This window comes from Lepisosteus oculatus, chromosome 18, assembly GCF_040954835.1.
Source record: "Lepisosteus oculatus isolate fLepOcu1 chromosome 18, fLepOcu1.hap2, whole genome shotgun sequence".
Classification (NCBI taxonomy): domain Eukaryota; kingdom Metazoa; phylum Chordata; class Actinopteri; order Semionotiformes; family Lepisosteidae; genus Lepisosteus; species Lepisosteus oculatus.
This window is the reverse complement of record NC_090713.1, coordinates 15,013,019-15,157,197: the sequence shown is the minus strand read 5'-3', so window position 1 is coordinate 15,157,197 and position 144,179 is coordinate 15,013,019. Positions and strand designations below refer to the sequence as shown.

General features: G+C 43.1%; 3 protein-coding genes across 3 annotated transcripts; all 3 read left to right on the top strand.

Moving 5' to 3' along the window:
- The first annotated feature begins 19,291 nt into the window (after nucleotides 1-19,291).
- LOC102684239 (L-amino-acid oxidase-like) lies at nucleotides 19,292-32,335 on the top strand. The gene is made up of 7 exons (XM_069180185.1): nucleotides 19,292-19,327; nucleotides 20,192-20,406; nucleotides 22,369-22,481; nucleotides 23,435-23,456; nucleotides 28,403-28,477; nucleotides 28,932-29,068; nucleotides 31,543-32,335. Exons 1-7 carry the CDS (start codon nucleotides 19,297-19,299, stop codon nucleotides 32,333-32,335), a joined length of 1,386 nt encoding a protein of 461 aa, XP_069036286.1. The 5' UTR covers nucleotides 19,292-19,296.
- A 58,315-nt stretch (nucleotides 32,336-90,650) lies between these two features.
- On the top strand, nucleotides 90,651-93,095 carry LOC138223923 (immunoglobulin kappa variable 3-15; the record flags this gene model as incomplete). The annotated part of the gene is made up of 4 exons (XM_069180119.1): nucleotides 90,651-90,734; nucleotides 90,858-90,959; nucleotides 92,546-92,554; nucleotides 92,875-93,095. Coding segments are annotated over exons 1-4 (405 nt in total), but the record flags the coding sequence as incomplete, so codon positions are not given.
- Nucleotides 93,096-97,892: 4,797 nt separating this feature from the next.
- Nucleotides 97,893-142,165, top strand: LOC138223997 (latent-transforming growth factor beta-binding protein 3-like). The gene is made up of 18 exons (XM_069180184.1): nucleotides 97,893-97,911; nucleotides 98,705-98,830; nucleotides 100,268-100,348; nucleotides 101,133-101,183; nucleotides 103,156-103,284; nucleotides 104,634-104,753; nucleotides 109,098-109,220; nucleotides 109,327-109,449; nucleotides 113,658-113,777; nucleotides 115,925-116,053; nucleotides 118,439-118,609; nucleotides 120,163-120,246; nucleotides 121,133-121,261; nucleotides 128,165-128,293; nucleotides 138,374-138,535; nucleotides 139,424-139,513; nucleotides 140,232-140,363; nucleotides 141,309-142,165. Exons 1-18 carry the CDS (start codon nucleotides 97,893-97,895, stop codon nucleotides 141,461-141,463), a joined length of 2,073 nt encoding a protein of 690 aa, XP_069036285.1. The 3' UTR covers nucleotides 141,464-142,165.
- Nucleotides 142,166-144,179: the final 2,014 nt, after the last annotated feature.

Genomic DNA, 144,179 nt, shown 5'->3' with positions numbered 1-144,179 from the left:
AGTCTCCTTCATCTTTGTTGGATCTTCCAGCACCTGGACCTTGCACTGCTCCCTGATTTCTCCCATTGGACTTCCTTTCGGACTCGTCTGTCTGCGCTTCCCCCATGCACTGGATCACAGTCTTCACTGCCCCCCTGTCCATCATCCCGTCCATTCCTCGCCGTGTCTTCCCTGATGTCCTTCTCCAGTCATTTCCTGATTATACCGTCCTGCATAGGGTCTTTAATAACACACTTCACGGGAGTCAGAACTGGCTTCCATGACACAGTGGGTTTCTTAAACAGAGTCCAGGTGTTAAATATAACAGTAGAAAATCCCTAATGCATATATTAAATGGACTGTTAGTCCCACTTTATCAATTTTATGGTGCTTCCTTCCTGACCCCAGTGACAGTAGGCTTGGTGTAGAGAGATTTCCAGTCCTGTTTGGTCCTGAGCTGAGCTTCTATGATGATGTAGATCCTTCAGTCATGATCTCCTGCCCTGTTTAATCATTTCATCAACACTCCTGCCTGCCCCACAGCTCTGTGTTCAGAGAGTCAGAATGGCACAAGAAGTGTTATGACAGTGATATTGCCATCAGTCTAGAGTGATTCTGTAATATTAATAATCTCCTTTACTCATATTCTGTTTCAGACTTCAGTAGGTCACTGTCTCTTGGTCATGGACTGTGGAGACTGAAACATTTTTTTTTCAATTTTAATGTCTGTGACTAGTAAATCTTACTCTGTGTGCTGAGTTTTCCCTTCTGAGTGCTAGCAGCTATTTGACACCCTACGTGTTGTCCCAGGTGTTGTAATTCTGTTGTCCCGAGGACACACCTGCACAGTCCCTGTACATTTGTGTGCTGTGCTCCCAGTGTCCCGGTGTGACTAGTAACCTTCCAGGGCAAGACCATGTGCAGGAACCTCACTGAACCTCACAGATTCTTAATTCCTCGCACTCACATGTCATGAGCTCTGGTGTATCTACTGCCCCAGATACTTGCTCCAAGACCTCCAACTTATTTTCTAAATACACAGTGGTTGTCTTCTAAAATGTCTTTATTTTGTAATTATTCTTCTAGTACAGCCCTGTAACACAAGCTGTAATACAAGCTCTCTAACTCTCCATCTTTCCATGTTAATGTTAGATAGATAGTACTTTATTAATCCCGTAGGGAAATTGATGACTGTCGGGAGAAACAAGGCGACAATTCTTTCAAAACCTTTCAAAAATGTTGTTGATTTGTACAGTGCAAGGAGCTAAGGCAAGGGGGGAGGGAGGGTATTTCCATTCACTTTTTGAAAGTTCACATCTGTCATGAATTGCATGCAGGCATGCAAGTGCTCCCACATTTCCACGAGCTCTACTCTCCCTAAACGCCCACGTGCCAATTAACCCATCACTACTTAAACCTTCACTTGTCTTCCTTTCCTTGCTCACTATTTCCTCCCTGAGTTCCATACTTGTACGTTCCCAGCCTTTTCCTTATGATATCTCCTCTCCCGGCATTTCGACTCTTTGCTCTCATCCTCGACTACGACTTCGCTTCCTGTTTTGGTACATCGCCTCCTTGGAACCTTCCCAGCTTTTGACCTCCTAGTTTTTGTCCAAGACAACGTTTTCGTCCTTCGATTTGACACTGAACCACAGTTACCAGAATAGCCACACACAGGGTCCTACCTTCTGTTGCCTAGTGCTACGTGACAACATCTAAAAAAAATAATAATTTGCAGTTCAGAATCTGCAACAATGGGGAGAAACTCAGCTATCTGTTAGTTGTACAGTATGTGATATAAACTTGCTGTAGGTCTATAACACTTTGTGTGGTTTAGTTGTGTGTTATTTTTAATAAATGTTTATCTTACTTTGCCTCTGAGTCATTACTCTGAGTCATTACTCAGAGCTGTGTCAGAGAATGTACTGGCCTCGCTGGATGTAGCTGTCTCCAGCTGTCCACCCAACTGAACACTCATCCAAGTAACTCTCATAGAAAGCACACTGCTATTTAATTCAAATAGTTTATTTGCATAGAAAGTGTGAAAAGATATTGCTAGAATGCAGATGTATGTATAAGGATTGCCACACTTGTGCACTAACTTTATGTTACAACAGAGCTTCCTCCTACAATTCTATATCACTTACTGTGATAAGACCTAAACTCAGAAAGTTGTCTACAGAATTCCATACAACAAATGACAAAAACTACTACTAGAAGGAGCATAACTACAGATGCAGCCATTTAAAACGAGCAGGCAATACTGCATTATTTTGTGGTGCGCTTGATGCAGTCTACCGCGAGTTACCATAAATTCTCATATAATACCTCAAGTAAAATAATAGTATCCGGAATTTCCGCAAGGTGGAGCTAATAAAGCTCAACCTCTCATGACCATCAAAGTCTTTAACGAAGATATTACTAATAGTATTAATAATGAATGACCTTGGACAAGCTGTAAACTCAAAGTATTGCCCTGGTCCACATTATTTTTTTCATTGACCGTCTTTGTAAAAGTAACACCACAGCATTTCGCAATCACGCATTTGTTTCCAATCATGCAAAGTACAGTAATTGTTGAGAATCTCCGATTCACCTTGCCTTTCACATGCTCATAAAAGAGATTGATTTAGGAACATAAAGATATTACTGTATGCAAACTGTACTGTATACAGTATGTATATGTATATTTAATGTCTTTACTGTGCCCTTTAAGTATTGAATATTTATTCAGAATTTTACCACTGAAGGGAAATCCTAGTAGCTGAGCATAAAAAGAATAGGAGCATACTGTAACACGTGTGAAGGCCATAAACAATATTAATTTTGGAACTTAAACATACAGTATATGGCTGTTCTCGGTACTTTAAAGAAAAAATACACATCAGTATTCCATTTCTCCCTAAACATTTTAAGCATCGAAGTCTTTAACTAACGTGATACCAGAGTCAACAAGCATACTTTTAGAATTTGATTAAAAGGGAATATAATATGGAATCGTGTATCTAAAGAAATTAATAAAAATATAATTATATTAATGTACCTCAACACAAGAATAGTACACGCTGTACAATGTCTGTTGATACTGTTTCTGTAGGGCTTTTTCAATAGCCCTCTTGTGACTTTGCCAGTGGTGCTGTGGGTTAGGTTCCTGACTTATACATCACCTGTTGGGTGTTTGAATCCAGCTAGAGCCATGACTTTTTTTTTAACAAACATTTCTTTGAAAAAATAAAATAGGGTTAGTGTTAGGGTCACTGTCAAACTTTAAATCAACAATTGATTTAAGGACAATCTGTCGAAGTGCAATGAAATACAATATTGTTGTTGTTGTTATTGTTGTTTTTATCCTGTAAGCGTTTTGAGAAGCCACCTTTAAAGGCACTATATAAAAGCGCTGATTCTTATGGAATGTGTTTTCTTTCTTCTTTTTTTCAGCATGGAATAAATCTATTACTTGAGTCTTATGGATGCCTGGTTCCGCCGGGGATTCAAAAAAAACATGGAATCGCGTATCTAAGGAAATGGCATTCTCTCCTAATGTACAGCATTTGAGCTTTTAAATTTAAACTGTGTATAACAGAATGTTAATCATCAGTCATTAAAAAGTTGGTATATTTTATGAAAGCAAGATTGCTCAGTTGGACAAAAGTACACAACCTACCTTTATCATAAATATTTTAATTATGCAGAAATATTTTATGCATCAAAGTCTTTACTGAATATATTACTAATAGTATTAATAATGAATGACTTTGGACAAGTTGTAAACTCAAAGTATTACGCTGATCCACATTCTTTCTAACCATCATTTTAAACGAAAATACTTTTATTTTTTTCTTTGACAAACACCATAGCATTTCGTTGATCTAACTAACGAGGACAGGACTAGCTAGCCAACTAGCTAGCCAATACGATAAAAGAATGACTTTTTTTGCTCATTTCTTTAGCACATTGTACAAGCACTTGGAATCTGTCCAAGCCCTACTTTGTCAGGCATTTTCTTTTACTGTAACGGACATAAAAACTCCCTTGCTTTTAACAGAGCGTTTCTAATTTCGTACTACAAAAATTACTTAAACTGCAACACTTATCATTCAACCAGAGCTCAAAATATCACAAGGATCCTCAAGAGCACAGCAAAGACTGTTTTAAAAGATACTTGTATCAGATACATGAGAATCCAAGCTTTTTTATCTACGCTTTCTTTTCCGTATACCAGGTATTATGGAACCACTTCAGAAGCCAGGTGCGGCACCGAGAGAGCGTCTGCATTTATAACTTAGTTTTTAAAATTAGTCAAGCAATATGAAGCATCTCTTTTTACTTTTAAGTCCCTTAATCATCATTAAGCACAGCTTTCTCACCACTTAGACTACTTTTTGATACCATCCTTAGACAAAGCAGAAACTTGTACTTTCTAATGACATACAAGTGGAACGATTACAGGGAATGAGAAGAGTGACAAATTAGTGTACTTTAGATCTTTTTTCTGAACCAGGGAAAATCTGATCATGTTTCTCTATAACAATAATAAAAAACTTTATTTTACATATCACCTTTAAAAGTGGCATCTCAAAGCAATACATTAGATGTAAAAACAATTAAAAGGACCACAGATTACAAAGTAAATACCCAGACAAACACAAACGCGTTTTTAATAAAATGCTTTTATTCATTCAGCAGAGAGATTGAGAGAGAGAGACATCTAGCAGAGAGAGAGACACACACACCTGTTTTCATTGACAAAAAGTAATTTTTTTTTTTACATTTCTCTTGTCTAACAGGAATGTTTTGTTTGTGGACAGACTGTCCACAAACGTGAGACTGTCTTTATCAGACTTTCGTGATTTTGGCCATAGTCCGTCTCCTTACAAAAGCGATACAGTAGTGCAGCTTGAAGTCTGTACCTGTATACAGTTTGGCACAGATAAAACTTACACCATACCGATGAGCTAATACCAGGGAAAAACACTCCTATTTTATTTAAAACACAATACGCCAGGAAATGTGTCTGATGCGTTAGCAAGTTAAAAAAAATTGCGTCGAAAACCCGGGTGTAACAATTGTTTCCTTTTTCTGATCACTCGTTCTCTGGATACTCGTCTCACCTGCCCTGTTCTTTGTTTTCTTGTAATTTGCTGATTATGCCTGCTGTGATCCACTCCTGCCCTCACACCTAAAGAAGACTATTTTAAATTTCTTTGTGCGGTCCATAGTGCAATTAACCCTTGCTTATACATGCGGTCTTTTCAAAGTATGTGCTGTCCCTTGACAAAACAAGGCTCACCAGTTTTTCTAGCTTTTAAAGTTGTGCGATGTGTAAGCAGGAACACATCATTATATCTTACATATGAAAAATACAAAATATAGCTCCCAAACAAACACAAACGTGTTTTTAATAAAAATGCTTTTATTCACTCATAATCTGACAATTTCAGGAAGACTAAGGAAGGACTAAGGAAGTTGTCATCTGTTGTTGAAGCTCTGTGAGCTAGGTGACTTTGAGACCACTTGTTATCCCAAGTTGTTTGAGTCACCACAATTCAAATAGAGAAAAAAGAGCTGACTGACAAGATTTAAGATGTGGCTGTCAATGTTGGATAAAAAAAAACACGTTGCCTGACGTTAGTTGCATTGCTTGAAAAATAATTTTATTTAGAGAGACTGGATAAGTAATTCAAGTGTTTTTTTAACTTCCTGAAAAACAAGTAATAATTTAACAATATGTGCAAACGTTTTATGATATGTCGCTGTTGTGAATGTCTGTGAAAGTGTATCTTATTTGCCTGTCCTGGCTGGTGGAGCTCATTCAGCTGTGTCTGGATATCTCAAATATTCGGCTAGTGTGTATTGTCTGTTTAGGGTTCTGTAGCACTCCACACGGCTGGACAGCTTGTTCCCCCCTCCCGCCCCTCTCTGTGTACAGTAGAGCCTCCTGTACTGGCTGGACAGGAGGCTCTACTGTACACAGAGAGGGGCGGGTGGGGGGGACAAGCCAATACATACTCTTAAAGTTTGATTAATAGGGAATTATCTTTCATCTACAATCATCTAAAATCTAAAATCTAAAATCCTGCTTGAATCCTTCTAAACTAAAAACTAGACTCGAGAAGAGGCTCTGGTGAAATTTCTCTTTTTTTAATTTCTCTTTTTTTCGTGGAAAAACATCTTACATATGTGCAATCCGGGCACAGAAGGATTAAAAGAAGCCAGACAGGCAGGGGGAAGAGTGAGTTTTAAATAAAGAGGTATCCAGGTAACAGTGAAGGTAACAGCCGCAGACGTGGCCTGCTTAGCCCGCCAGGGTTACCCTACTCTCCCGGAGGAGGCCCACTGTGAGATAGCGCTCCAGACGTTCCTCTTGGCCCTGGAGCCGACTGAGGTGCAGCGCCACTTGATGCTGGCCATGCTGATCCTCTTGGAGCAGGCCCTGGCTCTGGCTGAGCAGGCTGATGCCGTATTCGAGGAGACCGGTGGGCACCAATGGAGGGGCGCACGGGGAATCAGATGGGGAGGAGGAGACGCCCAGAACAGCGACGCCGGGGGAGCGACGACGGCAGGTCATCTGCCACCGCTGTGGGGAGAGGGGGCACATCGCAGGGGAGTGCCGGGCGCTGGAGCCCCGGGGACTCCGGAGACCGTCAGGAAACAGGAGCAGGACGGCCTAAAGGGGGGAAGGCCACCCTTGAGGGACGCTACCCCCACTCCGGAAAGCCAGAAGGAGCGCTTCACCCCGCCTGCTGCCATGGGAAGGGTTGGCCACAGCCAGGGCTTATTTCTTCCCTGCCTCATCGAGGGCAGAACCTGCCAAGCCCTCGTCGACACCGGTTCAACCATCACCCTGCTGCAGCCTGGTGTCTTGCCGGGCACCAAAGCAGCCGGACCCCAAGGGCGCTCACTGTGCACTTTGGGGCTGCAAGGGTGGAACACCCCTTCTACAGTACCTTTCCCCATTCCGTGAGGACCGTATCCTGGGGTTGGACTGGTTGCAGCAGGTGGGTGGTGATGCCGTGTTTCACCCTCTCAGCTCCAAATTGCACGGTGAGCGCCCTGGGGGTCCGGCTGCCTCAGTGCCTGGCAGGACACCAGGCCGCAGCAGGGTGATGGTCGAACCGGTGTCGAGGAGGGCCTGGCAGGGTCTGCCTTCGGTGAGGCAGGGAAGGGATAAGCCAACTCTTCCCACAGCAGGCGGGGTGAAGCACTCCTTGCTTAGAATAGCAATATTATGGACAATCAATTTACAATAAATATAGAAAAGCACATATTAAATTTGGGAAATTTGGTTTCAAAAGTCCTCATATCAGCGATGCCTATACTGTTTTCCTCTACAGTATGCTAATCTATTGTACTGCATTCGTCCCCCTCTTAGGCTGCGCAAATGACCTTTTAGATTTTTATAGAGAAATAGAGGCTGTACAGTATGCGTTACAATAGAAACATTTACTGTCAAACTTTAAATCAACAATTGATTTAAAGACGATCTGTCAAAGCGCAATGAAACCTATTACTCGATTCTTATGGACTCCCGGTCCCACCAGGGATTAAAAAAAAACATGGAATCTCGTATCTAAAGAAATAACAGTATACAGTAACTATGTTCATGCACAAACAGTAGCATGTTACATTATTAATTTGGGTGTCTCCTCTTGCCAGAAAGCGCTAAATTGCATTTTGAGTGCGGTTTTGGACTTTTATTTAAAATTACAACCCATAAATAAGCTGATACTGTTTTGACTTTTTTTTAACTTTTACAGCAGCACAATGTGCTTTATCACGAAACCTCCTAGAGTAACGAAATGTCTTGCGTTGTACAACTTTTCAGCTAAATACTGTATATTTATCGGCTACGCCTGGCATACAGATGCAACCATTCAAAATGAGCGGTAAAAACCCGCGGTACAGTAACCAACCCGCAGAGCACCGTAGGGCACCGCAGGGCAAGTGATTGGCTGGCCAAAATGACCGACAGGGGCACTCGTGGTGCATTGGTTGGTAATGAAAAGATTTAATCATTTAATGTCTTTACTGTGCACATTTCAATCCGCTTAGTTTTGAATATTTATATGGAATTTTACCACTAAAGGGAAATTTTAGTAGCTGAGCATAAAAAGAAGAGGAGCATAACGCATCTGAAGGTCATAAACGATATTAATTTAGGAACATAAACATTACTGTATGTACATAAACTGTACTGTGTATGGCTGGTCTTGATAGTTTAAAGAAAAAATACACACCAGTCTTCCATTTCTCCCTAAACATTTTAAGCATAAACGTTTTATGAAACGGTACCCAAATATGTGATTGCTGTATAGAATGAATTTTAATTTTTTTAAAATTATTTAACACGAAAATTAAGCTGTTAACATCTTCCGCCTGAGAACAGTCACCCGTTGCTACCCAACGCAGAAACACAGCCACTAACTAGCAAAGAGAGGACATTAGCTAGCCAATATGATAAAGAAATAAATGATTATTTTGTTTATTTCTTTTGCACATTTATTTGAACATTTCCATCGATTGTACAAGCACTTGGAAACTGTCCAATCCCTAGTTCATCAAGCATTTACAGGTCTGGCGCCGGTCTGTGTCTTCTAGGATATAATGCCAGCGAACTCTTGTTTTTATGTCCACTATAACTATGCTGGGCAAACGTTCTGAGGTCAAATTCTTCCAGCACGGGGGTACCTTTAAAGCGGAGACGACGGCACCGACATTTTTTGGCGCGCCTTCTCTTTAAAGCCCTGGCCAAATATATATATATTTATATATAATTCATACGGAATTAAAAACTACACATCCCAGTTACCATGGTGGTGCTTGTGATCATTGCGTTTAACCAACGAAACAGGGCAAAAAATCAGTCACATGACTTTGGGGCAGAGTTTCGAAAGCTTAACCTATCAGCAACAAAGCGAAATTTACACGATAGGCTACCTCAAACTGTCAGTTACACGACTGTGTATGTCGTTTAAGCCACTCCTATTTGGCATTTTAGTTATGGAGGCGAGAAGACGCCCCCCCCCCCTCTCTCTGGGTGTCTGATTTGCCGCCATCTTTAACTGTTCGGTGTCCGAATCGGAGTAGCTACGCGTACGAAATAAAGTTAATCCCAACTACAAAACATATATTTTTGTGGTAAGAGGGCGCAAAACATCAGTATTTACTGCTATTAATTACTGTACGATTTATAGTTGAAATCTGAGCCTAGATATAAAGTTAGATATAAAGTTAAAATCTCGACAAAGCAATGTAGGAAATACAGAGAAAATAAATCCTTTCTGACATCTAAAATCAGTTTCGATCAAGGTCTCTAAAACGAACAAGAAAAAGAGGATTTTCGGAGGGCAATTACGCTGTGTTTATATAGAATAACTGATTTATAATCTAATTTCTTGTTCGTTTAAAACAGTGAAATGTCGGCTGCAAAAGTGCACCAGAAACAGCACTCTCTCTGCCTGTGAACAGGATGTGCATTTATTAATTCTAGAAAAAAAGCCTTTCTTGATTTCTCTAGTTCTTAGTTTCTCTAGTTCCCTTTAAAATAAACTATTATTCCACAATGCAGAGTATTACATGGCCAGTATTTACACATGATATTTGTGATTTAAAGAAATTAACACAAGCAGCTTTTGGAGATTTAAGTGTTGGCTGAGTTATTGCAGGATAAAAGACTAGAGATGTTGGCAAGAAGAAGATAATTTGGGGAAATCTGAGGAATACACTTATAACAAGAACACTTCCTAATGGGGTTAGGCATACTTTTGATGAAGATGATGAAGTTAACAGACTATATGTTTACATAGATACTGAAATAAGGATTGTATTTTAGATTATGTGTAGTTGCTGGCATTGAACTGTGTGTTGGATGCACACGAATTGAAGGAATGGGCAAACATAGCTGATGCGGATCCACAGAGCCAGCATATTAAGATGTTTATAATTAGAGGCAATTTGTTTAAATAACTAGGTATGGATACTGATGTGCAAGAGAGGTGGAAAGGCTGTTTCCTTAAGCCAGCACTATAAAATATTTTATTCTCAGTGAGATGCTGCCATTTCATAGTGGGTTTCTAACACTGTGTATAGTTCCATCCACACAGTGCCTTTACTTCCATTTCTAATCTCTTTATCCAGTACAGAGGATTTGGAGCCTATCCCAGTAAGCAACGGACACAAGGCAGAATACACCCTGGACATAGCGCCAGTCCATCACAGGAAAGACAGACACAAACACACACACACCAGGGCCAGTTTTCCCATAAACCAATTAACTTACCAGTATGTTTTGGAGTGCGAGAGGGAGTCATATCACACATATGGAGAAAAACCATGTAACCCAGAGAGAACATGTAAAGCCCACACACACAGGATGGCAGGAATTGAACTTAGGACCCCAGTGCCGCAAGATAGCAATGCTAACCACTTTGCCACCATTATGGATGGATATCTTAGTTATCTTTCTAGTTCACAGGTTTGCATGCATAATTTAATTTTGAAAGCCACTGAGACATCAGGTACTACTGTTGTATTTATGAAAAAGAAACAAAACAAAAAACATACTAACAACTGTGCCATCCTACTCCTTAGTTAATACATTTTATTATTCATAAACAGTTAACATTGATAGCAAAATATTTTGAATTATATTTAACCCTATTTTTTCTTTAGTTTTGTATTTAACTTATTATATGATAGTCAGACTTAATGTATATTTGAACAATGAAAATATATTTTTACAAGATTTTACATTAAGCACTTAAAATTAATATGGTTAATAATAGTAAACTGTAACATGCTGTAACAAGATCGGTTAAACTGCATAGAAAATGCTTTCAGAGAAAATGTTTCAGGTGTGAAGAACATAGATCTCCAATGCAATTTCAACCAAACCTGTTCCCACACACCCTGCCCCCACTACCATTAGAATATACACAAAGCACTGAAATCTTTCGAGCTAATGATCAGGTGACCCGAGAGAGAGCGAGAGAAACACCAAGGGGTGCGGAACCAGGGAACTATTTACATGGAAAACGGGCGATCTCCCCAGACTGTCCGCCCGTTTCTCTGTTACCTGGATACCTCTTTATTTAGAACTCACTAACACTGATTTTTAGTTTAGAAGGATTCAAGTAGGGTTTTAGATGAAAGGCAGCGACCTTAATCGAGCCGAAATCATAATTGAACCCATTCAGAGCCTACATTACATTTTAGCGTTTCATTCTGAGCAGAAGACCCTCACACCTGAAGAAGGGGGAGGTGTCTTTCGCTGGAAATCTCGCCTGCTTCTACTTTACAACCGGAGTGCTGGCTGTGACGAATTAAACCGGTTTCACAAGTTTCAATCACAGACCATGTGACATGGGAGTCAGGAAACTAACACACAGCGCCACCGGATTTGATAACGCTATAAAAACGCTATAAAATAATGTGACTAGGCACAGAACAAGTTTACAGCACAGTACAATAATAAATGCTGATCATGACTTTAGAAGCATAAATTGCCTTACACTCAATTTAAACACAAGCTGTCTTTAGCCCTCTAAGCTGGTTCATACAGAAATGTAGAGATCCAGGCTCAGAACACACAGCTTCATTAGCGAATACATATGCAGGACAACTAGAGAAGACGTTTTACAGAGGATGGATTTTTAGAAACATCCCATCAGTGACATCACTGAAGTCAACTCCTAGGTACTGTAACTGTCGTGTGGATAGTTTCACAAGAATCAGCCAAAGGTTTAAGCATCGCTTGTTCCAGATAAAACTGCAAAAAAACACAACAACCCATAATGCACTTCTTTGCGGCTCTGTTTGCCCAAATCATATATTCACAACGTGAAATCTAGAAAATAATATTACGTAACCAAAATCCGCAATATGGAAACAGAACCTGTGTAATTGTTGATAGATGATGTACTCGTAACATTTTTTCAAGACGAACTACAACATTTAAAAAATGACTTGTATGTACTTGATATCTCTAATCAATCCACGGGTCCCAGCACAAAATGAAACTAAAACGCATACCGTTTCGCACTTCTTATTAGTTGCTCAAAAGTTATTTGACCGTATGAAATGCATAATATAAACCTAGAAACATATACGTGAGCAGTACTTAAGCACTGTAGTATCGGTGTTAAGACATACCTCTCAAATACTGTAAATCAAGTTAAAAATATCTCAAGACCGATTCTGGTCATAATGAAACCATGTTTCGTGTATGTTTTCTTTAAAGTACCGAGACCAGCCATATACTGTATGTTTATGTTCCAAAATTAATATCGTTTATGGCCTTCACACGCGTTGCAGTATGCTCCTATTCTTTTTATGCTCAGCTACTAAGATTTCCCTTCAGTGGTAAAATTAGATATGAATATTCAATACTTAAACGGGCACAGTTAAGACATTAAATATACATATACATACTGTATACAGTACAGTTTGCATACGGTAATATGTTTATGTTCCTAAATCAATCTCTTTTATGAGCATGTGAAAGGCATGGTGAATCACTGTACTTTGCATGATTGGAAACAAATGCGTGATTGCGAAATGCTGTGGTGTTACTTTTACAAAGACGGTCAATGAAAAAAAGAATGTTGACCAGGGCAATACTTTGAGTTTACACTTACAGCTTGTCCAAGGTCATTCATTATTAATACTATTAGTAATATCTTCGTTAAAGACTTTGATGGCCACAGCTCAAACATGAGAGGTTGAGCTTTATTAGCTCCACCTTGCGGAAATTCCGGATACTATTATTTTGCTTGTCGTATTATAGGAGAATTTACGGTAACTCGCGGTATTTACCGGTAGCTTGCGGTACAGCGTACCGCAAAATAATGCGGTATTCCCCGCGCATTTTGAATGGCTGCATCTGTAAGAGGTGCCCGATAAAAACCGGCTGAACAGCTCTGTTGGAAGTTTCGTGAAAAAGGAGGTTTTGTGAAAAAGCTACAGGAGTGCCAATCGTAATCGTTTTTATTTTTAATCGTTCAATGCAGATGGCTGGTGGCATGTTCCATAAGAGTACGGTAATTAAAAACCATAAATACTTTTGTTGGAGTTTAAATAAAGTTGATGTTTTATCTAGGGGCTGCTCGCCTGCGTCTGAAGAGCAACTTCTAAACTGTGAAAACATGTGTCTATCTTTCCGTAGGGGGAAGGGAATCTGATCTGCAAGGCCCGTTGGCTACAAAAGTAAAAAGAAGGCACTCGCTCTCTCTCTCTCTTTTTTGATTATTACATCCAATAATCAAAAATGACACAATAAACATAATAACCATAATAACGACCAACCAACAAAAACAACCATATAAACATAATACCAACCAAAAACATAGATAACAACCACTATACAAAATCAAATATATCAAACCATTAAAGCAAAACCGTCCTCCAATTATCAACTAATCTCAATATCTTCTACAAATTATTCGAAATACAAACCAAAAACAGCCTGCAAACTCTCTCAAATTCTTCCAATTATCATAATCCTGCCCCTTATACAAAACCAAACCCTTCTCCCATCCCAGTTTATCCTCTTTATCATAAACAAAATCCATCTCAATTTTCAACATAAAGCATTACACAAAATCAATACCTCAACACTCCATACACAACAATGATAATTCACAAACAGCCAGAACATGTCACTCCACATTCCCAAATAGACCTCATTTCCATAGCCCGCCCTTTATGCAAAACCAACATCCCTCCCCTGTTCTAGTCAATTAAGCTTTCCCCTCTTTCACTTCTTTTTCCTCACCTTCAATCTTATCGCTCCCCCTTCACTCTCACCATCTGATTAAGAATGAATAAAAATCATTGTATTTTTGTCTGGGTGCTGACAAAGTAAGCACTCTCTCTCTCCGCTCGCGTTTGTAATCGTTTTTATTTTTAAATACATTTTAGTAAAGTCATGTATTTTAAAAATCTTAAGATTTCTATATTTATGTCTTTATTTAGTGGTTTCATTAGTGACAAAGGCTAAACGTTCTTGGAAAAATGTATTTTATGTAAACCATGTTTGCAATTAATTCATTTAGGGCTAGAATATGTTCATTGTCTTCCAATGAAATAAGGGTTCCTTTCGCCGTAGTCGGGAGACATTAGAAGCTTGCCCGGACTGTTACATGTTAAAGCGATTTCATTGAGGAGCCTAGCTTTCTTAACTAGTAAGTACTGTACTTACTGGGTTTTGGATTGCTGGAAATCTCGCCCCCTTCTACTTTGAAAATACCTGTGAAACCGGTTTAATTCGTCACCCCGCATTAAGGGGGTTTGTACTTGCAGTGCATCGGTATAGATGGGAAAGCCAGAGCCGACCACTACGCTGCCCCTGTGTTATGCTATTCGTTAATGTCTAAGCCGGAACACATCATTATATCTCATTTTGTGAGAATCGTTTGCCCAGCCTAACAGTATTGTTGTTATTGTTTTTAACCTGTAAAGCGCTTTGAGGGGCCACCTTTAAAGGCGCCATATACAATAAAGTTCATTATAATTACTATTGTTAATTTGCTGGACAGAGAGGTGAACATTATTACGCAGAAGACAAAGATAGCGATTTACATTGCATTGTGCATTGTGCTGCTGTAATACAGTTTTAAATAATTAAAAGTCCAAACAGTATCAGCTTTATTTATGGGTTTTAAATAAAGGCGATTTAAATGCAATTTAAATCAATATAAATGTTTATATTGTAACGCGTAGGTGACCATTCATTGTTATTAAAATGACTTAAATTCGATCTTGTTGTGATATTTAGAAATATAAATTTGTTTGGTGCGAGTGAAGTTTTATTTAATCTCTGACCCAGGGAAACGTTTTATTTTTTCAAAGAAATGTTTGTTAAAAAAAAAAAGGTCATGGCTCCAGCTGGATTTGAACACTCCACATGTGATGTGGGAGTCAGGGACCTAACCCATAGCACCACCAGCAAGGTCGCATGAGAACCGTTGAAAAAGCCCTACAAACATTAACAACAGACATCGTACAGCATGTACAATTCTTGTGTTGCGGTACATTAATATAATTATATCGTTATTAATTTTTTTAGATACGCGATTCCATATTATATTCCCTTTTAATCAAATTCTAAAAGTATGCTTGTTGACTCCGGTATCACGTTAGTTAAAGACTTCGATGCTTAAAATGTTTAAGGAGAAATGGAATACTGATATGTATTTTTTCTTTAAAGTACCGAGACCAGCCATATACTGTATGTTTATGTTCCAAAATTAATATTGTTTATGGCCTTCACACACATTACAGTATGCTCCTATTCTTTTTATGCTCAGCTACTAAGATTTCCTTTCAGTGGTAAAATTCCATATAAATATTCAATACTAAAACGGACACAGTAAAGACATTTAAATCTTTCTACGACCGACCAACGCACTACGAGTGCCCCTGTTGGTCAACCAATCACATACCGCGGTATTTTGCATCGTGGCATGCGAGGCCGTAGCCAATTACCTCCAGTACGTGTTTGTGCCGCACACTTTGAATGGCTGCATCTGTATACTAATTTCTTCCCTTTGACTTATAACAAAGAATATCCAAAAAATACAAATGGACAGAGTCTTTAGTAAAAGATGCAAAAATATTATAATAACCAGGGTTAGGGTTTAAACTGGTTTATCGTCACAACTGTGGCAATTTTAAAAAAAGACAATGCAGAACTCTTATATATTTCCCGATGTTAAGTTGTGAAATTATTCATCATTATTATTTGCTTGAACACCAAGATTTTTTTTTAACAGTGGCTGTTGTTTCGTCATAATATTTTTAACAGTGAAATTGTTAAATAATTGAAAAGAGATAGAATTGTATTTCAATGGATCAGAGCAAAATGCAAAAAGGGTAAATACAGCAACATCTAAGTGTGTTAACGACTCACCACTGTGCTACTGGTCATTCATGTAACATTGCCCTTCTGAAACGTTTGTGCTGAAATAGCCAGCAGTCGACTCAAGAGTAGCCTCCCACAGGCCATTTCAGAAAAAAACCAAACTCCTGTGATCCATTGAGGATATACGCTCTAACAAGTAACAGGTTTAAGGTTTCAGGGCTTTTTGGGGTTTTAGGGTTCTGCTAACACTTAGAGTACAGATGAGTGTAGCACTACTTCAGTTACATCAGTGTTAGAGCACCTTTTCAGTGGCATTCCAGGGATTACAACTGGCATGATTCATTGGGAGACTGAGTCCCTGATTGATAGTGGGATGGGTGTACAGACAGCAACCCCAGTGTGTTATAATGAGCCTAGGACTGGGCAGGACAAGTTCTAAGGAAGAACCACTTACACTTCTATTCTTGACCTGCTGCCAGGTCCTCCTGTTGTGATAGAGCTGCATTTATATATTGCTTTTATTATAATGTATTACTATATATTTATTAATTAATGCTGTATAAAAATACAGTACAATCACTTAAAGGCTTAAATGCAAACTCCACTTCAATACCATAAGGTTGTAAGCAAAGTGATATAAATAATGTACATGAGTGCTCACCAAATTCAAATATTTTATATCCTGAGATACTCCATTGCATTACATGAATAACTTTCAAATTACATTTATCTGTGATTCTTTACCAGGCATCTTCTCTGGCTTTTGCAGAGGCTACAGTATTGTTCCTCTGCTTTAGAACAGATTTGTCCTCCTCATAGTTTTTGGTAAGGAACCATAATTCATGGTCATTGAAATAAGACACATATAACTTATTTGCTTTTGCCAGGTTTTACTTGAGCTGATGAGGAATAATTGTAGTCCCCCCCTGTCTGCTCCCACCATTACAGGACCACTGTACCATATATGGTGCAGTTCAGCCCTTTGAAAATGTTCCCTTAATATAGCCAACTAAAAAGGGTGTGAGCAGACAAAGGCTAGGGAGGAATCATCAATGCAATAAAAAATGTATTCCTCTTGTGGGTTATTTTGTTTTTTTCCAAACATTTCTTTTTGTGTGAATCAACTAGTATAGTTGATTGACAATATTAACATTATTGTGTATTTTGTGTAATCGGTATTCATATATATACTTGTATACTGATAGAAAAAACACAACATTTTCTGGAATGAGAATACTTTAGTTATAGCTTATGTACTTTCACAAAAAGTGGTCAATTTTTTATCAGCCCTCGGACCAGCAATACAGCTCGTGCAGTGAGGCATTGCAAGTTGCCAATCACACAAAAGCTCGTTAGGTGCACTTTTACCCAACGAGGTCCAGGTGGAACAATGCCTGATCAGGTCACCTTTAAAAAGGCCTTAATTCAAAGCTTAGGTCACTGCAAGAAAAAGGCCACACTTTTCTGTGCATTACATAATGCCTAGAATGTCACCAGAAGCCAGGGAGAGGGCCATTGGCATGCTGCAGGCAGGCATGTCATGTGCCAGTGTTGCCAGACACTGGAGTAAGCCGCTTCACTGTGTCCCGACTGCAGAGAGGGTTTCAGCAGACCGGCAGGACAGATGACCGTCCAAGATCCGGTCGCTGTCGAGTGACCACACCAGAGTAGGACCGACAAACCAGACTGGTCCATCTGAGAGATTGTTTCAGATCTGCCACCTGTACTGCTGCTAAAACTGCCGGCAGACACAATGCCTGTATCAGTGACAGGACAGTGAGACTCCATGCTGCTGGACTTAGAGCAAGGTGACCTGTCAGAGACCCTCTGCTCACACCTCCTAGACATCACACCTGACTGGAGTGGGCCAGACAGAGGCTGTGATGGACTCGTCAGCAGAGGCATTAGGTCCTCTTCACGGGTGAGTCACTCTTCAGCCTGTTCCACGGAGATGGAGAGCCAGTGTGTGGAGGAGGAGGTGATGCATTTCTTTTTTCCATCACGATACAGTATATATTTTCCATGAGTATTCCAAAACGTCTTTCAAGAAACTGGGCCAGATGGGCTTGTGGTATAACACTTCTTGCATTTTGACCACTGAATCAGATGTGCCCTAAAACTTAACCAGTAAACCAGCTGTCCTCCTGATCTAACAAGACTGGACCTAACCCATCAGAACAGCTGCCCTCCTGGTCTAAAAAGACTGGACCTGAAGCACTGGACTAGCTGTCCTTCAGGTATAACAAGACTGGACGTGAACCACTGGACAAGCTGTCCTCCAGGTCTAACAAGACTGGACCTGACATAAATACTTCACACAGAGCACCCCAGGAACTGAACCCAGAGCCCTGGTACTTGATGGGAAAGTATCTCATGGAACCAGGCAGGCAGACACAAGCACACACTCACACACACTTAACCCATGGTCAGTGGGTTAATGCCAAACACAAACCTACTTTTGTTAACAATATGTTGTCTAAAGAGACTGGACAGCTCCACTGGAAGACAAATATAAAACATAGCTTGTTTCCTCATAAAAGAAACAATATGTTTTGAGAAAGATGTTGGAGGAATTTACAGAAAATCTCATCTCCATGCTTTGCTTCACAAGAAGAGGCTATGTGATGAGACTGGGTTCTTTTAATTTCCTCAGGGGCTGGCAACGTACGTTTTGTATGTATGAAGCTAGCTCTCACTTACTGCTGTTTTACATGTTATGCAATCCTTTTTGCTTCCCATTCATTATTTGCCTTTAATTCATATTGTGTAATAAAAGCAAATTATCAATAAACAAAATAAATACTTTTTCCCACATGGCTTCTTGGGCGAACCACTTTCTGGAAAAACGAGTTAAGTGACTGTGAGGCGCAGATATCTTTCCTTCAAAGATTGCCAAAACAGATGCTCTCCTTCCCACTGCAGAGAAGATACAGTATAAATACGAGGCACAAGGGCAACAGCTGGATTCCCAACTTTGAACGCGACAAGATCATCCCTCCAGGTAAGTGACAATTAGAAACATTTTTCACAAGGGAAACCCAACAGAAATGCTACTATTTTGGATTCTATTGATGGCAACATGCATGTTCTACTTGTGCACTTATTTTTAATGCCTCATTAAAATAATTATTCATGCAGCTCTTTTGTAGTTTATAAATTGAATCCCACATACTGTAGCATAGCTGTGATAAAACAACACTATTATTTAGAACTGTTGTCTTTCTGCTTCTTAAATGGACACAGAGTAGGTACTAAAGACGTAATTTTCTCCCTTCCAGGGAGTTGTAACAGGTACGCACTTTTTAGGGATTCATTGAGTAATTCAGCAAACTGCAAGGGAGTCTAGTGCTCATCTCCACACCAGCAACTCCTACAAGTTGGACTCTCCGGTGCTATATAGTTAAGATGGTACCTCAGTGCAAAGGACTGTCCTTGTTTTTTCTTTATAGAAAGGAAAAATGCAGACTGGGACCATGGCATCATGTGCAAGTAACTATATTCTTTTGATTCTCTCTCTAACGATTCTCATTAACTCATAAGCTATTCTGGAAGGTTTTCAGCTCAAATGCATTTTATGTTAAAACTAAATGTTTATTTGCAAATTTAAAGTGTAAGTGACTTATTATGTAAAAATGCATAATTGAAAATCTTAAAGTCTGATTTTAATTTTAACTTTTCATTTCTAAATTTAGCTTTATTCTGTTTAGTGGTTGCAAAGGACATATTGTCCGGTTAGTGAGGCAGTTTTGATGAGATTGTCATCACAGAGCAATCTCTTAAATAAGCCTCCCAAACAGTTCACCTCCCAGACCTTGACTCTTCTCTCAAGCAGAGTGCTAGGTGTACAGTGTACAGGTGAGCGCTCAAGCAGGGACCATCAGTCAGTGGGATGAAGAGAGGACAAGAAAAGATTAATGACTTGATGTCTCTGGTGCCATTTGCCACACAGTGTAGCTGGTTGTATTTTTGCTGGCCCTGTGTTGTACCTTAATTGGCCCAAGAGGTGTCAGGCTCACATGAAAAGGTTGTGTTTTCATTGATTTGATCTATACTCATCGCTGAAAATAAACATTCAAACAAAAGATCATATAGGAAATCTGTTTCATTAACATGCATTTAGCTTTTAAGAAAATATAGAAAGGTCCTCCAGCCTGAGTTGTTCTAGGACCTAAGAATCTGAGTCACTGGGCCTTGTGGATTAAAATGTTATGAACTCACAGAAACAAGTGTAGTCACTGTCTGGTTTATTGATTTGTACCCCTGTATAATTTTTTATAACTTCTTTGCCCCGTACGGCACATGTTAATGCTTTTGTGTCCTTTGCCTAACCTGATATTGCTCTTCTCCCCAAAGTCATCTTGCTGGGCTGCTTTGTGGTGCTCTTAGCACATGTGCAAGCAGGCAGCAGTGTCATTGAGCAGTGCTTTCGCGATAACGATTACAAGCACCTGCTGGAAGACGTGAAGCAAGGCCTCATCAGGACTGGCCCTCCGAAGAACTTTGTGATTGTTGGAGCAGGGATCTCCGGATTAATCGCTGCCAAACTCCTGGAGAATGCTGGACACAATGTATGATTTTCACATACTGCCTCAGGAGGCAGCAGTCTCACCCTTAGCTCCTAGAGGGTCTAGTGTCTTCAGAATTTTGTTCATACTCCATGATTTGCACAGTTAGACATCTACAGGCTGGTCTTGTACTTCTGAAGGTCTTGGATGGCTAATTAGTGAAAACAATCACATTGCTAATGGCAGTAAAAGCTCAGGTAATTAAATGACCATACTTATAAATGACCATACTTATCCGGTAACATAGGGAGCAGTGGCACTGTGGCTAAGGATCTGTGCCTATGGGTGGAAGGTTCACATCCTGCAGCTGGCAGAGAAATCCTGCCCTGTTGGGCCCTGAGTAAGGCCCTTAAACCCAGCTGCTCCAGGGTCACTGTATAAATGGCTGACCCTGCGCTCTGACCCCAAGCTTCTCTCTCCCTGCCTGTGTGTCTCATGGAGAGTAAGCTGGTGTATGCGAAATGACAAATTCCTTATACAAGAAATTATATATGGCTAATAAAGTGATCTTATCTTATCTTATGACATTAATCATGTAGACAAACTTTGAAACTCAGGAGGAACAAAAACAAAAGATACTAGACGCTCCATGAACTGACCCTCAGACCCCTGTTCTGATTTGTTGGGGACATTTATTATAATGTTCCAGCCTTGTATTTCTAAAACATGTTGGTCTCTCATGTACAGTACATTATTCTAGTATAGAACAGGTTAAGATTGGTTCAGCAATTCTGTTTCCACCCAACTGCTTGACAATCCTCTTGGCAGAGCAGGCTGACATGGGGTGCTGAAGGATGGAAGGTGTTAGAATCCTGCCTGGTGTTCGTGGTAACTGAAGTGGCTCAGGACTGAGTAAATCCTTCCACACCTCATCCACTGATGCTATATTACTCTTCTGCTCCGGTTTGAATTTTGGAGACCTTAAGTTGCAATATTGATTCAGCAAAGATTTTATGGAATGTTCTCATGTTTATTTATTTTCTTAAAAAACAAACACTTCATTCACAAGGGCCAAATTATGCTATGGTGCTAGGTGGCTATGAGTTTTTTTTTAATTAGATGTGATGTATAAGAGATTTATGGACAGATAGCAACATAATTTGCAAAACAGGAATATTTTGTGGACACTGTATTGTCAGTAATACAGTTTGAACACAGCACCTTCAGAAAAGAACACATTCAGAAATTCTTGTTTTCAGCATTTTAAAAAAATATTTATTCACGCGGTTGGCTTGCTTTATTCCATTTGAGAACTGGAGTACCAGGTGGACACAAGCAAAAAGGATCCATGCATGGAAGGTGGAGCTCTCTCCTCTCTCAACTGTTCGGAGTTGAAGGAATACATAAATGCCACTCCCAGCACATAAACACTGATACGGAATACACTTGGGATTGATGGTACCACATGGAGAATCTGGCACAGAATGGTGTTGAGCAAAGGAACCATTAAAATATCCCAGACAGGACACATTTTTTTTCTATTGGCTACCATTCTCCACAAACTTCAGATCACTAACAAATTTTTATTGCAGTAATATTCTTGCCAATATAGTATTGCAAATAGTACCCCAGCAGGAACCTGTCATTGAATTGTGTCAGCATTAATTAAGATAATCGTTTCAGCTGACCTTCCACTAGAGGTCAGTAGGTCTTCCGTTCATCGAAAACTGCATTACATGATTCATCATAGGACTAATTAAATAACAGGTGAAGGGCTGCAGGCCATATTCCTACAAAGGATTAATTTAAACTTAGTTTGGTATATAAAGAGACACTCAGAGTAGTAGTAGGTGTTGGGTTTTGTGTTGAGTATAGTCCTTTGATTGAATAAAGTTTCTTTATGGTAATTTGATTTAAGTGTGTTTCTTTATGTGCTTGGTACCCATCAGTCAGCAGCTGAGAGGTAGGCCTGTCACAGTCCTGTTACCCTTGCCCTCTGTACCCACAGTGACTTGTTCTCTACAGGTCCAGATCTTGGAAGCCAGTGACAGAGTCGGGGGACGCATTCTCACCTACAGGAATGAGAGCAGGGGCTGGCATGCAGAGCTGGGCGCCATGAGAATTCCTGCAACTCATGAGTGAGTGTTTCCCTGGAGTGCTAGCTTCAGGATTTGATATGGCACAAGATGACCTAAAATAGTGCTGATGTTTAACTTTTTACTATTGAGTAAATTGGTAGAACAAAATTGTGATTATTGCTGCAGCTGAGATATTAAATGGTCATGCCAGGCTATTTAACAATATTAGCCTGAAATTGTGAACACATGATTAGCATGCAGCTCCATATTAAAACCAAAGTAACAGCTGCTGCCCTCTAGTCGTTCTAAAAGTAGGGAACTAACTTTAACCTCCTCATATACTGTACAGTAGTTTAAGCATCTTGGTAGCGTACTAAGCAGAACACTGGATCACGTTAGAATGTTCCCGTATATAGTGGAAATGAAATATAATGGAACTGTAACTAAGAAATTCTCCAAGTGATGGATCATGTTGTAATTAATTAAAATTGCTTTCTGTTAAATCACAATTATTTTTAATTAAGCTTATTAAACATCATTAGATACTTTATTAATTCTGTGAGGGAAATTGCAGTGCAACAGCAGCCTGGCATAGTCAACACAGCACAGTGTAACAAAATGATACAATAATACAATAATACAATAATACAATACTGTCAGTAGAGTCAGTGAGAAGTGCAGTTAAAAGTAAAAAATGGAGTATACAGAATTGAACAGTACAGAAGATACAAAACAAACCAGAATTTACAGTACACAAAAAGATGTATTGCACATTATAAATATATTGCACAAATCACCCAGCATATATTGCACAAAAATCAGGTCAATGTCAATGTTGCCCCTGCCCAGACACATAGTTGAAAAGTCTTATGACCTTCTGTAGCGCTCCCTGTCACACCATGGTTGAATCAGCCTATTGCTGAACATGTTCTTCATTCTAACAAGCATGTCATAGAGGGGGTGAGAGATGTTGTCAATGATGGTCATTAATTTGGACACCATTCTCTTCTCAGCCACTACCTCCATGGGGTCCAGGTCAGACCCAATGATAGAACTTGCTCTTTGATGAGCTTTTTCAGCCTGTTGGCATCCCCTAGTAGATTATGCCGGTTCAGGGACACCAAATATGTAATCATAGTGGCTCTCTGAAGGCACCAGTTCTGTAGGGTTTGGGCATTTACTGAGACAATTATTAATTGTAGCAGTAAATCACAAAGTTGATTCTTTTGATGGCTTTAGAATCCAACCATGCGACATAACTCAAACAACGCGCACACACAGGTACTAATACACGAGGATACATTTATTAATACATAGAATATGCATATAAACCTAACAGATCTTATCGAGAGGGTTATCAGAATACAAAAGATATATATTCAATCAGTTACAAAGAGTTATACATATCAAGAGGACATACGTTCAGTATATCATTCATTAAGACCGTTTCGTAAAGTGAACTTGGTTACAACTTCTACATTAGATACTCAAACAAGTACATAACTCTTAGGAATTAAATTGATATCAACTGGTTGGGATAACAATTGAATTCTCGAGCTGTAATGCATTGAAGTTGAATACTCATCCAATCTTTGGGGATTCAGATCTCCTGCGGGCACAAAGGAACAGTTGCAGGCTGTTGCTGTCCAATCCGCGCTCTCTGGCTCGGTGCCAGGCTGTGCTGTGCGGCTTGCGACGGTGCGCTGCTGATGCTCATTGTTGGCTTTAACTAGCAAAGTTTGTGCACAGGAGAAAAGATGACTGTGGGTCCCAGCAAGTCAGGAAGAGGACCGGTTCTTCCTGATGAAGAGCTAGTTCTGAATAGTGATTCAGCTTTCCACAGTTCCGACCTGTTCACGAGGCCTGCTGCTGGTTACTCTCTGGCAACCTCCACTCTAGACTCTTCGAACAAAGGAAGGTTCTGGCACTCGGACACACTGGCCGTTCCGTGGTTGTCCGGGCTGAGTCTCAGGATGGTCAGGAGGCGCGCTGCGAGAATGTCCTGCCCTTGGGATTCTCCTTTGAATTCCTTCTAAATCTTGTCTGAATCTTGTTGAATCTCTCAGGCTCTCTGTGTTGCCTGTTTTTACCTGGAGGAACTTCAGCTCATTGATTGGCTGAAAGTTCCATGGGCATCAGAGTCCCACGTGGGTTACTCAGCCCTACCGGTCCCTGATTGGTTGATCAAGGTGAGATATGAGTCACTTAGTCCTGACACTTAGGAATGCAATCCAGATGTCTAACTCGCACTCCCTAGACAGATAGGCGCCAATGGGTGACCATTGATCATGATAGCCAGGCTTAGCTAAGTGCATCCCCCTTTGGGAGCTGTCCTTGGACCTTAAATCACCTTGCATGAATGGTTTCTCTGTGGCTGCACCACAGAGATGAACAGAGAAATTAGGCCTAATTTGGGAAAGCTCAGAAACACTTAATTCTGCCTTATTATTAAGCCTCGCCGCTACACCCTGCTCTAACCCCAGAGTCATTAATAAAAGACTAAGTCTGTTACATTTAGATCTAATTCATGTAGAGCCTTTAGAATATGATTGTGAATATTCTGGCAATTGAAGGAAACACACTCCATTGAAATGTATGCACTGTAAGTGTTAAATGTGCTCACATCTGAGTAATGAATATTTTTTATTGGGATGGAATCTACACTTGTGGTTCTCAGGGGAAATCAGGGATCTTGAGGGATTAAGGGTACAAAGAAATAGTTGTGTAGGGAAATTTGAGCATTTGCTTAAGAGAAAAAAAACTTAGACGAAGAGCAAAAATTACCCCCTGAAAGTGCATAAGACTCAACTTTATAGTACAGCTACAGTACAGTATATGAGAGAAGGGGCTGGCAGAGCTGGGCAGAGCTGGGTGCCATGAGAATTCTTTCAACTCCCGACAGAGTGTTTCCCTGTAGTGTTAGCTTCAGAGTTTGATAAGGCACAAGACGAGCTGAAATTATGGTGCTTAGAAATAAAAGCTATTACAATTTGATTTAATTCAAATCTATAGCTGCTGTACTCATTTCTTTCCTGACTAATTGCAATTCAGTTTTGCACTAGTAGTTACAGACCCTCATTTGGTGTAGTTTAGCATGAATGCACTTCTTAAATTAAATTCTTAAATTAAAACCTTATTTGTCTGGGAGTTACTCAGTTATACGAACATGAGACAAACAGTAATTATATTAACATGGCCTTTATAATAACTTATTAATCAGATGAATTGAAATGCTCTGAATCGGGCGCCTCCAGAGGTTTGTGCTCATTAGAACAACATTAGAACAACAACACTAGAGCCCTCAGCACCGTACTAAGCACAAGTTCAGATGCTCTGCAGCTTTGTTCCACACATTTTTTTTTGCAATTGAGCTCAGAGCTGGAAATATACTTCACAAGGTGCCATATTAACTAGTCAGCGAATTAGAAAGCAGCTGTGTGCTGTATCAAAGTCCATTGCAATTGACCTATTATATTCTGCTCAAGCAACAGTTAGAGTTCACTGACCATGCAGTGCAGTGGCTTGCTGGTATAGGCTGTGGCTGCCCCATGACCCCGCACTGGGAAATGGATGGGTTCGTTCTCTACACTTATCTAATAAGGGGTTTTCGATTTTCCTCTTCAAACATGCCTCAATCAAGAGGTTTTATTCTCCACGATGTAACGTGAATAAAGAAGTGATGGAGATGCTCATGCATGTCAAAATGGAGTTGAGCTCTTTCATCCTTGTGTTGACAGGGCATCCTGAATGTCAGATTAGTGACAGTTACTATCGGGCCCCTGATAAAAGATGCTTCTTGCAGCTTCCTTTATCACTGGTGACTGAATTGGTCCCGGTGTTATTGAGCTGAAGCTAATCAGCAACTAAACTTAACTTAAGATTAAAAGCATCCCCCAGCTCTTACAGGCTGGTACCTTAAACGGAACTACAATCCATTTTCTAACCTGTCTTAGAAAAATGCAGGGAGCTGGATGTCATGAGTCAGGATACAGGCTTTCCATCGCAGGTCAGACATAAACTCAGAAATGCACACAACAGGGCCAATTTTCCTAGCAATCAATTAAGATACCAGTACTGTGGGTTTCTGGACTATGGGCAACAACACACAGAACATGGTGAGAGCACACAACCTCCCATCAGAGAGCTTTCCACAGAGGTCTAGACCTGAACCCAGGGCTCCAGTGCACATCTAAGATGTTTTTTCCTTTATCACTCTAGGTCATGATAGGTCATCACTGATTATCTTGATCTTGTGAGTATCTAGATTTCTAAGTAGCAGAATTCTAAGCATCCTGAAGAATCATTCCCCTTCTCAAGATGTCTTCTTGACTAACATGTGGTTTTCAAGCTTTTCAAAAGTCTAATAAAGAAACTTTGTGTTCTGAAAGCTCTGTGTTCTGAAGCCATATTTCCTTTACATTGAGTGAATGCCTTCCTCTGGAAAGACAAGTTTTAACTTAAACCAAGCACACACACCCCAGGTCCCTGAACAGGAGCTTTAAACAATATTTTGGACAAAATTTGTCTTGTCTTACTGCTGGATTTTAATATGTGACTCAACAGTTTTGTGGTTGAACTATTATATCAAAATATTAACATGATCATATCTGTTTAAGACAACAGTTACCTAACAGAGGAATTTACATTCTGATATTTCTCAGCTCTGCATTTAAATGTTCTGTGTTCTGTAACTCTTGTGATATTTTCAGACTAGTCCTTCACTATGTACAACACTATGGACTCAAATTATCTGAGTTCATCCACGCAGATGAAAGCACATGGTACTTTACTAATGGGAAACTCAACCGGGTGCATGATGTTGATAAGAATGCAGATCTTATGGGCTACACTGTGAAGGATTCTGAAAGGGGGAAATCTGCTAAACAGCTGTACTCTGAAGCAATCAGAAAGGTAATATATCCATGAGAGTTCTGACTGTGATGTTCACAATCTAGAGGATCATGTCTAATGGGGTAGATTAAAGGTTTTCAATGAGAACCCAGAAAGATGGGTGGGTAAATAGACCCCTTCCTTGAATCTGTTCTAACTTTTACCCTGGACTACTGGTTTGGTGACCTGTATCTGAGAAGCAAGAACAAACTGGGGAGACTTGTGAAAATATGTCAGAAGGTCATTTACGCTGATCTTCCAGCTCTCTCCATTCACGTGTTTTGCGTAAAGCACAATCCATCTGTGATTACCCTTCTCACCCCCAACTCCAAAACCAACAGATTTAAGTTCTCATTCATACCTGTAGCCATATCCTTACTTACCCCTTGACCTTCAATGTAAATATGTCTGTATATTGTTGGTTCTGTCTTTTTTTCCCTGTTTGTCTGTACAGCAATGTACACCAACACTGCTGCTGTAAAACAACTTGTCCCCCGGGGAAAATAAAGACACTCTCTCTCTTTTCATCACTGGCCTCATGAATCTATTTTGGACTGTAGGATTTCCATAGTGAGACATGAGTGACTAATTGAATCCCAATAGCTGAGACAATATGATTGGACGAAAGCTGAAGCTGATGGTAAACCAGAATAGCAACCCTTATGTGGAGAGCAGAAATGCGTCTCCTCTACTTTAGAGATGGTATACTTCCTCTAGACCAGCTGTCCTAGTTAGAACTGAAGAACTGGTGGATTTCAAAGTATACTAGGAGATTTTAGTCAAAAAGCAGTATATTCTGACCTGAAGCTCAAGCCTGGTCACAAACAGAATTTGCAACAGGAGAACAATAAGAAGCTTGTATTAATCTCAATGTCCAGAAGGTTAAGATCAAGATCAGTGCTGTTAATTGGTAAGTGCAGTCTCTAGTGGCACATTGACGTGATGAGCTGAGTTTTAAAATGAGAACGATCATCATCTAAGATTTTATGTGAAAGATTAATAATATGTCACTCTGTTAGACATGTTATTGAGCTCAAGAAAAATTAGATTATCATGGCCTTGATGATCTAAGAGAATATTTTTTTATTTAGGTCATTGATGAAATTGAGAAAGATCCATCACAGTGCCAGCGTGTCCTCAAGAAATATGATACCTATTCTGTAAAGGTGATGTTGGCTGTTGGAACGTTGGAGTTCTGATCATGATGGTTTTTAGCATTAATTATCCCCGCAGTGTATAGAGAAAAAAATGTTGATGATCATATTTTATTATAATATTCATGTTTGAGCCTTCTACAGATACATTCATAAAGTGAAATATACTGTAGATACACCTTACACTGTAATTTGGCAAAAGTCTAAAGATTAAACCACTTCAGTGTTTGTTTACAGATCTAGTTTAGTTTTTTTTTTAATGATTGGTATCTGGTGGCACAGTAGTTAGCATTGACAGAAGACAACACATCCAACTACTAGTAATTAAATAGATTAAATTAAAATAAATCTGTGATTTTTGACCATGTTATCTTCTTTTACAAAGAGCTTACAAGTTCCAAGCTTTAAAAACTGTATATTACCAGTCAAAATGGATTTTTGATTTGTCTGCTCTGTGTCTCAACAGCAATATCTAAAGAGAGAAAGTAACCTCAGCCGACATGCTATCCAAATGATTGGAGATGTCTTAAACGCACAGTCCCTGTTTTACACGGCCTTCAGTGAAAATCTGAGGAGGGAGAATGACATCAATGATGACGTCAAGTGAGATTTTTAAACCTGTGGCATTTTCTTACGTAGTAAAACTAGGTTTGGAAGGAAGACCATTTTGCAATACTGACAATTACAATGATGACAGTGGAGTAACTACAAAGTAATTCAATTTAATTCAAAATACTTTATTCATCCCCTAGGGAGTAATTTAAGAGTCAGCACACAAGCCTGAGTGACAAGCTGTCAGTGCTGTCTGTTTATGATGTATACCTTGTTGGGGAGAAATACAGTACTTTACAAATGTCATGCATAGCAATTCCATCTTACTTATGTAAGGGTTAACTTGTTTAAACAACTTGTGAAAAAGGAAAGTTGGAGGAAATTTCATTTAAGAATGAATGTGTATTGGGCAGTACAGTGGTGCAGCATTTAGCATCGCTTGGGCCCTGGGTTCAATCCCAGACCTGGTATGCTACCTGCACGGAATTTGTATTTTCTTCCTGTTTTTGTGTGACTTTCCTCCCACAGTCTAAAGGTTTACTGGTAGTTTCACTGGCATCTGGGAGAACTTGCCCTGGTATGAATGTGTGTCTGTATCTGTGTGTTTGCTCTGTGATGGACTGGCGTCCCATCCAGGATGTACCCTACATTCCATTGCTTGCTGGGATAGCCTCCAGCTTCCCAGTGACCCTGAATTGGAAGAAATGGTTAGAAAGTGAATGGATGAAGTTAATGTATCACTTTCAAAAGTATCTCTACAGGCTACATTAGAAAGGTTAGAAACTAGAGGAGGCTATTCAGCCTGTTTGGTAGTTTAGTAGTTAATTGATCCAAAGATCTTATCCAGGTGTTTCTTGAAAGATTATCAGCTTCAACGACATGGCTGGGCAGCTTGTTCCACAGTCCCACAACCTTCTTCCTTTGCGTGAAGAAGTCTCTCCTACATAGGTCTGTGGAGCTGATCTGATAATTTATTCAAATTTTCCCACACCCTCAATGTATTCATTTATTCCAAAAATGGTCCCTTGACAAGTTGCCTTAAACATGCTATCATACGGAAGTTCTTAACTGTAGTTAGGGAGGTGCTCAGTTCGGCCCTGGGTCTATCTGACATCCTACCTCTGGTGTCCTACAGCTTTAAACATCTACTATCTCTTTTCAACATAATGTCTGCATACCATACTGTGCCTGTACACTTTTTCTGTCTCTTTTTTTCTGTTAGCAGCATTGTGATTCACTTATTTCTTTCTGTATGGTTGAGCCTCCTCATCCTGTGGTCAGGAGGCTGCCTCTTAACCAAACGAGTTAAGCCAAAACTTATTATACTTACAGTAAACACTCAAATGTTTGCAAAGCATCTGAGTCTTGGGCGTCATTATTGCTCATAAGGTATACTGTACAGTATAGTCCCTGATAAAGAATCTTGGATATTTTCTGCAGTCCTACAATTCAGTTAGAACTCGTGACTGATCACTAAATCAAAGAGAAACATGACCTAGAACTTTCGCAATAAAAACATTTTACAAACTCATTTTAACATTTTAAATATTTTTTCCCTTGTTTTCATTAACAAGTTGATACCCCACCTATGTTATTGACGGGGCCCTCGTCTGAGGCAAAAACAGCCCTCGGATCAATTATTATTTATCATTTAGGAACTCCCAGCCTCAGAACCACATTCCATTCTGCTTCATTGTGCTTCCCTACAACCCTAACACACTCTCTATTTCTAGGACTATTAACAACTTCCCCATCTTACAGGATGATCTCTCCACTGTACTCCACTGTTTCCAACAACCCAATCATCTCATACTGCCAGCCACCTAATCTGCATAACCTTCTTGTTAACAGTTCCCTAGACTGCCCTCAGCAACCATCCACACCAGATACTTTCCCTTGCAACAGAACTTGCTGAATCACTTGTTAATATATATCCCATAGCATGCATATTCACAGCCCCTCTAGACAATTCCAGATCACTTCTGATGGCATCTTGTATTTCCAGCAACTTTATTTACTGCATCTCTTGCAGAAAATTCCTCTTTCCTCTCTTTCATTCCCACAGTTTCCCATTTCACCTCTAACAGCCATGATCATACTTATCTCTCCGTCTCCGTCTCAAAAGAGGGGTTTGGGAATTCCTCTTCCAGAAAGACATCCAAAACCAAACTAATCATGAAACTAGGATCCCACCTTCTCCCTTCTCCCAACAACAGACTTTTTACTTCATACCACCTGAGTGTCGATGCTGCTTCTCTCGTGCTCCCATCTCTTCACTACTATTGGCGTTTGTTCTCCCATGTTATATCAACTGCCAGTTTTCCTCTCTCCCTCATCCCTGAAGAAGGCTGCACAGCCAAAATGTTGTGTAGCTTTTAATTTATTTTATTTTCAGCATGGAATAAACCTTTACCTGTTCCTTTGCAGCCTGACGAAGTCATCAACTTGAACTTCTGACAGAACTGGAAAATGATAAGTCAAATGAATAATACAAATGATCTGTCCTTCTTATCTTTTTACCCCAGATTTTACAAAATAGATGGAGGCACAGATTGGCTGCCTCAGGCTGTGAGAAAAGACCTTCGGAGCACCAGTGTGCTTCTGAATTCAAGAGTTTTGGAAATAAATCAGACCAGCGAGGGCGTCCAGGTTGCGTACAGAGACAAAACGGACAACTCAGTTAAAACGACCTCAGGGGACTACCTCCTGTTCACCGGCACGGCCAAGGCTACTCTGATTGTCAGATTTAACCCCCCTCTCCCCCTGCGCAAAAGAGTAGCCCTGCGGAACATCCACTATGACAGTTCAACTAAAATATTCCTGGTCTTCAAGGAGAAGTTCTGGGAGAAGGAAGGCATCCACGGGGGTAAGTCCATCACAGATCGCCCATCACGGCTTATCTACTACATGAGCGAAGCATTTGAGAGCGGGGTCAGTGTGGTGCTGGCCTCTTACACCTGTTCGGACGAGTCCCTGTTCTTCCTGGGGATGAGCGACGAGGACTGCCAGGAGCTGGCGTTGAGCGACCTGGCGGTCATCCACGGAGAAGGAATCCGTGATCTGTATGAAGGAGGGGTGGTGAAGAAGTGGAGCCTGGATGAGTACAGTCTGGGCGCCTATGTGCTCTTCACACCCTTCCAGCTGACAGATTATTACCAGGACCTGTTCAAGCCATTTGAGAGAGTCTACTTTGCAGGAGAGCACACTGCTCTGCCTCACGCGTGGATTGAGACGTCCATCAAGTCCGCAGTGAGGACAGCCTCGCAAATGAACAATAAGTCTGCTGAAGATGTTTCACACATAAAGACAGAATTTTAAGAAAGGGCTTCTGGTATCTTCTTTCCAAAACACAGTGATCTCTAGAGGGCAGAGTTCCAGTAAGGCCAGGCAAAGACCCTCCAGAGATCAGTGTCTAACTGTAGTTATTCCTGCATTTCCCTGGGTATAAAAAAAAAGAGTAGAAATTCCTGGGTCCTACTGGAACACTGTGTCTGCTGGTTTTCATTCCAGCTGAGCTCTACACCTCCACCGCTTACTCATAACTTCACTGATGTGCTTATTTGTTTAAACATTTACCAGACTTTAATAATAATAATAATATTAATTGCTTACACTTATATAGCGCTTTTCTGGACACTCCACTCAAAGTGCTTTACAGGTAATGGGGACTCCCCTCCACCACCACCAATGTGCAGCATCCACCTGGATGATGCGACGGCAACCATAGTGCGCCAGAACGCTCACCACACATCAGATATCAGTGGGGAGGAGAGCAGAGTAATGTAGCCAATTCATAGAGGGGGATTATTAGAAGGCCATGATTGGTAAGGGCCAATTGGAAATTTGGCCAGGACACCGGGGTTACACCCCTACTCTTTTCGAGAAGCGCCCTGGGATTTTTAATGACCACAGAGAGTCAGGACCTCGGTTTTACGTCTCATCCGAAGGACAGCGCCTGTTTACAGTATAGTGTCCCCGTCACTATACTGGGGCATTAGGACCCACATGGACTGCAGGGTGAGCGCCCCCTGCTGGCCCCACTAACACCTCTTCCAGCAGCAACCTTAGTTTTTCCCAGGAGGTCTCACATCCAGGTACTGACCAGGCTCACACCTGCTTAGCTTCAGTGGGTTGCCACTGAAGCTGAGTAATATGCTGGCTGAGTAGTTGAGCAACAATAGTTGATCAAGTAGCTCTCTCTGGTTGATCAACTGAAGATAAGCAGACAGGTGGGGGTAACATGGTACCTGACAGGCCTACAGTGGGAGTGACACAATATTGGATATGCCTCCTTTGAGACATTAGACACCAACAAAGAAGCTTTTACTTCTACAGATTCAGTTGGTTACATTTTAGGCATTTACATTTCACAATAGTGAAACTCCATAGATGCAGGGTTGGAAACTATTACTAATCCCTGTAACAACCAATAACATTTTTTAGGGTGAAAGGCAATTTAACCAACATACAAAATTAATTCATTCAGTTTGTGATTAAGAACTTTGCTGGGGCAGAAACCAGGAGACAAACAGGGTTCCTCAAGGACCAGGTCTGGGTGCACTGAGTTACAGAATTGGGAGGAAGAGGCCCCCAGAACTTCTGTCAAATATCATTGTATTTGGGAAGGAGTGACCACAGGAAATTCCTGGGGTCTCTAAATAAAACCTGTTAGGTGTTACTGTCTGGTTGTCAATATCCAAACCTCCTTTCAGCAAAAATATGGAAACCCTTTCTGTTGATAAAACTGGTGTTTTGCATTTGCTTTAGGTGACTGCTTTTGGACATGATAGAGGTCTGTGTTTGTTTTTTCTTCTAAATTACAGTATAGTGTAATTTGCTTCATAGCATGTGTCCTATATTATTGTACTCAATATGTTCATGAAAGTCAGCAAATTTAAAGAAACAGGCCAAGGAAATGCTCTTAATAGGAGATTTAAATTACAAATGCTGTCAGATATAGATATGCGAAGAGCTGCATTTAAAAATAAAAAGATTATATCTTGCAAGAATCCAGCATATCACTTTAGTTTTATGTCAGGTCAATCAAGGAATATTGTAATGCTGGCAGATTTAAAGTACTTCATGGGAAAATGTCTTGGAATGCTGTTTGGAAAAAATCAACAAAAAAATCTCATTAAAAGCATGAAATACAACTGTTGCTATAAGTGGGAAGTTTGAGTTTCAGACATTTTTCAGGGATTGCACAAGGCCAGTCAGTCCTGGTCTTGAGGTTAGGCAGGTTACACTGTAATTGAGCTCTGGTGGTGTCAACATCAAACAAACAGTGCAGAAAGCCGATATAACCATTGACTGTCATGACCACCCCTTGCAAAATGGATCTGAGCTCTTTTGATCTGTGTAAATTTAGACTGCCTAGATTCAAATACAATAACACTTAGTTATCTTCTATTTCCACAACATGCTTAATTTGAACAGTTGATTGTCTATTTTAATTTATATATCATACATATATGTCACCGCTTTGCATTGAAGAAAGATGTGAAGACGGGGGTTTGAATTTAATCCTTTCTGTAGGGGGTTTAGACTTCTAAGTCACAAGCTGGGGTTTATGGCAGGAAAGGGGGTTAACTGATAAGGATTGCAGATGCAAGCTAGGAACCCCCCTGGGTGTAATCTTAAACTGACCATTTGTCCAGAACATCGTAAACTGGCCAAATACCATGAACCCCCCTCTTTACCATCAGACCGAGTGACGTCAGAAACGGAGAAGAAAACACTATATAACCCAAAAGTTTGCAACAGTACGGCGAACAATACTTCGGTTTTGTTGTTTCTTGCGGGAAACAAGACTTCGGCTTTATTGTTCCTTGCATGCAATAAACTCATCTGTTTTACTTCATCTCGGGATCAAGAACCTTATTTCTTCTGTTACAACAAATTTGGCGTAGTCGGCGGATGCTCCAGAAGGCGCAGAACTTCCCATCGGCAGGAGAGACGGTCAGCGCTCACATTACTAAAAGGTAAGGACTCCTCTTTTTAAAAAAAAAGTCCCGACTCTCTCTGACCGATTGGGAAATCTCTGCTCCCTGCGAGAATCTCCCGAGATGACGGAGTAAACGTGAGTTTCTGAATTCCTCTGGCCGGGGGAAGACACCGGTGTATGTAATGGGTTGTTTGCTGTAAGCCCAGAATTTGGTCTGGCAGGGGTTCCGCGGTATTGTGTACAGGCGTTCGAAGCTGGTGTATGCCTTAATTGCGCGTGGAGTTTTTGAACGGGTTTTGGACCCTTACCGTGAAGGTCAGAACTGGTTTGGGCCTTAATTGCGCCCGGAGTTCTGAGGCTCAGGATCGGTGTGGGCCTTAATTGCGCCCGGGGTTCTAGAGCAAGTGGTGCATTAAATGCACGTAGTTCAGGACTAGTGTGGGCCTTAATTGCGCCCGGAGTTCTGAAGGTCAGAACTGGTGTGGGCCTTAATTGCGCCCGGAGTTCTGTGGCTCGGGATCGGTGTGGGCCTTAATTGCGCCCGGGGTTCTGGAGCTGAGTGGTGCATTAAATGCACGTATAATCCAGGATTGGTGTGGGCCTTAATTGCACCCGGGGTCCTGAGATTAGCTACGCGTTGATCGTGCACGGATTGGCGTGGCGTGGTTTTTGTTTTAAAGGAAACAGGAGTAGAAGAGATAGATATGTATGTATGTTTTTGGTGTTTTCCTTGTTTGTGAAATACATATACGCACGCACGACACTAACATAAACACACCTCATAATAAAAGAGCAAAGCATTAAGTAGCAGGATTTAAAGGACGTTGAGACCCGGGAATCGCCCTGATTGAGCTCAGTGCGTAAGTCCACCCCGGGGAACAAGCAACGATGCTGGCATTCTGGGGATGGTGAATTACCGATCAAGAAAGGGGGTTTTCGAGGTCTCGTTTCTTACCTGTGAACAGTGTGGTGTAAGTCCTCTAAAGTCTCTGAGAGGCATTTAGATCTGGAGGTAACAGACGCCCTTGGCTGAATGAGTGCAGGAATGCACAGGTTTTTCAAGTGAACGCATCCCCTTACTGTATGAGCTGTTACCTCACACACGACAAAAGTAAAACAGACCGAACATGTGTGCTAACTGATGGTTTGAGAAAGTGGTGGAAGGGTCCATTTATATATCGGAAAAGTGTAAGTTGACGGAAAAAAAAAGGAGAAAAATATGCGAAAAGTTGAGTTTGTCAGAGGGAGTCTGGGGCGAAGACGCCTGTAAAGAAAGCATATGGGTATTGATTGGCAAAAGCACAAGCATGTAGCTCCCACCCTGGTGCACGGCCGGCACCAGTGGTGGCAGATACATGAGGAAAAAGAAAGAAATTGGGATGTGACTTAAAAGTGTGTTTACGGAGAAAACAAAAACCCGGAAGAAAAGATACTTTGCTCGCTACGAAAGAGTATAGAAAAAAAGCTAAAAGAGGCAGTACAGGAGAATGAGAAACTAAAGAAGGAATTAACTCCTGGTCACGCTGCACTGGTTAATGTGCTACAGCCGGCGACTAAGTTATATCCTGCTCTCCTACAGGGGAACAAACAGGCAGGAAACAAAAATAATTGGGATCAATTCCCACAGTGGCCATATGGAGAAGGGGGGTCTGATTGGGATAACACTTGGTATGAGTGTGATAAAGACGGATCAGGGTCTCCCCTGTTAGAGGGAGGGCGCCCGCAGATCTGTACTCTCACTCGAAGTGGGAAAGGACTTGATGTAGCAGGGGCTGGCGCCGTTGATGACAGCGCCACTAACACTGTCTCGCACCCCGTCGAGGGGGTCTGCACTCGCATCTACCTTCCCTGATTCCCCCATACGATCAAATGCAAAACCGGAAGATATTGACCGGTGGGTTAAAGCACCGCAACCGAAATTAGAAATGTAGCGAACCTGGAGTGCGCTTCAGGAATTAAAAGGATTAATGTAGAAGTAAAACAAGAATACAGCACATTGTAGTACGAAGAGAAAAATATATTCTCGATGTGTATGTGTGTTTTATGAATTTGTGTGCCGGCATGCATGTGTGTAACTGTGAGTTTTGGTATACTAAATGACGGTGTGAGTGTGTTTAGCCAGCGGGACTGGCTAGAGACGTAACGAAAGAGACTTGACGAAAATCAACTTAAGGAGATTGGAAAATATAAGAGCGTCTGAAACGTGTAAGTACAGTATAGGTGGACGTAAAAGTAGTTAAACAGTTTTTGTATTTTTATACAATTAGTTGCAATAGTGGAAACAATTTGGTTTTATTCGAATGTCTCGAAACCAGACATGCTGAAACGCTGTAGGTTTAGAATCGAGACTGGGGAGAATAACGTCTTGTGAGAAAATCTTTTTACCTAACGATTAGATCCTGTAAATCCCTTGTAGCCTCCCTAAGTCTGTCCCAGTCCAGTGGATAAAAATGTACTGTCAATGGAGTGTTGGTTTCTCTGTTAGGGGATACTGGAGCACTACTGTCCTGCTTGTTTCACTCCTCTGTTCAACAGTGTACTATAGAGCAATGTATATGGGAAGACGGCAGGAGGCCACAGGAGTATTGGGGCAGCGAGTTTTACTTGCTGAGTACCAGATTTTAATGGGTGGTTTTATCCCAGATCTATTGGGTTGGAATATTCTGCATTACAAAGAATGACTATCCAGAACAGGGTATCACGTGGCTTCAACTGACTGTGATCACTCAGTATGTTGATGGTATTCTGAGTGCTTCCCCTGACGAGGAAACCCACAAGTCTGAGTTGCTTCAGCTTTAGAGTGTCTAATAGAAGCAGTTATGATAAGGCCTTTTTGTGTCTAGCATTGTGAAATTTTAACAGGGCCTGGGTGCAATGTTTTTACGGGGTGCACAACTCTTAACAGATCTGCTTAAGGGATGAGTGCAGTACAAGGACAAGATTGCCTTGGTTCCAGCAGCAAAAGCCGGCTGTAATAATTTGAAACAAGCTCTCTTACAGGTGCTGAGACTGGGGTTTCCTCAGATGGATCAACCATTCTTTGTATGTAAGTGTGGAAAAAGGGTTCTGGGCAGCTGTGCTGACGCAGGAGCATGGAGGTAGGCACTATTTTACCATTAGATGCTGTAGCCAAAAAGTGGGGGACTGTGAAAATTTAAGGAAATGTAATACTGTTTACTGATGGGTCCTCTCTGATGCATGAGGGAGAACAGAGAACAGGCTGAGCTGTTACAACAGAATTCAAGGTGCTAACAATTGGAAAAATGCCCCTCCACTGCTTAAGCGCAGCAAGCCAGTTAAGAGCACTGATGGGAGATTGTAAAAAGAAAGATGTTAAAGGGTTACTGTATATGTATATAATGTATGTATTTGTTGCATTTAGGCCACAATTCTGGATGGTTATGGAAAAATAGGATTCTCTCACAACGGCAGGGACTCCAGTTGAGAATACTGGGCTTGTCTCTGAACTGATTTGTAGTTTTACAGCTGCCGACAGAAGCAGCTGGAGTAAGGTGTAAATAACACAAAAAATAAAGAATTCCAGTAACTCAAGGTAACAACCATGCAGATGCAGATGCCAGACGAGCGGCACTGGGAAAGCGGGAGTCTGAGACCCCTGTGAAACCTCTATTGGGGAAAAGGGAGAATTCAGGTTGAGGCCTTTAATAGATGTTTAATAGTGGTTAGAACAAATGTGTAAAGAATGTGGGGTTGTATGATTGTGGGATGTGGGCTGGCACATACCCAAGTGTATGACAAAGATGATCCCGTGGTACGGACTGTCCTGCCCCTTGGATACTGATCTAGGGGCATACTACACTGGGAAGGTGTGCCAGCCTCACTAGGGGTAAGTTGGAAGTCACATTGCCCCCATCACCCACAGTCTGAAAGACCAACTAAGGAAATATCAACTGAAGGAACACTGTGGGTAGATGCTCTACCTGCAGTCCTGTGCGGTTTGCGGGCTGGAGCAAACGGAACTGTGAGACTGAGCCCATTTGAGATCATCACGGGCAGCCAAAGAAACTCCCTGGAGGCCAAGTTTGGCTAACGCACTGATGAATTTACTAACTCTCTATTAAAGTGTTGTAGGTTTGTTAACTGAAGCGGTGCACAGGGCTCGTGAACAGACGCCGGACGCTTGGGAACCTCCAGTAGAGGGGAGACACGACCGGATACCTGGCGAGTGGGTGTAGGTGAAGAAGAGATACCCTGCCAGACGTTGCAATCCTGCTGGGAGGGACCATATCAAGTGCCACCAACTACTGACTGTGCCATCTGAGTGACAGGATGAGATCGCTGGATCTGCGCATCGCACTTTCACCGACCCACGGCACCAGAGACTGAGTGAACAGAAAGAAGGATGTTGTTACCGTTTCTGTGTCTGATGCTTCCTAAGACCAACAGTATGCTTGTTAGGCCTGAGGAGCATTACTGGGAATATGGTATCAATACATTCCGGGTGTTGGCATATCTATTCAGCCAAAAAAAATTATAATCGGAGTTGGGTCAATATTGCTGTTCCAAGATCCTGACGATAGATCTCCACATGGCTAAGGTCTGCGTTTGGGTCCTGGGGTAGGACTTTATGTATTTGTAGGATTAGGATTGTTTTATGTGTATAATTGTAACTATCACTTGTACAAAACATGTATCACATCTTGCTATAACCGTGGAACGTACAATGTCATGGCAATACATACCTGTTCGCCAAGAAAGGAAAGATCTGCCCTAACATTGTATGTATAAAAATAGGCTACACTGACGTATGCCATATTTTATAAGGGGGGAATGAAGAAAGATGTGAAGACGGGGGTTTGAATTTAATCCTTTCTGTAGGGGGTTTAGACTTCTAAGTCACAAGCTGGGGTTTATGGCAGGAAAGGGGGTTAACTGATAAGGATTGCAGATGCAAGCTCGGAACCCCCCTGGGTGTAATCTTAAACTGACCATTTGTCCAGAACATCGTAAACTGGCCAAATACCATGAACCCCCCTCTTTACCATCAGACCGAGTGACGTCAGAAACGGAGAAGAAAACACTATATAACCCAAAAGTTTGTAACAGTACGGCGAACAATACTTCGGTTTTGTTGTTTCTTGCGGGAAACAAGACTTCGGCTTTATTGTTCCTTGCATGCAATAAACTCATTTGTTTTACTTCATCTCGGGATCAAGAACCTTATTTCTTCTGTTACAACAGCATATTGGATCAACTTGTGTTGACTGGATTGTGTACTGTGTTATGTGTTTTACCTGATTACAGAGCAATTTTCCCGTTAGTTACAAAACTGAAGCTTACTGCAAGTAATTATGTTTCTGAGTAAATGTTCATGATCAAACAATTTCTAATGTAAACCCAGAGAGCAGTATGTGTTTGAAATGTAAACCCATGTAAATGGATACAATTTACAAAAGCAGCCATTCAGGATGCGCACCATTTCATCTAAACACAGCACTGTAATACACAGTCTAAACAGTATACAACTTAAATATTGTCCCAAGCATTGACCAGGATACCAAAAACAGGCATTTTCCGGTGACAGCCCAAATGTACTACCTGTTGGGTTTACAAAGTAGTGCAGTCCTGCCATAGAATATTTTAAAAAGTGTGGTGTAATGTGGCATTTACACCACATTGTACTACATTATTCACTGTGCATTCTGAATGTCTGGATCTTTATTAATTGTCGTGTCCAGTTTTAATATTTTTAAGTAACACACACAGCAATTACCCTATAGTTATCGCAAATTCAGCATTATCAGGGTCCTCTACTTGAAATAAATGGCCCTTTGAAAAATTAACTTTACAATGAAACCTTATAGAAAATTAAAGAATTATTATTAACCAGGCCAAAATAGATTTTCTTACTGGGAAAAATTCATCCGATGTCTTTGTATAAGATCATTTATTATTAACCATTTATTACACAATTGTTTCTTATATTTGATATTTGACCTTTCAGGGGAACAACACAATTTAGATTCTGTCAAAAAGTATAACTCTTTATTGCACAATCTTTTCAGATGTGTTACATATTCTCTTAGAAATACATTTTATTATAGCTTTATACATTTTATATACAAATAAAACTGCTTGACTAAAATGTGACTAAAACTAATTAGGTTTTAGTCAACTAAAAGTAAGACTAATTACAGTCAGAAGTTCGTCGAATAGACTAAATTAAAAGTGGGTGACTGGTGACTATGACTAATTGACATTTTAGTCGACTTGACTAAAACGATGACTGAATCAAAAACTAGTGACTCAATTAACCCTCCTGGACCTTCGCAACTATCTAAGATCCAGTCCTGTGTTACTCAGATATTTATCAGCTATTATTTTACACACTGTTCTTCAGGTATAGGCCATGTACCTACCTCAATAGGATGTTGCCCAGGGAACAAAACTATAGTCCATTGATATTATCAGCTGAGCACTACAGCACAATTGAAAAAGAGTTTAGTGACTAAGTGGGCCTCAAAAGCACATTGAAATTATCTGCTTATACTGTATATTATCTGCCACGCAGTTACCATGGTACCATACTGCATTGAGTTGTCACCCTCGGGTCACAGATTACAACCAGATGTGGTATTTTTTCCTCCTTAAGACTGTGAAACAGCACTGGCTTGGAAGGAAGAACAACAATGCTGACTTTCTGTCTCATATACCCTCCCTTAATCAGACTCTGAACGGTCCAAAGTTCTACTAAGATCCCTTCTAGCTTGCTTGATTGAAAAAGGACTCGGTTTCAGTGGTTAGTGTTGTGATAGCTGACGGCAGCAGGTCCCCTGTATAAATGGATGATCCCTTCAGCATATGTGAGGCAGTTGTTGACAGGCAAAATATGCTGAAGGAACAAGTAATAGGATTATTCCATGCTGAAAAGAGAAAATTATTGTAGAAGTCTCTGAGTGTTACTCCAGGTGGTGTCTGAGTCAAAGGAAAAAGTGTTAAAATTCAGGCAAAATCCTTTAGGAATTATATTATAATATATGCTATATGATATGATATCTGTAAAGGAACAGGGGGTGGTTTTAAAGCCGGGTCTTGGAACAGATCGCTTTGAAGAGACGGAATGCTGTTTTAGTAAGAGAGGGGGTAATGTGGCCCAGGGAGGAGGAGAAGGAACGACATAGAGATCTAGAAAAAGATTTAGAGGAAGGCATAGTGGGTTGCAGCAGAAGTAGGCTGAAGTAGTTCAAATAGGTGGCTGCGTAAGCATGAGTAGGCTGCAAAGGAACAAGTAAAGATTTATGTCGCAGGATGTGGGGCATTGAGGCAGTAACAGGCGTGATTGATTGAATTATGTTTATTGCCAGGATGGTGTCAATGTTGCCTCTCGCTCAAGGTTTCCAAGTTCAGTTGTTCAAATGAATACAGTCTAGCAGGGAACAATCAGTAACAACGGTCACACCCAAGTCATTCAGGAAGCAATTAGGTACTGATACTTGGAGGTGTGAAGATTTGTTGAGCCAGTTTCAACCAGACCAAGGGAGGAACAAGGGAGTGAACAAAGAAGTGACAAGGGCCCATAACACCTAAGCTCGGCACTCTCACACCTCTCAAAGAACACAAGTTTCCTCCTGGTAAAATACTGGGCAAACCCTTTACTGACAAAGACAGTGGAAAACACCCTGTGGGGGATTGAGTCAGAACAGAGGGGGCTCCCAATTCCCACAACACAGACAGCACAAGGGAAGCTGCAGAGTGCGAGACCACAGAGGCAAGGAACTATTGGTCTAGGAAATGATGACTATGGGGGGCATTGGCTTTGGAACAGAGGTACTGTACAGACACATTTAATACCTGGAGGAAAGGAAAAATGAAACTGGCCCAGCTAGCTGATACAAACTGAGGGAAATGTAGCACAGCCCATGGGAGAATTTCTAATAATACCCAAATGGAGACTGGGGAAGTTGGACTGAATGGTATCCCACTCCTCTAAGTGTCTGTTCTCCTCTGAGCCATCAAAGACGTTTACAGATACTAAGAAGAATATTCTAGTGGTATCTCTTCAGTACTTTAAGGAAAATGACGGACGACACTCAGGAATTCAAACTGTGTCTTTGGGTGAAAGTGAATGTGAATGTAGCGTGGCTCAGTGGTCTAAAGTGCTGGCTTAAGGTTCCCGTCTCTTCAGGGGTGTGGGTTGGAATCCCATTGCTGTCAGGTTCTTCTGTGAAGACCCTGCTTCTACCAACTCAGGGTGTGGCTCTGTGGCTAAGGATCTCCGCCAGTGGCTGGAAAGTTGCCAGTTCTGGCTGGCAGAGGAATCGTACTCTGTTGGGCTCCTAATCAAGGCCCTTAACCCCAGCTGCTCCAGGGGTGCTGAATGAATGGCTGACCCTGCACTCTGACCCCAAGCTTCTCTTAGTGTGTGTGTGTCTCATGAAGAGCAATACATAAATCATATACGGCTAATACATTAATCTTATCTTATAAAATAAAAAGGGCATTTATACGATAGAAATGCTTGTCACTGGTCTGTGTGTGCATTGGTGATTCTGGGAGATAAACAGAACCTGTGGTAATGTAGAGGGGCCCTAGCACCCTGTTTATAGGTTTGCGTTTGCTTCCTGGTCAACAGCAAGTGGTGCACCGACGTGAAGGTAATCTCTAAATCCTGCTTGCCGAATCTAGAACACCTGACCATAAAATATCAACCCTTTTATTTGCCAAGGGAGTTTTCCGCCACTATTATCGCAACCGTTTACATTCAACCTCAAGCCTGCGTGGAAGCAGCACATAGCGGACTCCACAACATTATCAACAAGCAAGAAAACTCCCACCCAGAAGCCGTCTCAATTGTAGTTGGCGACTTCAACCACTGCAATCTGAGGAAAGTACTGCAAAAATACATTCATCATGTCACTGTACCGACAAGAGGAGGCAATATTTTGGAACACTGCTACACAACAATAAAAGGAGCATACAAAGCGCTTCCCAAACCGAGTTTCGGTAAGTCGGACCACATCGCTCTCCCGTTGCTTCCAGAGTACAAACAGAAGCTGAAGACCCCCCCCATTGCGAACAGGTCAGTGCGTTGTTGGTCTGAGGAGGCGGAAAGCAAGTTAATAAACTGCTTTGATAGTACAGACTGGGACACATTCAGAGCTCCCGACACAGATTTAAATGAGTATAGGGACGCGGTCACCAGCTATATTAAATACTGCACTGACATTTGTGTACCAGAAATGAAAATTAGGTCATTTCCCAATCAGAAACCATGGTTCAACAACGACATTCGCAATAAAATAAAAGATAGATCCACCGCGTTCAAATCGGGGGACAAAGAGCTGTACAAGAAATCACGGTATGCATTAGAGGAAGCCATAAAACGCGCCAAATGGAGCTACAGAGTGCGGCTTGAAACGCAGTGCGCTGACACCCGGAGGCTGTGGCAGGGATTACAGTCAATCACAGGCTACAAGGACTGCCAGCCAGGAGATTGACACGAACAATGCATCCCTGCCTTACGAGCTGAACCATTTCTATGCCTGCTTTGAACACGGGCAATGCTGAGAAGACCCCAAGTGTGCAGGGCGAGTTTGTTCTGAAACTCTCAGAGCAGGACGTGCAGAAGACTCTGAGCAGGATGAAAATCCGCAAGGCTGCAGGGCCTGATGAGATACCACCTCGCGTCCTGAGGACATATGCAGCCCAGCTGACCACAGTGTTTACGGACATCTTTAACTCCTCCCTGTTACAGTCCATGGTCCCCACCTGCTTTAAAAAAAACACTATTGTTCCAACCCCCAAAAAGGCAAAAGTGACATGCCTGAATGATTACCGCCCAGTAGCATTAACATCTGTGGTGATGAAATGCCTGGAGAAGCTGGTGTTGTCACACATCAACTCCTCCATCACAGAGTCCCTGGATCCCTTGCAGTTCGCCTACAAGAACAACAGATCAGTGGATGATGCTGTCTCCCTGGCTCTGCATACAGCCTTGGAACACCTGGACACTAAGAACTCGTACGTGAGAATGCTGTTTGTGGACTACAGTTCACCATTCAATTCCATCATACCCAGTCAACTGGTGACAAAGCTCAGGGGATTAGGTCTGTGCAACTCTGTCTGCAACTGGCTGCTGGACTTTCTTATCGAGAGACCACAGGTGGTGCAGATAGATAATAAAATATCAACACCACTCACCCTGACCACTGGAACCCCACAAGGCTGCTATCTGAGTCCAAGGCTGTACTCCCTGTTCACTCACGACTGCACAGCAAGACACATCAACAACCGCTTCATTAAGTTTGCAGATGACACCACTATAATAGGACTGATCAGTGATGATGACGAGTCCACTTACAGGGATGAAGTCATACAGCTGCTTAGGTGGTGTCATAGCAATAACCTGGACTTGAACGTAAAGAAAACGAAAGAGCTAATAGTGGACTTTCGGAGACACGGGCCACACACTCGCAGCCCACTCAGTATTGATGGAACAGAAGTGGAAACAGTCACCAGCTTTAGGTTTTTGGGAATTCACATCTCTAAAGATCTAACCTGGACTGTGAACACTGACTCCATCATGAAGAAGGCTTAGCAGCACCTTTATTTCTTGAGGTGCCTCAAGCGATGGGGGATGCCAATACATGTGTTGGTGAACTTCTACCGCTGCACCATCGAGAGCATCCTCACCAACGGGATCACCGTGTGGTATGGCAACACCTCTTCGCGACAAAGAAAGGCACTCCAAAGAATGGTCAATATAGCCCAGAAGATCATCGGGTGCGGTCTCACCGAGATTAAACAGCTCTATGAGGACCGCTGCCGTGGTAGAATTCTGGCAATCACAGAGGACAGTCACCACCCCGGCCATGAGCTCTTCACCCCACTGCCCTCAGGCAAGAGATATAAGAGCATACGGACACTTACCACTAGATTCTTCAATAGCTTCTATCCACAAGCAGTGAGATTGGCAAACACATTTAGCCATCCCCCTCGGACCACACCTACACCATCACCATCTACCTCTTTATGATTTCATATCTATTGCACATCTCCAGTCATTGTCTACACGTCTGTATTGTTTACATTCAAACTGTCTACATGTTTACTTGCACATTGTCTACTGTTTGTTTGTATATTGTCTTGATGCACTGTTTGCACTTTGTTTTGTTTTTTACACTTGTTTTACAATCGAGAGACTTTCTGTAAGTAAGAATTCCATTGTACCAGTACCGGTTACATATGGCAATAAAGTTCAAGTTCAAGTTCCAGAGCTGTAATATCTTTACTGGTACATGATGACCTGAATTGTATTCAATATTCTAACTGAGGCCTAACTAGCACATTGTACAATTTTAACAGAACATTCCTTGATTTGAATACTACTCTTGTGAGTATACTGTATAGCCCAAAGTTTTGCTTGCCTACATTATTGCTTCCTCACAACATCCAGGTCTTTTTCATACAGTACGCAGCCTCTTCCAGCTCAGTGTTTCCCATTTTATGTTTATACAGTAGTTAATTTTTTTATGACCATACCTGTAAGGATTTCCTAATGAGGAGTTATGGATCCTGTGCAGCCGCAGGAGTAGGCGGTAGACACGGCAGTAAACCATCCAAGTCGAGAGGCGAGATTGTGGTCAATGAGAGTAAGGAAGGTTGAAATCCAGGACAAACACAGATGGCAAACAATCCGAGGCAAGGTATGAAGTCAAAAGGCAAAAGGGGTAGTCCAAAAGTGACACAAGGTTTAGTAATCGCCAGGTAGAGCTCTCAGGGAGTAAACTCAATACCGAGCAGCGGGAAGTGGGTTAGGATGGTTTAAATAGTGCTGCTCGCACGGTAGAGTGTGTGCTGATGGATTAACGCGTGCGGCAGCGATTGTTATTATTAACCCGCAGTTGGTACTGGTTAGTTCCTTTGTGAGATGTTCTCTGCTGGCTGGTGGTCATGACAATACCTGCATGCAAACACCTACTCTTGAGTTTTATCCAAATCTTTTTAAATGAAATTAACTGCTTCTGGATTATTAGCAAATCCTCCTAATTTCTTGTCATTTGTTATATTGACTAATTTACCCAGAATTTAAATTCTTTTTATAAATTTGGAGGCAGGTCCTGATTTACAGTAGTCCCCGTTGGGACTCCATTAATTGCAGTATATCACCCCAATCTGTATAGAGATGCAGCCATTCAAAGTGAGCGGTACAGACACGTACCGCAGGTAATTGGCTGCGGTGTCGCGTATCATGACGTAAGATGACGCGGGGTACCGCGGTGCGTGATTGGTTGACCGACAGGGGCACTCGTGGTCCGTTGATCTGTCGTAGAAAGACTTACTGTAAACGTCTTTACTGTGCCCATTGTAGATATTGAATTTTACCACTGAAGGGAAATCTTAGTAGCTGAGCATAAAAAGAATAGGAGCATACTGTAACACGTGTGAAGGCCATAAACGATATTAATTTTGGAACATTAACATATAGTATACAGCTGGTCTTGGTACTTTAAAGAAAAAAATACACACCAGTGTTCCATTTCTCCCTAAACATTTTAAGCTTCGAAGTCTTTAACTAACGTGATACCGGAGTCAACAAGCATACTTTTAGAATTTGATTAAAAGGGAATATAATATGGAATCGCGTATCTCAAGAATTTAATAACAGTATGATTATATTCCTGTACTGCGACAGGGCTGTGTAGGGCTGTTTCGCCTCCCTGTTCATGTGACTTCCCTTGTAGCCTACTGGTCTAGGTGTGTGACTACCAACTGGCAGGTAGTGTATTCCAATCCAGCTGGTGCTGGACTTTTCTTTTAACAAACATTTCTTCGAAAAAATAGAATAGGGATATTATGGACAATCAATTGACTTTTATATTTCAAAATATCGCAACATGATCTTCCCTTCTGACAGCGGTTCCTGCTTCTATTGTGTGTGTGTGTGTGCAACAGAGTAAATTTTTATAGAGAAATGGAGGCTGGACAGTATGTGTTACAATATAAACATTTATGTTGATTTAAATCGTGTTCTGATTTAAATCGCAAACGCGTGTTTAATTATGTGTTTTTTAATCATAATCAGGTAATGCATTTCTACATTTTCTGTATGAACCAGCTTAGAGGTTCATACAGAAAGACAGCTTGTGTTTAAATTGAGTGTAAGGTAATTTATGCTTCTAAAGTCATGGTCAGCATTTATTATTGTACTGTGCTGTAAACTTTTTCTGTGCCTAGTCACATTATTTTATAGCATTTTTATTGTGCTATTAAATCCAGTGGCGCTGTGTGTTAGTTTCCTGACTCCCCTGTCACATGGTCTGTGATTGAATCCCATGGAACTATGACTTTATTTTTTAACAAACATTTCTTTGAAAAAATGAAACGTTTCCCTTGGTCAGAGATTAAATAAAACCTCACTCGCACCAAACAAATTTATATTTCTAAATATCACGACATGATCGAATTTAAGTCTTTTTAATAACAATGAATAGTCACCTATGCATTACAAAATATACATTTATATTGATTTGAATCGAGTTTTGATTTAAATCGTAAACGCGTGTTTAAATATATGTGTTTAAAGGCGATATACTGTATAAAAGTGCTGATTCCTATGGAGTGTGTCCCGCCGGGGATTCAAAAAAATTATTTTAAATAGGCTGATAAAGCTTAGACTACTGTAACTGTATTCTAGCCTGTATTACAACAGAACATTGGACAATGCAACGTAAATTGCAAAAATGCACTTGGAATCTGTCCAAACCCTCCTACAAAAATTATTTAAACTGCGACACTCATCATTCATCTCTAAATAAACTTTATTTTATATAGCGTTTTAAGCGAATAGGTAATTAGATTGCTCATAAACCTAATCGCTTTTTCTACATAAACACAGCGTGATTGCTCTCTGAAAATGCTTTTCCTTTATTTTTACAGTAGGCTCAGATTTCAACTATAGATCGTATTATTATAAACTTTCTTGGAAAAATGAATCTGAAACAGAAACTGAAACACATCTGGTTGGTGAGTCTACTGTGGGTAAAATGTTACTGGTACCACATGTTGTAAAGCTCGGTATTTTCTCTCTTGGCCTGACTTTTTTTTAATGTCTGAGAATCCATGTTGTTGCTGGTAAGGGAACGGTAGGTGCTGTGATTGACACAGTCAAAGCCTTGTACAGAGATACCATTGGAGCTGTTTGACAGTATTTTAGATGCCCTTAGTTAAAAGCATGGGAGGAAGTACTGCCAAGGGGAGGGGGGGGAGCAAGGATTTTTTCTTTGAGTTTGTGAGGTTATTTTTTGTTATATTGTGTTTCAGAAAGCAAGAAAATAAAATTTACTGTATGATAAAAAGAGAAAGAGCTGGAGTAGATCCTCAGATCAGTTTGCTACCAGCAATCAAACAAAAAAAAATGGAAAGAATTGTCTCCTCCTGATTGGAACCTTTCTTACTGTCTAATTTATCAGGCTACCTTTTAATTTCCACTGAGAGAAGGAAGTCACTTGTCATGCAGCTATTTTATTCTTCATTGCACAATATGCTCTAAGTTAGCAAATGAAACATGAACACTTATTGAAATAAATCAAAAATACGATTAACATGAATGTATAAACATCCAAACTATACTTTATCACATTTAATTATTGGGTTAGCTTTTTATTGAGCCAAAATGTTATAAATGTGTGAACGTCTGTAAAATGGAAATATTTATATTTTTCTCTTTTCTGTTACCTGCCTGACAGCATTTTGTATCCCATTCTGTATATTACTGGAAAATATTAGACCCAACCTAAAGAATTCATGGGGGTAGTGGGACACAGTACTGCAAAGAGTCTCTTAAAGGGACAGAGCTATTAGTGCTTATGTGTTTGAGTCTGGAGAATATAGTAAACTCTAAACATTAACGGAATGCATGGAATCGGAAAATATAAATTGCATAGTACACAAGACCTAACTGGTTTTATTCTAGGAAAGCAGACAAGACTGAGTCATGGGACTCAGAGGATCCAAGGCTAGACTGAGTATAATAGGCTTCGGGCTTCTATTGTGACATCTACTGTAAATTACAGAAATGTTAAAAGTAAACAAAATAAAGTAACTAAAATGTGGTCTGAAATCACCCCTTTAGACACCCCTTTTACTTCACTGGTGTCAGATATGAAAGGCAATAGTCTCCCGTTCTGTCTGCTGTGTGTTGCAGCAGAGGGACTCCCTGCAGCTGAAAGGGGCAGAGTAACTTGCATGCCCTCTAGTACAGTTTACACATGCACGACTTTAAAAGCTAGCAAGACAGGTTTCGATTCACATTAGCTGGCGAGCCTTGTTAAAAAAACGAATGATAATGTAACATGCCACTGTTCATGAACAAAGTTATACTGAGATTTCCTAAGATACGCGATTAAAAAATAAATAAATAAAAATTTGAATCTCCTGCGGAACACATTCCATAAGAATCAGCGGTTTTACAGTATATATCGCCTTTAAAGGTGGCTTCTCAAAACGCTTTACGGGATAAAAACAACCAGAACAGCAGCAACAACAATATTGTATTTCGTTGCACTTTGAAAACCAAGTAATAACTATACAGTACGTGCAAACGTTTCGTATGTTGCTGTCGTGAATGCCTGCGTACCCATAAGTATCTTATTTGCCTTGAGTCTGTCTACAGTATCTCTGTCCCACTACCCCCCTCTCTCCCTCAATTCAATTCAATTCAAGGTGTTTTATTTGCATGACAGATGGGTACAATTCTTGTTGGGAATGTATACTTTGATATTTACACCCGGCGCGGCACCGAGGGAGCGTCTGCATTTATAACTTGGTTTTTAAAATTAGTCAAGCAATATGAAGCATCTCCTTTTACTTTTAAGTCCCTTAAATACATTGAGCACAGCTTTCTTACCATCCTTACACAAAGCAGAAACTGTCCGATGACTCACAGTACAAGTGGAAAGATTACAGATTTTAATCGTCTTTAATTTTGTCTTTAATTTTGCCTGTGGAGTGTATCTTATTAAGCTCTAAATTGCATTTTGAGCGCGGTTTTTGACTTTTTTTTAATTGCATTTTGGGCGCGGACAGCACATACAAGGGTTAATGAACTGCGCCAAGAAATTTAAAATAGTATTCTTTAGGTGTGAGGGTAGGAGTGGACCGCAGCAGGCATAATCAGCAAACCAGGAAAACAAAGAACAGGACAGGTGAGATGTGTATCCAGAAAGCGAGTGATCAGAAAAAAGAAATGGAAAACGTAGAAAAAGGAAACGCTTTACAGGATAAAAACAATAACAACAGTAGTGGCTGGGCAAACGATTTTTTTTTATCGAAATACAAATTGAGATACTGTACTGTATAATGATGTGCATTAACAAAGGTATACTGCAATTTTCCTTAGATACGCGATTAATGCTTCGTAGGAGGAGGCAGTCTTTTCCTCTTGTCTAACAGTCTGTCCACAAACAAAACATTCCTGTTAGACAAGAGGAATTGAAAAAAAACAATTTTGTCAATGAAAACCGATGTGTGTGTCTCTCCCTGCTGGATGTCCCTCTCACAAACTGCTGAATGAATAAAATAATTTTATTGAATACGCGTTTGCGATTGTCTGGTATTTAATTTGGTCCCTTTTAACTGTTTTTCGATCTACTGTATTGCTTTGAGATGCCACTTTTAAAGTTTTTTATTATTGTTATAGAGAAACATGATCAGATTTTCCCTGGTTCAGAAAAAAGATCTAAAGTGCTACACATAACTTTCTTAATTCGATGTATTTAAAGCAGTGAACTACTGTAGGTGTCACATAACATTCAGAAATACAATCACGTATTTGACAAATAAAAACGATTATAATCTAATCCTTCCATGTTTGATCCCAAAATCCCAAGAAATATAAATCTTGACGGGTCGAAAGCTATGCTAAAAGTTTATTAAGATACTTAGAAGACAAAGATACTGTATCAATTTATGTTGCATTAGCCTGATTATGATTAAAAAACACATAATTAAACACGCGTTTGCGATTTAAATCAGAACACGATTTAAATCAATATAAATGTTTATATTGTAACGCATACTGTCCAGCCTCCATTTCTCTATAAAAATTTACTCTGTTGCACACACACACACAATAGAAGCAGGAACCGCTGTCAGAAGGGAAGATATGTTCAAAATATCGCAAATATCGATCATGTTGCGATATTTTGAAATATAAAAGTCAATTGATTGTCCATAATATTGCTATTCTATTTTTTCGAAGAAATGTTTGTTAAAAGAAAAGTCCAGCACCAGCTGGATTCGAACACACAACCTGCCAGTTGGCAATCACGCACCTAGACCAGTAGGCCACAAGACAGCTCGCATGAATAGGCAGCCGAAACAGCCCTACACAGCCCTATCGCAGCACACGAATACCGTTATTAAATTCTTTAGATACGCAATTCCATATTATATTAGCAGATAAGCTTAAAACTACCACTTTTTCACACGCTATTTCACATGCTAGTTAAATACTTCGATGCTTAAAATCGTTAGGGAGAAATGGAATACCGGTGTGTATTTTTCCTTTAAAGTGCCGATTCCTGGAATCTGACTGGCTGACACCCCTCTGAAGTGATTCCATAAAATCTGGTATACGGAAAAGAAAGCATTGATAAATACAAGTGTCTTTTAATACACTCTTTGCTGTGCTCTTGAGGATCCTTGTGATATTTTAAGCTCTAGTTGAATGATAGGTGTCGCATTTTAAATCATTTTCGTAGTTAGAAATTATGAAACGCCCTGTTAAAAGCAAGGAAGTTTTTATGCCCGTTGAAGTAAAACAAAATGCCTGACAAAGTATGGCTTGGACAGATTCCAAGTGCTTGTACATATGTGCTAAAGAAATTATACTTTGAGTATACAGCTTGTCCAAAGTCATCCATTATTAATACTATTAGTAATATCTTCAGTAAAGGCTTTGATGCATAAATATTTCTGATAAAGATAGGTTGTGTACTTTTGTCCAACTGAGCAATCTTGCTTTCATAAAATATACCAACATTTTAATGACTGATGATTAACATGCTGTAATACACAGTTCAAAATTAAAGGCTCAAATGCTGTACATGAGAGGTTAAGCTCCCCCTGGCGGTTTTACAAGGCGACGCCGGATAGTTAACCACGTGACACCACGTTAACTGCGTGATACCGCGTGATACTGCGACACGCCCACCGGGGTATGCCGCGAAATACCTCACCCATTTTGAATGTCTGCATCTGTAGTATCTTTAAAGGTGCCTTCTCAAAGCGCTTTAAAGAAAAAAAACAGGAACAACAACAAATAAAAATAAACAATAAAAAAGCACCATTTCAGTGAGAGGGGTGAGCCTGTTTAGTCGAGCAAAGCAGATGAGAAACCATTTTTAGAACCTTGATACAATTCACAACAGAGTCTAACAGATTTTAAATCATCAGGTATTTTCTTGACAGCAAAGGTCTCGCGGTGGATGTTGCAATGCGTCCATTCAATTGTGGCGCAACCTCTCTAATTCGTGCAGCTACACTGCTGTTTTGGCTTGTCATTTCTCTAGCACTGTCTGTACAAACTCCAATGCATTTTATCCAGTCGATGCCATTCTCTTCGATAAATTCATTCAGAAGCTGAAATATGTACTCTCCTGTAGTTCTTGTTGGTAGCGGCTTACAGAACAGAAAGTCCTCATGGGACATGCCCTCAAACTCGTATCTAACGTAAACGAGCAAATTGGCCAAATTGACTACAGACTCATCTAATTGCATTGAAAAACATCTACTCATCTTAATGCGCTCTATCAGCGTACTTTTTATATCATCCACCATTTCAATAATTCTATGAGTGACTGTGTCTTTCAGAGGGGGCAGCAGGTCGAGCTGTTTAGCAGCTTTTTCTCCACACATAATATGTGTCAGCTCTTTTGCCAACGGTTAATAAAGTTCTTCAAAAATAGTGTGGGGCTTACCTGCTTAAGCAATCCGCAAGCTTGCATTTTTCCCCATTTCTGTTTCAGGAGTCTGTCTCAGAAGTTAAAATAAGTTTTTATTTCATGCGCATGGGAGCGAAACAGAGACGCTCTGTGTATTTTTCTCAAATTAACCTAGAACAGTTCTTAAATATTTTTTCTGTTACCTATCACGCTTTCCTGTGTTCACAAGATTACCAGCGTTTGTAGCACACATTTCTATGCTTTCCTGTGGTTACAACATTGGCATTGTTCTAAAATCATGCAAATTCTCCTACCTCCCTATTTGCTGGAGATAGCTTTTTTTAAATACAATTGGTCACTTACGTCCGTAGCATGCATTCTTATAGAATGGTATAGAATTACATTGTAGCTCTGTGTCCACTCAAGTATTAGCACGCGCTGTATCGTAGTGCAGTACGTGGGCTGCATATTCGACACGTATTAAAATAGAAAATATGAAAACCCGTCCCAATTTTTCAGCACAAAGAACAAAGTTCCAGGGTCATATGGCGTACCAGCTGGTGGCGCTCCACGTACCACTCCTGGTACGTGAACCACAGTTTGAGAACCACTGAGTTACAAGCTTGGAGATGTCCAGTCTGGGTTCTGATTAACACACAGTACAGGAACAAATATGCTAAAGTGAGAAACATGAGCTCAGAATGGCTGTAAGATGGAGCAACTTCCCCATTTTTAAACTAGAAACAGAAAAAAACAAAATAGCTTTTCTCTCAGCAGTGTTCTCAATGAAAGATAGGCAACAGTCTTTTAGGGCCTGTTACAGGGGTAAAGGGGTCTGTACCCTTCAAGATGTCTGGTGGTGCAGTCAGTCAGATACAAAACTGCATTTAGGGCTCATCATCCTTGACATATTATGACATATATTAAAATTGTTTGTGTTCAAATAAATAAAATTAGCATTCTTGTTTTTTGTAAATATTGCTAGAGGCTGAGGTTTTCTACAGTAGAGGTATCTAAGAATCTAGATAAAGTGTGTAACACCTGGCAGTGTAAACATTTCCAGCTTCAAAGCAGGGGGGATGTTTGCTGAGAAGTAGAGAGTCCAGATTCTGTGATCAAAGCAGTGATAAAGTTTACCCCGGTTTACCTTAATTAAGTTCTGAGTAAATGAGTAAAGTGTCAATCAAAAGTCCAGAATGACACCATATGATCCGATCAAGAGAAGGACAGAAAAGATGAAAAGGTTAAAACAGGACACCAGAAGAAAGAGAACAGGAACAGAAAGAACTTGAAACTTGTACCAGGAAAGACCCTTCTTCAAGATCATCTGAAAAGTCCCGATTCTAGCTCAGTATTTGAATCCTGCTAGGAGAGCTTGCTATTCTGTGGCTTTTAGGAAACTTGGAGTTCCTGAGTGAAACATCCCTCAGTTTAAAACTGCCTCTCCTGCTTATCTGGTGCATTTTAGAATAGAGAGATGGGCATTTATTCTGTGGCATCTGGGTGTGCAGGGAGAGATCTAAGTGTAAGCTGTATTCTATGTAGTTTAGAAGGCAGCTTATCTCTCCTTTGGCCTCTGTTGGCATTATTAAAGAGCCAGGTATTCAGTAGCAGTTTGGGGTTATCTGGGTGGTCTGGATGTAGGCCTAGTCTGTATACTTGTAAATACAGTAACTTGTGTGTTGTGTGTTTATGATGTGTGTAGTGTACAGTTTGTATTGTCATTGTTAATATTTGTTTAACTCAGTGTGCCTGATTTGTTACTGTTCTCATCGAAACAGATAAGAAAGAATAAATGTAAGTAATCCTACCAACCACTCTGGTTAATTCTTTAAGAAATGCTTACAAGCTGGGGGTTATGATTATTTATTTTACTTATTGCTTTATTCGTTAACTCAATTCCTTTTATTCACCATATTTCAAATCCCCACCACTTGTAACAATACTCTATTTTTATGTCAGGACACCACAGAGCATGTTGCTCTGCAGGATTTAAGATGCTTCAGGGGGGAATGCAGTTATAGGGAAAATAGAAGGGGGTGTTATTCAGGGTTTGCACAAGATCAGTGAGTTCCAGAGGTGGAAACTTGTTTTGTTTACACCTCCAATATACTTGCTGTACATTTACTAAAACAAATAACGCACTTCAAAACAAGTTTTGCTTTCCCAAGCTCTTTCTGAAAGGGTTCTTCACCTGTTAGCCAGCCCTGTCATTCTTTAAGGACACCATCCCTTTGTCCAGTGTGTGACAGTAAAGTCTAACAGCTTCTGTTGAAATATTGTGTCTAAAACATGTTGAATGAAGCCTGATGGGCTGCAGACATTATTCACAGTGAAAACAGAGAACACAGGAAAGGAATCAGGACTGTTTGAAAATTCAATATCCCAAAAGGGTCTTAGATTATCAAATATTCAATGTCAAGATCTACAATTGGATGAAGGCTGGATATGCGGAAAGAAATGAGAGTGGAAAGAGCTTTAGTGAGGACAGGAGAAAACTCTTTACACACAGAAGTGTAGGTGTGTGGAACAAGCTGTCACAGCTGCAATGTTCAAGGCGATTCTATTCAAGAACATTCAAGATAAGCATCTTGGGTCATCAAAAATAAGTAATTTATTTAGCTTTCACTATTAAGACAGCCTATTTATCCTATCAAGCATTTTACTGCAGTAATCTAGATGAAGTGCAGGCTGAAAGAGCACAACAGCAGAAGTCTAGCTGAGATTTCAACCCTCAGCCTTCCAATTAGCTAAATGTAGCTATAACTGAGAAAGCACTGGCCTACTCATTAGTAATCTCTCTTGTGTCTCTGAGCAGCTTGGACCTTTGATCATTTTATCTAAGCAGTCAAAATGAGCATAAGCAGCATTTTGAAACACAACGTATAGGAATAGTTTTTCAAGCTGCGTTTTTAGGTGAAAATATTTTTTTAAAGAAAATTTGTAGAGAGGGTGTTCAGGTAAATGTATTTTCATAGAAAATGAAATCACTTTGGTGCCACCAGAGGGCACACTCCCTAAATGTCTTTACCTGAAATCAGCGATTTCCTGTTCAATCTCTGGCTCTCCAGCTCCACCCACAAAGTGCTGGACTTGAAGAGGGACTGTGTCACCTGTATCACTCAACATTAAGAAGAAGTGAAGAAGTTGACTGATGTCTTATAATGGCAACTTACATTTTGACCTTTAATCCTTCAGTCCTACTGTGAGCACACAGAGCCAAGTGCTGCTGTAAAAAGACTCTCCACACTCCACTCCATTCCAGCTGTGTTGAGTGGAATAAGGGCTCAGCTGGTAGTGTCTCATTCTCTGCTCCTTATAAAGCTGCTCTCTGTCTAGTCCTCCTGTCCTGGGGGTGTTCATGCTAAACTGCTCCTCTTGCTCTGTCACAGCACACAGCACCAAGCCTGTGTTTCCAGCACTGACTAGCTACAAGTACTGCTGAACCCAGGAAGACAATTTGCATAGAAGAGACACTTTGCATTGGCAGCACATGCTTCAGTGCTCTGGGAGTGTTTATTGCCCTGTGAGTTTCACACTTCATGACTGAGAGCTGCCCTTCATGGCAACAGAACCCACAGCAACAATGACCTTCATCACCATCTTCCTCTGGACACTCCTCATCACTGCTCAGGGTATAATTTAATACTTGTCTAGGTGCTGAATTAAACAGTTTTTAAATTTGTTTTGGAGTATAAATATTTTAGCATAATATTTAAACAAGTTTTATAGAACAGTGTAAAACAGCTATAAGAAATTAAATCACTTGAGTTATTAAGTTCCTACATTTACTGTGTTTTGTCTTGTTTTCAGAATCCAGTGGACAGGTTACAGTGACTCAAACTCCAGCAGTGAAATCTGTTGTCCCTGGACAGACAGTCACTGTGAACTGTAAGACCAGTCCTGCAGTGTATAATAACAATCAATTAGCCTGGTACCAACAGAAAGCTGGAGAAGCTCCTAAACTCCTTATCTATCTTGCAACTATCCGTCAGACTGGGATCCCAGAGCGTTTCAGTGGCAGTGGATCTGGGACTGATTTCACTCTGACCATCACAGGAGTCCAGGCTGAAGATGCAGCAGATTATTACTGTCAGAGTGCCCACAGTGGTGATGTGTTCACACAGTGTTACAAAGCCATACAAAAACCTCCCTCAGCAGCCCTCTACAGTGACTGTACTGCTGCAGCTGGGACCTACTGCAGGTGCACTTACAGATCAAGTTTATTTTGCTGTTATAAGACATCATTTAACATAGTATAATATAGTAATGTATAGTAACATTATTTCTCAATCATTTGAGGTGTGGGACTGGAGAGAGAGATACTGATCTCATATCTCTGATATTCAAGGGGTTTCACATTCTAAATTAAGCAAACTTTATTTGCCAAACCAAGGCTTTGATTTTTTAGGAGTTTTTTGTGGTGAACATGAAAGATACTGCATGATACTACATGATACATGATGCTAAATGACTTGCATTACTTGCATTACTTGCAAAGGGTGTAAAGCAGAATACACTCTGGATGGGATGTCAGTCCATTGCAGGTCAGACATACAAAAACAAACACACACCGGGGTCAATTGTCCCAGCAGCCAGTTATTCTACCTGTATATATTTAGACTGTAGGAGGACGCAAGAGCAGTTAGAGGAAATCCATGTGAAACAGAGAGAACATGCAAACTCCACACAGCATCCTGGGAATTGAATTCTGGACCCCAGTACTTCCAAGCAGCAATGCCATAACTCCTACTCCTACTGTTCTCAGAATGACTCATGAGTGTCAGCTTCATAATAGTCATGAAAGTGTATATCACAGCTCTCTTACCCTGAAGTTTTCTCCCCACTTTTTCATGTGACACTCTGCTGATGCTGAATTTTGTCTCCTTCATTTACAAATGAGCTCAATACAGACAGTTTTTATTTCTTAATCTTTAGAAGAAATCAAATAAATTCATCTGCAGTTTTATCAGCTCAGGAATACAGTGGTGTCTGGGTCTGGCTGTTAGTACAATGTACCAGTTGTCTCTTTCATCCTTGTGGGGGCGCTGTGGAGTTGGGTAGTTCTACATGTCAGCCAGTTGCTGTGGAAATGCAGTCAGACAGGGAACTGGCTTCACCTGTGGATAACCACGTCTTGCTTTACTTCGGTCTTTAAAAACAGTCTGAGCACAGTTTGTTTTCCTGGATCTGGTTGCAAAGGTAGACAGGTGTGAGGACTAGGTTTGTCCTGGGTACAGCTTATTTCTGAATATATTTGGACATTCAACATGACGACAAAAAGAAACAGTACAACTGTCTTATTTTGAAATATAAGGCAAAGATAACATGAACACAAGATTTCCTCTGTTGCAGTAAGAATATCTTGGACAGAATTCTGTACATCACATCTGGTGATTGGCTGAGATGCTGTCAGGTTAAGTTTTGGTACCACCCTACAGATCACCCATAGTGGATCTTCCTTTGGGTGATGAACAGTGACCTTTGACCTAATGGCTCTGCTAGACATCCAGCCACCAGTGGCAAACATCCATCATGGAGAGTACTGGGTCATCACTGTCCTGCGAAAGACAAACTCATCTCCCTCACTTCACCACACACAAAGAGCACCAGGTCACTCTGTGGTTAAGATCACAGCATGAGAGCTGTATGGAGCTAAAGACAGGGGCATCTTCAGCTAAATTCATTCAAATCCAGACTCAAAACCTTCTTTAGAAAAGCCTTTACTTAACTGGTTCCAGTCTTCACCCCTCTGCTTTTCTTAGTACCACCATCCTAGGTCTCCTCTGTATATTGTAATTATTTTATCTTGTGTATTCTTTTTATTTATTGTTGTTGTCTTTCTGTAAAGCGCGTTGAGAAGCCACCTTTAAAGGCACTATATAAAATAAAGTTTATTATTATTATTATTACATTTTTGTGCCCTTTCTGCTTGGTCAAGGCACACAAAGATGATTAGAAAAGTATTAGAATGCTTCTGATACTTCTCTTTCAATGTAGAAAGAACATGATCACCAGAAAACCTCACATACAAAAAATGGAATCAACAGGGTCCTTATTAAACAGGTATTACAACATAAAATAAAAAATAAAAAAAAATCATCGGACTGTGCTATCAGAAACATTGTATGGGGATTTTGCAATTCAGATGTACTTAAAAAAAAAATAATTTCTATGACTTCAGATGGGAGTAACTGGTATTTATAGAATAACTGGTGAGTGGAAGGGGGTTCACAAACTTGCCTTCTGTACAAAAAACAAAATACAGAAATAAAAAGTTAATAAAAGTTTGGTAGTAAGGGATACTCCAATAGAATCTGCTAATTAAAATGGTATGATAATAATTTGAAAGCACATCATTGATATCATAATGAACAATTGGATTGCTCTGATTGAAAATATTAATAATTATCTTTATTAGCACAATTAGCACAACAGAAGCAATCTTCACATATAGAATCATACAGTGTCTAGATGTCTAGATGCTCATCAATTACCATACAGTCAGAATGGTCCACACCTGCCTGCAGCTGTATCACCCTGAAATTCTGTGGCAGCTCACTGATACTCTGCAAGTGTGAGCCTGGCCAGTACCTAGATGGGAGACTCCTGGGAAAAACTAAGGCTGCTGCTGGAAGAGGTGTTAATGGGGCCAGTACGGGGCATTTACCCTGTGGTCTATGTGGGTCCTAATGCCCCAGTATTTTGGCAGGTACTGTACACTATACTGCAAAAAGGCACCTTCCTTTGCATGAGATGCAAAACCTTTACCCATCATGGCCTCCTAATAACCCCCATCTCTGAACTGGCTCCATCACTCTGCTCTCCTCCCCACTGAGAGCTGGTGTGTGGGGAGCGGACTGGTCCATCATCCAGGTGGGGCTGCACACTGCTGATGGTGGAGGGGATCCCCATGACCTGGAAAGAGTTCTGAGTGGAGTGTCCCAAAAAGCGCTATTTAAGTGTAAGTTATTACTATTTTTTGTGTTAATAGAGGGACAGACAGAACACTAAAGAGAAGGAACTAATGGAAAAAGACACAGCACTCCACAACACTTGCCAATCATTATATAGTAATAGTCCTATGAATTGCCACATTATTGACAGTCATATCCCTAAAGACCTATTAAAACCCACCTGAAATGTGGTCCCCAAGTTCCTGGTATGTATCTTTAATAACAAGTGGAACATCCTGGAAGATTCCCAACCACAGAATTACGTTTCCGAAATCCTACAAAATAGATCACCTTTCCATGGTAAGCACTTCTGTGTATGAAGTATTATGTATGACAGTTCATGATAGTGAAAGCATATTTACTTGTATGAGAGAATAAATGTGATTTAACTTTTTGATACTAATATAAACTACAAGGTTGACAACAACCTTTATAGTCGATATATGTTATGAGATATAATATCATTAGTGTAAACGCATGTGATATAGATTAACTCTGATGTTATTAAAATGTTATGTTATTAGGAGGATTTGCTGGGCTACAGAGATCTGTATGGAGTACTGGCACACAGAAGGACACAATGGAAGACTTAATACTCCACATATAGTACTTGTTTGAATTGTATAATGTTAGCATGCCCAGAGGGGTTGGGCATCCTGTTGACCTTGGAACCCTAGAGTTTTTTTTTCTCCTTACGAAGGAGTTTTTGGTTCCTCTCCTCCGTTGTCTTCTAGCCTTTTTTTCTTGCTCTATATTGTAATGTTATGTACTGTCACACAGCTTTGTTAAGTGCTTTGGGGCAACCTTGTTGTGAAAGGCGCCATACAAAAAAATTGAAATGGAATTGAATTATTAACTTTTATGTTATTAAAAGCCTGTTTTTAAGCCCAGCAGTGAAATGACAGGTTGAGCCCCAAGCGCAGGACTGCAGGGATCTTTGGGAGATCAGAGAGATGAGATGGAGGTGAGGCAGCAATCAGGAAGCAGAGAGCGAGAGACTGGGACCTGTCTGTGGAGAAGGTAGGGAGACCAGTGCGAGAGGAGCTGTGTGGAAAGTAGACAACAGGTTCACTGGGGAGAGTTCACTAGGAATAAACAGACAGAGGAATAGCAGGTTCTGTAGAAAGGCCAGCGGAGGACTGGGATCCCCAAGTGCTGGAAAAAGGACCACCAGGGGAAGGTGAGTTTCTGCTGGATCAGTGCTTTCAGAATGTTTAGAGAAAAAAGCTGTTGTTTTTAAGAGGCATACTGTATATGCAGAGCCTAAATGTGGTAGAGCTCTAACGTCAGAGTACTGATCTAGCGGTACATGCACTACATATTATATACACATACAGTAACAACAGACCCAACCCTTGCAGATTGTACCTGTTCTCCCAGCTCAGGCCTTTTCTAACTGTCTGTGACAGGATTTGTATACAGGAAGGAGCTTTGCATACCTTTGCCGCCTCACTGCTCCAAACACTTTAAGACTCACAGTGTGGATCAGTCACTGTTCAGCTCTTTCAGAGTCACTGACACACAGGACAATGATGCCACTGATTCTACTGCTGGGTACACTGGGGCTCTTTGCTCAAGGTGAGGGTTAAAGAAAATACTTCTCTAATTCTATTTTTTTTATTTTGTTATCATTACTTTCACAATATTAACTTTTAAAAGTTAAAGTTTAAAGAACTGAATAAATTTAGAATGAATCTAAAATTTAAAGAGCTTCAGTAGGTGTTGATTTAAATATACTTTTTAATATCTGGAGTATATAGCTGTTAGCATATTATGTAAATAAGCTTTACAGAAAAGTGTAAAATAGATAAAATAAATTAAAATTGCTTTGTTTTGTCTTGTTTTCAGAATCCAGTGGACAGGTTACTGTGACTCAGACTCCAGCAGTGAAATCTATTCTTTCTGGACAGACAGTCTCTGTGAGCTGTAAGACCAGTCCTGCAGTGTATAATAACAACTACCTCCACTGGTACCAACAGAAAGCTGGAGAAGCTCCTAAACTCCTGATCTATGCAGCAACTAGCCGTCAGACTGGGATCCCAGAGCGTTTCAGTGGCAGTGGATCTGGGACTGACTTCACTCTGACAATCTCAGGAGTTCAGGCTGAAGATGCAGCAGATTATTACTGTCAGAGTTACCACAGTGGTGATGTGTTCACACAGTGTTACAGAGCCATACAAAAACCTCTCTCAGCAGGCCTGCACAGCAACTGCACTGCTGCAGCTGGGGCCTACTGCAGGTGCACTTACAAGTTTATTTCACTACTGTAAGATCATTTAACACAGTTACATTATTCAAGGAACTGTGATTATTCTATTTCTCATTTAAATCATTTTTAGAGTGAGGCTGTGGGGCAGACAGATACACAAACACAAACACTCACACACACACTGAGGTCCATATTCCCAGCAGCGGGGGTGCTGTGGAGTTTGCTCCCATCCATCATGGAGAGTACTGGGTCATCACTATCCTGCGAAAGACAAACTCATCTCCCTCACTTCCCCACACACAAAGAGCACCAGGTCACTCTGTGGCTGAGATCACAGCATGAAAGCCATATGGAGCTAAAGACAGGGGCCTCTTCAGCTACATTCCTGTGCCCTTTCTGCTTGCTCAAGGCACACAAAGATGATTAGAAAAGTATTAGAATGCTTCTGGTACTCGTCTTTCAATGTAGAAAGAACATGATCATCCAAAAAGCTCACAGAAAATTGAATCAACAGGAGACAAATTAATCAGGTATTACGATAAAAATTAAAAAATTAAAATCATCAGACTGTGCTGTCAGAAACATTGTATGAGGAGATTACAAAGTAAGATGGATCTTTTATTAAAAATAATTACTATGACTTCAGATGCGAGACACTGTTTTTTATAGAATATCTGGTGAGTGGAAGGGTATTCAGAAACTAGTATTTTATAGCAAAAACAAAATACAAAAATAAAAAGTTAATAAAAGTTTGGTAATAAGGGATATTCCAATAGAATCTGCTAATTAACATAGTCTGATAATAATTTGAAAACACATCATTGATATCATAATGAACAATTGGATTGCTCTGATTGAGAATGATTAAAAAATTATCTCTATTAGCACAATTAGCACAGCATAAGCTTCTTTACATATAGAATCATACAGTGTGTCTAGATGCCTAGATGCTCATCAATTACCACACAGTCAGAATGGATGTGTGCAGTCTGGCCCACACCTGGAATAGAGGGACAGACAGAACACTAAAGAGAAGGAACTAAAGGAAAAAAGACACAGCACTCTTCAACACTTGCCAGTCATTGTAGAGTAATAGTCCTATGAATCACCACACAATGGGCAGTCATATCCCTAAAGACCTATTAAAACCCACCTGAAATGTGGTTCTCAAGCTTCTGGTCTTCATCTTAAACAAGAAACGGAACATCCTGGAAGATTCCCAACCACAATATTACATCAAGTCCTACAAAATAGATTACCTTTCCATGATAAGAACTTCGGAGAGTTCAGATGCAAACAAAAAACGTATGAATGCCAAAAATTATCTTGACACGTTTGATAGTTCATGATAGTGAAAACATATTTACTTGTAGGTCAGAAAAATGTCATTTAACTGCTTGAGACTGACATAACCTACAAGGCTCACAACAACACTTTATAGCTGACATGTATTATGAGATATGTTATAATTAGAGTAAATGTATGTGATATATGATGTTATTACATCTTATCTTGGTAATCCTGAGTGAATGATCAAACTTTCCTATCAGCAGATAATTTCAAAAATATATTCTATTAAGATTGATACTGTAGTTTATTATGCATGTTCTGGTGTTGTATCAATAAAGTTGTACACCATGTATGTTATGCTGCAGCTGCTATTAAGCCCTGCAGTCAAATGACAGGTTGAGCCCCAAGCGCAGGACTGCAGGGATCTTTGGGAGATCAGAGAGATGAGATGGAGGTGAGGCAGCAAGCAGGAAGCAGAGAGCGAGAGATGTGTGGGCTGACTGGGCTGGGAGCGAGTGAAGGCTGCAGTCTGCAGACTGGGACCTGTCTGTGGAGAAGGTGGGGAGACCAGCGCGAGAGGAGCTGTGTGGAAAGTAGACAGCAGGGTCACTGGGGAGAGTTCACCGGGAATAAACAGACAGAGGATTAGAAGGTTCTGCGGAGGACTGGGATCCCCAAGTGCTGGCAAGAGGACCTCCAGGGGAAGGCGAGTCTCTGTTGGATCAGTGTTTTCAGACTGTGTAGAGAAAAAGCCATTGTTTTTAAGAAGCGTACAGTATATGCAGAGCTTAAATGTGGTAGAGCTCTAACGTCAGAGTACGGATCTAGTGGTACAGTACATGCACTACATATTATATACACATAACAGAACCAACCTTTGCAGATTGCACCTTTTGACCCAGCTCAGGCCTTTTCTAACTGTCTTTGTCTTAGACAATTTGAATGCGATACGGAAGACATTATTCATAAAAAATGATCTTGTGCGGTTTGTAAATTGAAAATTTATAGAGGAGACACGTTGAGTATCGCCTCTTTTTACACTTGGAAGAACATTCTAATGTTAATACAACACTGAAGATATTATTAATAACCTTTTAAATCTGAAGGGAGATCTCTCCTCTGCCCGACAGCTGAGGTCCCTGCTAGCTATTCAGAGGAAAAGGTGGTGACATCACCGCGCAGGCGAGCAGGCACAGCCTGTAATGTCGGGCGTATGCTCTAAATATGTTATTTCTTTAAATTAATATCGTTATTGATTTCTTTAGCCTCACAACATTGTCTAATAATACTCTTCTTGTGTCTAATTTTTAGTTAAGCAGGATTTGAGCTACAGACCATAAAAAAACAGGATTCACTTTTTTCACATATTAAGTATTCATATATTAAACTTAATGTGGTCAGAAGGAGCACGTAAAAACGTTTCCAAATTAAGACTTTGATTCTTAAAATGTTTAGGGAGAAAGTGGAATACTAGTGTGTATTTTTTCTTTAAAATACCAATACCTGTCATATAGTTTATACGTATTTCTACAGTATATGTCTTTATTTAATGGTTACATTAGTGACAAAGGCTAAACTTTTAGCTTCAGTAACGCGTACTCCGTATGGCATACATGTTTGTAATGACAAAATAGTGTCGATAATATTTATTGTCAGTAATGATATCAGTAGCACTTTGAAATTAATCGTTGTTATTAATTAATGACTTAGCTTAGAACATGTTGTGATATTTAGAAATATAAAAATGTCAATATAGTGTCCATAATATTTGCTATTTTAGTTTTTCAAAGAAATGTTTGTGTTAAAAGAAAACTCACAGCAATAGCTGGGTTTGCACACTCAGCCTCAGGCTTATAAGTCACTCACTTAAGCCATCACACCACAGACACAATCACATAGAATGCTCTGAAACAGCCGTACACATATCAAAAGAAAGTCTTATACTTCTGTTTGTGCTACAGTACATGAATATAATTATATCATTATTAATTTCTTTAGATACGCGATTCCATATTATATTCCCTATTAATCAAATTCTAAAAGTATGCTTTTGTTTACTCCGATAACGAGCATATTCGCAGAAAAGTTTAAAACATTATCACTTTTCACAAAGTATATAAACTTAATATGGTCAGAAATAGCACGTAAAAACATTTCCAAAATAACCACATGTAAGACTTTGATGCCTAAAATGTTTAGGGAGAAAGTGGAATACTGGTGTGTATGAATACTGGTACCAGCCATATACAGTTTACATAATGTGTTTATGTTCTTAAATTAATATAGTTTATGAGCATGTGAAAGGCATGGTGAATCGGAGATTCTCAAAACTTACTTTGTATGATTGGAAACGAATACGTGATCGGATCAATGAAATGCTGTAGTGTTACTTTTTGTCAATGAAAAAATAGTCTTTTCATTTACAAAGATGGTTACAAAGTCAGTGGACCAGGGTAATACTTTGAGTTTACAGCTTGTCCAAGGTCATTCATTATTAATACTATTAGAAATATCTTCGGTAAAGACATTGATGTATAAAATATTTATGCATAATTTAAATATCTATGATAAAGGTGGTAGGTTGTGTACTTTTGTCCAACTGAGCAATCTTGCTTTCATAAAATATACCAACTTTTTAATGTTTAATGATTAACATGCTGTAATACATAGTTTAAACTTAAAAGTCTAAAGAGTATACAACTTAATTCTTAATTGAATAAAGATTGTCCCTCAGCAGTGATCAGGATTTGAAACCAGGTGTTTCCTGGTGACAGCTCAAATGCTGTACATGAAAGGTTAAGCTTTATTAGCTCCACCTGGCAGTTTTACAAGGTGATTCTGGATACTATTAACATAATCTAATTTGCATGCGGTAAAATGCCATCATGACACGTTTTGATGCAACACGCCCACTGCTTTGTACCGCATTGTACCGCCTTGTACCCTGCTCGTTTTGAATGGCTGCTTCTGTATGTGTTCCAGGTGTGCTTTGATGTGTCTCCCCCTCTTTATTTCCGGTGCCTCCAGGGCTCAGGGCTCAGCAGTAGGATGTGGATGTTGTGAGGCCCGTCTAGTACCAGGTCGCCCCACATCCGTGGCCTGAGGCATAGGCCTCAACCCCAACATTTCATGCTTTGGAGCCCGGGGTCTGGTGGACCTCGCCCCGAAATCCCAGGATCTCCATGTTCGTAGGTTCGTGTTTTCCCCCTCCTGGGGATTTTAACCTTGTCACGTCCCAGGATGGATCTTTCGGAAATAGACTCATGGACTGTGCCCTGACCCTGTTTTGGACCTACTCAGATTTGGATGCCGGTGTTTTTTTCCCTGTTCACTGTCTCACGAACTCTCACGGTTTACTTAACTGCACCATTAAATCCCTGTGTGTGTTTCACCACACTACGCCTCCTGTCTCCTTCAGCCCTTACCGCTTCACATAGGGTCTACTACAACACCCAGCACAGACTGCAGAACCAGTTTGTGACAGTGTTACACAGCCGTACAAAAACCTCCCTCAACATGACTGCATTGCTGCATTTGGGACCTCCTGCAGGTGCTGAGAGTGAAGACAAAGACACAGGACCCAGCCTGTGGAGGACCTGACCTGAGACAAACACTGATCTTTGTTAACAATGTTACTGTAGCTGCACCAAGCTCAATAATGGTGCAGCAGTATGTGAATTGGATCTTATAAGGAACATTTTTCCTATGACTAAAGGTGATGGAAAAATGGTGAAATAATACACAAAAGTAAATTGAACACCTTAATTACATTCTTTAAAAATATTTGTTCCACACAAATAGCAAATATCTGTTAATAAAAGGAGGGTTACAGAATTAGCTAAATATAAGTGCATTAATCTTTAAATATATCAAAATGGCATTGAAATGTTATGTCTTACAGACTGAAGTTTCTTTATCACATGCATTACCTTAACAGTCTACTTAAACACACAGGAGAGGAGTGAAAGGTGTCAAGTCAGCCCTCAGTCACCCTCGGAGACACAGATCTCCTTCCACATCACAGCTTGTCCAGCAGACATCTCCTCCATGATGACTGACCACCATCTCCCACTCAGCTTCTCCAAGCCTGAGCTAATCCACATCCTCTCCAAGGCTTAACTTCACGAGTCGGGTTTCTATAACCCTGGGGACACCCACCACGTTCACCAGTGTAAATCCCAGCAAGGCAGACAAGAGCCCTGGTGTCGTCATTGGCAACAAAGTCACATTCCTCTTAAAAACATATAAAACTAAGTACATGAAGTGAGTATCCTGCTACTCTGCATGACAGGAGCCATGAGGACAGTTCTTTGGTCCTCCATTGCAGCACCTTTACAATGTTGGAGCTGCTCAGGAAATAAGTATTTAAATTTCAAAAACAAGTGAATTAGGGTGGCACAGTGGTGAAGTGTTTGGCCTTTGTGCCCAGTAGTGCTGAGGCCCAGGGTTCAATTCAGGAGCTGTGGTCCTGACAGCCTGGAGTTTGTATTGTAGTATTTGTGGGTTCGGTGAGGACAGACACAGTGATTCAGACACTTGTTGACTGAAAAATGTCGCTTTTATTTTTCGCACAGCCGGCATAACACCCGCACCCACGCGCCAGCAGAGAGAGAGAGTGAGAGAGAACGAACGAGCGCCAGAGAAAGCAAGAGAGAGAGAGCAACACGCTGGAGTCTATTCGAGTAGTTACACAGGGATAGGGTGGCAATTGGGTACAAGTATAACAGGGGTGCGAAACCAGGGAACTATTTACAAGAATCCGGGCGATCTCACCACTCCGTACACCCATTTTGCAATTGGTCAGCAGCACTGGTCTTTCCTAGTCCCTTTCCTGACCACTACTACTCCCGTCCTGCCCCTCACCACGTACCCCAGCCTGGCGCTCTTCAGTCGCAGCGCATGGCGAAAGCGCTACACTATGTTCTCTCTGTGTTTGCATAGGCTTCCTCCAGGATGTCTGCTTTTCTCCCACAGGTCAAGAACATACTGGTAAGTTAATTGGTTTCTGGGAAAATTGGCCACGATTTGAGTAGGTTAGTGTGTCTGTGTCTGTGTGAGTCCTGCAATGGACTGGTGTCCCGTCCAGGGTGTATCCTGTCTTGTGGCCATTTCCTGCTGGGAAAGGCTCCAACTGCCCGTAACCCTGTATTGGATAAAGCAGTTAGAAAATGGATGGATAGAACTCAATGAATATGTGACAGCATAAAGGCTGTCCCAGTATTTATACTAATTATCCTAATATATGCAAATCGCTAGATTTATAATTTATCATATCATATAATTAATATTTATCACATCATACAAATAATTCAGTTGTGATATTCCACAAAACTCAAGAGCTCCACAAGTGTTGAGCTTACTCTTTGAATGGGGTAGAACAGAGGTAATTCAAAGACAGACTCCTATAAAAACTCCATCTGTTTTCACAGCTCAGATCACATCTAACTGTCTGCAACAGGATTTGTATACAGGAAGGGGCTTTGCATACCTGTGCCGCCTCACTGCTCCAAACACTTTAAGAGTCACAGTGTGGATCAGTCACTGTTCAGCCCTTTCAGAGTCATTGACACACACAGGACAATGATGCCACTGAGTTTAGAGGGGACTGAGATCGGGACAAGAAACTCTGTATAGTAGCTCACATTGTAGAAATGCATATCTGTGCTCCAGAAATATCAAATTGAATTTTGTTACACATCTCATCTTAGAGAGAGGAGTTGGAGAAAATCTGTCAGTTGTTGTGTTGTTGGGAGGAATTCCTCAGATGAGAGAGTTGAAATGTATCAGACTGTGTCTCTGTGTTTCTCTGACAAACCAGGTACACTGCTCCCTGAACCCTGGTGGTGTCAGTTCAATCTCTTTGTGGCAGTTTGCTTGTTTAGTTCCTTCTGCAGTATTTAAACTTCTCATTCAGTATCTGAAATGTGTGACTGATACCACAGATGTAGTTTGACTACCGGAGTGTTTCCAGGATGCTTCACATGTCATAGATACAGTAGATGACTAGTTTAAGCAATGAGGTTTTAGATTTTAAATGTAAACTGTATCAGAAGTGTATACTGTATCTAAATACTGTAATCCTTTCAACCTACAAATAGCTTGCTTTCAGGTATTTGTGAGACAACGTGGCCTTCAAACATCTAACAGTTGTCAATCAGGGCAAACTGTATTCACATCTCCACTACACCATTAAAACACTTACTATACAATTTCCTTTTTTGCAAATAAATTTAATCATTGACTACAATGCAATACACTACAGTATATCTATATCGAGTAAATATACATAAATAGATCAATATACAATACTAAATCTGATACTTATCAGTATATAACCCATAAAATCAGAAATGTGATCTGTGTGTGGATCTGAAGTCTATTTTTATCATTATTTGTTGACTAAGATGAGCCACTCAAAGTGTGAGAGAAGGGGAGCCAAAGTACTGAAAGTCAGTGTATTTCTAGTTTGCAAAAGTGACCTCTACTGGAATTACTGGAAAACTGCATTGCATTTTATAATTTAACCTGGTGTTGCCAGATAGGCAGCACTAACCAAAACAACGAGCAACATATCTATGTAACTATCAAATGTCATTAGAATACAACAAGATCACAAACTGAATGCCATCAGGTAACATGAACTACATCTGCAGGAAAACATAAGGTAAACTAAGCCCTCAGGTTCATTAACAAAAGGAACTCTTGGAATATTCCTGCTATGAAGTTGTGTTTATTGTGCATAATGAGGCAGAACCAGGTTCCACCAGACATTTCTTCACAGACCTCAGTGCACAAATGTGTTTACAGCTCAGCTTGGTTAATTAATTAAGGAAGACACTTTGCATTGGCAGGACATGCTTCAGTGCTCTGGGAGTGTTTGTAACCCTGTGAGTTTAACACTTCATGACTGAGAGCTGTCCTTCATGGCAACAGAACACACAGCAACAATGACTTTTATCAGTGTCTTCATAGGGACACTTGTTGTCTGTACTCGTGGCGAGTAGCAAATAAATTAATACAAAAAGATTTGTGATCAGCAGAAATGTCATTTTAAATGGTTCAAATGTGAAACTGTGTATAATAAGCATCTGAGGTATATTTTATTATTTATATATAAATATATTATTAATAATACACCAACATCTTGTTCTACTTGGTACCATCACAAACCTGGAGAAACTATGAAACTCCTGTTATCCCCACAGGGTGAAGGAATGGCTATAAAAAAATCTACTTGTGACAGTTCTCAACCTAAGTGATGTGGATCATATGGCCTAATAACATTAAAACTTGTGAAGAAAGAATAATTACATTGCAAATCTTTCCCTGCAAGCTCTTCAAATCCCAACACCAACCTTCACCTTGAATTCCCTGTATATACTGTAACAAAACCACTTCATCTGACCGGTGTATGAAAGCATGAACTCTACCCTCCAGCAGGTGGAAAGAACAGCCCCTCAGTGTACTGTAGCTCCCTCTGCTGTCGACTGGAGTCTACAAGTCCCTGCTCTCTTCTAGATCATGAGGAGAGCAGGGTTGTAATGATAATGCTCTCCCCACAGTCCCCAGCAGAGGGAGATGTTGTACAGAGTGAGACATTGTGATCTCTCCTTGGCCCTCAACTACTGGTGACTCATGTTGCTCAATGTCTCTTTTAAATTCAGTCAGGGATCAGACAGAAAGCCCCTCTCTCTCATCTTTCAAAACCCTGTGATTAATGAATGATGCAAAACAGAGGAAAACTATCCATCCATTTTCAAGCCCTACCTCTGCTCACGGCTTGTCTCACATTGTTCAGTCTGACACAGGATTTATATACAGGAGAAGAAAGTGCTTTGCATACCAGAGCCACGCGGCTTTATTTGACAACTACAAAAACTGCTCTTCAACATTTTCTGCAGACAGAGGAAGACAATTTGCATAGAAGAGACACTTTGCATTGACAGCACATGCTTCAGTGCTCTGGGAGTGTTTATAGCCCTGTGAGTTTAACACTTCATGACTGAGAGCTGCCCTTCATGGCAACAGAACCCACAATGACTTTCATCACCATCTTCATCTGGACTCTCATATACACTCAAGGTACGATATTATTTAATAGTTTTTTGAGGGAAATACAAATTTAGTACTGTATAATGCATTGTACCTTTTGAAAATATAATGCTGGTAATGAAAACAAAATAAAATATATATTTTTATTTTCAGAATCCAGTGGACACTGTGACTAAACACTGTGACTCAGACTCCATCAATGAGATCAGTTCTCCAAGGACAGACAGTCACTGTGAGCTGTAAGACCAGTCCTGCAGTGTATGATAATAAATACCTAGCCTGGTACCAACAGAAACCTGGAGAAGCTCCTAAACTCCTGATCTATAAAGCAACTACCCATCAAAATGGGATCCCAGGTCGTTTCAGTGGCAGTGGATCTGGGACTGACTTCACTCTGACCATCACAGGAGTCCAGGCTGAAGATGCAGGAGATTATTACTGTCAGAGTTACCACTACATCAACAGTAAAGCTCTGTCCACACAGTGTTACACAGCCATACAAAAACCTCCCTCAGCAGGGCTGCACAGCTGCAGCTGAGACCTACAGTACTGGAGGTGCACTTACATGTTTGTTAGTACTATAAGAGACCTTTTCACAAAGTTACAGTATTCAAAGAACTGTGATTAAATTATTTATCATTTGAATCATTTTGACTGTGCGGCAGGAGAGAGAGATATTGACTGTGGACTGTGGGAGGAGACCAGTGCATCTGGACGAAACCCACCAAACACAGGGAGAACATGCAAACTCCACACAGTTAGCATCCAGGGAATTGAATCCAGGGCCCCAGCTCTGCCAGGCAGCAATGCTGTAACTCAAGAAATCATTCCTACAAACTGTGTTTTTAATCACACTGACACATGAGCTCAATAACAGACTGTAGTGCCTTTTTTTTTAGAAAAAACATTTTGAAAAACCCTATTTTTATATTTCTTTAAAGTCTTTATCCTTCTCTGTTTACAGTTGAATACTTCAAAGATACATTGTAAGTGTAAGAGTATATCTCCTGATACTAATGAAACACCACTGGCCTGTTTTAGAGATAGTTGGATTAGGATAGTTTTTATTTCTTAAACTTTAGAAGAAACTAAAGAAATCTCCAGTTTTATCAGCTCAGGAACACTGTGGTGTCTGGGTCTGGCTGTTAGTACAATGTACCAGTTTTCTCTGCTGACCTCACGGGGGCGCTGTGGAGCTGGCAGTTCTATCAGTCAGCTGGTTGCCATAGTAATGCAGTCAGACAGGAAGCAGGCTTCACCTGTGGATCAGCACATTCTCCCCATCTCCTGGTGAAGCAGGCTGTTTAAGTTCAGAGTGAGCAGAGTGAGCTCTGCTCTGGGCTGTGGTATAGAGCTTCATCTCTGAGCCACTGCCTTGTTCCTGGCTGTATCTGAGTTTCTCCTTGGACTATCGACCAAATTTGTCTCAATTTGAGCTTTGCGCTTTCCTTGAGTTTCACTCTGCTGTGTACCTGAACTGCTTCTCAAGACCTTGACTTTCAGATATTTTCTTGTTCCTTTGATGTGTCTCTCCAGCTCCAAGCTGTGATTGTCTTCTAACTTCAGTTGTGGACTGTGCTTTGCCTGTTTGCTGCTCCTGCCTGCTGCTCACCAGCTGACCTGTTCCAGCTCTAGGGTTCATCTTATGACCTACAGACCACTGTTACAGTTCCATCTTTAACTGCCTCATTGCTCCCATAGGTCTTGTTTCTCTGTGCCTGGATTCCATGTCATAGTTATGGGACCCTCATATAAATCAGATTTAACCCCCCTCTCTCCTTGCACAAGGAAGAGACCCTGCAGAGCATCCACTATGAGAGCTGGACTGAACTCTTCCTGCTCTTCAAGGAGGAGTTCTGGGAGAAGGAAGGGATCCATAGGGGCAAGTCCATCACGGATCGCCCGTCGATCTTTTTCTACTACGTTAGCGAAGCACTTGAGAGCGGGTTCGGGCTGGTCTGGTGTCTCACACCTGGTCGTACGAGTCCCTGTTCTTCCTGGGGAGGAGTGATGAGGCCTGCCAGGAGGCGGCGCTGAGCGACCTGGCCGCCATCCACAGCAAGGGCATCCGCGCTCTGTACGAAGGCGGGCTGGTGAAGAAGTGGAGCCTGGATGAGTCTAGCCTGGGTGCCTTTGTGCTCTTCACACCCTTCCAGCTGATGGATTATCACCAGGACCTGCTCGTGCCCTTTCAGAGAGTCTGCTTATTGGGGGAACACACCGCCCTGCTCCACGCGGGGATTGAGATGTCCAGGAAATCTGCTGTGAGGGCGGCCCGGCATGTGAACGACAAAGCATCTGCCGAAGCCGTTCCATGTATAAAGACGGAGCTTTAAAAAAATCTGCAGGGCCTCTGGGCTCTTCTTTCCAAAGCACAGTGATCTCTACAGGCTGGAGGTCTGTACGCCCAGGCAGAGCCCCTCCAGAGATCAGAGTCTCACTGAGAGTCAGTCTCACATTTCCCTGGACGTGAAAATAAATCCAGAGCAGTGGCTCCCAGCCCTGGGGCTGCAGAAACACAGTCTGCTGGTTTTCATTCCAGCTGAGCTCTGCTCCTCCAGTGCATTTTCATAACTTCATTGATATTCTTGCTTGTTTACACTTTTATCACACTTCAGTTGTGCAGCGTCGGCACACAGATCTTTACACGACCTGTTTTTAATTTGTCAGCTTTTTATTCTGATTGAACAGCTCCTACTAGTTGATTAATTGAAGATGAATAGTTAGGTGGGAGTGATGTGGTATCAGACACGCCCACAGTGGGAGTGACACATTATGAACCACTTTGGAGACAGACAAGGTATCAGACACACCCAGAGAGGTTTTTCCTTCTACAGATCCAATTGGTTGCATTTCAGGCATCAGAGTGGAACTCCAAAACATGTACAGATCTGAAACCTATTACAAATCCGATGATCTACAGTATGTATAATTTTTAATATGATTGTATTTAGTAAGAAACCAGAACGATACTCTATTTTCCTGCCAGGACCCACAAAGAGCCTGTTCTGTACTGGATTTGAGGTGCTTCAGGGGGATTGTAGTGTTTGGAAAAATAACCTCTTTAAAAGCAGGAAACACAACTGGTGCTACAAGGGGATGTTTGGCTCTCTGATGGTTTTCAGGTTTTGCACAAGGTCAGTGAGTTCTGGAGATGGAAAATTATATTGGCTTAGAAAAGTACTGTACATTCAATGTACTTTTCTTTTTCACAGTTTTCGCAATTTCTTTTTCACAGAAAAGTAAAATCACTTTGGTGCCACCAGAGGGCAAACTCCCCCAGAGTCGATTCCTGAAGTCAGAGATGTTCTGTTCAATGTGCTGCTCTCCAGCCCAACATGCTGTACAAAGTGCAGGAATTGAGGAGGGACTTAATCATCGGTGTCACTGAACATTAAGAAGAAGTAAACTGATGTCTTATAATGACAACTTACATTTTAAGTTTTAATCCTACAGTCCTGCTACAGTATGTCTGAACACACAGAGCCATATGCTGCTTTAACCAGACTCACCACACTCCACTCCATTCCAGGTATGTTGACTGGAATAAGGGCTCAGCTGATTGTGTCTCATCCTCTGCTCCTTATAGGCATACCTTAAAGAACCCACTTAAAATATGCTGGTCACAGTTAACCGTTTGGATACAGCCTCAAGGAAGATAACTGAATACAGGTTTGTCTGGATATTCAGAATGCTGACAAAAGGAGTCCAACTGCCTTAGTTTCATCAATCAAAAATTAACAATTGGTTTGCGAAATATACTGTAAGATTTCATGTGTTGTAGGAAGAATATCTCGGGCAGAATTCTTTACCTTAGTGACTCACTGTCTGGGTCTTGGAGAAAAGTTAAGTCCTGATCTGGACTGTTGCAGTCACGTGGTTGGTAAAGTCCAATTTGCCAAGTTAGTCAGAGATAGAAGTGTGGCCAGTGAGTTTACCAATGAAATGAGTTGGTGGCTATATTTTAAGGTATGAAATCACAGCTGAGGACTGATTAGGATGTTATCAGGTCCATCAGTGAATGATCATGCTGAGGGTGTCTGAATGTCTTGGGCAGAAGGGCAATAGCAAACTGAGGGGAGCCAGGCTGCACCAAATATCAATAGGGTATTTCAGACAGAATAATAATAATAGCATTGAACTAGCGGAGACTTTTTTTTTCTCCACATGTGCACAGCTTCTTGTTCAGCTGCTGTGCTTCCTACTGCAGTTTCCATTCTTATTCACTAAGCAACCAGACAGCTCCTGCTCAGCAGCTCCATTGTCTGTCTTACCCCAGAGTGTCTCTGCTCTGCCACCTGCCCTTCCCCTCAACTATCAGCCTGCTTTCAGCACAGTATCAGCCTGTCTTCCACATCTCTCAGCTGGAGCTCCCTACACTTACCTTGCTGACACCCTGGTAAACTCCTGCACCTGCGTTCCCACCTGACGGCTCATCCTGCTACCAATCTCCAGGACCTAGATTGTAACTAAACATATTGCATACCTACAGGCTCTATGGACTTGAGTAGAATCCATATTGCTTACAACCCATAAATCTGGGGTTCTTGATGCGATTCAATGGCAGTGGGTCTGGAACAGCCTTTACACTGAAAATAACTGGAGTCCAGGCTGAAAATGTAGAAGATTATTATTGTGGGAAGATTGGATTCTACTCTATCCTGCAGAGATGCTGACTCATTAAAAAAGAGGCACGTGTGTATAAAGATTCAGAATTAAGATGAAATGAGAGAAACAGAAGAAAGCATTTTAAAAAAAAGATTGGGTATAAAGTGTGGTTTGGGTCAGATAGTGTGAATTGTGTAGATATCTCTGCGCACTAGAGTAGAATCCATATTGCATACAGCCCATCTGTCTGGGTTTCCTGATTGATTTACTGGTGGTGAGTCTGGACCAGCCTTTACACTGATAATCACTGGAGACCAGGCTGTTCTCTCAGCTCAGGCCTTTTCTGTCTGTGATGGGATTTGCATACAGGAAGGAACTTTGCATACCTGTGCCGCCTCACTGCTCCAAACACTTTAAGACTCACAGTGTGGATCAGTCACTGTTCAGCCCTTTCAGAGTCACTGACACACAGGACAATGATGCCACTGATTCTACTGCTGGGGACACTGGGGCTCTTTGCTCAGGGTGAGGATTAAAGAAAATACTTATCTAATTCTATTATATTTATTTTATTAACATTAATTTCACAACATTAACCTTTTAAAGTTAAAGTTGAAAGAACTGAATAAATTTAGAATAAATCTTAAATTTTAATTGTGTTTTCAGAGGCAAATATATTTGTAAAAAGTGTGTATTATAATTAATTATTGGGCTAGGTGTTGACTTTAAGATATATTTTGATTTGTGGAGTATATACTGTCGCTGTTAGTATATTATGTAAACAAGTTTTACAGAACAGAGTAAAATAGCTAAAAGAAATTAAATTCCCTGTGTTTTGTCTTGTTTACAGAATCCAGTGGACAGGTTACTGTGACTCAGACTCCAACAGTGAAATCTGTTCTCTCTGGACAGACAGTCACTGTGAGCTGTAAGACCAGTCCTGCAGTGTACAGTAATAACCGCCTAGCCTGGTACCAACAGAAAGCTGGAGAAGCTCCTAAACTCCTGATCTATCTTGCAACTACCCGTCAGACTGGGATCCCAGAGCGTTTCAGTGGCAGTGGATCTGGGACTGACTTCACTCTGACCATCACAGGAGTCCAGGCTGAAGATGCAGCAGATTATTACTGTCAGAGTTTCCACTATCCAAGCAGTACCTATGTGTTCACACAGTGTTACACAGCCGTACAAAAACCTCCCTCAGCAGGACTGCACAGTGACTGCACTGCTAAAGCTGGGACCTACTGCAGGTGCACTTTCAAGTTTATTATACTACTGAAAGAGATAATTTAACACAGTCACGGTGTTCAAGAAACTGTGATTATTCTATTTCTCATTTAAATCATTTTGACAATGAGGCTTTGGGGCAGACAGACACACAAACACAAATACTCACGCCTAGTTCTACCAGTCCAGCCAGTTGCTGTGGAAACGCAGTCAGTCAGGCAGCTGGGTTCACCTGTGGATAACCATGTCTTGCTGAACTTCAGTCTTTAAAAACAAAGTTCTTACACAGTTTGATTTCCTGGGTCTGGCCACAAGGTAGACAGGTGGGAGAAATCAGTTTGTCTCGGCTACAGCTTATTTCTTAATATATTCGGACATTCAACATGTCGACAAAAAGAAAGAGTGCAATTGTCTTATTTCAAAATAGCCAGCAAACATAACAGTTGGATCACGAACACAAGATTTCTTGAACACAAGTAAGAATATCTTGGACAGAATTCTGTACATCAGAGCTGATGATTGGCTGAGATGCTGTCAGCTTTGGTTCTGGTACCACCCTACAGATCTTCCACTGGTGGATCTTCCTCTGGGTGATGAACAGTGACCTTGGACCTTATGATCATGTCCAGATGACTCTCTGCTAGACATCCAGCCACCAGCAGCAAACATCCATCATGGAGAGTACTGGGTCATCACTGTCCTGTGAAAGACAAACCCATCTCCTTCACTTCCCCACACACAAAGAGCACCAGGTCACTCTGTGGCTGAGATCACAGCATGAGAGCCATATAGAGCTAAAGACAGGGGCCTTTTCAGCTACATTCTTGTGCCCTTTCTGCTTGCTCAAGGCACACAAAGATAATTAGAAAATTAAGAGAATGTTTCTGATACTTCTTTTTCAATGTAGAAAGAACATGATCATCCAAAAAGCTCACATACAAAAAATTGAATCAACAGACTAATTAAACAAGTATGATGATATACAAACAAAAATAAAAATCATCAGACTGTGCTATCAGAAACATTGTATGAGGAAATTGCAATTAAGACTGACTTTTTATTAAAAATAATTTCTCTAACTTCAGATGCGAGACACTGGTATTTATAGAATATCTGGTGAGTGGAAGGGTATTCAGAAATTTGTATTTTGTAGCAATCAAAATACAGAAATAAAAAGTTAATAGAAGTTTGGTAGTAAGGGATATTCTAATAGAATCTGCTAATTAACATAGTCTAATAATAATTTGAAAACACATCATTGATATCATAATGAACAAGTGGATTGCTCTGATTGAGAATGATTAAAAATATTATCTTTATTAGTACAATAAGCAAAGCAGAAGCTTCTTCACATTTAGAATCATACAGCTTGTCTAGATGCCTGGGTGCTCATCAATTACCACACAGTTAGAATGGATGTGTGCAGTCTGGCCCACAACTGGAATAGAGGGACAGAAAGAGCACTTAAAGAGAAGGAACTAAAGGAAAAAAGACACAGTACTCAACAACACTTTGCCAGTCATCATATAGTAATACTCCTATGAATCAATATACAGTTGGCAGTCATATCCCTAAAGCCATGTTAAAACCCACCTGAAATGTGGACCCCGATCTTCTGGTCTGCATCTTAAATAACAAGTGGAAAATCCTGGAAGATTCCGAACCACAATATTACATCTTTCCAAACTCCTACAAAATAGATCACCTTTCCACGATAAGAACTTCAGGAAGTTCAGATGCAAAATAAAAAGTAAATATGCAAAAATTTGTATTGACACATTTGATAGTTTTACGGTAGTGAAAACAGATTTATTTGTATGAAGGAATAAATGTGATTTAACTGCTTGAGACTGATATAACCTACAAGGTTTACAACAACACTTTATAGCCGATCTACACTATATTATAAGATAGGAGCTCATTAGAATTAACATATGTGATATATATAAACTCTGATGTTTTCAAGTCTTATCTTGGTAATCCCTGAGTGAAAGATCAATCTTTCTTATCACAGAAGATCATTTCACAAATATATTCTATTAAGATTTATCGTTTATTATGCATGTTGTGGTGTTGTATCAATAAGTTGTACATCATGTACATGTATGTTATGCTGCAGCTGCTTTTAAGCCCTGCAGTGAAAGGTTGAGCCCCAAGCGCAGGACTGCAGGGATCTTTGGGAGATCAGAGAGATGAGATGGAGGTGAGGCAGCAAGCAGGAAGCAGAGAGCGAGAGATGTGAGGGCTGACTGGGCTGGGAGCGAGTGAAGGCTGCAGTCTGCAGACTGGGACCTGTCTGTGGAGAAGGTGGGGAGACCAGCGTGAGAGAAGCTGTGTGGAAAGGAGACAGCAGGGTCACTGGGGAGAGTTCACCAGGAATAAACAGACAGAGGAATAGCAGGTTCTGTAGCAAGGCCAGCGGAGGACTGGGATCCCCAGGTTCTGGCAAGAGGACTTCCAGGGGAAGGCGAGTCTCTGCTGGATCAGTGTTTTCAGAATGTTTAGAGGAAAGGCTGTTGTTTTTAAGAGGTGTATATGCTGAGTCTAAATGTGGTAGAGGTTTAACGTCAGAGTACTGATCTAGCAGTACATGCACTACAGATTATATACACATAACAACAGATCCAACCCTTGCAGATTGCACCTGTTCTCCCAGCTCCGGCCTTTTCTAACTGTCTGTGACAGGATTTGTATACAGGAAGGAGCTTTGCATACCTTTGCCGCCTCACTGCTCCAAACACTTTAATACTCATAGTGTGGATCAGTCACTGTTCAGCCCTTTCAGAGTCACTGACACACACAGGACAATGATGCCACTGATTATATTGCTGGGGACACTGGGGCTCTTTGCTCAACTTGAGAATTAAAGATCATTCTTGCTTTCTATGTCTGAGATTTATTCTGAATTCTGAATTTAAAACCATTAAAAGGCTTATTACAATTATTAATATTCCTTTATTTATAAATGTTTCCTCTTCAGAGTCCAGTGGGCAGATTGTTCTGACTCAGTCTCAAGCTCAGACAGTTCTCACAGGAAGTTCTGCCTCAATCAGCTGTACAGCCAGTAAATCTTTTGGCAATATCATCCAATGGTACCTGCAGAAACCTGGGCACGCTCCACAGCTCCTGATTTCTGTTGCAACAAGCCTTCAGTCTGGGGTTCCTGATCGATTCACTGGCAGTTACTCTGGGACAGTCTTCACACTGACAATCAATGGAGTCCAGGCTGAAGATGCAGGAGATTATTACTGTCAGCAGAGTAGCATCTTAATAATAATAATAATAATAATAATTGCTTACACTTATATAGCGCTTTTCTGGACACTCCACTCAAAGTGCTTTACAGGTAATGACAGGGACTCCCCTCCACCACCACCAATGTGCACCATCCACCTGGATGATGCGACGGCAGCCATAGTGCGCCCGAACGCTCCCCACACATCAGCTATCAGTGGGGAGGAGAGCAGAGTAATGTAGCCAATTCATAGATGGGGATTATTAGGAGGCCATGATTGGTAAGGGACAATAGGAAATTTGGCCAGGACACCGGGGTTACACCCCTACTCTTTTTCAAAAAACACCCTGGGATTTTTTAATGACCACAGAGAGTCAAGACCTCAGTTTTACATCTCATCCGGAGGACGGCACCTGTTTACAGTACAGTGTCCCCATCACCATGCTGGGGCATTAGGACCCACATGGACTACAGGGTGAGCACCCCCTGCTGGCCCCACTAATACCTCTTCCAGCAGCAGCCTTAGTTTTTCCCCAGGAGCCCCCCCTCCAGGTACTGACCAGGCTCACACCTGCTTAACTTCAGTGGGGCTGCCAGTTGTGAGTTGCAGGGTGATATGGCTGCTGGCTTACTTTACACGCACTGATATACGTCTATACAAAAACCTCCCTCAACTCTACAGGAGCTGCTCTGACTAAAAAACAGAAACCACAGAGGACTGAGACTGAGAACAACTGTAGAGCTGCTACAAGTGAACTGAACAGAACTAAGTTTGTACATAATGTATTAAACTTTTATGTTATAGTAATTTTTTTACCCACATTACTGGGTAGCAGTACCAAGTACTGATAGCAGTACAGGGGGTCAGTATCAAATTACTGGGTAAACATATATCCACATTATTAAATGAAACTGAAAATTAAAAATGAAGAATGATTTGTACATTTAACAGCTAAATAAATAATATGTTATACATTTTTACAATTAAAAATAAAATAAAAGTATATCTGTTTAGCATTTTAAACAATATTAAATATTATGTACAGTTTTAGTTTATAGTCCAATGATAACTTCAATCACTGAGAAGAGAAAGCAAAAGCTGCTGTTCAGGCAATAGAGTCTATTTTTTTATTTCTTAGCCTGTTCACAGGACACAGGATCTTTTAAAATGACATTCAGATGAAGCAGTGGCCTGAAGACACAGAAGTTTTGATCATTCTCCTGGTGTGTTTATTGTTAAATTTAACGACAATCGTTACAGACTGCAGTTTTCAACGCTGATCACAAGAGAGAGACAGATCACTGCTACCTGCACTGTACAACAGCAACTTGATAAAACCAACAGAACAGCCTGCAGTTCTCACCCTTGTCAATCCAGTTCTCTCATTGTTGGCTTTGTCTCTTCTGTGCCAATGGTTGCATTTCTTTAAAATTAAACACCTGAAGAAGGATTACTGAAATGCCCCGAATGAAAATATTTTAATAATAATTAAACACAGTATAAAATATACAAGTATGGAAGTGCATTGCAGCCACCAAGGGAAAAAAACGCCCCTTTATCTCATAATTGTGATATACTGACGAGTTCCAATGCTCCCACAATTATTCCTTCCGATTCCACGACACATTCCACACATGGAAGGAGCTCGTCAGGACCATCTCTAACAAGATCAGGCTGGGCTTATCAGCTTCATGAAGAAGTATTCCTCAGGGCTCAGACATTGAGTCAATAACCCTCTTGTCTGTTTGCTCTCTATTTCAGTTTCCAGAAGGTAACTACAGTTTTTTTTTTCTCAGTTTCTGGTCTCCCAGCTCCAGTTCGCAGACCTTGCCACCGCTAATCATCTATCAACCCGCCCTGACCTCATCCCAGACCCATCTGCCATTCCTGCGCATCTCTCCTGCCTTCTGTTTCCTACCTGCTTCATCTGTGCATCTCAGCCGTTCACCATCCCTCCTTCTATTTCCCATTGTCATCATCCAATAAACGCCTTAGTCTTCACCGCTGAACAGGCTCCAGAAATAATTACTTCGCCATGCCCCGTTTCCACCCACATGCCCAGCATAACAGTAATTGCGAGAAAAGTACAGGTATTTCATAATTACGAGATAATTTGTTATTTTGTAATTACGAGATAGTTTTCTTGTAATTACAAAATAGCAATGCTTACGTCAGTGTATGTACAACCTGTTATGTTGTGCGCTGAACACATTTAGAAGCTACAGTGAGCTCGGCTGGCACTTTCGGTTTAATGATATCAAGCGCTGCAGAATTTGTATGGATCTACTTTTGACTGGGGTTTAGTCATAATGAAATTGCCATTTTAAGCAAATATGAACAGAATCATTACAAGCATGAGGACTAGTTGTGTGGGATTTAGAGATTAAAGCAACGCTGGTTCTGTTATATACACGTGCAAGCAGTTCCACTGCTTTAAACTGTAAGTCTGCACGTAGAAATATTATAGAAATATTATAGGTATTATATGACAACTGTGCTATTGCGTTATCACATGAAGTACATGAGAATTACTACCTCGTAATTACAAGATCATTAATTATAAGATAAGGGTGAGATTTTTTCCCCTTGGTTGCAGCAATACGTTTCCGTACAAAATCATCCTTTTTAGGTATAATATTAAAATTTGTGTTTGCATATTCTATAATGTATTTCATACAATTAATTCAATTCTGATCATAATCATTCCTACACTCTGTAACAGAAAGAAAGCTCAAACACAAGATCATAAAGCCCAGCTTAATTATCTGAAAATCAGTCTGTGTGAAAAAGAACAGTGATTTTATTAAAGTCCTCATCTCACACCTACAGTCTCTCACTGTCTCTAGTGTCTGAGCTCATAGTGACCCCGTGTAATATCCCAGCTCATCCTGAGCCCCCAGTCCATATACTGTACAGTATGTGGGGTTTGATTAACATTGAAGAAAAATATTAGAGGAATCCTATATTTTCATATTTATACTATTTTCAAACAACAGGGAAAATAAAAGCTTCAAGTACATATTCAAACATGAAAACAGAATTAACAAAGTGAGAAAATACAATATTTTTATATTAATACTGTATTCTGTTATTCAGTTATTTAGTGTACAAGAAATCCCCACTCTTACCCACAGTTATTAATTTCACATACAGTACAAGACAAATTTGCACATTTTTTGTGATATTGTGGCATCTGTTTCTAATCTCGCCATTTTTAAGAAATACCGTCTTTCTGTAAATTAGGCCATTTCCCACATTCAGAATATTTTTGTTAAGATACAACATGTCAATACAATAATCTAACAAACTATACAGGTACAGACAATTCACAAAGATAATATATAGTCTATCATTGATTTACAGTACAAAAAGTGACAAAGTAATTATAAAACACAATTGATCTTTTTCAGGAGTTTTGGTCTGTTGATTGTAGTTTAGTCTTGTGATTCAAGCAATTTTTAGGTTTTAAAGCTTGAAATAAATGATTACATTCTTACATTTGAAAATAACTAAGGCTTTTTTCATACCACAAAGCTTTCCTACTTATACATATAAATGAGTAGTATTAAGTACAAGTAAAACTGTAGTACTACAAAGTACCATGTACCTCCTGCCAATGATATCAGCTTTTGTTGAATTCCAAGTAATGTGTCTAATGTAATTTTTCAAGTGCTTTTTTTAATTGCATTTCAAAAGAACTCTGTTATACAGTAGGTGTAGGAGGATAAATATCAGTGAAACCTTCGAAGATGCCAAAGACTGTGAAATTTACTGAAGCATCAATATTCATTCCCCTAAGGCAATCACTGTTGGAAACTAATTTGACAATAAATACTATTGTCAACATTCCTGGATACAGTGCATGTCCCTCAATGTGTACAGCAGGATGGTGTAGTAAAATCATATTTATTCTTCCTGGGAAAGCTGCTTCAGTCCTCACTTGGTTTGTTGAGGGTTGATTATGAACTTCAGCTGTCAGGCTTCTCCATCACTTTTCTATGGTATTCAAGTCTTTGACTTGACTGGGAATGGAACACTTAAGGACATTCAGTCTCTTCCTGTCAGACTTCTTCAGTGTGGCTCTAGACTTCGAGCCATTGCACTAAAGAAGAGTGAATTTTCTATTCATTTTTAATTCTCTATTACTAAATTTATTAAAACATGTTTTCCTCTACAGTATATTTTTGCCTGTATCCATACGGCTCCGCTGAGAGCAGCTTATAGTCAGGGATAGACCCTATGCAGATACAGGGAACTCAAAGAGCTGCAAGCAGAAGAGACAGGGAAATCCAAGGTTGAAGTCCAAACAAACAACAGGTCAAAAAGCCAAAAAGTCTTGGAGCAATAAGTATCCAAGGGAAAATCCAGAAATCATGGTTAAAAGACAAGGCAAAAGTCCATGGGCCAAAAGGGGACAGCAGAGAGAATCTCATGGTAAAACAGGATGTGTAACCTTCAGGTGAAAACCTAATACTGAGCAAGGATGTGTCATGATCGTAAACTCCTCCTTTAAGGACGCTCCAGTCCTTCCTTGTTTTATACTTATCTCCTGCACCTGCCTCCGGTTCCTGCCCCCCATGTTATAAAAGAGCCATTCCTGCCAATCTGGACTCAGCTTTGGAAGATGGACGCCCGGAAGCCCGCCTACCCGCGAGTCCAGGAGTGGCTCGATGGCATCGGCTTCACCATAGCGTCCTGACCATCTGGGACTGGGCCTGGAGCGTCTGGTCCTGTTACCCCCTTTTTATTCCCCCGCTCCGGCTTTTAACTCTGTTTGTCTGTCAGGATGGATTACCTGGTCTTGGACATTTGCTACACTCTCTGATTTGCCTCGGATTCCCTCGGATTGTTTGCCTCAGCCACACCTCCCCCGAACACCAGCGCACCATGGACACACTCCCTGTTTTCCTTAGGGAAAAGGAGGTTTTATTTAGGGGTCTGGGTGTTATGATGCACATTCTAGTACATAATGATGAACATCACTATGATTAAAGAAAAAAAGTCATTTGTGCCTCTTGAACACTTCATCATTAATTTGGTTCAAAAGCGAGTTGATTTATTCATAAGGAAGTCAAGCTAATTCATTTTGATTACACACAGGCAGTGACTGTGATTACATTTGTATCACAAGCAACCTGCCAGAAATATAAGAGTAACATCAGACACCAGTGTCTGAACACCTGACAGTGAGAAACATCTGCTCCCTCATTGTGCCTCAACAGACAGCTCCAATGATCTCACTGCTGGTGTCTGGTTGTCAAATCTCCTCTACAACACTAGAATTGACTTTCCCTCTCAGGCGTGGCCAACAAGCTCTGTTTATGTTGCTCTGGAGTTGTAACTCAAATTTGTATTTATTTTTATACTGCCATTTTCATAGCAACTCAACAGACAGTAACATAATACTACACATATTTATAAGAATAGGATTTTGATGTATTGCAATGAAATGATAAATTCTCATTATTTCTCATATACTCCTCCTTCATGTCATTATCACCAGAACCAATAGGATAGGAATGCCATACATACAGTATGTGTACAGTATAAGAACAGACTTCAGCTAAAAATGTAGTGAAGTTACAAACCATAAGTTCTAAAAATAATTTATTTAAAAAATATATTTATTTATAAAATATACCTTAACACATACAATATGGCCTCAACACATTGTACTTTATCATGTTCTCCATATAAATCTGTTTTTTCATGGATGTTTTAATACTAAACTGCTAATCTTACTCTATTCAAAGACAAACATTTTTCTTGAAGTGTCCACGATTCAAATGAAAACAATTTGCATCGAAGAGACACTTTGCATTGGCAGCACATGCTTCAGTGCTCTGGGAGTGTTTATAGCCCTGTGAGTTTAACACTTCACGACTGAGAGCTGCCCTTCATGGCAACAGAACCCACAGCAACAATGACCTTCATTGCCATCTTCATCTCTGCCTTCCTTCTTTGTATTCAAGCTAAGAATGGTATACTGTAGAAAGATACAAAATATGTGGAAGATTTATGTAAACAAATGTCATACTACATATATGAACAATATTCTAGTTAAAAATGTACTGTAAATTCTTGTTGTTTTATTCCTTTCAGAGTCCAGTGGACAGGTTACTGTGACTCAGACTCCATCAGTGATATCGGTTCTCCCAGGACAGACAGTCACTGTGAGCTGTAAGACCAGCAGTCCAATTTACAGTAGCTCATCAGGTGAACGCATGGCCTGGTACCATCAGAAATTTGAAGGAACTCCTAGACTTCTGGTTTATTATGTAAATGCCCTAAACTCTGGGATCCCAAGTCTTTTCAGTGGCAGTGGATCTGGGACTGACTTCACTTTGACCATCACTGGCATCCAGGCTGAAGATGCAGGAGATTATTACTGTCAGAGTTTACACAAGATCAACAGTTACTGGCCACGCACACAGTGTTACACAGCCGTACAAAAACCTCCCTCAGCGGGACTCCACAGCGACTGCACTACTGCAGCTGGGACGTCCTGCAGCTGCTGGGTGTGAGGGCAAAGACACAGGACACAGTCTAAGGAGGAGCTCACTTGCATACAAACACACTGAATTTAATTAATGACATTTCTATAGTAGTGAGAAGCTCAATAATGAGATAGGAACAAATCGCTGTCTCACTGATCGCTGTCACTTTGTCTCTCTTAATGGGTATAGGTCTGAAATTGGTCTTGCTAAGTTTGGTGTTCATCAGGGCTCAATAATGCCCCCCCTGCTCTTCAGCATGTACAAGTTTCCACTTGGTCAGCTTTTAAGATCACATGGCCTCAGCTATCATTTCTATGCTGATGATGCTCAAATATAATTCCATACCAAACCTGACACTGATGTAGCTGTCTATTCTATCTAATTGCATCTCTGACATAAAAATTTGGATGACTCAAAACTTTTTTCATCTTAACTGCGACAAGACTGAAGTCATGCTTATTGGCACCCCTCATCAACTTTGTAAAGCCAATCCTGTAACTCTATCTGTAGATGGTTGTAGATGTACTTGAACTTCAGTCTAAATTGAAAAACCTTGGGGTGATATTCGATTCTGGCTTAACATTTGACCCACATGTGCAGCATATTGTCAAAACATATTTTTTTTCACCTCAGAAATATCGCTAGACTACGCCCTATGTTATCACTAACTGTGGCTGAGAAGCTGATCAACACATTTGTATTCTCTCGAATTGACTAGTGTAATGCTCTACTCGCTGGGGTATCTAAATCTACTTTGAACAAACTGCAGTATGTCCAAAATGTGGCACACAGAATCCTGACCAGGTCTAGTAGAAGTACAAGTGATCACATTACTCCTATCCTGGAGTCCTTGCACTGGCTTCCTGTCAAATTCCATGTGGATTTTAAAATCCTCGTGCTCACCTATAAGGTTCTGCATGGCTTGGCACCTCAGTAGCTGTCTGAACTATTATTATCCTACTCCCCACCTCGCAACCTTCGCTCTTCTAATTCTGGTCTCCTAACTGTCCACTAAGCCTGTCTACACTCTATGGGTGACAGGGCCTTTTCCTGTTATGCCCCCAAGCTTTGGAACTCTCTCCCCAAGGATATCAGAGAGTCACCTTCTATGAACTCATTCAAATCCAATCTTAGAACCTTAAAAACTTAGAGCTGTTACTTAACTGGTTCCATTCTTTACCCCTCTGAATCTACTTTAAGTAGTACCACCATCCACAGTTTCCACTGTATATTGTAATTGTGTTTTATCTTGTCTATTCTTTTTTGAATTTATTGTTGTTGTCATTCTGTAAAGGACTTTGAGAAGCCACATTTAAAGGCATTATATAAAATAAAGTATATTATTATTATTAAAAACAAGAGACTGAAATCTATAGTTAAGATATTGTATCTTCATTTAAACAATTCAAAAAATGCAAGACTAAAATATTAAAAGCACTGAACAGCAAAGGCATGTTTTTGATTAATACATGATTGGGAAGAGTAACAACTGTAATCTTCAGTAGCATTCAGATAGCTGCAGTGTGCAAAAGCCCAGCAGTGCAGTACTGTGAGTTCAGGGGCTTTGAGTGGGAAGATGTTTGGAGTCTTATGGCTGTGGGGAAGACCTCTAATAAAACTGGATTTAAAATATTCCTTTTTCAAATAAAATCCATCAAAATTAAATCTACAACAACGTTCTGGACTCACAGTGAGCATATCCAGAAATATATATAGAAATATACAGAGGCCTCCAATAGGTTACTGTTCCCATGGGCTATAAAAAGGAGGCAACACACAGGAAACACTTAGCTGCAGATGGCATTATCACAATGAAGACCAGAGATCTTATTCAACACTGCAGGGAGATGGTAGTTAACCCCAAAGGGTGAAGGAATGGCTAGAAAAATATCTACTTGTGACTTCTTAACCTAAGTGGTGTGGATCACATGGCCTAAGAACAGTAAAACTTGAGAAGAAAGAATAATTACATTGCAAATCTTTCCGCTGGAAGCTCTTCAAACCCCAATACCAACCTCCACCTTGAATTCCCTGTTTATAACAAAACCACTTCATCAGACTAGTGTGTGAAAGTGTGAACTCTACCCTCCAGCAAATGGAAAGAACGGCCCCTCAGAGTAGCCTCCCTCTGCTTCAACTGGAGGCTGCAAGTCCCTGCTCTCTACTACAGGGAGCTGCTGTCCCTTGGAGGCTGAGCGCAGGTTGTGTGAGAAAGTTGAGATTGTGAGGAGAGCAGGGTTGTAATGATAATGCTCTCCCCACAGTCCCCAGCAGAGGGAGATGTTGTACAGAGTGAAAGGTTGTGATCTCTCCCTGGTCCTCACCTACTGGGGTCTCATGTTGGTCAATGTCTCTTTTAAATTCAGTCAGGGATCAGAGAGAAAGCCCCTCTCTCTCATCTTTCAAAACCCTGCGATTAATGAATGATGCAGAACAGAGGAAAACTATCCATCCATTTTCAAGTCCTACCTCTGCGCACTGCTCAGATTACATTGAATGGTCTGAAACAGGATTTATATACAAGAGAAGAAAGTGCTTTGCATACCAGAGCCACACTGTTTTAATTAACAACTACAGAAACTGCTCCTCTCCATTTTCTACAGACAGAGGAAGACAATTTGCATAGAGGAGACACTTTGCATTGGCAGCACATGCTTCATTGCTCTGGGAGTGTTTATAGCCCTGTGAGTTTAACACTTCATGACTGAAAGCTGCCCTTCATGGCAACAGAACCCACAGCAACAATGACCTTCATCACCATCTTCATCTTTGTTCTCTTTCTGTGCATTCAAGGTAAGAATGATATACAGCAGAAAGATTTTGTGGATGATATATGGAAACAAATATTGTACTACATATTTCAACAGTATTCTAGTATAACGTTCAGTATTTCTTGTTCTGTCTTATTCCTTTCAGAGTCCAGAGGACAGGTTACTGTAACTCAGACTCCGTCAGTGAGATCAGTTCTCCCAGGACAGACAGTCACTTTGAGCTGTAAGACCAGCAGTCCAGTTTACAGTAGCTCAACAGGTGAACACATGGCCTGGTACCATCAAAAATCTGAAGGAGCTCCTAGACTTCTGATTTATCTTGTAAATAAAATTAACTCGGGGACCCCAAGTCGATTCAGTGGCAGTGGATCTGGGACTGACTTCACTCTGACCATCACAGGAGTCCAGGCTGAAGATGCAGGAGATTATTACTGTCAGAGTTACCACAGTGGTGGTGTGTTCACACAGTGTTACACAGCCGTACAAAAACCTCCCTCAGCAGGACTGCACAGCAACTGCACTGCTGCAGCTGAGACCTAGTGCAGGTGCTGAGAGGGAAGACAATGAAATAGGACTTAGCTTGTGGAGGACCTCAACTGCACACAAACACACTGAATTTCATGAATGACATATCTGTAGTAAAATGGAGTTCCATGATTAGACACAGTGGCTCCAGCTATATTCATACCCCAGATAAAACAGGAACAAACAACATCATATGACAAATCTTTCTATTTAAGATATAATAGCTTTCTTTAAACTATTCTATAAATACAATACTCTAATACTAATAGCACTTAACAAAATAAAATCCATAATTTTGATTAATAATTGATTATTAATCAAGCACAAGGGTCACATTTGTTCACACCTCAAGCTCAAGTCCATTGTCATATGGACCTGAGTACAATGAAATGCTTACTTGCCTGTTTCCTCACATAACAAATGGCATAACAGATGACAACATATATTGCTAGAGACAGGAGCATAATGGCATGTGTGCCAACAGCATAATGTTAAGAAACAGTATAAAATAAAACTAAAAAAATAAAACTGTGGTTGGCAGGAATATGCATGTGATTAATCCAGAATACAATAGCAGTAGTATAAAGTAAAAGTATAACAGCTGTAGTGTTCACTAGCATTCAGACAGCAGCACAGTGCAAAAGCCCAGCAGAGGCAGTATTGTGAGTTCAGTGCAGAAACTGTGGGATGTGAGTGGGGGCTGGTTAATTAAGAGCTGGAGTTTAGGAGTCTAATGGCTGTGGCAAAGACTTCTTTTAAATACTTCCATTTTAAAATAAAATCCAACAAAATTAAATCAACAATAACATTCCACTGTGAAATTACAATAAACATGTCCAAGGATATATAGAGAAATATCTAGAAGCCTTCAACAGGTTACAGTTTCCCTGCGGTATAAAAAGGAGGCAACACACAGAAAACACTCAGCTGCAGATGGTATTATCACAGTGAAGAGCAGAGAGCTCCTTCAACACTGCAGGGAGATGGTAATTCACCCCTCAAGGCTGGCTATAAAAATATCTACTTGTGACAGTTCTCAACCTAAATGCCCGTGGATCATGTGGCCTCAGCACATTAAAACTTTCAACTATAAAATAATATAAAATGTGCAAGGAGTTTTTATTAAAGCAAAACTTTCCTCTGGAGGCTCTTCAAAACCCAACAGCAACCTCTATCTTGAATTCCCTGTATATACTGTATCATACTGAAAGTGTGAACTCTACCCTCCAGCAAGTGGAAAGAAAAGCTTTCAGTGTAGCCTCCCTCTACTGTCGACTGGAGGCTGCAAGTCCCTGCTCTCCACTACAGGGAGCTGCTGTCTCCTGGAGGCTGAGCACAGGCTGTGTGAGAAAGTTGAGATCATAAGGAGAGCAGGGTTGTAATGATAATGCTCTCCCCACAGTCCCCAGCAGAGGGAGATGTTGTAAAGAGTGAGATGCTATGATCTGTCCCTGGCCCTCACCTACTGGGGTCTCATGTTGGTCAATGTCTCCCTTAAATTCAGTCAGGGATCAGACAAATATTTTTTAAATTATTTTCAGAATCCAGTGGACAGGTAACTGTGACTCAGACTCCATTAATGAGATCAGTTCTCTAAGGAGAGACAGTCACTGTGAGCTGTAAGACCAGTCCTGCAGTATACAGTAATAACTGTCTAGCCTGGTACCAACAGAAACCTGGGGAAGCTCCTAAACTCCTGATCTATTATGCAACTACCCGTCAGACTGGGATCCCAGAGCGTTTCAGTGGCAGTGGATCTGGGACTGACTTCACTCTTACCATCACAGGAGTCCAGGCTGAAGATGCAGCAGATTATTACTGTCAGAGTTTCCACTACATCAACAGTAAATATCTGTTCACACAGTGTTACAAAGCCGTACAAAAACCTCCCTCAGCAGGACTGCACAGCGACTGCACTGCTGCAGCTGGGACCTACTGAGATGAAAACAGATGAACAGAACACAGTTTTCTGTATGAAGCAATTGAACTGAGACAAAAGCTGAACTTAATTAATGATATAAGTTAAGATATAACTTTATTTTCTATCCAAAAGGGTGGAAATTTGTCTTTGGCATCACCATACAAAACTAAAAAAACATAAAATCTATGTACATTAAATACAAACATACAAAATTATGTATTGTATACAGTACACACATCTTGCTCTGCCAATACTACACTACGATTATGTGACCATTGCGGTTCTGTGCAGGCCTGTGCCCTCGCCGCTCCACCCCACCGGTTCATCCCGCAACACTTGGGCACGAACCCGGGTTTCGGGTGTAACGTAACAGGGAACCAGTCGAGTGAGCTAAAGGAGACCTCCCCCAACCCAGCCACCTGAGGTCCCTGCTACACGCAGGGAGGGCGATGACGTCACTGTGCCGAAACCAGCTCCGCTACCATCACACATATTCCCATAGCTCCATACAGGAAACAGTCACTGAGCTGTGTTTAATATACTGACTCCTCAGGAAACAGTGGATTTCTTGTAGACGTTTTTCTTGGCCACAGGCTTTCTAAACTACCTCCCTGCAGGCAGTTCTTGGAAACAGGAATGAAGAGGTTGGATTGGGTCATCAAAATAAGCTGAGCTTTCTAATCAACTGCAATGGAATACAGCCATAACTAGGCTGTGATACTATGTTTCAGATCTCATTTGTGATTCGCTTGTTTCCTCCCATCTCTGACCCAGACAGTTTCTACCTTGTCTGGATCCTCTCCTGTGCTACAGACCTTCTCACTTCACCTGACTATACTCCTTTTGTGTGTGCACATTGATTCTTTTCCTTCAAATCCTGTTTGCATGACCACAGTATGGCCACAGGACTGTTTCTCTGGCTGCTGAATGTCTCCCACCTGCTTGCAGTCTACTGCCTGTTCTCCTGTCTGCCCTCCTGCTCACTCGTCTGCCTGCCTGCATGTAGGATTCATCACCAACCCAGACCACTGTGCTCCTTTCAGCTCAGTTATTACACAGGATGCAGGTTTGGACAGGTCTGTACTGGATTTGCACTGTGGGATAGTGTAATTGTATCCATTCTTCTTGACAGAGTTAATGAACCACACTTATCAAGTCTCTCCATCACTTTTCTATGGGATTCAATTCTGGGCTTTGACTGGGACTGGAACACTCAAGGACTCTCAGTCTGTTCTTGTCAAACCTCTTCAGTGAGGTTTTGGCCTTGTGCTTCGGATCATTATTCACAAAGAAGAATGAATTTTTTGCCCATTGTTTCGATTAGTGAGTCAAATATTTTTTGTAGGATTTGCTAGTAGTTTGTGTCATTCATTATATCACATGTACTGTATCAGCAGCCTTGGGCCCAACAGTGTCTGCTGGGCTGAACTCCAGGTTTTTAAAGGTGTAAAAAATCTACAAGAGAGTGAGAAAAGAGAAATGAAGGTTCAAAACCAAATAACACGAGGGCAGGGAAAAGAACACTGGATTTGTTACTGCCTGAGCTTGGGAAAACCTCCATAAAACAGAGAAGATTCGGGGTTTATCTGCAAAATCCCTTCTATTCATGATACCTCAAGGAAGATCAGTTACTGCTGTATACAGTGTATGCTGTATGAATTGCTGTGTTTTATGCAAAAGGCTAAGTGGTTACTCCGGAATGACAATTTTATTGATTAAGTAAACACTTTGATAAGTTGTGTCCAGTTCAGAAATGTGCAATAAATATCTTTCTTAAATATCACCAAAATGTTTGGCTAAACGTGACCCTGAACCTAAGCAAGGCCAGTCCTGGTCAGGACTGCAATGGCAAATCAATAATATGATTGTGTTTCTGTGAGTGGTGCTTGAAGAGCAGCAGTTTGCAGACCTTCCTCTGTATCAGGAATTCAGCTGCTGCCCTGTAGGAGGTGCTGTCCTATTAATAGGGCTGCAGATGCAGGAGATTATTACTGTCAGCAGAAATATACAGTAGCTACCCTCTCACACAGTGATACACGTCTGTACAAAAACCTCCCTCAGCTCTACAGGAGCTCATCAACAAGAACCACTGAGGACTGAGAGTTAGAACAGCTGCAGAGCTGCTATATCTCTAAACAGACTGTGTTTGTACATCATTTATAAATAGTTCAAGTAGGTACGTAGCTGCATCATCTGGGTTGGCCTGCAAAGGCAAAAAGTAAAGGTGGTCTCCCCAAAGAAGACTACACAGCTGAATCGTAGTGTTTCTTTTCTTCTCTTTTCAGCATGGAATAAACCTTTACTTGATCATGTATACAGTAAATCTTGTGTAATAAACACACAGAAAGGATCTGTAGATGTATTTAAGTATTAAGCTTAATAGACTACGACACTCAAAATGACAAATCAAACAAACTATTAGCATTACAGCTAATTATGCTATTAGCATTATAATCAAACAAAAGATTTCAATATTTTTGCATAACTATATATCTATATTTATCTTGTGACTTGTATTGTTTATGTAGAATAGAAAGCAATATACTCTACTGTATATCTATAGACAGATCACAGAAGTTACTGTGAGACACTGGGGATCTGGATGTTTTCCATTGAGACGTGTTGATCATCAAACAGAACCTCAAGAAGAAACACTGACTGCAGTTATTAACATTGACCACAAGAGGGAGACAGAACAGGGCATTGCTGTCTTTGTTGTAACAGCACTATGATTTCATCAGTGAAACTGTCTCGTGAAGGATTCTAATAAATAAATCTAATATATAAATAAAAAAATAAAAAAATAAAATTAAATATATACCATATATAATAAATCTTGTTTTTCTCTTTATAAATTTGGAGAAGTGTTTAAGTCATGGTTATACAAGAAAATTACTCTTTTAAAAAAAGAAAACTCAATAATTTGCTGTCAGTTCACATGTCTTGAACACCAGTCCATACTAAATGAATGCACATTATGTACATGATGTATCTGGGTTATTCATATTGAAGAGTGAGGTCTGTTCCCCAGAAAACCTCTTCTAATCTGCACATTTCTAATCTTCACTATCCTCTTGGCTTCTTCATGGAATCACTGCTTCCTGGGGACACAGGGACTGCTACAGTAGTCGTACTGCATAGACCCAACTACCTACATGCATGTATAAAAGCAAATGTTTCACACACAGCCTGAAGAAGAAAAATAATTTTCTGGCTAAAACATACTGTATGGAGAACATTGAACTTCAATGCTGAACTTGAAAAACAATGGTGATTGTCCTGTTTAGATTTCAAACAAAGTAGAGGGATGGAGAATATCTATTTGTCTCTGTTAAGTATTGTGAGCTTGTTTTGTTTTTTGTATATAATTTCATTCTTTTTCTTGTGTGAAACCAAAGAAATTACCTTCCTGGTAAAAATCACTGGGACTTTAATCTTTAATGCCACCAGAGAACAGCAAGACAAATACCAGAATAACTGTGGAAAATTACCAAAGTAACTGTGCAATGACAGTGCCTACAAACTACCAATAGCTTTGCTGGCACTGTGGGTTTAGTGCTCCTGACAATATGCAAAACTGCATAACGCTCACAGACTTACTTTCCCCTGGAGTTTATTCAAAATGAAATGTTACATTTTGTGCCTCATGTAAACACAGTTTTAACCATGAAGACTGTAGTGTGCTCTCACAAGGCACCAGTTCTGTAGGGGTTTGGGCATTTACTGGGACAATTTTTAATTGTAGCAGTAAGTCACAAAATTATTCTTTTAATGGCTTTAGAATCCAACCTTGCGGTATAACTCAAACAACGCACACACATAGGTACTAATACACAAGAATACATTTATTAATACATAAAATATGCATAAAATATGCATAAACCTAACAGATCTTATCGAGAGGGTTATCAGAATACAAAAGGTATATATTCAATCAGTCACAAAGAGTTACATATATCAAGAGGACATACGTTCAGTATATCATTCATTTAGACTGTTTCGTAAATGAACTTGGTTATAACTTCTACATTAGATACTCAAAACAAGTACATAACTCTTAGGAATTAAATTGATATCAACTGGTTGGGATAACAATTGAATTCTCGAGCAGTAATGCAGTGAAGTTGAATACTCATCCAATCTTTGGGGATTCAGATCTCCTGTGGGCACAAAGAAACAGTTGCAGGCTTGTTGCTGTCCAATCCGCGCTCTCTGGCTCCGTGCCAGGCTGTGCTGTTCGGCTTGTGATGGTGCGCTGCTGATGCTCACTGACCGGCTAGTTAGTGTTGGCTTTAACTAGCGAAGTTGTGCTCAGGAGAGTGACTGTGGGTCCCTGCAGGTCAGGAAGAAGACCGGTTTGTTCCTGATGAAGCGCTAGTTCTGAATAGTGATTCAGCTGTCCACAGTTCTGACCTGTTCACGAGGCTTGCTGCTGATGCTAACCTCGGGTGGATCCTTTGGTTACTCGTGGCAACCTCCGACTCTTAGAGCAAAGGAAAGTTCTGGCACTCGGACACACTGGCCGTTCCGTGGTGGTCCGGGCTGAGTCTCAGGATGGTCAGGAGGCGCACTGCGAGAATGTCCTGCCCTTGGGAGCCTTTCTGCTCCTGGGCCGTCCTGCCCTGGAATTCTTCTCGCACCCCTGGAATTCTCCTTAGAGATTGTCCTACAGGCTCTCTGTGTTGCCTGTTTTTAACTGGAGGAACTTCAGCTCGTTCATTGGCTGAAAGTTTCATGGCCATCAGAGAAGCACGTGGGTTACTCGGCCCTACCAGTCCCTGATTGGTTGATCAAGGTGAGATATGAGTCACTGACTCCTGACACTTAGGAATGCAGTCCAGATGTCCATCTGGCACTCCCTAGACAGATAGGCGCCAATGGATGACCATTGATCATGATAGCCAGGCTTAGCTAAGTGCATCCCCATTTGGGAGCTGTCCCTTATCAAAGGAAACCTTAAATCAGTCTGCATGAATAGTTTCTCTGTGGCTGCACCAGAGATGAAGAGAGAGATGGGGCCTCATTTGGGAAAGCACAGCAACACTTAATTCTGTCTTATTAACAAGCATTGCCGCTACAGCAGGATCCAGGCTACCTGCTTTAACAACATGGCTAGTTCCACACTCTCACCACCCTTTGTGTAAAGAAAGTCTTTCCTAACTGCAGGACCTCTTCCAGCTGATTCTTGAAAGAAAGCAGGCTATCTGCTTCACGAACGTGACTGGCCAGCTTGTGCCATACTCCCACCACCCTCCGTGTAAAGAAGGGAGTCTTTCCTCATTGCGGGATCCAGGCTACCTGCTCCAACAAAATGGCTAGGCAGCTTGTTACACACTCCCACCACCCTTTGTGTAAAGAAAGTCTTTCCTAACTGCAGCCAGGCTATCTGCTTCAACAACATGGCAGCTTGTTTCATTTAAATGCACTTCCCCATAGTTTCCGCTTGTGCCCTCTGGTTTTATTTTTGCCTGAAAGCTTGTGATCATCAGCTGCTCCATTACTAATTGTTTTTGGGTTCCCCCCCTTCCATGTTTTCCCCTGTCCAGAGACGGACGAATGCAGGCTGAACAGGAACATCTGTGGCCACGGAGAATGCATCAACTCTGCCAACGGCTTCACGTGCCTCTGCAACACTGGGTACAAGGCTCATGCCCAGAGGAAGTACTGTGTGGGTGAGGAGCCCATGCCCCGCTGCTCACAAGAACAGCCAGGGCTGCCCCTGGCTCTCAGAGAGTCCTGGGCAACGTTCCCTCTTAGCCGTGCGCGTGTGCCCGTGCGCACACAGGTCATGAAATCAGTGCACATAGGAAATTGAATTGCACACAAAAAGTTGTGTGCATTATTTTTGCTACTTGATCGTCAATATCGATGCTCTTGTAGTCTCGTACCTCCCTGCTCCTGCCCACTCGGACACTCGGTCTCTATGACTGGGCTCATGGAATAGCTGTCCCGGATCTTTTGGATCTCTATGCTTCTATGAGGATGGCTATATTAACAAAAAAATAATTTCAGGTTTACAATTTGACATACGCTCAATTTAGTGCGCACAAGGTTTTTGTCACTGGGAAAGAAATTTGCACAACTTTCACAAATTTCTGCGTGCACAGGCCATTAGAAATTAGAGGGAGCGTTGGTCCCGTGTGGGTAGGTCTGGGAAGGCAGAGGTTGAGCTCAGACAGGGACCTGGTGACAGTGTATTGAAACCTGGGTCAGCACTGCTGCCTGGCAAAGCTGGGGACCCGGGTTCAATTCCAGACCTGGGGGTGCTGTCTGTGTGGAGTCTGCATGGTCTTGCCATGCTCACGTCCTACGGTGCAAAGGCAGGCTGGGAGATTAATCGGCTTCTGGGGCAATCGGCCAGGTGTGTCTGTGGGCGCGCGCTGTGACGGACTGGCATCCTGTCCAGGGTGTACCCCGCCTTGCGCCTGTTGCATGCTGGGATAGGCTCCAGCTCCCCCACGAGCCCGTACTGGATAGAGTGGTTAGACAATGGATGGATGGACCAGGATTCGTTTAACTGCCAGCGCACAGTTAGCACCATGCTGGGCACTGAGCAGCCAGGGCCTCTGTTCTCTTTCAGCTGAATGGTGACGCCTGTTGTTTTTGCCCACTGTTTGATGACTTCAGCAAAGTCCTTCAACAGGCGCTGCCCCTCCCTTTAGGCGTAGTGGGCACGCCGTGGGGGAGAGGGGGCTGCCCACAGGCATGGTGGCACTCGGGGGTGACAACCACAGGGGCACGGATAGGAGTAATAATATTAATAATAATGCTCACACTTCTATAGCACCTTTCCTGGACCCTCCACTCAGAGCTCTTTCCAGGTCATGGGGATCCCCTCCACCACCAGCAGGGTGCAGCCCCACCTGGATGAGGTGCCAGTCCACTCCCCACACACCAGCTCTCAGTGGGGAGGAGAGCAGAGTGATGGAGCCAGTTCAGAGAGGGGGGTTATTAGGAGGCCATGATGGGAAAAGGCCAGGGGGAAATTTGGCCAGGACGCCCAGTAAGAGGAAAGATCCCACTAGATGCCTGCCTGTTTGACTGCACCGGAGGGGGGGGGCACTAACTGTGGTCCAGGCGATGAAATGAGGAGGCCTTCTCGGTTTCAGACGACAACGAGTGTGAGGCGGAGCCCTGCGGCAGTGGGCGGGGCCAGTGCATCAACACGGGCGGGTCCTACACCTGCCGCTGTAACCATGAACTTGAACTTGAACTTGAACTTTATTGCCATATGTAACCGGTACTGGTACAATGGAATTCTTACTTACAGAAAGTCTCTCGATTATAAAACAAGTGTAAAAAACAAAACAAAGTGCAAACAGTGCATCAAGACAATGTACAAACAAACAATAGACAGTGTGCAAGTAAACATGCAGACAGTTTGAATGTAAACAATACAGACGTGTAAACAATGACTGGAGACGTACAATTAATAAATTACAATGAGGTAGATGGTGATGGTGTAGGTGTGGTCCGAGGGGGATGGCTAAATGTGTTCGCCAGTCTCACTGCTTGTGGATAGAAGCTATTGAAGAATCTAGTGGTAAGTGTCCGTATGCTCTTATATCTCTTGCCTGAGGGCAGTGGGGTGAAGAGCTCATGCCCTGGGTGGTGACTGTCCTCTGTGATGGCCAGAATTCTACCACGACAGCGGTCCTCATAGAGCTGTTTAATCTCGGTGAGACCGCAGCCGATGATCTTCTGGGCCATATTGACCATTCTCTGCATTGCCTTTCTTTCTTGCGAAGAGGTTTTGCCATACCACACGGTGATCCCGTTGGTGAGGATGCTCTCGATAGTGCAGCGGTAGAAGTTCACCAACACATGTATTGGCATCCCCCATCGCTTGAGGTACCTCAAGAAATAAAGGCGCTGCTGAGCCTTCTTCATGATAGAGTCAGTGTTCACAGTCCAGGTTAGATCTTTAGAGATGTGAATTCCCAAAAACCTAAAGCTGGTGACTGTTTCCACTTCCGTTCCATGGCTACAAGCTGCAGATTCACCTTGGCAAGCGCACCTGTGCAGGTAAGGGGGGGGTGTCCCTTAGGTACCACCTGGGGCCTTAGACACCCAGGAAAGACCAGCCCTCTCGAAGGAGGAAAACGTCACAAATACCCAATGAAAAATAGGCAAAACCAGGAAAGGATGGGAAATATTTTGATTTCAACAAAAAAAAAGTTTTAGCTGAGACTTTTAAAGTATGTCTTAAAAGTATTCTGTGCCAGCAAGCCTATCAACCTCCAGTACAATTGAACTAATTTCCTAACCTAAGCTTTCCTTCACTCGGGGAAGGTTAAAAAAAAACGTAATAACCCTGGCCGGTTATCAAACTTTATCAGGGACAAATGAAGAGAAAGAAAAGAGAAAAACCCAATCCCCAGACACCACAACACTCCTGTTGGGGTCAGAGGTCAGTTAAAACTTTTCTTACACTGACACCACGATAAAAACAAATCTGCACGACAACGTAAAACGGAAACTACTGCATGGCAGAACCAGCGGCAGGTTTTCCCATGAGGCACCGCAGGCACAGAGACTGGGGACCTACGAAATCTTTAGGGCCCCACGAAGGAGGGACACACTAGTGACTCACGAGAAACGAGCTGGAACAGCATTCTCTAGGTGCTCCAGATCAATAATCACACGCCTCTGTAGCAGCTGTACTACAAACTTTTTTTTTCACCCAATTCAAGGTCTTTAAATCTGCTTTTCTTGTTCAGTATTTACTCATTTCAAAACTTCATTCTTCAGTTCCTCAACCTCTTTAAACACAAAGTCCATGGACTATTTTTAAGACCTTCAATTCCGACGGTATTACATCTACTCCGAGACGTTGGTCTGGAGCTCCTCTTGCGTACGTACGAGTGCATCTCCATTATTTTTTCCCCACATCACCTCCAGTTGCTTTGCTTTTCTCATTAGTTGCCATTGATTTTCTTGTAGTGCTATACATACACGATGGAGGTATCTTAGACTTCTCTTTCCATGACCCAGCACTGTCTTTCCTCTTCCCGGTGCTACTCATATCAAAATTCTTAAACTTAAAAAAAAACAACCTTATTAGCTGTTCTTAAATTATTACCGAAGTCTAAACAACTAGTGTTACGTCCTTATATTTCTGTAGTCAACATTCATATGACATGTCATATATATATAACATTAGTGTAACGCATATGGTGGCAGTGGTGACGGTGCCCACCTGAACCCTGTAGTGTTACATTATTATATTATATATTATAATTAGGAACAAGTAATAGGTTTATTCCATACTGAAAAGAGAAGAAAGAAAACAACGTTTCGGCCGTGGAGCCTTCTTCAGGTGTGAGAAAGACAAGGCAGTAAGCAAAGGTAACTTTCTCACACCTGAAGAAGGCTCCGCGGCCGAAACGTTGTGCCCTCTTTCTTCTTTTTTTCTTTCAGCCTGGAATAAACCTATCACTTGTTCCTTTGCAGCCTACGCATGCTGATGCAGCTACCCACCTATATTATAATTATAATAAATAATGTCATAACGGAACATTCAGGTCATGGAAAAACTCACAATTCCTCCTCAGCCTCCCCCCTTAACGCCATCTTGAAACACTCCGCTGTTCCAGAAACTAGAGGTATCGCAGCGACGGGCGCCCCATCCATCACGGGGTTCGGCCACGAAGACTAATTTCAAGTGCGTCACGTCAGTCGCCCTCATTCCATCGGCGTTTCCCGCTCTTTTTGCACGTTTCGGAGTGAAAGTGCCCCACTGGAGGGGGGGGTCTACGCACCCCCACAATCAGGCACCTGGACAGAACTTTCTCGCTAACTCCCGATGAAATACGTCTCGCAGGCGCGTTCAATACCCGGCGAAGCCCCTCTACAAACGCAGAAACAACGGGCTGGTTTTTTTTTCCCCTTTCGGACGCGCTGCCGAAATCGGTAGTTTGTTTTTATGAAAGGGGGGAGATTTCCAGTCGTCGGACAGCGGACGGCTCTGAGTCTCCTCTCTGTCCCGTCCCCCCAGACGTGAACGAGTGCGTCAAGCACAACCCCTGCGGGGAGAGCGGGCGCTGCGTCAACCTGCCCGGCGGCTACAGGTGCGAGTGCTACGAGGGCTACAAGAGCAAGTCCCACCGGCACCCCGTCTGCGAGGGTAAGTGAGCCCCCCCCTCCACTCCGCCATCTTGAACAATAACAACACGCTTCCCTTCCTCTCTCGTCGCCGTCTCATTCTCGGTTTGGCTCGCATTTCTGCTTTATTTCTCTTTAGCATTCTCATTCATCTCTTCCTTTTTTCTAAATTTTTCATTTGATCTAACTTTCCGTTTTTCCACCACCCAGTCTGCGGACGGCGCTGTACTTGAATTACATTCTAAATTGAAGACCTCGGGGGGGGGGTTGAGGGGGGTGACGTTTCATCTGCATGTGCAAAATATTGTAAAAACATCATCCCCCCCCCCCCCAGCAGTATTGCCAGACTACGTCCTGTGTTGTCTTCGACTGTTGCTGAAAACACGTTGGACTCGTCTTGAATTGAGTACTGGAATGCTCTGCTCACTGGGGTTTCTAAATCCACACTGGGCAAACTCCAGTCTGCCCAGAGTTCGGCAGCCAGAATCCTGACCAGGTCTGAGGGCCAGTGATCACATCACTCCTGTCCTGGAGTCCCCGCACTGGCTTCCTGTCGGGTTTCGTGTCCACTTTCAAAAATCCTCCTGCTCACCTGTAGGGGCTCTGCATGGCCTGGCACCTCTGTACCTGTCTGAGTTACTGTCTTCCCCCTCCCCACCTCACAGCCTCTGGTCTCCTGTCTGTCCCCCAAGCCTATCTACACTCTGGGGGCGACAGGGTCTTCTCCTGCTGCACCCCAGAGCTCTGGAGTTCTGTCCCCAAGGATATCGGAGAGCCACCTTCTCTAAACTCCCTCAAATGCAGACTGGCTCTGTGTCTGTCCCTCTGCTTTCCGACTGTATTCCAAAACCTCACTGTAATGGTCTCATCCTGCAGTCTCCTCTCATTGTGTCCTTACTGTAAAGTACCTTTCAGAAGCCACTTTTAACGTTTTATTACCAGTATAGGCGCGAGATCAGGGTCTTCTCCTGCTGCGCCCCAGAGCTCTGGAGTTCTGTCCCCAAGAGTAGCAGAGAGTCACCTCCCCTGAGCGCTTTCGAATCCAGACTCCAAACCTTCTCCTTCTCCAGAAGGGTTTTAATTTAACTGGCTCTGTGTCTGTCCCTCTGCTTTCCTGCTGTATTCCAAAACCTCACTGTAATCGTCTAATCCTCCAGTCTCCTCTCACTGTGCCCTTACTGTAAAGTAACTTTAAGAAGCTACTTTTAACGTTTATTACCAGTATAAGCACGAGATCGGGGGCGCCCTGCTCCGCCGCGACCTGGCGAATTCCAAAGACGGGGTTCAGGAAAGCTCGAAGAGGTGGCAGCGGTGTGTCCCCCCCCCCCCGCCCCAGTTTTAACGAAGATGCTCCCTCTGCTGTGGTTCCAGATATCGACGAGTGTCTGGACCCCCACACCTGCCCCAACGAGCAGTGCGAGAACACGCCTGGTTCCTACGAGTGTGTACCCTGCCCCCCCGGGCACCGGGCCAAGGACGGCATCTGTTACGGTGAGCCCCCCCCATCCCGACTGTCCGAGGCCCGGACCCCCAAAATCGTCTCTTTTTTTTTGTCTCGTCCTCCTGTTTCTCGGCAGCCTGGTGTGAGAGCAGAGCCGACAGATGAAGAGCTGCTCTGCATCGTTAAAGGCCAAGTCAGATCGCGTTTTGCGGTACAAGGCTGAGCAGTCACTAAGAACGGGCACTGGCCCAGTCGGATATAGGAATACGGGATGGCAGGCTGTAACTACCAGCTGGTGATGCTCATCTCTGGTTTACTGATACCCGGATCGCAGAAGCCTCACTGCCCACATCGCAGAACTCCTCTGGCGCAGCCAACGGCAGCAATCCAGATGATTCCCTCTGCTCCTTTAGCTGGAATCGTCTTTTCCCCAATCCTGATCCAGGAAGCCCTAGCACTCACACCTGCCGGGTTTTCATTCCAGCCCGGCCGTCAGCCCCGAAGTGACTTAATCAGGGGGATCCATTTGAACCCCTTTCTGCCCTGTCATGCGTCGGAGGTCCGGCTTTTATCCACTGCCTTTCAAAAGCCAAGTCACTTCTTATGTAGAAAACCTGCAGAGACACCCGTCAACCCAGCTGTTACTTCCATTAAGGCCCCATTAGGCCCGGCTGGAATGGAAACCAGCAGGTGGGTGGGCATTCCTCTCTTGCTGCTGTAGTGACGGCACTTCTGGACACGCACTGACGTATGCATCTGTTTGCAGCTGCCCACAGTGTCACGACCCGGAGCGTTACCCAGCGGAGTCCAGGCACGTACTCTCGGATCCAGCTCCCTGGTTTTTTTTTTGTCAACCCAGTACTTGACGCAAATGCGTGAGGTTTTCAGACCAAGGAACGAGAATGTGAGATTCGCTCGCAGTGCAGAGAGAGCACAGACACAGACACAGACACAGACACAGACACAGACACAACAGAGCACGGTTTCCCAGAAGCCAAGGCATTTCCCAGCATGTCTCTGGAGTGCGGGAGGAAATCGGAGCCCCCTTAGGAGACATAGAACAAGGGGAGAACATGCAAACTCCACACAGACAGCACCACAAGGCCAGAACTGAAGGGCTCCAGAGCTATCTATGAGGCAGCAATGCTGACCACTGTGCCGCAGTGCTGCGCAGATAAGGAGCTAATAAAGAAAAATGATCCAGTAAGTTATTCAGCCTGAAGAGGTGAGTGTGATTCATACAGTAGGTCATTGCTGGTGGCGGAAGACGAGGCAGTTGCTGAGCAATCCCATGATGCACGTATCGGGCGGGTTGAACTCGCTCGTGTGACGAATGGGGTGGCCAGTTTGCGTCGGGACCTGTTCGGTCGGGCCGGGTCTCCCTCTCTAAGCTGACACGCTGGGGGCAGCTGGGCTCCTGCGCTGGGGTCTGCATGCACACACTCCGCCTTCTGGGTTTCGGGTGGCCTTTTCTTGACCTCTCTCGGCTGGTTTCTCTTTTAGCTGGGGGGGGGTTGGAGGTCTCGCTCCAGAAGCGGATGGATGTGCTCCGATACGGGCGACACTCCGCGCTCGCTGTCCGCAGTGTTGGGATACAGCAGGGTCTCCACAACCACGAAGGTCCGGTGCAGTGAACTGTTGCGAACAGCCAAATTCACCCCCCTGTACCGTAATTACACCATCGTGTACTGCAGTATATAGATTGATTGGCTCAAAGACATCGGAAAACCTCCCTTATCGGATAATTCAAGTACTAATGCGTTAGCTTTAAGTTAAGCACAATAAAACCGATCAACTGAGACGAACAAATGCAAACACAAACTGATAGTAATCAGCTAAAATAAAGAACATGAATCCCTCCTCTGCTGTGCAGCGGATGCCTGCAGTCTCTCTCTGCCTCTGTGATCCGCTCGCCCCACTGTAATGAAGGATAAAACTGTCAGAGAGCCTGCAAAGTCGTCTACGGCCTGTCATTCCCAGCACTGCTGACACAGAACCTGGAGCGTTGGCTCCGGTGTGTTACCCGGAGCAGGCTGAGCTGCGGGTGCTGGGGAGTGGGTAGCTGGGCAGGGGGCAGGGAGAGGCTCGCTCGCTCGCTCAATTTCGTCTCGCCATCCTGGTCCGGCACGTCGCTAATTGGACCGCCGCACATGCCAACCTCGGGCTTGGTGTCGCCCCCCGCTCTGCCCGGCTTGTACCCGACTGGATTGCGAATCCGGGAAGGGTATATCTGCAGGAGGCCGGGCCCTGCCGTGCACCCACGGTGGCCGGCAAGGTGTGGTTGGACCTCGAGGAGCGGTAAAACGGACTTTGATCCCCAGCGGGATCCAGGCGGGCCGGCAGTCCAACCCCCCACTCCTCACAACCTGGACTGAAGGGGATCCTGCGGGGGAACATCGGGCGGCAAGTGTTTCGAGTCCATTTCTGGTTGTTCCTGCTGCCGAAGCCCGAACCCGTTGAGGGGGTTCCTAATATTTTGGCCAGTGAGTGCAATCCAGCGGGAGGGAGGAGGCAGGGTGCTGGATAACCTTCTCTCTCCAGGGGAATGCGGAGCAGCCTGCACGTGCAGTAACGTTGTTTCCTTCCTCTGTAGAATAGACGTGGCCTGTTTCGAGGGGATGCTGGGAGCTGTCTGAAACATGGCGTGGGACGCTGGGCTCTTCCGACGGTTTCGTCTTTCTCTTCGTAAATTAAGGGTCTTTTCTTTTTCAGCCAGACACTGCCTCTGCACGTTTCCCTCGATAATAATCTCGGGGCTTTTTGACTCTAGTGTTCCTACCACAGTACATTTATTGCAAAGTCTGCCGGGCCAGGGCTGCTCTTATTGCCCAGTGCCGGGTGTGGAGACGCTGCTTTTCACAAAGGGTGGTGGGGACGTGGAACAAGCTACCCAGCCATGCCGTTGAAGGCGGTTCCCCGGCTTCTTTCAAGACAGCTGGAGGAGATCCTGGGATTCATTAACCTAACGGGGCAAAAGTGCCAATCTCCTCACTTAGATTGTTTTTATGTTCTTATAAGTGGGATTAGTTATCAATTCAGCTGATGTTTCTGGGAGTAGGTCAAAAGGAGATGCCAAAAAACAGTTTGCACAACGTAAACCAGCGTACTGAATAAACTGTCTACGCTGGTCATTTTCCTGCAGATTAACACTGTGCATCGCCACCATTTTTACAGACTATTCCTGATCACTGTTTGCTTAATCTCTGCCAGTTAAAGGAGCACCTTTGCACTGGAAAAGTGTCCCACTGAAGTCAATATACTAATAACGTATATATGTCAAAATACATGGACTTTTTGAAAATTTATAAAAGCCCAATGTAAGGTGCTTAATTTAGTAATTATCCTGTTCAGTTGGAAGGTGTATATCCTATTTTTCCTGATGATTTTAATCAGTCACAAATGGGCTGCACTTTCGACAAGGACGATGGGCGTGGATTGACGGTTTTCATCAGGATAGGCCGACTCCAGCCCTCAAGGAGGGCCAGTTCCCCAGCCAGTTCCATTCCACCGCTCATCCTTACTGTCTTACAGGCACTTATCCAAGTAACCAGTCAGATCTCCTCATTTTTCACAATTTGACAATCGCTGATAAAATCGGCAGGAACATGTCTGCAGAGGGACACTTCAGAAGCATAGCAGTATTAAACACGTATCTATATCTATATGAAAAAAAAAACATTTGAAAATATAAGTGTTCTACAGTATATTGCAGAAAAGTAGAAACACTAGTGTATAATTTTCGATATTTTAATCTTAAATTTCAGACATGAAAACTGACATTAATGTTAAATGTCTTAGACAATTTTACATAATTTTGTACATGGTAGTATGTATATTTGAAACATTTCCATATACATTTAAATCAAACTAATGTTAAGTAAATATTTTGGATGACAGGGTCTTCTCCTGCTGCGCTCCAGAGCTCTGGAGTTCTGTCTCCAAGGATATCGGAGAGCCACCTTCTCTAAACTCCTTCACATCCAGACTCACAGTTTCTCCTTCAGAAGGGTTTGATTTAACGGGTTCTGTGTCTGTCCCTCTGCTTTCCTGCTGTATTCCAAACCTTTTTTTTAATTGTCTAATCCTGCTCTCTCCTCCAGCTGTGTGCTTTTCTTCCCCTTACTGTCATGTGCTTTAAGAAGCCTCTTTTAAAGATAAAAGAGATAAATATGATAAAAATATTTTTATTATTATATATTTAACTATATTTTTAGAAAATATAGTTATGTTTCCAGGTGGTTCTGCGTTTGATGTGGTGGATTGGCAGGTGGCTTGGACTCGGATCTCTTGACATTTTGGCTGGTTGACGTTTCTCTTCGGGGTGGGTGAAGGGAATCATGGGGTGGGGGGGGGGAAACAGGCGGGTTAACCCTCGCCTTGCTGGAATCTTGCAGACATCAACGAGTGCCAGACCCCCGGCGTGTGCCCCAACGGCCACTGCGAGAACCTGGTGGGCACCTACCGCTGCCTGTGCCACGAGGGCTTCGTCCCCGAGTCCGACAGCAAGGGCTGCCGAGGTGAGATCCGCCCACTCCCCCCCCCCCTTCGCCGTGGTGATGGTCTGTGCCAGCCCGTGACTCCCATCCCCACCCCCACCACCACCACTGTGCTCCCTGTCAACAGACATCAACGAGTGCGAGGATGCCCGGCTCTGTGCCAACGGGCACTGCATCAACACCGAAGGCTCCTTCCACTGCCAGTGTTACCCCGGGTACCAGCCCACGCAGGAGGGCAGCCACTGCGAAGGTAGGCCTCCCTCTGCCCTGTCCCGTTCTCATCCCGTTTCAGCGAAGCTCTGCCTAAATAACCTGGGGGAAAGAAAGCACGAGTCCCGACAATAGACACCCTCATCCCCAGCTTTACGAGCGCAGTTAGAGCCCAAATTTCTTTTTCAGAAGCAAAACACATGTGAAAACGACACCCATTACAATACCCATTCAAATGGAGGTAAAAGTCTTCGCTTCATTCCAAGCGATCATAACTGGACATCAGCCCATTGCATTTAGGTACTTTTCCAGTTTGCTTGGGTAGTTTGGCACCAAAACTGCTAATTGTGGGTTATAGCATGTAGAATTCACCAACACTGTTTTTTTTTACGTTTAAATGCATTGTCAATGGAGAGGTCATATGGAGAAGTTATAGCACACATAGAACAGTAGAACAACATTCCTGAACAACATTTTGTACTGAACCGAAATGGTGTATTATGTTAGTTAACACGTCTTGTGCAGTCTTTGACCGTAAACCCATAAAAGTCAGACATCTCTGGAGATTTCGATACCATCGTGCGCATGCATCATCAGATTAAAACTAGAAATGCATTGGGGGTATTCAACGTATGCATGCATCATCAGATTAAAACATTTCACTGTCCGAAATTGTTCAAGTTTGTCTATCAATATTATTGTTGCACTCAGAATATTATCCTGCACTTTAACTAGTGTTACACCCTTACCATGTCTGTGAAGACAGTTAGGAAAACAGCCAGGAGCAAGGTAGAATTATAAAGGAAGAATGAGCCACACGCGCAGAGCTTGTATTAGTCAGGGATGTTCACTTGTGGAATAAAAATATTCGTGTGAGTATGCCTCCTTCCTTTGTTTTAGAACTTGCTTGATTAACGAGCTGTGGCACCAGCCCTGAGCTCCCCGACACAATCTCTGTTTAATTCTCACCTAGAGAACATCTGTATCTCATGATCAAATCATTTCAATAATAATAATAATTGCTTACACTTATATAGCGCTTGTCTGGACACTCCACTCAAAGCACTTTACAGGTAATGGGGATCCCCTTCCCCCACCACCAGTGTGCAGCTCCACCTGGATGATGCGACGGCAGCCATAGTGCACCAGAACGGTCCCCACACCCCAGCTCTCAGTGGGGAGGAGAGCAGAGTGATGGAGCCAGTTCACAGAGGGGGGTTATTAGGAGGCCATGATGGGTAAAGGCCAGGGGGGAAATTTGGCCAGGACACCAGGGTTACACCCCTACTCTTCTCGAGAAACGCCCTGGGATTTTTAATGATTTTTATGTCTCATCGGTGCCTTTTTAAAGTACTGTATAGTATCCCCATCACTATACTGAGGCACACAGGCCATGGGGTGAGTGCCCCCTGCTGGCCCCACTAACTCCTCTTCCAGCAGCAGCCTCAGCTTTCCCAGGAGTCTCCCCTCCAGGTACTGACCACACTCTCACCTGCTGTTTCAGGGGGGGCTGCCAGTGGGGAACTGCAGGGTGATATGGCTGCTGGCAAATTTCAAGTGCAGGTTTTGCGCATCTGGCCTCTACCAGACAGTTGTACAAAGAAAGATGGGGGTGAGGATGCAGACTGTCCCATCAAGAAGGTTTTCCAAGAAAAGGACAGATCTCCTCAATTTCACGGTGCCGTATTTTGCCCCGGGAAGCTGTAGCATTGACAGCATTAGAATTAATTTCCCTTACATAGCACCCAGTATCAACATGTCACTTTAATACTGTTTCCAAAATGATTTCTTGTTCTGATGTGGCCAGTTAGCCATTTCGGTTCATTTATTTTGTGTTTTTTAAAGAAAAGAAGTGGAGAATTTGTTGTTTTTTTTGGGGGGGGTTGGGGGGTGGTTTGCAAGTCTTTGCCAGGAACATCACTGTCAAAGCTGTGAGATCACTGGGGCATGTCCTTCAAAACTGACTCTTTATAATAATGATTATAATAATAATAATTACTTACACTTATATAGTGCTTTTTCTGGACACTCCACTCAAAGCGCTTTACAGGTCATGGGGATCCCCTCCACCACCACCAGTGTGCAGCCCCACCTGGATGAGGCGCCAGTCCGCTCCCCACACACCAGCTCTCAGTGGGGAGGAGAGCAGAGTGATGGAGCCAGTTCAGAGAGGGGGGTTATTAGGAGGCCATGATGGGTAAAGGCCAGGGGGGAAATTTGGCCAGGACGCTGGGGTAACACCCCTACTCTTTTCGAGAAACGCCCTGGGATTTTTAATGACCACAGAGAGTCAGGACCTCGGTTTTACGTCTCATCTGAAAGACGACACCTGTTTACAGTATAGTATACAGTATACTCTTTGACACTACGCAACAGTATACAGTATATTAATAACGGGGTGCGATGAGCCCTCTTGACATGATATTTTAAGGGTGACGTCCCTCCCAGGGTTGCTCAAGATCTGCAGTGCATGTCGGCATTGTGGATGTGGCGCCAGTTTTGTGCCGGGAGGATTGGGCCCAGTTTGAATCCAACCCCATATGGTACCGGGTACTCTATACAGGCAAAAGCACCACCTGCAACTTTTCTATGGTCTGTTGGCTGTTTTTTATTTGATACTTTCTTAGTAATGTTATTTTATGTGGAATGAGTCATTGTTGCATGCCTGCGGCTTAAATTACCCCCTCCTGGAGATGAATAAAGTATTCGGAGTTGAATTGAAAATGTTTAGCCCCGTGAAAAAATTGGGCACAAATGAAATTTGCGTAGAATGACTGCACCGCTTCAACTAGAAAAATGCACTGCTTGGAGAAATTAAATTCCTCTGTTCCAGACCAATGGGATTCGGTCATCCGCAAGATGTTCCTTTGAGGCCAGGGATCATTAACATCACGCAAAACCACACAGTTAGAAATTACAAAAAAAAGCTAAAAGAGAAGTCAAGGAGCTTGAAAATGACTAAGAAGGAAAAAGATGGGAAATCAGACAGTTTAAAGTACTGGGAGTTGAGCAGCTTTCTGGTAGAGAAGGATGTTAAGATCCTTTAAAGGTCTCAGTGGAAAACTTCTTGTCTGGCTGTTCCAGTGAGGGACCCAGAGCAGGTAGTTTGGGGACCTGCAGCAGATTAAACTGACCTGATCCTAAAGACGGGAGTGAAGTCTGAAAAAGCAGAAAGTCAGTGAGGTAGATGGGACCCTTTTTCCTTTCACAGCCTTGAAATGCCAGCAGCCATATCACCCTGCAGCTCACCGCTGGCAGCCCCACTGGAGCTCAGCAGGTGTGAGCCTGGCCAGTACCTGGAGGAGAGACTCCTGGGAGAGCTGGGGCTGCTGCTGGAAGAGGTGTTAGTGGGGCCAGCAGGGGGCGCTCACCCTGCCGTCTGTGTGGGTCGTAATGCCCCAGTATAGGGACGAGGGACACTAGACTGTAAACAGGCGCCGTCCTTCAGATGAGATATCAAACCGAGGTCCTGACTCTCTGTGGTCATTAAAAATCCCAGGGTGTTTCTCGAAAAGAGTAGGGGTGTAACCCTGGCATCCTGACCAAATTTCCCATTGGCCCTTACCAATCATGGCCTCCTAATAATCCCCCTCTATGAATTGGCTACATTACTCTGTTCTCCTCCCCACTGATAGCTGATGTGTGGTGAGCGTTCTGGCGCACAATGGCTGCCGTCGCATCATCCAGGTGGATGCTGCACATTGGTGGTGGTGGAGGGGATCCCCATGACCTGTAAAGCGCTTTGAGTGGCGTGTCCAGAAAAGCGCTATATAAGTGTAAGCAATTATTATTATTATTACCTACCGTCCGGTATCGAAGCATTCAGTCAAAGATTAACAGATTACAGAACAGCTTCTACCTCCAATAAGACTGCTAAATAGCCGAGCTGCAGTCACCTTCAGCAAATCACCTGTAATGGCTACATTGACACACAGTTTTCACTGTATTCGGCCTGCTGCACTACTTAGACATAATGTATTGCATACACCCTGGGCGCATCGCAGCTCTATGTATATTGAGCTCTGTCTTGAGTTTATTTTATTCCATTTCTATTGCATTATTATCTATTATTATGTAACCTTTCATTTTCTGATTTATACCACTCCCTTTGAGCATGCCGAAAAGACATTTCATTGCCGGCAACTACTGCTACATACTGTATTGTTTGTGCATTTGATAAATCAACTTTGATTGATTGATTGATTGACAGGTTTGGCTTCTCCCCCCCCCTCCCCCCTCCCCATGCAGACATCAACGAGTGTGAGAGACCCTCGAACTGTCAGAGGGGCCGCTGCATCAACACCATGGGCTCCTACCGGTGCGAGTGCCCCAAGGGCTTCCAGCTGGTCAGTGGGCGTCTCTGCCAAGGTAGGCTGGTGCTTGCCATTGGTCAGGAGATATAATCACCAGTGACACTAGTGGGCACAGGTGCCCCATCTCCCCGAGCTTAGTGTCCGACACGGTGATTGTAGTGCAGCAGAGAAAGCATGTCCCAGTCCAAATGTTCATTTCAAGCCAGCAGCCATATCGCTCTGCAACTCACAACTGGCACCCCATTGAAGCTCAGCAGGTGGGAGCCTGGTCAGTGCCTGGATGAAGAGACCTCCTGGTTAAAACTAAGGTTGCTGCTGGAAGAGGTGTTAGTGGGGCCAGCAGGGGATGCTCACCCTGCGGTCTGTGTGGGTCCTAATGTCCCAGCATAGTGACGGGGACACTAGACTGTAAACAGGCGCCGTCCTTCGGATGAGACGTAAAACCGAGGTCCTGACTCTCTGTGGTCATTAAAAATCCCAGGGTGTTTCTTGAGAAGAGTAGGGGTGTTACCCCGGCGTCCTGGCCAAATTTCCCCCCTGGCTTTGACCCATCATGGCTTCCTAATAATCCCCCTCTCTGAACTGGCTCCATCACTCTGCTCTCCTCCCCACTGAGAGCTGGGGTGTGGGGAGCGGACTGGCGCCTCATCCAGGTGGGGCTGCACACTGCTGGGGGTGGAGGGGATCCCCATGACCTGGAAAGAGCTCTGAGGAGAGTGTCCAGAAAAGTGCTATATAAGTGTAAGCAATTATTATTATTATTTCCTGTGAAAGCCCGCCATTTTCCAGCACAAACAAAACTTCCCTTCCTGCTCTTGTTTTCTGGAACCTCATCGTCCTATCGTAATGGGTTAGGGGGTGTGAGTAATTTCATGTAGGGCGTCACGTGGTAGTGATTCTAAAAACAAAAGAGAGAAACCGATTAAAATGGGGCTGCTGGCTAAGGTTTGCCTGTCAAGCAAATCCTTAAAAAGTTAAGAACTGCACATTCCCTCTGGTCAGGAATGAAGAAACGGGAAGGCTTATCGGCACATGATTTCTTTTGTGTCTGGCAGGGCGAAGAAACCAGGCAGCAAATGTAAAAAAAACAAACTAATATTTGCTTGTGATAATTTACAGACCCCAAAGCACAACATCTACATCTATTTTGTTTAGATATTAATAAAAGTGTGAGTTATCGGATACTGTATATAGGAAAATAGGGGATGTCGTTCTTTATAAAGTAAAGATCCTGTTCAATACTAAATTTCTTCCTCAAATGGACGCTAAATGAGTGGGGAACCTCTTCCCGACTCCAAACTTGACATCACTAAACAAGCGAGAGACGAAAGCTACACACATATAATCATCCACTATTTCCCTTTATTGATCCCTCATCAATTTCCCTTCGGGATCAATAAAGTCCTATCTATCTATAAGAAATCGGTATTTACACATTGATAAGAGAGCAGTCCCTTACCTAAAGCCTAGAGTTTAGTGCTCAGATTAACTGGTGTTCCGTTCTTACGGTCTGTCAGTTGAGGTCTGCTCTCTTGTGGTCCTGATCCTTCTCCTGTTTTTCTTTCTTCTCTTTGTTAACTACTGTATCAGCATTGGTCCGGTCTCCTCTGTTGATCCCCTAAGAGCGCTGACTTTGGGATTGATACAAAATTAGTTTAGTCTTAATTGGGGGGGGGAGAGTAATTGCTTGATTTGCTGGATTTTAAGCCAGGAAAAAAGAGGCCGTCTTTCTGGTAGCAAAATTTTGTCCAGTGACTGGAGGCCTCCTGAACTCCTGTCGCACTGTGCAGCTTTCTGAAATATCCTAAACCCTCCATAGCGTAGCAACTGCTTTTTGTCCAGGAACAGGTAAAGGTGTATGTGACACCCGAAGAAGACTCCACAGCCGAAACGTTGTCTCTTTTCTTTCCCTTTCAGCGTGGAATGAGTTTTTATTCAGCATAGTACAGATCTTTAACTGTGTTAATATATTCTGAAACAAGGTCCATGCGTATTCAGTTTCCAGTCCATGATCTGTACGGCTCTGTGGCCGAACAACGATGTTTAGAGACAAGAGGAGGCCACGTAGACTCTCTGCCTCCTTTGCTTGTAAGGTCTGGATCAGCTTTGAGGAAAACTGTTTTTTTTATATATATATTCTTGGTCATTGTAAAGGTGAAATCTTGGCAGCCTTGCCTTCATGTTATTTCTGTCCCCTCGTAGACATCGACGAGTGCGCCCACGACAGGAGTCTTTGCCAGCCGAACGGGCTGTGCCAGAATGTGGAGGGCAACTATATCTGCCTGTGCCATGAGGGCTTCATCAGCTCAGAGGACAAGCACAGCTGTGAAGGTAGATTACATCTGTGATCTGCGAAAAAAGACCTGCCACCTTCCCCGCTGTTTCTTCGGCTTTTGTTTCTTTATTTTGCAGCCAGGACTCAACCAGTAAATGTATTCACTCGGAACACACCATGAGTCCTTAGGCCCAGACAACGCTGAATCAAACCTGGGTCTTGAGTTGCCGTAGCTGGGATTCCCTGAGCAGTAGGCATTCTGCCAAAGGGGTAGGAGGAACGTTAGTCAGCCAGGGCCTTCATGGCGATTTGGTTAAACGGTGACCCGCCGAAACACATGACATCATCACTCGGTGCTACCCATCCCATAAGGCATGGCGGAATGGCCGGGTCATCAAAAAGCCGAATGTTGGCGAGAGGTGTAACCGACAGTTATCGGCTTTGTCGGGCATTCCTAATGTGACACAAAGGCATGCAGTGATGAGCTGGGCTCATACAGGTGGGCCAACGTGTCAACTCTTGAGAATCAAAGAAGTGTCTCGGGGTGCATTCCTCACATGGAAATGAGAGGATTCAGTAGCACCTTAAGGGAGCTGATTTTTCTCATCATACAGGAGAACAAAACCAGACGGAGAGTGGCCACACCCAGGGAGATAGAACTGTGATATCTCGGGTTAGGCACAACAAGGGGCATTTACGGAGACTGTTCAAGTAAAGAGGAAAATTAAAACTGAAGGTTGCCGTTTCTAACTGCCAGATGACCGAAGTTCAAGTCTTGTCCTCTGGCCAAACAGGATCTGCCAGTGATTTAAAAATCTATTTAATCAAGATGTAACAGGGAAAGTGGAACAGCGAAGGTTGAGGACTTAACTCAGGCAGGAAGGGTAAGATATCAGGTTGGTCTGAAACTTAGTAAGTACCTCCCATATAAATATCTGAGAGAAGATGGGTTTAATGTGTTTGAATCCTCCACAAGGCTACATGACAGGAGGGTCTGTTATACCTAGATACTAACAGTCATGAATTGGAATTCCAAAGGAATGATAAAGACCTCCTCTTGATGTCCTTCAACAAACAGGCCACCATCAGCCTTCTAATCCGGTAGAGCGAAGCACTGAATTGAGGAGCTGTCTTCACTTCAAGCTAGCACTTACCCTGCAAGCAACAGGAGCTGCTTCCCTATGGATAAGGCTCACCCCCAACGATGCTCTCCCTGTGGTGTAACCCGGTTTCTGGGGAGAATCCCAGTCGCAATGATGCTGTCCAGATCTAAACCACCCGAGGAATGCCTGCATCCTCTGATCTGCCTTTCATCAGCTGAGCCACACTCAGGTGTCCCTGCTTTTTAAAATCCCCTGATCCCAGCATCCAAGTACAGATTTCATTACACCTTTAAGAAAGCAGTAAGCTCAAAACCCTGGTCTGGTCCTTGTGAGAAGAAGTGTTTGCAGATTTTTTTTATCGCAGCTCTCTAAAATCACCTCTGTAACTGATCAGCATTTGAATCAATCCATGTCTTTAAACGTGATTAGCTGGGAATTCATCATGCATTGGATCTGTGTGTTTCAAAGCGATAAGCTGGGAAATCAAGTGTTGGATTTTCCACCCGCTAACAGGAAACATGAGCTGGCAGGTTGTTGGTGATGTTGTTTCCATACCACTGCTCACTAAGAGAGGAACCACATTCAGAGAACTGAGAAGACATGGGTGCTCTCTTGTGGCTTGGGGTGGAATAAACAGGCACCTTGCTACACCCCGCTAAAAGGATCCTCACCAGATCCAGTGCTAAAGACTCCCTGAAACAAATCTTCTCCTTCTGAAACCAAGACCTTTGCTTCGAGTGCACAGAATTGCAAGAGGAAACAAGGACTGCTCAGACCATGGGCAGCTGGAGAACATGCTTTTATACAAGGAGGTCACGAGTGAAGGCAAGCTAGCCAGCTTTGTAGTGGCCGCTGCTTATATGGGGGGAAAAGCAGCGGTTCGAGGATGCAGCACAGTGGATACGAGCAAGCAAACAGTCCAGAGCTGTGGTCTAACAAAGGAAGAATGAAATCCAAGTAGACTCGACAGCGAAGCACAAGTGGAAAGGTGAAATTGAGACAAAGGTAGGCTAGGAAGCCAATAGAGTAACACAAGGGAGGGAACACAAAGCTTGGGAACTCAGCTGTGGTTCAGGGCAAAATTCTATAACAGAGCCCAGAGCACTGCTAAGATACTGGTTGCCAGGGTTACGTGATCCGACAGGAAGCCTGCTCTACCTGAGATGGGTTGGGTCATAAATGGTGGACAGGTGGAACAGGCTTCCTGTCGGATCAGGTAACCCCTGCAACCAGTAGAAACTCCTCTGGATGCTGTGGCAATGCTAGCTGTGGGGCTCAGTGGTGATCCAGAGAGGGGGGGGGGGTGCCAGCATTACAAGCTCCTGTTTTCTTCTGCAGAGATCGAGACGGACGACGACGACAAGAAGGAGTGCTATCTGAACCTGGACGACACAGTATTCTGCGACAGTGTCCTGGCCGTCAACATCACCAAGCAGGAATGCTGCTGCACCGTCGGGGTGGGCTGGGGGGACAGGTGCGAGATCTACCCCTGTCCCGTCCACAATTCCGGTACGACCGTCTACTCCCCCCACCCTTAACTCAGCCCACTTCTGTGTGTGTGTCCAGTTTTGCAACAAGCCTTTAAAATGAATGGGGAAATATATTAAATTCAGTCTTATCAGTTCAAACGTCAGTGCAGCTTTATTTCCACCAATAATGTGCAAAAAAATAAGAGACTGATACTAAGGAATGAGGCCTAATTAAATTGGTTCTGAAGCTAGGCAGTATCAAAGCTTTCTAACTTTGCTAAATTAGATATAGTCGTGATTCTTTCTATTTAAACTTCTGTTCATCATTGAGCAGGATCAGTCACCCCAGTCACATAAAAAAGAATGGTATAGCAGGGTCTAGACATTCCCGAAGGTTTGGTGCAGAGAACCATCGCCGGTTGCCAGATTCACATACAACAAAGTCTAAGTCATTTATACCACCACATAATCTACTGCAGTTTATAGTATAGTACTCAGTTTAAAAGACATAAGTAAAGCTCTTATATAACAAAACACTAATGCATTGGCTTTAAGTTAAGTAAAATAATACTGATCAACTAAAACAAACAACAACAATCACAAATGTGTAGTAATCAGCTACAATAAACAACGTGAATCCCTCTCTCTCTCTGCTCTGTGATCAGCATGCCCCACTGTAATGAAGTGGGCAATAAAACTGTCATTCCCCACACAGCTGACACAGAACCTGGAGCGTCCATTCCAGTGCAGGCTGAGCTGCTGGTACTTGGGCAGCTCAGAAACTACTACAGATTCATCTCAGATTCATATCTTCTGTGCAAGATCATTTGGACATTGAAATGAGCAACCTTTGTCTCATTTTTATCCAGCTCTGCTCTGATTCCAGCCCAAACCCCCCAGTGGACAGAATAAATCATTCATTTTGCAGACATTGAGACCCTGCTTGTATGAACAGGCATACCCTCAGTGTTCTCATGAATAGATCGAGGACAGGCACAGCACAGGACAAGGCAGAAGAACATATGGACCTGGAGAATATAAATTCCAGCATCTAGTTTCAGAGAAAGTCGTTGTGCTGCCTGCTAGCTTGACTTAAGGGAACGGTCTAACGGTCTAAGGTGTTTGTTTCAGTTATCCTGGAACACAATAATAATAATAATAATAGAATGGTGAAATAACAATTCACTTATGGAAAGGTGTGTGTAACGAGTAAAAAAACGGTGTACATCTGGACCAGCAGTGTGAACCCTAATGAGCCTTCCATCCTTTTTTAAACAGCTTCTTCCATTTTAGGGTCACAGAGGAGCTGGGGCCTATCCCAGCAAGAGTCAATACATCGCAGGGCACACACTGACACATACACACACTCATATCAGGGCAAATTTGCCCAGAAGCCAGTTAACCTACTAGCACGTCTCTGGGCTGTGGGAGGAAACCCACATGATCACAGGGGGAACATGCAAACCACCCAGACAAGCACCCCAGGTCCACATCTGAACCCAGGGCCCAAGCGCTGCGAGGCAGCAGTGCTTTAAACTGTGACACCGTCGTGTTCTTTCCCTGAAGCTCCTTTCCGATGCTTGTTTTCCGCAGCGGAGTTCCACTCCCTGTGTCCGATTGGAAGAGGCTTCTACATCGAGGAGAGCATCACAGAGTATGGGCTGCCAGCGCACAGAGGTAGGTTCTCGCTAAAACAAGAGATACATACACACCCCTATTTCTGTTATACAGCTGAACTTCCCCCTCCAAAACAAGCTGTTTTGTTTGTTTTGTCTTAGACAGCACAAAATGTATTACTTAATGTAATTAATGTGCCCGACATGTTTATTGTTGGAGTGCACTATAGAGATCCTGCAGATTTAATTTCTCCGCATAAGTGCTTCAATAAACTGCTTGTCAACAACAACAGCCACCCTTCTCCAGCATTGTGGTGGAAAATGCAAAGTCTAATTGTATTCAAACAAAAGCAGCTGTGAGCCTGGCCTGTACCTGACTGGGAAACCTCCTGGGAAAGATAAAGGTGCTGCTGGAAGAGGTGTTAGTGGGACCAGTAGGGGGCGCTCACCCTGTGATCTGTGTGGGTCCTAATGCCCCAGTATAGTGACGGGGACACTAGACTGTAAAAAGGTGCCGTCCTTCAAATGAGACAAATGAGGCCCTGATTCTCTGTGGTCATTAAAAAATCCCCAAATTTCCCCCCTGGCCTTTACCCATCATGGCCTCCTAATAACCCCCCTCTCTGAACTGGCTCCATCACTCTGCTCTCCTCCCCACTGAGAGCTGGGGTGTGGGGAGCGTTCTGGCGCATCATCCATGTGGGGGTACACACTGCTGGTGGTGGAGGGGATCCCTATTACCTGTAAAGAGCTTTGAGTCGATTAATATTATTATTAAACATATCTTAATGGTTTTTGCCAAACTGAGCACTTCAGGGGAATAAGCTCTCCTGAGGGCATGGGCATCTGTTGGCACACAGTAGGTGCAGTTTCAGGCTCTCTCTTCTCACATGAATGCTCTGTCTCATTCCTGCTGGGTGTTTCGGTTTCTCTCTGTGTCTTGGCAGATATCGACGAGTGTGTGCTGTTCAAGGAAGAGATCTGTAAAGAAGGCCACTGTGTGAATACACAGCCTGGGTATGAGTGTTACTGTCAGCAAGGCTTCTACTACGACAGTAACCTGCTGGAGTGCATTGGTAATTCAGTTCTCTCTATTGTGGTGCCTGTCTGAGCTTTAGTCAGAGGTAGGTGAGATGTAGCTGGTAGTTCTACCCAAAGCCACAAGAGGGCGCATAGAGGTCATCTTAAAAGGGAACTGCAGAGCTATTTTTACATTTCGGGGTTATGATGCCTGGCAGTGATGAATGCATGTAAAACCACAATGAAACTACCAAGTACACGGGCAGGTGTACAAGCTCCAGTTTACATCCAAAAAGAGACAAAGTTTCAAAGTATGCGTAACGCCATATTGCTGTCATTGATGCAAAAACAGCCCTATTAACACTGTAAACATTCTTTAGACCAAGCGAATTTCACTACGATATTAGCAGTAAAATATTTTCATCAAACCGGCACGTACAAGGCAACACGTTTTTTAGGTACTTTAAAGCATTGGAATAAAAGAGCAAGCTGCCGACTGACTAAAACACACTCATAATAATTAACATTGTTAGGAGACCATGTTTCTCATTTGCTTACAGTTGCAGGGGTACAGTGAGCAGGAAGGGCCACTTTCATGCCACAATTCGTTTGAACTCTCACTCTCGTTCCTTGGCCCCGACCAGCGGTTTCTCAACAGGGTACCAAACAGTGCCTTTACCTCAAAGAGGCTCGAGAGAGAGAAAACTGTTTCAAACGTCACCCACTCTCCGCAGTCTAGAGGCAGTTTCCACCTTTATACGTCTTGCTGATCATATAAGGGGAGCTGCAGTCCTAACGTCTCACACCAGTTTATTTAATCTCGTAATGCAATCAATTCATTGACGTTTTAGAAAAAAAGACAAATTCCAAATTAAGTCTACAATCATGAACTTTGTGAAAGTACTGTAAGGTTGCCATGTTGTCGAGATTTCATGAGAGCTGCGACTTGAAGCAGCCCTTCTTGCTCACTAGTCCCTGTGATGACTAATGTACTGAGATGTGAAGCGGCCCTTCCTGCTCTCTAGTCCCTGTGCTGACTGATGTACTGAGATGTGAAGCGGCCCTTCCTGCTCTCTAGTCCCTGTACTGACTAATGTACTGAGATGTACGAGGGAATAAGTACAGGTTGAGCAGCAGACATTTCACTGCAGAAATGTTCCAGCGTGATCTGCAGGCAGAGTTAACCGGTGAGTAGTATTTGTCAGTGAAACCGTCTGGAAAAGGAGAGCAGTATTTCTAATGGATTAGAAGAGCTGGATCCACAAGCCTGCTTGTTTACCGGGTCACAGGGCCGCTCCACCTCACCAGAAGTCCTGCTGCCTCGTTCTGAATCGCAGAAACATGGTGCTGAGCAGACCTGGAAATGATGAAAACAGGAGGTTTTACAAGTTACCGTGCAATTAACTTTCACCGTAGTTTGAAATGCACTCATCACTACCGACTTTTTCTGACCTCAAAATTTAAAAATGGTGTTGCAGTTCCCCTGTAACTTGGAAAGTTCTGACAGCAGAGGCTTGAATTCAAGGGAACTCCTAGGGCACCAAGTCTGAACTTTTTGTGTTTGTCTCACTACACACACTAGAAACGAACAGCCAACACAAAAATTAGAAAAACAAAACAACAAACAACATTCCGTTTTCTTTCTTCGAAAGTCAGTTTTGCAAGTTGTAGCATGTGTGGAGTGCCGCAGTTTTTTTCCCCAGGGTTTTTCCTCGTCTCCTCCTGCTGAAACTCATAGAACAAAGACAGATCCTGCGGGAGGCTTTATAAAAGCAGGTCCTGGGACGGTTTTCTTAGCCCTCCAGAATAAAACCCCAAATTGGGAAAACAAAATAAAAAAAGGGGTAATATTTTTCCAGATTTTGGAGCAGACATCCAACGGTGGCGAGTTTGCCCTGTAAATCACTGGAGCATTGCAGAAGACAGAGACGAGTTCCCTTCATTGATCAAATCAAACACGTCTCACGCAAGGGTGGTCGTTCTGCAATCCACTGGCACAGTCTGTTTACCTCAGTGGTAGCTGATCAGCTCGGCCAGTAAGAGTATCATCCCATCATCCTGAGCTTGTTGGTTGCTGGTTGGCCTGACTGCCTGCTCCCAAGCACAGGCTCCTGTCTGCCTGAGCACCCCCAGAGCTGGTCTGAGGTATCCCCAACTTTCCTTAGCGCAGCTGATTTCCAGTCAGCGACTGAAGAGTGAAACCCAAACCAGAGAGCACAAGTGGAAGCTGTGTGGGAACGCATTTAAAACCGAAAACGGGGCCCTTCTTTACACAGAGGGCGGTGGGAGTGTGGCGGTGGGGTTGAAGCCCCTACCCTGTCTCAAGACACAGCTGGGTGAGATCCTCCAGTCAGGACAGGGCCACTTTACACAAAGGGTGGTGGGAGGGGGGCCCAGCCATCTGATTAAAGCCGATACCCTGGCATCTCTCAAGACACAGCTGGATGAGATCCTCCAGACAGTCAGGACCACTTTACACAAAGGGTGGTGGGAGAGGGGGAACAAGCTGCCCAGCCATGTGGTTGAAGCTGAACTGCTTTCAAGAAACAGCTGGATGGGATCCTCCAGTCAGGACAGGAAGCTCTTCTTTACACAAAGGGGGGTGGGAGTGTGGAACAAGCTGCCCAGCCATGTGGTTGAAGCTGAACGTCTTTCAAGAAACAGCTGGATGACGTCCTCAGAAAAACGAACAACTCACTACCGCAAAGGTCACAACAGCCAAATCGTTAACTAGTTAACTAGGCGAACGGTCAATGAGGTGAACTTCTGATTCCGAAAAGGAAAATAGCTTTTTTCTTTGCCTTCCGGGCGTTCCTCGAAGGCAATGCAGTTTGTAGCTCAGCTATTATCCGGTCTCGGTCTCCATACCTGGAAATGATAGTAACTGGGAAAGCAGGGGAGAGAGTTGACAAGTCCAGTCAGAGAGACGGATAACAAGCCTTTCTTCTTGTCTTGTCGTGTGAGCGTCTGGGGCGATCATGCAGGGGACGAAGATTTTATGTCTTCTCTTCTGCCTTCGTTGCGTAAACCAACAGGTACAGCTGGCACTGTGCTGGGGACTCTCACAAATTAAAGGGCTTTTCCAGCCATTCTTCCATCTGCTAACGGCTCTATCCAATTCAGGGTCACTGGGGGGCCAGAGTCTATCCCAGCAGGCGACAGGCACAAGGCAGGGAACACCCTGGATAGGATGCCAGTCCGACCCCGAACCCACCCCGACCCCTTCAGCGCGATTTTAAGCCGGCGGGTGTTGCTTAAAATGGAAAGGGACCTGTTGAAAACCGCCGCAAGACAGGACCTCCTCCTCCTCCCTTGGCCTTCATCTCCGGTCTCCCTGGGGTCTTCTTATATCACGCCTGCTGGCTTGTAGAGCAGCGGCAAAGATCCGTCGGTCTTTAGCCAGTTCTTCTATGGTATCCCAGCTATGGCTCACAGCCTGCAGGTTCTCCTTCCACAGATCTCCGCCAGGTGGTTCGGGGTCTTCCTCGCTGGCGTCTTCCCCCTTCAGGAGTCCAGCGCAGGGCAGTCTTAGTGATGGAGTTCTCCCTTCTCGTGATCCGTCTCCCCCGTCTTCTCTTCCCGACGGTGGCCGTACTCTCTCGATGGCTTGGGGGGGCTAGCCTTTCTTCGCCCGGAGGTAGTCCTTGTTCCGGAAGAGGCGTAGGATCCTTCCCAAGCCTGTGGGATGAAGTGTTGTGAGCTGGTTCAGATCTCCCTGCGCCATGCCCCAACGTTCTGAGCCATACAGAAGAGTTAGGGTTAGACACAGCTCTGGTATAGCTTCAGCAGGGTGCGAGTACTATATTGGGGTGACTTCCAAATGTTGTGAAGCATCCTAAAGACATTTCCGGCTTGAGTTAGTCTGTTCTGGATGTCCTTCTCCCTGGGTCTGTTTCGGGATGAACCAAGCGCTGACGATCTGAAATCCGTGCCTTTTCCTGAATGTGGTTTTCCACTGATCGCGGCTCCTGGTTTAGTAGCAGAGCTCACCCAGAGCCCCAGATCAGAGGGCGAACAGGGGTAAATTAATCCCTTAAACTACTGTAGGTGCATGTTACACCAGTCAGCCCCTTACAGCATAGACATCGCATATAACATACAATGAAAAGCATGTGTGAGGCACTTACTGTGGTTTTTCTTTTTTTAAGAACAAAAGAGACCCAAATTAGGGAATGTAGGAACTGTAGAAACTTCTAGTTGTTAAATATGTTCGCTGATATTTAAATACGCACAGCAGTGAGCACCTCGCAGCTCTTCGGTCCCGGGTTCATTCTGTTCCGGACTGGGGCATCTTCCGTGTGGAGTTTGCATGTTCTTTTTTTGGTGTTCCGTTGTTGCCTCGTCTTCCAATGGCGTGTTGGGGTCTTTAAAATGTCCCAGTGTGCTTGGGCGTGTGTGCGTACCCTTTAAGAACCGATGGCCCGTCCAGGGATAGGCGTTGAGTCACTGTGACTCTTACCAGGAATAAGCAGATTTCACATAATGGGTGGACACCTTTTTGAATGTGTTACTGGCCATGTACTGTACTGTTACTCTGGTATATTTTTAAATTGGTTTCAGTAAGGCTGTGATAAGAGCGAAAAAAGCTACAAATAAGAGGGGGTCAGGGTGTTCGTTTTTGTGACGTGGCTGGGTGCGTGTTCCAGACTCCCACTCCTCTTAGCGTAGAGGCTCCTGCCCCCTGTTCTCACTTTTAAGTGCACTGCTCTGTGGTTTCCGACTTGTGCCCTTGTTCTTCCTGCCTGGCCCCGTGACGAGCCAGGCAGAAATCGATCGTCGTGATCCTGCAAAAGATTCGGGGGTGTCAGACGAGCAGGGGATCTCCTCAGTCGGGCTGACAGAGGGAGGTCACCCGTCAGCCAATAGGTATTAACAGCAGGATGAAAACAAGAGGGACAGGAGACCTCGAATTGCGCCATCCCCGGTTTTGGCAGGTTCCGTTCAATTTCAAGCGATCCCTGTCTGATTGAAAGAGGCGAAAGGGGTTCTTTGAAAATATGAATATTGGTACGACCCCTGCGCTTGAATAATCCATGATGGGCGATTAACGAGGGAGGGCCAGGGAGGGGGGGAGATCTAAGCTGGGGCAGTTCAGTCAGAGCAGAAGGATGAGATGATAACTGTCTCCCGAACGTTACAGGTAAGTGTGACTGACGCACACAGCTCAGCCGTGTTCCAACCACGAGGCAAATTCCGAATGTTGTCTGCAGTGTTGAGAGAAACAGGTTTGCACATCAAGAGCAGGGATCACACATTCCTCAGTCTTCCTTCCTTCCATAGTTCACACATATGGAAACTACAGTACATCACCTGCTGCCATACGGATGGAATGACCGAGATAAAAACATATCGAATGCACACGTGAAAAAACATTGCAGTGCAGAAAATGCACTTCATTGGTAGAACATGCATCCTGCACAGTGCCCAGATACTGGAAATCTGAATGCAGCCTAAAATCCGTCTTTTAACATTGCGGGAGTAACATCAGTATACATTGAAATATAATGACAGATGTCTGAGATATAATGATATGCGTTTTAAAAATGCATATTTGTTGATGGTCATTAACATTTGATAAATGTGTTCCAGTATGTGTTTTGGCCACTATTTGTAATGCAGGATGCAAACCGGATACCTCTTATTGATCTTTACACTGGTAAATGTTGCGCTTTTACCACAATTTTACCATACTCCTGCTGTGGACTCTAGGGGGTCTCTACTCTGTTTTCACTTGCTTACTATAGTACTGGCCCCCAGGAAATGATGATGGGAAAGCCACAGAACTGTCACAAGACAATGATCAGTTTACCAAGATATCTCTCGTCTGTCTTGAGAGAGATTGTCAGCATATACACGTCTTTATCTGTCAGTTCTAAGTAGGCTAGGAGACTCTCGATAGAAGGTATCCTTGAAAATCAGATAGACAGCGGCCCCTTGACACTGTGTCTATCACAGAAGATAAGGAAAAGGCTTTATAGTGCTGTTTTTTGAAACCTGACACCAGTTCGGGCGGAGCGATGGCACTGTGGCTCAGGATCTGCGCCTGTGGCTGGAAGGTTGCCAGTTCAGATCCCGCGGCCGGCAGAGATATCCTACTCCATTGGGCCCCTGAGCAAGGAGCAAGGCCCTTCACCCCAACTGCTCCAGGGGTGCTGTATAAATGGCCGACCCTGTGCTCTGACCCCCAACTTCCCTCTCCCTGTCTGTGTGTCTCATGGAGAGCAAGTTGGGGTATGTGAAAAGACACATTCATAATGCAAGACATTGTATATGGCCAAAAAAGTGATCTATCTCTTGAGTTTGGACTTCAACCGTTAGGCCCTGCAGAGTGCAAAATCGCTGCGCAGAAAAGCACAGGTTTTGAGTAACTCAAAACACCCAGATTGTGACATGTGAGCAGAGCAGGAATGAGTGTGTATCAGGTGTTATACAGTATGTGGTCATGCTGCATCGATCTGCATCTGCATCCATCAAACCCCCAGAAATCAAAGAGCCTGTTGGTTTCTCTGTCCTTTTTATGACGTCACTTCGAGTCTCAGCATCAGCTCCCCCACACTGCCTCCACCCAACGAGACCGCCCCGTTTTTCCGCCCTGCACCACCTGCAGTCATCAGCGCGATCAGTTGCCTGACTAGCCAGCCGATCAGGGAGTCTGCTCGAGTGTTGTGCGCACATGCCTGTGGCACGAGGAAGGGTTGTGTTTCAAGCCCCTCCTTTGATTTCGCCCTGGGGGCCGAAACACATGCCTCTTTTGCTACCCCCCCCACCCCTCTTCCACGTCCCCCATGGCCGGGGGGGGGGAGGGGCTGGGGCTCGACCCAGGCGAGGCGGTCCTGCTTTTGCCTGCCCGTGCCGCTTGTTGGGGCGAGACAGCAGGGAGAGAAAGAGAGACACCTGTGCGATGTACCCGGATTGTTTTTGCCTTGTGTAACCCCCATGTCTGTGGTGATCCCTTGCAGATGTGAATGAATGTCAGGACCCATCCTATTGTAAGAATGGAGTGTGTATCAATACGCCTGGTTCCTATCACTGCATCTGCACTCAGCCCTTCACCTTCAGCGCTGCGCTCAAACAGTGCGTCTATGACGGTGGGTATCAAACGCTGCTGAGCAACTTTAGCGTGAGGGCTAGCTGCTGCCAGGGTGGGAGTGGCGCTGGCCAGGCTGGGCCACGTACTGACTGCAGGAGGGGGGGGGTGCCCCCATTAGTGACGGGCCCAGGGGGTCGGGGCCGACCCTCGGCACAACATAGCCTCCTTCAGGCCGCTGACTGGCCGGCAGGAAGCCATCAGCGTGGCATCACGTGCGTCCGGGAGGAGGTCGTCACCAGGAATCGAGATTGCGGGTTTCTCCCCCTCCCTTTCCCAATTCCCCAATCCCAAATTTCGGACGGGCTGCAGCTGGTTTTTGTGCACCGTGTGCTTGTTCAGTTGTCGGGGAGGCAGGCGGTAAAACTTGAGTTTCGCCACTCGGAAGAGCGAAATTTCATAGCTTGACAGAATCGCGGAAAGGAGGAAAGCGCAGTAAAACTCTGGAAAATCAACACCCCCCCATGAATGTTTCCTGTGATTATAATAAGAATCGTTTACACTTATATAGTGCCTTTCTGGAGGCTCCACTCAGAGCTCTTTACAGGTCATGGGGATCCCCACCACCACCAGCAGGGTGCAGCCCCACCTGGATGAGGCGCCAGTCTGCTCCCCACACACCAGCTCTCAGTGGGGAGGAGAGCAGAGTGATGGAGCCAGTTCAGAGAGGGGGGTTATTAGGAGGCCATGATGGCTAAAGGCCAGGGGGGAATTTGGCCAGGACACTGGGGTAACATCCCTACTTTTTTGAGAAACGCCCTGGGGTTTTTAATGACCCCAGAGAGTCAGGACCTCGGTTTAGTGTCTCCATCTCTATACTGGGGCATTCGGACCCACATAGACCGCAGGGTGAGCGCCCCCTACTGGTCCCACTAACACCTCTTCCAGCAGCAACCTTGGTTTTTCCCAGGAGTCTCCCCTCCAGGTACTTGCCAGGCTCACTCCTGATGAGCTTCAGAAGTTTGCCAGATGTAAATTGCAGGGTAACATGGCTGCTGCTTGGTGTTCGTGTGTGTGCAGTGCTGTCCAGTCGTTGTCACTTGTCAGGCTTGCTCCCACTGTGGAAGTGGGGTGGGGTGGAGGGGGTTGGAGCGCTGCAGGGTCAGCTGGCATTTGCCACAGTAACCAGCCACCCCTCCACGAGCCTGTCACACTGTACCGGTTACCATGGGAAGTGCAGTCCACCAGTAAACCTGCATCACCTGCAGGGCGATTTGCATCAACAGCCGCACCAGGTGGTGCAGAATGTCTGCTCCCAGAAGGTTTGCTGGGAAGGGGGTACAGAGGTGACCTCTATGACTGAGTCTGCTCTACGAGTGTCGCTCGAAGCCCCTCAATTTTATAATTCCCTCATATCCTGTCTTGTACTTCCTCGGATTCCTGACAGCGTTTTGTTTTCTACCATGTCTTTTGGATCACCCCCTGCTCTGGTTTCTCTCTACACTGGTAATCTCATCTTAGACCCCGGCTTGCTGTACAGACTGTTTGTGCTTCGCTACAGTGTCCAGTACCAGCTTTGACCACAGCCAGTTTCTGACCACAGACTCTGGATTTCTGTTTCGCCTGCTTTCCCCTGCTTGTGTCCATCTGGTATACCTGTCCCCTGGTCTTGGGTTCATTTTCCCAAAAAAATGGGCAGCAGCTTTGTTCCTGTGCGAGCTGAGCTTTCCTGCGTTTTCACTGTGGTTTTACCATGCTTTACTGCACTGCAATCCACCTTTACCATGGTACACCAGCAAACAAGTATAGAATCTACCCCCACCGAAGAACCCGTCAACCATGCGAGTTTCTCAGCCTCCAAGCTGTTATCTCATCACGGAAAAGCCTCTGCTCGGATGCAGAGGGCAGAGGTGTGCGGGTTCGAACCCGTCCGACTCTGGCTAACTAATTTCCGACTGGAACACGAGATCTCCCATGCAACTGGGAACAAAGGGATGTCAGCCCCCATAATCTGGAATTCTGGGTGTCCGTCCTCCAGCTGACATGAAAGCCCTAAAGGAGAGGGTGTCTTGGTGTTGCCGTATCAAAATCAATATTGATATTGATATTCACCTGCTTTGATAGACATGACGAGGGTCAGCAGACACTGTAGCACATTATAATAATAATAATAATAATAAACTTTATTTTATATAGCGCCTTTAAAGGTGGCTTCTCAAAGCGCTTTACAGGATGACAATAACAATAAATAAGAAGACTAAACAATAAATAAGAAAATTTCACAAGACAGGACACAATTATAATTACAACAATACAACAATAACAATAGAGGAGACCGTGGAAGATGGTATTAAGAAGAGAAGAGGGGTGAAGAATGGAACCAGTTAAGTAAAGGCTTTTCTGAAGAAGAAGGTTTTGAGTCTGGATTTGAAGGAGTTTAGAGAAGGTGACTCTCTAATATCCTTGGGCAAAGAGTTCCAGAGCTTGGGGGCATAGCAGGAGAAGGCCCTGTCGCCCATACAATGTAGACGGGCTTGGGGGACAGTAAGGAGAGCAGAATTTGAAGAGCGGAGGTTGCGAGGTGGGGAGTAGGGCGATAAAAGTTCAGACAGGTATTGAGGTGCCAAGCCATGTAAAGCCTTGTAGGTGAGCATGAGGATTTTAAAGTCTACGCGGAATTTGACCGGAAGCCAGTGCAAGGACTCGAGGATAGGAGTAATGTGAACACTTGTACTAGACCTGGTCAGGATTCTGGCTGCTGAATTTTGGACATACTGCAGCTTGTTCAGAGTAGATTTAGATACACCAGGGAGCAGAGCATTGCAGTAGTCAATTCGGGAGAATACAAATATGTTGATCAGCTTTTCAGCCACAGTTAATGATAGCATAGGGCGTAGTCTTGCGATATTTCTAAGGTGAAAAAAAGATGTTTTGACAGTATGCTGTACATGTGGGTCGAATGTTAAGCCAGAATCGAATATAACCCCAAGGTTTTTCAATTTTGATTGAAGCTCTAGTACAGAGCCATCTACAGACAGGGTTACAGGACTGGCTTTACGAAGTTGATGGGGGGTACCAATAAGCATGACCTCAGTCTTGTCACAGTTAAGATGAAGGAAGTTTTGAGTCATCCAAATTTTTATGTCAGAGATGCAGTTAGATAGAATAGAGACAGCCACGTCAGTGTCGGGTTTGGTATGGATGTATATTTGAGTATCGTCAGCATAAAAATGAAAGCTGAGGCCATGTGATCTTAAAAGCTGACCAAGTGGGAACATGTAAATGCTGAAGAGCAAGGGGCCCAGTATTGAGCCCTGGGGGACACCAGACTTGACAAGACCGATTTCAGACCTGTACCCATTGAGAGAGACAAAGTGACAGCGATCAGTGAGGTAAGACTTGAACCATTTGAGGGCAGTGTCAGAGACTCCAAACACAGTCTCGAGACGAGAAAGCAAGATGTTATGGTCAACAGTGTCAAAGGCAGCACTGAGATCAAGAAGGACGAGTATGGAAAGAGAACCAGAATCAGAAGCTATTAGGAGATCGTTAGTGACTTTGACTAGGGCGGTTTCTGTGCTGTGAAGTTGACGGAAGCCAGATTGGAGGGGTTCGAAAAGGTTGTTTGTCATGAGGTGGTTATGTAACTGAAGTGTGACAGCACGTTCTAGAATTTTAGAGAGAAAGGGTAAGTTGGAGATGGGGCGAAAGTTGTTAAGATTGTCGAGAGCCATGTTAGGCTTCTTTGGCACTGGGGTAATAGCAGCAGTTTTGAGGACCGTTGGTACAATGCCGGTTCTCAAGGATTCGTGTATTATATTGAGGACAATGGGACAGAGAGAAGAGAAACAGGACTGGAATAAAGTGGTGGGAATGGGATCTAAAATAGATGTGGTGGGTTTCATGCGCGTAACTAGTTTGTTTAGGGATGCTGAGTCAAGAAGAGAGAAGCTGGAGAGACGGGAACCAGAGAAGTTGGATGAGGAGGGAGGAGGTGTGGAAATTATATCCGTAGTGGAGAGAATGTGATGCCGGATGTTGTCAATCTTAGAACTAAAGAAATCTAAAAATGTGTTGCAAAGTTGTGATGAGGCAGGTAATGTGGTGGGGCAGTTTGGCTTGAGCAGTCTGTTGATGGTGGAGAAAAGATGTCAGGGATTGTTTTGGTGGTTTTCAATGATGTGAGAGAAGTAGGTGGATCTAGCAGACTCTATAGTAACCTTATAATCAGATAAGTAATCTCTCCAGGCCTGATAATGTACATTGAGGCCGGAAAGACGCCACCTACGCTCAAGTTTGCGAGAGGCTGCCTTCATGGAACGCAGATGGTCATTGTACCAGGGGGCAGGGCGAGAGAAGGAGATGGTTCGAGTTTTTAAAGGAGCAAAGGTGTCGAGGGTAGATAAAAGAGCATTGTCAAGTAACTGTATTTTGTCCTCTAGAGGGTCAGAGGAAGAGAAACAGGATAAGGAGGACAGAACAGAATTTGCAAACCTTGGGTGATCAATTGATCGCCAGTTGCGGAAATTTACAGAGCGTGAGGGGGAAGTGTTAGAAACAGGTAATTCCAGATTGAAGAGAATGGCTAAGTGGTCAGAGAGGCCTAGATCAAGGGCAGAGCAGTGGGAGACAAAGGAGTCATTTGCAATAATTAGATCTAAGGTGTGTCCTTTGTTATGTGTAGGGGTACAAGCAAACTGAGCAAGGTCAAAGCATCCCAAAAGAGAAAGGAAGTCTTTAGCCAGACTGGAAGAGGTTGAATCAATGTGTATATTAAAGTCCCCTAGAATAAGGATCCTTTTAAATTTAAGGGATAAGAATGAGAGAAAATCAGCAAACTCACCTAATATTATATATTATACAGCCTATTATAGCATTGACTTTAATATTTGCAATGCTGTACTTCAGTGTTTTCACAGAATCTATACCATCGCATATTTAACCTCTAGTGTATCGCAAGCCTTATACTTTTGATTTCTCAGGAACTTCAAAGCGTTTATTACAAATACTAAAGGTTAGGACCTGTAAAAACTAAACTTGGGTCACGTAAATATCTGAAGTTAGAAGGAGAGGTAAAAGAAGGTAAGTTCTTATTCAAAAGCCTTTGGTCATAAAACTGCATATGATTCACTGAAAGGGAATTCAGAACCCTGTACTCTACAGTATCTCTGGGCTTATGAAAACATGACTGCGATATCTGCAATCCCCCATGAATATCTTTATATACTCTTTGGGGAATTAAAACCAAGGGGTTTTCTGATATTGTCTTAACTTTTTTGGCAAAATTATTTTACACCATCCATGTCTGTTACAATACTGTAGCAGTCCACCCCCTAGGCACTGCACTGCCCCTTGACCTTTGCCCTTTCACCTTTAGCCAGTCTAACTCCCTCCTCTTCCTCGTCCTTCTTAAAGGGATGGAAAGTGGGGAAGGACCTTCTCTTCCTTCGAGTCCTCATGTCTCTGTCTCTGTCTCTCTCTCTCTCGCACCTGATCTCCCGCTCTGTGATCGGCTCGCCCGCTTGTGATCTTCCTGGGCAGGAAAGCTGAGAGAGCCTGGATCTGCTATTCCTGCCTGGCAATTCTGCACGCGCGGGCGCAGCTGGGATCAGTGCCCTGCGGCTTAATCCATTTAACAGCTTTTAATGATCCCCCTCCTGCCAGGCGCTTGATGCTGCTACGCTGCTTTCCGTTGAAGCGCCTTGTTCTCCTGCATCTGGAGGTGGCTGAACCATTCAGGTTAAAAAAACGGTTCAAAGTTTGTATTCAGTACGAAAGGGCGCCGCAATGTAATATAATAGGAATATGATATTGCATAATATAAATTACTATAAAAAGTAATAACATAGGATACTGTTGTATATTATAGCATGTATTCATGTCTAAAATAATGTTGTTAATGATGTAATGCAAAGTTATAAACAATGTTGCATAACTAGATGTTTTGAGTTAGGACTGTCATGATTCAGGCTGTGGTCAGGATCATGATGATGTTATTCATTCCAGTCGACAGCAGAACCTAGTTAATATTTCATCACGGTCTCACCGTTAATGCTTCAGGATATATATATAAGTTAGCGCTCCTTATAAGTAGGCCTGTCAGGACTGCATTTCCCAGAGGGTTCTGGGGAATGTGGTCCTGACAGGACTGTTCTCTCATAGTAGTTGTAAATTCCATTTGAAATCCCTGATCGAAAGTGTTGTCCGGTAGTCTGTATTCCATATTTTAGACTTTATAAAAACACTATATTAGGCAATACTACAGTATAGAATATATACTGCTCTGATGTTTGTATCTGGTGGACTTATGAAGAGGCTGTATATTAGTTGAATGTACAGGGTAGTCACAAAAATGCTCTGTTGACTGAATTATAAGTTTGTATTTTGTGTAGACAGTGTACTCCAAATATTCATGTTGGGTACACCATTCTGCTTCTAGAAAACCCCTAATATCATCTCGGCTTACCTTCAGCATTGTGACATTACTGATTCTAGTCGGTTAATACCCACCCAAAGTGATTCATCTCTCATCTCCTCCACTTAAATTGATTTTCTGGAATGGTTTTAGCGCTTGTGCTCAATGGCCAAGTTCAGTTCCCCCCAAAAAAGATGTGAGTTAAAGAGGAACATTTTACTCCTCTCGTTCAAAGCTGAGATACTGTAATAAGACCACATCATCAGCTCCTTAACATCCATTAATCTCATAAAATTAAAACACCCTGGAGGTGCTTCTTAACAATATTATGACCCTTTGTATCTCAGCAGAGAGTTGTTATTACAGTTTGTAAAACTGTTAAATCTTTTTTGTACATTTCTAGCAAAAGATGAAGTGACCAGTTTACTGTTGACCTGAAAATATATATTTATAGGTTCTATATATATATAGATCTATAATTAAAGATGTTAAAAAAACATCTGGTCACATGTGCTGGTATCTTAGGGATTTACATGGTAATGAAATGTGCACACAGAAAGTCTCGTTACGGAGCTCCTGTTAGGAGTCTGAGCAGTACCGTTCGATGTGAAGGAGAGGTGACAATCCTGCAGGCAGGCTTCAAGTTAAATACACAGTAGCTGTCAGTAGCAAGACTAGGAATAATACAAAACGGGAGTGTGTTCATCAGTGGGGTTCTTGTAACCATGCATACATATTCTAACTGCTCCATCCAATTCAGGATCACGCGGGGGCCGGAGTCTATCCCAGAAAGCAGTGGGCACAAGGCTGGATACCCCTTGGATGGACACCAGTCCATCACAGGGCACACACACACTCACACCAGGGCCCGTTTTCCCAGAAGCCAGTTACATCGACCGGTACGTCTTTGGACCGTGGGAGGAAACTGGAGCACCTAGAGAAAACCGGGGGACATGCAAACTCCACACAGATAGCACCCCGAGTCCAGACCTGAACCCAGGGCCCCAGTGCTGTAAGGCAGTAACACCTGCCACTGCACCTCCATACCCTCCCTTTCTGGGTACTGTTAACTGAAAATAGCAGCAAAGAGGTGGGAAGAGGTCAGATAAGTCGATCTAAAGAACTATTACACCACAGGCAGAGGTGATGATGAGCACCAGGGATCCCCTATGGGTTGGAACAGGCCTGGCCTGCAGGACTTCTGAGCCTATGTAGGGCTCAGGGGCAAAGTCCAAATGGACAGACGCAGTAGAGTGCTTGTTGGAAGAAAGAATTGACCAGACTACTTTAATAAACATCAGACCCTAGATTGGGGTATATTAAGGAAAGCAGTGATTCTCTTCACATTGAAGGTCAGTAGGTCGCTTACTGTATCCACTAGCAACTCGATGAGCTGGGCAGGCCAACTCTCTGTCTCTCATTTATAACTTCTTTATGTTTTCATGAACTGGGGGGAACGGCTAACTTAGCGCATGTCATTTAACCTCATAGTTTAACACCATGGAAAGAGAGCTCCCCTCTACATTTCAATCTGACTTGGCCGTGAGTGTTTTCGGTATCAAAAACCAAGAATACTTATTGCATGCTCTAAAACTGCATGAGTGAGGCTGCTGTATTTGCGAAGACAAAGGTCAGCATTGGGTGAATAGGGCGGCTAGTCTGTTGACTTCAGGATCTGTTGTTCCAGTGGAATGTGTGGATTTCGTCGGCTATAAGGATCCGATCCCCAAATTGTCGGTTCGCCTGTTCCCCCCCAAAAAATGCTCTCATTCCTGGTGAAAGTCCCGGATGCTTAGGGCTTAAGGCAGGCCGATACCCCCATACCCCATACCGATGTACCACACACAAGCACACAGGGATAAATTCAGAGACGACAGGTCTTTGGAAGGTGGGAGAAAGAGGAAGCAACCCGTTTGACTGTAACGGGCCTCAGCGCGCCTGAGCCAGTTCCAGCAGTGACATCACATCTAGCAGTGACATCACATCACCCCCCCCCCTCCAATGTAGGCCATGTGGAAGATATAGAACTCTCATGGTGGAGGAGCTATCCCCTGTCCAGGGAGGGGCGCTGTGCTGTGAGCGATCAGGATTGAATCCCAATAGTAGGGGCAAGAACAAATGCACTCTTCACAAGAACATGGGACAGACCATGCAGACTCCACCCAGAAGGTATCTCACTCCCAAATCAAACTCGGGACCCAGAAGCGATGAGCCAGTAAGCACTAATTCCCATGTGACAGTTTACTATTTAGAAATATGTCTACCATTTATCTGCATCGTGAAAACGAGAATGTAGGGCTGATTTTTAAGCATTTTTTTTCAATTCCTTAAGCCTAGCACAACAACACTTCCACACACTCCACCATTATTGAATTCCAGTGCATTCCAGCAGTCTTTGGAGGGGTGCAGAAGGTAATTCGGGTATTTAAATAGATGCCTGCCTGCTCTCTCAGGGTGTTCTCTCCGGCTTCTGAACAGTGCTGTTCTCCTACATCTTCTGTATGCAAGTACTGTTGCAGCAGCTAAAAATGTCACCAGGTTTATCAAACAGGTATATGCGTGTGGATTTGCACACCAATACTACACACTTGATTCAAATCCGAATGAAGGTCCCTATAGAAAGTCCAAGGCAGTATGCCGTACAAATCTAGCTAAAACGAATCAATGTCAGGTGTTAAAGGTCGTAGTGATGCAATCATCGACGAGATTTGAAATCCCTTGATTAATACAGAACATACCAGAGCACAAGAGCCCCGTTGGCCCTGTTTGGTTTCTCGCACGCACCTGCTGGCTTCTGGGTGATTCGTCAATTCAGGAATATGCCGCAAACAGGTCAGAGATGACACCCCAGAGCAGACCTGTTTGGCTCGTCTCGCCAGCCTGGCCGCTGTACCGGACCGATCCAAAGGTCAAGAGCTGCCTCCGTCAGCAAAGGCTGGGCAGCAGGATCTGGGAGGGGAGGGGGGCTTGTTTCAGAGCTGATCCTGAAGCAGTCGAGAACGGAAGCAGGGTTCGAGAACGGATTCAGTGACGCCATCTGGCCTGGCCTGCTCCTCAGAGACGCGTTTTGAATAATAACAACACCAATATAGCACTTTACAGGTCATGGGGATCCCCCTCCACCACCAGCAGTGCTCAGCCCCACCTGGATGAGGCGCCAGTCCACTCCTCACACACCAGCTCTCAGTGGGGAGGAGAGCAGAGTGATGGAGCCAGTTCAGAGAGGGGGGTTATTATTAGGCCATGATGGGTAAAGGCCAGGGGGAAATTTGGCCAGGACACTGGGGTAACACCCCTACTCTTTTCGAGAAACGCCCTGGGATTTTTAATGACCACAGAGAGTCAGGACCTCAGTTTTACGTCTCATCCGAAGGACGGCGCCTTTTTACAATATAGTGTCCCCGTCATTATACTGGGGCATTAGGACCCACACAGACCGCAGGGTGAGCGAACCCTGCTGGCCCCACTAACACCTCTTCCAGCAGCAGCCTCAGCTTTCCCAGGAGTCTCCCTTCCAGGTACTGGCCAGGCTCACACCTGCTGAGTCTCCAGTGGGGCTGCCGGTGAAGCTAAGCAGGTGTTCAAGTTGACAAGCCGCCCCCAGAACATTCAGTAGCTCTTGACGCGAGCGTTCTTCCGCAGCGAGGGCATTCTGGGAAGGCGCTCCCAGACCTGTAAGGCGTCTCTGTGTCTCTTTCTCTCTCTCTCCCTCTCCTCCTCCACCAGACCGCACTGCTGCCCACAAGGACGTGTGCTTCCTGCAGGTGGACGAGGACCTGATCTGCAGCATGCCCCAGAACCGCCTACGGGTCACCTACTCCGAGTGCTGCTGCCACTACGGCCGGGGCTGGGGTCCCGAGTGCCGCACCTGCCCCCAGCGCAACTCAGGTACCCCCATCTGCTGCACCTTCGCCATGGTAGAGTTTCCAAGAAGTACAGCAGACTCCCCCAGCAACCCAGGGTGCAGTCAAGCTATCAGAATTCCCTGCCCTGCTGCTAGGGCTAGGGCTAAGGTTAGGGTTAGGATGAGGGTAACCTAACCTAGGCCCTGTGACACTAAACAAGCAGGCTTGTGAATCCAGCTCTTCTAATCCAGTAGAAATACTGCTCTTCTCTCCCAGGCGGTTTCACTGGCAAATACTACTCACTGGTTAACTCTGCCTGCGGATCACGCCGGAACATTTCTGCGCTGAAATGTCTGCTGCACAACCTGTACTTATTCGCTCGTACATCTCAGTGCATTAGTCATCACAGGGACTAGTGAGCAGGAAGGGCTGCTTCATGTCACAATTTGTGCAAACCCTCGACAACACGGAGACTCTCCAGCATTTTCCCAAAAGTATTTTGTGCCTAATTCGGAATGTTGTCAAATTTTTCGATACCGTCAGTGGATTTATTTTTGTCACCGAGATCTAATACCCGGTCTGAGAAATTGGGACTACGGCTCCCATTTTAAAAAAAAAATATATATTTTTAAATTGTTACCGTTGTATTGTTCGTTAGAAATGCGTACAGGCAGGCTAGAACTGTTACCCTGTGTTGCAAAATCAGTGCCGGTTCAAATCGTGGATTCATGACCGGTCACCATCGTCAATGTGGTCCCCAGCATACATCGCATGATCGGAAAGCTGCTTGGTGTATCCGGGGGCGCAGTTTTCTGGTTTGCGCCCCCTCCCTCCCAGCATGCCTTTCTGTGTCTACGAATGCGCGAAGCCCGGACGAATCGTTTGCAAGGCGGACAGGGGGGCCAACCATCTCCCTTTCTGTCCCGGCCAGTTATCTTCAACCGGCTGTGCGAGCTGCACCTGGACACCGAGTCGGACGGGGAAGGCGAGTTCCTGGCTGCGTTCTCCAACTACAAGCCCGGTGAGCTGGCGCCGTCGGCCCCAGACGCCTCTGGGCTTGGTTACTGCACAGAACTAGGCGAACGGCCTGGGTGCTCCTGGATTCTGGGTCTCATCAAGTTAATGACCAGTTAAATCCCTCTAAAGCAGGGCTCTCCAGTCCAGATCCTGCAGGGCCTTCTGGTTTTTATTTCAACCTGACTAGTCAGTTAAAGAGTTATTTTTTAATATAGTATATATTATAGTATAGTAAATTTTAGTTTATTATAGTATAGTTAATACATATAGTCTTTTACTTCGTATGAAGTCAAGACATTGACTGTTAAAGGTACGAGAGAGTTCGGGACACCAGGGTCAGAATTGTACCTAGGTAGCATGTTGCTATGTTGTCCCTCCCCCTAACTCTCTCGTTCTCATTTACTTGTGTCTTCCTGCCACCCCTCCCGTGCTCCATCTCACGTGCCCCTTTCTCCCTTCCCATTATCCCACCCTCGTGCTGTGCCCCTTCCCATCATCCCTCTTTCCTCTCTGTTCCTATATGTCTCCCTCCTTTCTCCCTTCCCATCATACCGCCTCATGGTATGCCCCTTCCCATCATCCCTCTCTCCTCTCTGTTCCTATACGTCTCCCTCCTTTCTCCCTTCCCATCATCCCGCCTTGTGCCCTTTCCCATCATCCCTTTCTCTCTCTCCACCACCTGTTTCTCTGTCTCCTCCTCCTTCACTGTCCATCTCTCCCAGAAGGAGACAGTTCGGAAGAGGACTCGGACGAGTGCAGCTGTGCCAACGGGCGTTGCGTGCGCTCCTACCTGGGCACCATGTGTGAGTGCAACCCTGGCTTCAGGCTCGACCACACCAGGATGCGCTGCATCGGTAGGTACCCTACAGAACACAACCTCCAAACTCCTCTCTCCTTCCTCCCTTCCCATCATTCCCCCTCTTTCTGCGTCCTTTCCCATCATCCATCTCTCTTCCTCCTTCCTCCCTTCCCATCATTCCCCCTCTTGCTGCGTCCTTTCCCATCATCCATCTCTCTCTCCTCTCTTTTGGCTGTAGTGATGGCAGAACAGTGCTCCAGCACTTAAGAGACCTTCCACTGAAACAGGGGTCAGAGGTCAGAGAGAGCAACTGGGCTAGACATCCCCCCCCCACCAGGCTCTCCCAACACAAACAGCTGTTTAGTTTTGGATTCATTTTGGACCAAAAATGAGCTTCCTTCCTGTTATTGTCCCAGATACCGAAATTTACTTTGCAGGCAGAATCAACAAAGCACGCAATACATTTAACACCACATGAACCCATTACCTAATAAGAGACATGCATTAGGAGATAAAATATAAATATAAATAAAATATGCAATGATTTTTTTTCCCCAAATAAAGCAGGTTTATAGCTGTGGGAATAAAAGATAACCTAGTTGTACTGCACTTGATTCGAGGTGGTCTAAATCGATAGATCTGGATGGAAGGTGTCATGTTGTTCGAAATGATCTCCGCTGTGTAAGGTGATGACGGGCGGTGATTGTACTTGTCTTCTGCGCTGCTTGTTTCTGCCTTCTGTAGCTGTTTTGCACCAGCGATGGTGCTGGTCTTCACAGTCCTGCTCAGTCTGTTTTTGCTGTGTTGTGTGTATTCAAGCTACTAAACCAGGCCCCTCCCCAGTGACTGTCGGGACGGGTTCGGTGGAGTCTCTGTAGGATAAAGTTAGGGTTGTGGGGACACACATTTGAAAGAGCAGAGAATTCCTCGGGAGGTGGCGGTGCCAAATGGAGTTGCTGACACGTGTCCCCCCCCCCCCCCCTCTCTCTCCTCTCCCCAGACATCGACGAGTGTGCAGAGCTGAGCGCGCGGGCCTACCCCTGCCAGAACGGCCGCTGCGTTAACGTCCCGGGCTCCTACAAGTGCCTGTGCAAGCAGGGCTTCAGCCACGCCGCCAAGCCCAACGTCTGCGTGCGCCGCGGCCGGGCTCCCTAGCGCCCCCCGCTGGGCGCCTGCGCTCTCTCTCCCCCTCGCCCCCCCCCGTCACTCTCTGTCTCCATTCTCCCCAACTCCCCTCTGCCTTCCCCCCACCCTTCCCCGAAGCTCGTCCAGCTCACGGGTCTCCCAGCAGGTCATTGTCCTTCTGCTTCCAGTCATTTCCCAGCATTCCTGTGGCAGGGTGCCTCTGGGGCCCTGCCGAGACGAGGAGGAGGGGAGAGGTAGAGTTCACGGGCGACACAGATTCCCGGCTGTCGTCGTGTCGGGGAGGGGGTGGGACCGGGGCAGAGACGCAGAAAAGCCCGCACACATATTGTAGCATCCGCCCCAGGTATCTTATTTAAAATGGCCGACTCCCAGAAGGCTCTGCCACCCGGCGTCCTGATTGGCTGCCCATCCGGAAGGAGCCGTCAGCAGGGCGAGTCGACTCGTGCGTCCCCACAATCCTGACTGAACTCGAGGCCTCTTCCTAAGGAGCTGTTCTCCTATCGTCGCCCGGACGAGTGAAGCAAAACCATCTGGACGCAGTGCAGATGTCTTGTACGACAGACACCAAAAACATGAATAAAACCCATTTCCCGGCCACGTCCGCCAACGCCAGGCAGCGGGACTCTCGCTTTCCATTCAGTGCTTCCATTGGCGGATTTCTCTTTCTGCTCGAGCTGAGAGACGCTGATAAAAGAGGGGGGCACCCCCACACACACACAGTCCCCCCCCCCCCTCCGAGACCAGTGCAGAGACTGAAACAAAGACCCCCAATAAAAAGGGCTGCTGATCCCTTGGTAGAATAAGTTTGTTCCCCCCTCCCCTTGTGACCTTTAAACATCGAGGACCAAGATTGTTCCTTCGTGTGCCGGACGTTACCCTTTGGTGCCTTGTCTCGAAAGACTCTGAAATCCCGGGCCCCTATCGGAAGTTTCGGAAGATCCGGGCAGCTCCGGGGGCTCGGACCGACTTTTCAGATCGCCGGCGGCGGCGTCCCCCCCCCCTCCCCCAGTACTGACGGACTGAAATCGCCCGATTCCTTCAAAACCTGGCCGCCGCGAGCTCAGAGGTAAAAACGAACAAACGTCCCAGCTCTCGTCCGGGCAGGTCGTAGCGCTGTCTCGCTTTGAGACAAGAGCTGCCCTTTCCTGACTACCTGGGAAAAATCATCGGACTGGAAGCTCGACTCCAGAGATGATGGTCCAGGTAAAAGAGAGAATTCCGAGTTTTTAGGAATTCTGGCGCGGGACGAGGGTCACAGGATGTCCTGACAGTTGGTCTACTAAGTCATCTTGAATTGCCTGTTTTATCGTCTCTCAACTGGGCGACACTTGTAACTTAATCAAGGAAGCAGGTCATCGGTTTAATTAAAGGGAACTCGAGTCTAGCTGGAGGGATGCTGTATCTTCACTTTTGTTTTTTGGTGCCAAATGATCTTTTAAGTGCTTTATTAAAAAAAAAGTCACCTTATTAAAAGGATCTTGGTTCGAGTGAACATGGTTTTTCACCATCGCTGGATTCCAAGCAGTGAATTGGCGAAACTCTTCAGGACCGGGGATGAAGACCTGGCTTTAAGGCAAGACGTGCGATTTCACCTGAGACAAGAGCCCTCAAAAACCAAAAGAGATTTATTATACTTTACTAGCACTTAAAGAATGCCAGGGCGCTTGATAATTCAACACGTTGTTTCCTGTCTTCGGTACAACGAGAGTCACCCTTTGGGAACTGTGACCTCATGCACACAGAGGCATCAGAAGTATGTGGACTTTGTGATTCTTACTTTCCGACAGATATGCATAGTTTTGAAAACCACTGAATTACTTATTTTCAGTCGGTTTTGTAACCTTTTTTTTATTTCCAATAACTGATCCATGAAAAAAAATGTGTTGCAGTATTTACTCAGTTGAGCACAGGTGTCATGCTTTTTTAAAATATAAATTTCTTTCAGTCTGAGGTCAGCTTTGTAATACTTATTTCTCTCCTCTCAAACCACGCTGCAGTGGATTGCTGTAAAAGGCATTTTGGGGCAGCTGCTCTTTACACTGCAGTGCAGACATCCTAGACACAATCAGGAGTTCCAATGGGCAACACGAGCATCAACATTTCACTTAGAATAGGGGTGTCAGGACCTGCTCTAATTATTTAACAAACAGGATAATGACAGTGCTCCTAACGAGGCTCGGAGGTGTACCAACGTGTACTTTAACCAACTGTGAAAGATCTTAAGAAACGAAAAAAAAACCTTTATTAGTTCAATGAAGTCCATAATGAGGTTAATGGATTGACTTACTGAGTTTGGACCATAAGATAAATAGATAAGACTTTATTCATCCCAAAGGGAAGTTGATGTGTTACAACAGTCTAGCCCAAGACAAGCAAAAACAGACATCAGAATAGATGAAAAATTATACAAAACATATAAAATAAATAAAAATAAATCCATAGGTGTGTGCAAAATATGATGATCATAGTCACTGTAAAAACAATAAAATATGTGCAAATATGGTTTATTTAGATAGTCCAAAAAGTACAATGGAGCACCATGCTGTCCATAGATTAGCAGATGAGGGGCTAACAGTCCTAGGGCAGCGTTATACACCCTGACAGCCGCCGGGAGGAAAGACCTGCGGAAACGTTCCCTTGAACACCGTAGCTGGAGCATCCATGCATAAAAGCAGAACACACCACACTCTCCAGGAATCAGCTTTGAGACTCGGGGTGCCTTCAG

Coding starts and splice junctions, on each gene's coding strand:
- LOC102684239 (XM_069180185.1), top strand. CDS start 19,297: ATGCAGACTGGGACCATGGCATCATGTGCAA. Junction 20,407..22,368: donor TGGAGAATGCTGGACACAAT/GTATGATTTTCA, acceptor TGTTCTCTACAG/GTCCAGATCTTGGAAGCCAG. Junction 23,457..28,402: donor ACTACCTCCATGGGGTCCAG/GTCAGACCCAAT, acceptor TTTTTTATTTAG/GTCATTGATGAAATTGAGAA.
- LOC138223997 (XM_069180184.1), top strand. Junction 113,778..115,924: donor CAGTGGGCGTCTCTGCCAAG/GTAGGCTGGTGC, acceptor GTCCCCTCGTAG/ACATCGACGAGTGCGCCCAC. Junction 139,514..140,231: donor GTTCTCCAACTACAAGCCCG/GTGAGCTGGCGC, acceptor CATCTCTCCCAG/AAGGAGACAGTTCGGAAGAG.